General features: G+C 44.1%; 2 protein-coding genes, 1 non-coding gene and 1 pseudogene across 5 annotated transcripts; 2 read left to right on the forward strand and 2 right to left on the reverse strand.

Moving 5' to 3' along the window:
• Nucleotides 1–54,013: 54,013 nt before the first annotated feature.
• Nucleotides 54,014–54,086, forward strand: TRNAT-UGU. The gene has a single exon. It is a non-coding gene; the product is annotated as a tRNA-Thr (tRNA).
• A 9,722-nt stretch (nucleotides 54,087–63,808) lies between these two features.
• On the reverse strand, nucleotides 63,809–82,925 carry HHIPL2 (HHIP like 2). 3 transcript variants are annotated; one of them, XM_032872966.1, is made up of 7 exons: nucleotides 82,583–82,925; nucleotides 78,497–79,149; nucleotides 77,580–77,723; nucleotides 74,661–74,992; nucleotides 73,498–73,624; nucleotides 68,157–68,302; nucleotides 63,809–63,938 (listed from the first exon to the last, which is right to left on the reverse strand). In XM_032872966.1, exons 1-7 carry the CDS (start codon nucleotides 82,901–82,903, stop codon nucleotides 63,853–63,855), a joined length of 1,809 nt encoding a protein of 602 aa, XP_032728857.1. In that variant the 5' UTR covers nucleotides 82,904–82,925; the 3' UTR covers nucleotides 63,809–63,852. The 3 variants fall into 3 exon arrangements, with proteins under 3 accessions (XP_032728857.1, XP_032728858.1, XP_032728859.1); XM_032872967.1 differs by having other exon boundaries at nucleotides 63,862–63,938; nucleotides 68,157–68,283; XM_032872968.1 differs by lacking the exons at nucleotides 63,809–63,938; nucleotides 73,498–73,624 and having other exon boundaries at nucleotides 68,204–68,283.
• An 8,279-nt stretch (nucleotides 82,926–91,204) lies between these two features.
• On the reverse strand, nucleotides 91,205–121,454 carry TAF1A (TATA-box binding protein associated factor, RNA polymerase I subunit A). The gene is made up of 11 exons (XM_032872969.1): nucleotides 121,397–121,454; nucleotides 119,541–119,663; nucleotides 114,676–114,845; nucleotides 110,423–110,536; nucleotides 104,851–105,049; nucleotides 99,514–99,644; nucleotides 98,250–98,408; nucleotides 96,974–97,040; nucleotides 96,162–96,285; nucleotides 93,967–94,121; nucleotides 91,205–91,607 (listed from the first exon to the last, which is right to left on the reverse strand). Exons 2-11 carry the CDS (start codon nucleotides 119,659–119,661, stop codon nucleotides 91,495–91,497), a joined length of 1,353 nt encoding a protein of 450 aa, XP_032728860.1. The 5' UTR covers nucleotides 119,662–119,663; nucleotides 121,397–121,454; the 3' UTR covers nucleotides 91,205–91,494.
• LOC116876667 lies at nucleotides 94,221–94,677 on the forward strand (annotated as a pseudogene).
• Nucleotides 121,455–123,906: the final 2,452 nt, after the last annotated feature.

Below are 123,906 nucleotides of genomic sequence, written 5' to 3' on the forward strand. Positions count from 1 at the left end.
ATGCCATTAATGAAAAGGCACTTTTAATCATCAGTCCACTCACAAATGCCTGCGATATGTCTCTTACAGCTCTTTGGGTCCCTGTGTCTACCACTCAAATCCAAATGGGCAAGACTCCAGCATGCCTACTTAAAAATACTTAGTGCTTGTTTAGCAGAAAAAAGTTATAGGAGGAGAGGTTTACAAAGCATCTGGTTTGAATCAGAGAACTCATGTATATAATCTTGTTTGTCTTATGACATTTCCTTAACATAAGAGAAAGTAGTCAGTCCCATTTTATTGAAGGGGTCTCTAAAACATTGGAGGTCCAATGTCACTATTTTCATAAGTAGAGGAAGGCCAGAGAGGCACCAGGTCCAAGACTTTAAGGAATACGGTCTGCTTCTGACTCTCATCACCAGCCAGCCTCACTTCAAAGGGAAACAATCACACAGATTAATGGAACACTGTCCCTTCACGGCTCTCTTCTGAGAACTTCTTCCAAAGAGTGGTGTCTACACTCATGTCTACACTCCAGACTTCTGAGAACTGCTTCCAACTCAGCTCTTACAGCTGAGTCATAAAGGACAGAGAAAGTGTCCAGTGCTGGGGAGGGTGGTAAGAAGTCAACTTTCAGATTTGGACCATTTGACTTCATAGGTCAGATGAGGGCAGCACCAGGAAGCTGGGGAGCGAGCAGCAGGTTCCAGCCATACATCTGAGAGGCAGGACCTTGACTTCCAAAGGCTGCTCCATGGAGCATCAGAGAGCCACCGCCTCTGTTTCACCAGGGACCTATGGGAATAGGAAGAACAGGGAATGCTCCAGAGGCCCAACCACACTCAACCAAAGTGATTCCACCATTATCAGAGCTTCCAGAAAACAGTTTTGTTTAAGATCCTTTCAGCTCAATCCTGTCCCCCAATCCATCACCAGTGACTGCCTGAGGACTGTGTGGATAGAGAGAGACCACTCTCAGGCTCTGCAAGAAAGAATTCTGTGATTGGTTAGCAATGTCAGCCACTGGCGTAGAAGGAAAACCGCTTGAGAACGAACCGTGTATTGAAAGTAACTAGCGAAATAAAAATGTTATATTCCTATGAGATGCTGGACAGTTTCCTTAGGATATTCCCCTTCAGACTTCCATTTGCGTGCTCTCTGAAAGTGTTTTGAAAATTTATATATCCCCTCATACTTTTTAGTTGACACTTCAAACGTTTCACCATAAGTTAAGAGAATCACAAAGAATGTGATTTATGGGTATTGTAAATATCAATATTTTAAAATACATTCTCACATTCCTCTCTTAAGTATATACAACGGAATTAAGTAACATAATTGACAGCCACAACTGCACATTTTTTAAGCATGTGAGCTATTTTTTATGTAAGAAAATTTATATCACTTCTTTTCCTCCTTGATTTTAGTTTCTTTCCGCTTCTCCACAAGACTTCATCTCAATGTGCTATTTTATTTGTTTAAACATCTTTTATTGATCAACCCATCATAATTTTATGTACTAAATACGTGTATTATTTAAATTATTTTTAAATTTTTGGTAACTATAAGGCTATATGTGTATACAAAATTTCTCTGGATTTAGTTATTGTTATAGTTATTAATAAACAACTGATCAAAATAACATGAATATATTAACATCTTTGCTAAATAATTATTAAACACTATTGTAATTTTTTTAATTTTTTTCTTAATTAGAATGGTAAGACTGGATTTTTTTTTCAATTAGTTCTTCTATCTTTTTTTAAGATTTTTATTTATTTATTTGACAGAGAGAGAACACAGCAGTGGGAGTGGCAGCGAAGGGTGAGGGAGAAGCAGGCTTTCTGCTAAGCAGTGAGCCTGATGTTGGGCTGGATCCCACCACCCCGGGATCATAACCTAAGCGTCACTCATGACTCTTAACTGACTAAGCCACCCAAGTGCCTCAGTTCTTTTATCTTTGGATAAAAATTACTTATTGCTATCTAGATTGAAACAGAGTTTAGGATTTGTTAAGGAACTCATGAAAGACTCATAAGAGGCAAATGAGATTCTTGGATGTTCTTTCAGTGAAAAGCTGGGTGTTGACTAGAAGGACCACACATCCCTCACCCCAGGAAGTTTACCCAGTTCTGTAGGAGTATAGGACTTTGGTTGTGTTTGACAGTTTATTTTAAAATTCTGCAAATTGTAGCAAATTGAAAGTAATAAAAATTATTCTTGTCTAAGGAATGTAAACAAATTTTGTCCAAGAAGGGTAAATATTTCTGCTCTTTAGGAAACATAACTCCAGGGGCTCCTGGCTGGCTCAGTTGGTGGAGCATACAACTCTTGATCTCAGAGTTTTGGGATCAAGCCTCATGTTGGGTGTAGAGATTGCTTAAAAATAAAATCTTTTGAAGAAAAAAAGAATATAATAAAAAAAGAAAACATAATCCCAAACATTAGCTTTCATTGCCCTATAGATAATAATCAGTCCTGTACCTATTAACAAATTCATTTCAGCATTTATGATAGTCTATATATACGTGTGCCCATAGTTTTTTTTTTTTTCCTTTTTGAAAATTATCCTGTAAAACTCAGTTATATCCCTGAGACAAAAGCACTGGAAACTTTGTTCATGTGTACATGATGATGGGAAGCAAAGGAGTTTTGCTACAGCACTGTCCCTCTATTCTTTGACATTCGAAGTTATATGTCAAAACTCATACAATGATCTATAATCAAAACTTACTTCAATCATCCTAGAGCTGAAACCTCAATGTAGTCTTCCTTCAATTTGGGGAACAAAGATTGGAAACCACCCGACCTGTACAAGTTTCCACTACCCAACCATTACAGTCATTCACCTTTTCAGAAGCATTATTCTGATATCTCTGGAGCCCTGAATATTTTTATACCCTGGGACGATGCACCATGGTTAAGACTCAGAATGGCTGAGAGGTATTCATTGCTTTTGTAAAGTGTGAGCAGTGTTATTGTAAATAGGGAAGTAAGTGAAAAAAATTTTGGAGAGAATATGTTTATGAGTAGAGGTTATAGATATTGATACCCTTAAAAGTTCTCTGAAAAGTCTGTGTGAACCTCCATGAACATAGGTTCAGTGTGAAGACCACTCCTTTAAGTCACACGAGAGAAAAGCCACCCATGCAGAAGCAGTTGAAATGAATAGAACCAGCTGAAGGTTTCTCAAGACTTTAGCTGTGCTTCCCAATTCCCAGCCTTGGACTCCTTTCCTGCAACTGCTATTTTGCTTCTGGGATATGCAGTGACTCCATCTTTGATGCACCAATTCCCTGACTCACTCTGACCTTTCTTGTTTGCTTTTCTGCACAATCTCCCATTATGCTAGGGAGCATTTACAAAATGCTTGTTAAGCTTTGCCCGCCCCCCCGCAAAGCTTTTAGAGGTAAAAGCCTTTGGGAATAGAGTTCAAAGCCCAGAACATGACATAGAAATGCACAAATTTGTTAAGTCTCATGCTTCAGTTTAAAATTTCATTGGAACTTTGCATTCTATTTTACAATTTAACAGCATTCATCTTAGTTTCCCAAGATACTTTAAATCATTTGTCACTGAACAGAATTGATATTGGAAGAAGATGTGTCAGGATCATCTTGTGACTGCCTGGTATTTCACAGAAAGTCCTGTTTAAGAAGTATATCATTAAGCTGTTTCAAAGCGTGACATAACACCTAATCTGGCCAGCCTCAGCAGATGGGTCCTGAGAGAACGAAGCACACATTAGGTAAGTTTTGAAGGCGGGAAGAAGGTGGATATGATGCCTGGGAGCATACAGTCGTCCCATTCCAAGGCAACATCACTTTGGAGTTCTGGACAGTTGTGGGAGAAAACAGCCTGACGCAGTGGGTGGTCAATGAAAGAAGGTGCTAGGAAGGCATGGAAAGAGGGAAAGAAGGATATAATTGAGGTGTACAGAGGCTTAGACTATTCATGACTTTTTCCAGTCATCCTTCAAATCAATAAAACTGCAGGTTGTAGTAAACAGCATGTAATCAGGGAAGAGACACAACTAATGCTTTTACTCAGACTTCTAAGCAGCAAGACCCAAAAGCTCGCCGCCTCTGAGATGCCAGCTTCGCTTAGGGAGCCCTCTGAGTCAGCAGTGTTCAAGCAAGAATATCCCGTTAGGAGGTGGTAAGAGAAACCCTGACTCTTCTTCACCAAAAAAGACAATGTCAACCTCTCCTTTTTATCCCATGCAGAGCTAGAACCATATGTTCACTGTTTTCATGGTTTCAGAGGGAGAAATAAAAAACAGCCTGTTACTTTCATATCTTGTTTGCATATTGGGCAGGAAAGAACACATAGCCCAGAGGACAATGGGAATCCTCTTCAGGCCTTTGGGACAACATAATCTGCAACATCTCTGAAGTCCCAGCAGAGGGGCAGACGCGCTCCCACAGGTCATGTTCAGCAAAAAACTAGAGCTTAGCTTGCTTTGTTGAAAAGAATTTTGTTGTTTCCCATCAGCCTTTCAATCATGAAGAATCTAAATGATAATTTACTATGGTGAGATGGGCTGATCACCTTTCAAAAGTCCCCTAATTGTTGGCTCAAGGCGCTGTATCAGGACAACTGGTGGAGCCACATAGACACAGAAGGCGATACTGCTGCCCTCAAGGAGTCTGCTTCCTAATGCACACAAGATAGTTTAACACCCGAGTTAAATATGTACTTAGTGCATGCAAGATCAATCCATCAATACTTATTTACTATTCATCTACTTTGTATCAAGCACCAGGCTAGATAGTATGAAAGACCCAAAGAAGCAAAGGATTTGTGCTCTGCCTTGAAAATATTCACAAACTGGTTGTGTAAATGGAATTGTTATGACTTCATTAAATTAACATTTGTTAAGTAGAGCGGGGGGTGCCAGATGGTAAGCTGCGTTCAACCACAGACTACAAGAGAAACTGAAATAGAGAAATTTATTACTCACAAGTCCTGGAGAAAGTACACAGCTGCCTTGAGGGACCACCCAGAGAGAGAGGGGCAGACCTCGGGTACATGCTCTATCAGGCTCCATGGTTAGAGTGTTTTGGGTTTTCTAGGCTAAGGCTAGATTGGTCTATTCAAAATCAAAAGAGTGGAGTTTTGGTAAGCCCCATGGGGGTCTTGTCTAACAGACACACAAGGGGAAGGTCGTGGGAGGTGGAGACACTGTTGACTGCAAGGGCTGTTGGAGAGTCATGTTGGGAACTTACATTCGCTTATGATGCTGTGGCTGCTATCTAGGGCATGGATGAGGGGGCTGGTGTCCGTTTCAGGTCCCTGCAGGCCACTTGGCCAAACAGAATGGAGGCCAAGAGAGCAATACCTTGGAGCAGCTTAGCTAACCTCTTATCAGGGACACAACCTTATAAGACCATCATCGGGCAGACAATAAAGAGTTAAAATGTTCCACAGGGAGAACAGGTGCTCAGAAAAAGGAGGAGTTGGTGAGGTCTGGAACAGTCTCAGAGGTTTTATGGAAAAAGAGACATTTAGCCAAGCGAGGAGGGTAAATCGTATGTCGATATATCTGAGAGCAGACAAGACACCCCCTTTAAAGAGCGCAGTCTGGGCAGGACTCAGGAAACAACAGCCATGATAGGAATAGGGGCGAGAGGGAGCATCAAAGATGAGGCCCAATTGGCTTGGACCATTCATATCAGGGAGTAGTGGGAAGCATTGCCAGATTACGGAAGGTCAGGTGGAGAAGTTTGGCTCAACATTGTAATCCAAAAGAAGTTAAATTAGTTCTTGAGTAAGGAAAAGACATAGAAAAGCAATGTTTTGGAAAGATTACCTTGAAGTGTGTGCTTTAATCTAACTGGATATCCATTTTATGTATCATGAAGCCTGATCTGGGGAAAATGCTGGAAGAGGTAGTCCCTTTACTCAGTTTGCAATGTTTGCCGCAATGCTGCATGTGTGGTGGTTAGCGTTCATTCACTATCACATTCAATGATCATGGAGCACCTGCTACGTTCAAGGCACCGGCGGGAGCACTGTAAGTGCAGATGCAATCAATGAAACACCGTTCTTGACCTCGAGTCCGCAAATTTCTCACCTTGGCTCTGCTAGGTTGGATTATTAGCCACAATTCATTTCTCTGGAGAAGTATGCATCCACATCTTTGCCTCGATCTCAGAGGAGTGGGGTTTATTTTCTGACCCCGATGACTTTGACCCTGGCCATGTGAATTCCTGGGCAGTGGTATGTTAGTAAGCATGACACAAGCAATAGTGCAAGGGTGCTTGATTGGTTGGACAAGCCCTTGTGAGCTTCTGCCATCACTAGGAGAAGAACTTCCCCCCGAGAGCTCCTTCCCCTTCAGCCGGGGTCCCAGAATGGTATAAAGCCTGTATAAAGCAGAGCTGCCCAGCCAGTCCACAAACCTGAAGACTGGAGGCTTCACCCGACCAGTAAATATGCAATAAATGCCTATTGTTACATGCCAGTAAGATTTTTGTGTTTATTGTACAGGAATAGGTGACTGATAGACTCGCCCTCAAGACCCTCCCTAATCAAGCCCCAGGCTCCACTTCTCTACACATACCTTAGAGTAGAGTTGACTACTCACTGTGCCCTCCACTGACCCTGATTTCCCAACTTATGCCTTTAATTCAAATCTCGCTACCAGTAACATTCTCTCTTCCTATCTCTGCCCATCCTTTTAAGTGCCATCTCATGTGCCATCTTCCTCTTTAAAGCTTTTCCTAATCCTAACAATATGGATATGTACCACCCGAGATTTGCTTCTCACTGTCTCCCCACTCACAGCCATACTTGCTTGCCTTAATTCTAGACCAGAGTGACCCTACTGACAGCTTATGTTGTTCCTACCACTACAAAGCCCAAGCCACCCCTGCTCCCACCACAGACCAAGAGGCATCCATGGGTATGAACAAACCATGGAAGGCTAGATAACAACCTAAAATTGTGAGGGGGTTGGTGTCCATGGAGCAGATTTTGACTAATGACAGTATGGTGAGAGGCAAAAGCAAGCCAATAAATTTTCCCTCTTCCTTCTCAATGACAGGCAGATAACTGTTCTTTGCATTCTCTCTGAAGATGGTCCACATGACTGAACAACCACCTGGTTTCCTGCAAAGCTGTAATCAGCTTGGCCAGGCACCATCTTGCATTCGCCCTCCCTTTTTGACTCACTTCTTTTGCCTCGCTGTTGCTTTCTTGGGATTGCACCCCCCATGAAGTGTTACTATGTAAGATTTTGGGGGGGCACTTTTTTCATGGGAATTCAGCTGAAATAATAAATGACCTTCTTCCTTTGACCCCAAATGGTATTTTTAACACCTCTCACTTATGGTATTTATTTCATTCTGCTTTGTGTTAAAGGTATTTTTGATAGACCCGTCCACACCAACTGCTATGTACTTTATATATAGTAGGCACTCAATAAATACTTTAACTAAGTGAAACTGAATCTCTCTCGTTGGATTCATGCCAATAAGTAAAACATTCCAATGATCAAAATATATCTGTCCCATTGGCACTATGAAATAAATTACCTCCAAAACTCTACTCCAAGTTCTACTCTCCCCACAAACATCGATACAAAAACAGCTTTTTGTTCCATTGTACTCACTACAAATAGAAATATAAATATTTTCATCAAATCCATGGGGATGCAGAAAGGCAGAGAAAAAAAGGTGGCTAATTGTGGATCCAGGAGGGCAGATAATATTTCTAAAACCTTAAAGGAATAGCAGTTACCACTCTCTTGCCACCATCATGACAACTTACTTCCCTGTCTGGGAAGAAGACTTCTAGGCCTTTCCAAACACATCATGTTCCCATAAATCAATGACATCAACTGAATCTGCTTAGACGTATAACCTATTCCTAATATGATAACACAAAAAAAGTATTGCAAAACTCAATGCATTATTTTTTTAAGATGTATTTATTTATTTGAGAGAGAGAGACAGAAATAATGAAAGCAAGCACAAGCAGGGAGAAGAGGGAGAAGCAGGCTCCCCACAGAGCAGAGAGCACAATGTGGGACTCAATTTCAGGACCCTAGAATCATGACCTGAGCTGAAGGCAGATGCTTAACAGACTGAGCCAACCCAATGCATTATTGATGCACCTTGTCACAAATGCCAATTCAGTAATTACATTCTTTCTTGTTAAAAATATGGGAAAGTGGGGCATCTGGGTGGCTCAGTACATACAAATGGCTAACAGACACATGAAAAAATGGCCATCATTAGCCATCAGGGAGATTCAAATCAAAACCACATTGAGATACCACCTTGCACTAGTTAGAATGGCCAAAATCAACAAGACAGGAAACAACGTGTGTTAGAGAGGATGTGGAGAAAGGGGAACCCTCTTACACTGTTGGTGGGAATACAAGTTGGTGAAGCCACTTTGAAAAACAGTGTGGAGATTCCTTAAGAAATTAAAAATAGAGGGCACCTGGGTGGCGCAGTGGGTTAAGCCTCTGCCTTCAGCTCAGGTCATGATCTCAGGGTCCTGGGATCGAGCCCCACATCGGGCTCTCTGCTCAGCGGGGAGCCTGCTTCCCTCTCTCTTTCTCTCTCTCTCTGCCTACCTCTCCATCTGCTTGTGATCTCTCTCTGTCAAATAAATAAATAAAATCTTTTTAAAAAAAAAAGAAATTAAAAATAGAGCTTCCCTACGACCCTGCAATTGCACTACTGGGTATTTACCCCAAAGATACAGATGTAGTGAAAAGAAGGGCCATCTGTACCCCAGTGTTCATAGCAGCAATGGCCACAGTCACCAAACTGTGGAAAGAGCATAGATGACCTTCAAAAGATGAATGGATAAAGAAGATATGGTCCATATATACAATGAAGTATTATGCCTCCATCAGAAAGGATGAACACCCAACTTTTGTATCAACATGGACGGGACTGGAAGAGATTATGCTGAGTGAAATAAGTCAAGCAGAGAAAGTCAATTATCATATAGTTTCACTTACTTGTGGAGCATAAGGAATAACACAGAGGACACTGGGAGATGGGGAAGAGAAGTGAGTCGGGGGAATTGGAGGGGGACACAAACCATGAGAGACTGTGGACTCTGAGAAACAAACTGAGGGTTTTGGAGGGCAGGAGGGTGGGGGTTGGGTGAGCCAGGTGGTGGGTATTAAGGAAGAGGGCACGTATTGCATGGAGCACTGGGTGAGGTGTATAAACAATGAATTTTGTAACACAAAAAAATATATAGGGGCTCCTGGGTGGTTCAGTGGGTTAACCCTCTGCCTTTGGCTCAGGTCATGATCTCAGGACTCTCTGCTCAGCAGGGAGCCTATTCCTCCCCTCCCCCTGCCGCATCTCTACCTGCTTGTGATCTCTGTCTGTCAATAAATAAATAAAATCTCAAAAATATATATATATATATAAATAAAATTAAATTTTAAAAATAAATAAATAATTTAAAAATTAAAAAGATTTTAAAAATATGGAAAGTATATGTTGTAAGAATGAAATGAAGTTTCTTAAAAACTATAAAAATAAATTTGAGGATTTTCTGATTCAAATGCATTGTGGGAATGCCTGTTATGTAATGGTGGGAATATTTGCCCAAAGATACTTGTAAGCACCGTGACCCTAACATAAGTAGTGATTCACTAGCTGTTTTTAAACACTTTCCATAACGCCCTTCCCATGTCTCTGCCAAGACCTGCTGTGGCCCGCCCTCAGCAGAAGATTCCTTTCTTAAAGCAAGAGGCTAAGAACATGACAAAGTGAGTAATGATGAGGTCAGGGTCTCAAAATGGGATAAACACAGGGAAGGCTTTCAAAGTGATGCCCTTAGCTGTGCAGGAAGGAGTGTGGATAGAACCACAGCAATAGGACAGCTAATGGACAATAGCCCAACAACTTTGAACTCCCTCTTTGGTGCTTCACAACCCAATGGGGCTGGACATGATTTCACTGTAGGATTCAACTCTCATTGTGGCCACAAATCAATCCTAAACAGCTCAGACCACCAAAATAAATGCCCCAAGGATTCAGATCTCCCATCCAGACATCATCCCCAACCAGGCTGTTCTCGTATGGCTTCTTTTGCCCTCTGAGTATGGTTCACTTTCATGTCTTTTCTGTAATAACTATTCTGTGAACAGGAGAGCATGTGATATAATGCCCTGGGATCTGAGAAAGCCAGTGATGTGTTCAGAGGATGAGGCAAGCTTTGAGAAGGGGAGGTTTCAGTTACATGAGAAAACTAAGTACTTTCTTATTAATGGATAAGTGGGATTTTTAAGTTTCATTTGCCAGTTTTTGAAACCGACTCCTTCTACCATCTACTAGAATTTTAAAGACATCTAGTATTTTATTACTAGACTCAAAAACGCAAAGAGTAAAAGTCAATTCCTTGTCCTCTATTGTCTCTCAAATCACAACTGTGAAGGGGACAGTGACAACTGGACCCTGTGGACAAAGATGGACAAGACAAGAAGGAGCTTGGAAGCTTTGTTCTATCAAGAACAGTTCAAAGGATTCAATTACTGGTGTAGACTGAATTGTGTCCCCCAGAAAAGACATGTTGAAGTCCCAACATCCAGTACCTCACAGTAGAAGCTTATTTGGAAATAGGGTCATTGAGCTATAATTACTTAGGTGAAGATGAATTGTACTGGAGTGGGGTAGGTCCTTAATCCAGTGTGACTGGTGTCCTTATAGGACGAAGAAGAGACATGAGGAAAGATTCACATGTGAAGACAATAGAGACACAGCGAGAATGCCACGTACAAATGGAAACAGAGACTAGTAATACAGCTACAAGCCATGGAACTCCAAGGCTGGTGTGTCATCACCAGAAGCAAGGACAGAATTGTGGAACAGACTCTCCCTCAGAGGACCCAGAGGGCCCCAATGATGCCAATGAATGGACTTCAGACTTCTAGAATCCAGAACTACATAGGAAGAGATTTCTGTTGTCTTAAGCTACCCAGTTTACAGGGCTTTGTTGCAACCATATTAGGAAACCAACACCAGTGCCTGCCATGGGAATGTTGTCTCCCCACCTGAAAAGGGCTGCTACTGCCTCTGTGTGGGGCCATCAAGGCAAAAGAGGACCAAGAAACATAAAAGGAAAAAAACATAATATGTTTCTTATGCAAGAAACATAAAAGGAAACAGGTAATGGTTAGAGTTTTCCTTCTAACTGAGGGAGTACCACCCAGAATACCATGGGAAGCTTCGCTGTATTTTTTGACTGTTCCTACAGAATTTGGATGACTTTTTACAAGGAGATGATGGAGGGGGTTCATAAGTAAGATCTTTTTACCTGTAAAGTTTTTTTGTTTTTTTGTTTTGGGGCATTTTTTTTGTTTTGTTTTGTTTTTTACCTATAAGATTTTTTTTAATTCTCTGTGATCTTCACAAGTATGGTTCGCCATTGTCCCCACCCTGATCTCCTGAGAAGAGTCATACGGGCAGACGAGTCATTTGAAACCCTGTACCTGTGTGGCCTTGAGGTGCTTGTGTATTATGTATATTTACCAACATGTTTGCATTTGGGGGCACCTGGGTGGCTCAGTCAGTTGGGTGACTGACTCTTGGTTTTGGCTCAGGTCATGATATCAGGGTCAGGGAATGGAGTCCTGAACAGGGTTCCATGTTCAGCAGAAAGTCTGCTTGAGATTCTCTCTCATCCCTCTCCCATTTATGCTCTGTGTGTGTGTGTGTGTGTGTGTGTGTGTGTGTGTCTATGTCTGTGTCTGTGTCTATGTCTGTGAAATAAATAAATAAATCTTTAAAAAAAAAACATGTTTTCATTTCTTATTTTATTCCATTATGCTAGTGTACACCCATTTATTTTGATGGAAAAATGCTGGAATATGCTGATAGTGATAGGAAATGGTGGCTGGTTTGCAGATAAATACTCGAGTTTTAGGAAGAAAAAAGGAATAAAATCTCTGCCTCAGGACACAGGAGAGCAAGAGCTCCAATTCCTATAGGACACTGGTGAGTCTGTGGTTAGAGCACTTAATTATGTCTTCCTCTAACAATTACCTCAAACCAGTCAAGACAATTCTTGGCACTTTCTTGGTTGCTTTTCCCAGCTTTGAAATAAAATGTAATTTGCATTCCTTAAAAATCTAAGCAGTGAGGAAGAGTAAGGTGTCTCACAATTAATGAGTTGCATTTAAACACAGAAAAGCAACTCTAGTGTGAGCTCCAACTCTAATAGATTGGGGAGGTCTTATAAATGAAATTGCTATTCAGCAAACATATGCCCTTGGCAGTCCCTATTTGTGGAAAGTCAGTGGGAAAAAAAGAAAATGAGGAAAACCAGTTACTGCAATTTGTAACACCAAGAAGGCTTGCATTTGGTCCATGAGGAGAAAATTCCCAGGCATAAATGAAAAATTGACATTTACCAGGTTTCACCACCATTTTTGCAGATGACTTTTCACAAGAATCAAAAGGCAAGGACAAGAACAAGTGAGGGGAAAAGGGTATATGACAACCAGATAATTCCAGATAATTCTCTGGTTTGGGTTATGTTGCCCCATAAAAACTATAGGGACCTGGGCTTTCTAGTTAATGGGAGAGAGAACTTGCTGATGATTAGTTAAACCAGGTGACTGCACTGTTTTCATCATGAGTGGGTAGATGGCAACAACTCAGCTCTAACACTGGCTACCTAGAGTTATCACCAGACTCCACAGGTTTAAGGGTCCAGCCCTCACAAAATGCCCCTCGTGCAGCTTCCAGCTTCAAGTTCCAGGGGTCCTCAGGCCACCCACATGTCTGACAAACTGGTTACAATTGGGGGACAGGGGTTTCCCATGATCCCCTTAAGTGCGATAATTCACCAAAACAAATCAGAACTCAGGAAAGTGCTAACTCAGAAATACAGCCTATTGTGAAGGACCCACATAGGTCTGGGTCTGGGACAGAGTGCAAAGCTTCCAGTGGAAGCAGGCACATCACCCTCCCTGCACATCCATGTTCACCAACCAGGAAGCTCCGCTGACCTTCAGCATGCAGAGTTTCTAGGGGCATTTCTTTATACAGGCATGACTGATTGAGTCATTGACCATATGATTGAACTCAATCCCTAGCCACCTCCCTTTCTCAGAGGGTGAGTTGATCCAAAGTTCCAACCTCCTAATCACGTGTTTGGTCTTTCTGGTGGCGCCATCTTGAAGCTATTCACTTTGTTGGCATAACGAAGACACTCCTGTCAACTCAGGAAATTACAGGGGGGATTTGAAGCTTTGTGCCAGGAACCAGGGACAAATAACAGATATATTCTTTATTACACCACACTCAGTTATTCCTCCATCTGATGGAAACATTTTGAAAATGTAGTCCACTTGACCTTCACAACATCTTCTCCCTTACTAAAACACAAAGTGGTTGCCATCTGTAGTAGTAAAGGGGAAAGGGACAGGCAGAATCATTGAGCCTGGGCTCCATATCACCTCTCACTTAGGCTTCTCTGAGGACAGACCTAGAAGTGAATCCCTGAGGTTTTTCTATTTATGGTTGTATGGTTCTGGCAGAACCCAAAGGGAAGTGGTTATTCCTCTTTACTAATAACCACAAAACTAATAAGAGGCTAACATTTATTAAACATTGATTCTTTGCTAGGCATCATCCTTAGCACCTTGTATGTATTTAATCATTCAAGCCTCTCAACAATCTTATGAGATGTTAACCCACCCCCTCTCAATGGCCATTTAGATTGTTTCCAGTGTTTTTCTTCCCAAAAACAACATTACAATGAAAAACCAAGGGTGAATGCCAAGGTTTGGGTGTCATGATCCAAAACCCCACTCATTTATTATTATGCTTATTTTGTAAGTGAAGAAACCAAGGCATAGAGAAAATAAGTATTATGATTAAAACTTCAGAAAATATGGAAAGACATAAAATAAGTGAATATCTACCTCCCCCTCCAAACTTTAGGCCATCCATTAGAATTAACAACTATTAAAATTTTCTTGTGACTCCTTCCTTACTTTAAGAATATCATTCTAGAGTGTTTTATTCATCAGGAAGAATATTAAGATAGATGATGATAGATAGATAGCTGATGAATAGATAGATAGATAGATGATAGATAGATAGATATTCTCTTTATAAAAATGGGATCATAGTTATATATATATATATATATTATATATATAATATATATATCCCTTTTTTACTTAACTCTATTAATTGGTAATTTCTCCATATCAGCAATACAATTTACTTTATTCTCTGTAATGACATATAGTAATTTATTTAACCCATCATCTCTTATTTTTTAAGATTTTGTTTATTTATTTGACAGAGAGATCACAAGTAGGCAGAGAGGCAGGCAAAGAGAGAGAGAGGAGGAACAGGCTCCCTGCTGAGCAGAGAGCCTGATGTGGGACTCGATCCCAGGACCCTGAGATCATGACCTGAGCTGAAGGCAAAGGCTTTAACCCACTGAGCCACCCAGGCACCCTAACCCATCATCTCTTGATGGACATTTAGAATGTTTCCAATTTTGTCTTAATAAAACTACATTACAGTGAAATACAAGAGTAAGCCCCAAGGTTTGGATCTCAGAAACCAGCATCCCATTTCTCCTCATCTCTCACCCAAGGATATGGTGGAACCACAGATGCCTTCATACTATTGGCCATGAGATAGCATTGGAGGCTGTGCTCTAGCATGTTTTAAGGATGCTCTGCAAGAAACATGCTGGATCTGTGCTTCTGGCCAGTGTAGGGATGCAGGCTCCAACCAGGGAGCTGTCCCTATTGCCAAAAAAAAAAAAAAAAAAAAAAAAAGCAGAAGACAAACCTTCCCAATACTGCAGAACAGAGAACACAGAAGTAAAACATCCAAGCAGTTGGCCAAAACACAGAATACTTAAACTGAAGCAAAGGCCAAAACCTAATGTAGACGTCATATGAGTGGAGAAGTATCCTGTAGAGGACAAGGTAGGTGTTCCAGGGTCAGAAACCAGTGCAACTTTGCCTTTCAGCAGTGATCTGATCTGGACATTAGCTCCATTTTCTGATGTCTAAAAGGCAAGAAGGAATAATGACTTGCAGCAGACACAGGAATAATCCATATGAAAATATTTCATAAAATATGATGAAATACCAGCAGGTGGTATCTTTCAAATATCCCCTCCCCTGTACCCAAGTAGCCAGAGATGCTGGTTATGATCTTGTCTATGCAACACTTCATTCACGCACTTCACACCTGCAATCTGGTTCACCCTGTAACGGAGAAGGAGGCTAGGCAAAATCATGCCCACTTTACAGATGGGGAAAGCGGGTCAAAGTAGAGAAGTATTTAAGGGACATGTTGATATAATTATAGTTGAAGGCACTTGACTAAGAAAACCAGCTGCCAGCTCAGGGCTACTCCCAGCTACTTACAAACTTGTTTTCAAGATGCTGTGGGCATCAGCATACTAACAAAAAGCCATGTTCTATCATCTCTAGTCTGAACTAAAAGATGTAGTAAATGTACAATCATTATCTTTATCAAGCACCTACTCTTTGCAAATCTACTTTTCCTTTTTCCTGTGCTGGCTTAATTCCCCTGGAAGCACCATTTTCATCCCATATCATTTGCCACAGACACAAGGTCTCTGAATGGTAGAGTAACAGTAGGGCAAGCAACCTGATAGATGATGGTCCTATGTTCTTGCCTCTCCCGGCCAGGGTAGCCCATGGCTTGCCAGGAACCACACCCTGAAGCAGGAGACTCCATGTCAGAACAAATGAAGCCCCATCTCCATAACAAGCAGGGTAAGACCAAAGGATATTGTATGTTAATAGGCTAGATCCCTCTCTGGAGTAGATGAAGAAGTGAAAGGATTAATAATGCTGGGTGGTTCCCAGGCCCTTAGGATGATGATGAATCAGCCCTATAAAGCACTTAGTGGGACACTTGCAGTGTAACTATACACACTTTCAATGCAGCAGCAAGAGCACAGACTCACATTTCCAAGACCAGCTTTCGAGTCCAAGTCCTGCAACCTTATAGCTGCGAGACCTCGGGCCAGTCTCTTCACTTCTCTGGACCGCAGTTACTTAACTGCAAAATAGGGGGAAGGATGTCTGACTTGCCTCGAAGGCTGTTGAGAGAATGAAACAAGTCACTCATGTGACAGTGTTTTGTAGAGTCTGAGATGGGTCATCGAGGTGGTTTCGGTGAGACAATGATAGTGACGATTGGTTGGTGGACAGTGTCTTTCCCAGACAGAGCACAAGTCTCATGACCATATTCAATTTTAGTGAACAGGTTAGCCATGATGAGAATTTTGTGAAACAGATTGACTCTTCACAGGACTTTCTTTTCTGAAGATGAGACTGTGGTCATAAGCCCATGGTACACTTTTGTAGTGGGAAGAGATTGAAGTCCAGAATTCCCCATTTTTTCAAGGCCCCGTCAAGAAGCAATGAGGAGTCTGACGCCATGTCCACTTGGCTAAATGTTAGTGTCCATGAACAACTAGTAAGTTTAGGCACGTATTTGCATACCTTTTTCCCAAATCAAATTTTCAGATGAGAGCAGGCGCATTAAGGGTGGAATGGCCATAAACTCAAGCCAAATTTTCAATTAAAAGGACTTGTCATTAGAACTGTTAGCTTTGAGGGATACCTGGGTGGCTCAGTCAGTTAAGCATCTGCCTTCGGCTCAGGTCAAAATCCCAGGGTCCTGGAGTCGAGCACCGCATTGGGCTCCCTACTCAGTGGTGACTCTGTTTCTCCTTTTCCCTCTCCCTTTCCCTCTGTGGCTCCCCCTGCTTGTGCTCCCACTCTCTCTCTGTCAAATAAATAAATAAAATATTTTTTTACAAAACTGTTAGCTTTGAAAGGAGATTTGTCGACCCAACTCCCTGGCTTGATATGCAAAATTTTGCAAATTTTAATGAAACTTGAAGAACTACAAGTACACTTTTATTTCCCGAAGTCTAGAAAGAAGATGAATATCCTTGCTTTAGGAAACAGCTACACACCCATGAATTTTCTGATTGTTCTTCCCTTTCCAGAGATAGTAACCCCAAGGCATTAATGCAATTTCTCCTATCAGAGTAGAGCTTTGGGGGACAAGGCGCCAACTGGTCCCAGGTGTTCAGTTCCTTGGGCCCAGGGTGGAGCCCGTGGAGAGCAGGAGACAGCCACCATGGTGAGGTCAGTGAGTAAATTCATATGCTGCATCCCGCGGGGGAGCCAGGGCCAGGTTGGAAATAGATGTCAAACCAGGCTGTCAGTCCTGACACTTTGGCCAGAAAAGGCACAAGGGCAGAGGGCCAGAAAGGGAGGTCAGTCATTGAGGATAAATCCCAGCGTCGTACCTGTGGGAGCGTCTTGACAATTGCCAGCACACATTTGCCAATATGATCCGGGTTCACTTAAGTGAATTCAGACAATGTAACACTTGGCTAGTGGCACAGCTCCAGAAATATGCTCATCTAAATATTTATAGAGGACACCTGGGTGGTTCAGTCTGTTTAGCATCTGCCTTCAGCTCAGGTCATGATCCTGGAGTCCTGGGATCGAGTCCGTATCAGCCTGCCTGCTCAGCAGGGAGTCTGCTTCTCCCTCTGCCTGCTGCTCCCCTGCTTGTGCTCTCCCTCTCTCTCTCAAATAAATAAATATTTTTAAATGCTTTCTTTAAAATGTGTAGCTCTACTCTTGAATATGGAATCAAAATAAACGATGTGGGTCTAGCAATTATCTAATCAATCTTTCTACCTATAGCCCGACTTCCCTCACTCATTCTAAGCAAATGAAGGTCTGGCCTCAAGTATTCCAAGAAAGGCAAACCCACAGCTTTCCCAGGTAACTTTCCTAGAAGTTTAACTGTGCTTACTGAAAGAAACTCCCCCTCCTGGCGTCATGATTCTCTATTCTAAAATTACCACGCCGATGTTCTCTTCACCTCCTACATTTCGCCTTGATCCCTGCTATATTTTCCTAATGACCCTTTTTCATGTAGCTTTTCTAATACACCAAGTTTGCTCTCTTGTTTCCAGGGACATCAAAAAAGAGATTATACACTTAGAAAATATATTTGCCAGGAGCTATGTAAACGGTCAAATCTAAACTTGACTTAATTTATTTATCAGGCAGGAAGACAGCAGCTCCCTGGCACCTTGCTCAGGACAGGTGAACAATTAAAACAGAAAGGTGCACTGCCCTTGGTCCAGCTGGATGTGAGCCATGGCATAAGCCAGGAAGGTGAACAATGGAGCGTGAACAATGGAGCCCTTCAAGAGCTGTAACACATGCATCTTACGAAAAGGCTCAGCACTGAATCTCACCTTTCACCAGGTCATACTTCTTATGTCAGCCACTCAGAGGATGCCCCCTCTAGGTGCCCTGCTCAAAGAAGGAGCTGGAGATGCTACCAAAAGAGACACTATCTTCCCTCCAAAAAATGGATCACAGCAGCATTTGTACACTGCTACAAGGATTGGGTCATTTCTCTGAGTCAGCTTAAGAAAATTCCTCTGGGGATGCCTGGGTGGCTCAGTGGATTAACCATCAGCCTCGAGCTCAGGTCCAAATCCCAGGGTTCTGGAATCAAGCCCTGTGTCAGACTCTTTGCTCCGCAGGAAGACTGCTTCTCCCTCTCTCTCTACCAGCTGCTCTACACACTTGTGCCCTCTTGCTCGCTCGCTCTCTCTCTCTGTCAAATAAATAAATAATATCTTCAAAAAAAGAAAAGAAAATTCCTCTGGTGCTAGAATGATTCTAGACTATGTCTAGAAGGAAACTGCTTCCAGCCTCCCAATTGTTTTCCCATCTCCCCAACATCCCTTCCCCACAAACACACATGCAAAGAGAAGGTCTCTGACAAATGTGTATTGGCCTCTGGAAGAAGTATGACCCTCTCTGCAGCAGTGGTACCATTTGCATTTTGAATTATTTTATCAGGGCAAGAATTTGTGGAGTGTGACATACACATGTCAAATATCCCTTGTAAGCGTTCCCTCTACTGTACAGACTGTGCAGAAGCCTTTATCGAGGAGAGCACTAACAGAAGTAGTAATATTAGCAGTACTTCTAGCTAATAGCTACCACTTACTGGCTGCCTCCTACATCTTAGATACTGTTCTGAGCACTTCACCTACATAATTCCCAAACTTCAATCCACCCTTCGACTTAAAGTTTCTGCGGCCGCCTCTTCCACTGATGCAGAAATGGAAGCTCAGAGAAGCTTCAGCACATGTACCAGCAGTGTGACAGAGCCGGGACGAGAGCCCAGCTCCATTTTGGTCCAAAGCCTGGGCTCCTCACACTGTACCACATCCAACCCCTTCTCACAGTCAGAACAAGGTGGAAAAAGGAACGTGTTCCAAGTCCAACGTGTCAGTTAGCTAAATCTCTTTGGATATAATCTATGACCCAACGTACTTGGTTGAAATAGAGTTGGCTTCTTTTCTGACTTTCTTTTTTTCCTTGCAGACATTTTGGCTGTCTTCTCCGAGTGCTTTTACCTTTTCTTAATCCACATTTAGCATGTGAACATTTGCACACAGTAATAGTGCCCCTCATTTGCATGTTACCAAAGCACAAGTCAAAATGCCCTCGGGTATATTATCTATCTTCCATTGCTTGTTCTCTGCTTTGCCAGCTCCATGTCTTTCTTTTCCTTTTTTTCCCCCCAATTCAGTCGTGTAGAATAAATCATGCTCTTGTTCTAAACTGAAAGTTAATCTGCAGACAGAGGGTTAAGTCATACCAAATGTCAGGAAGATGGGTCCTCAGGAACCCTTCATCTCCTTCCTTTCACAGTATGTTACGAATGTGAAGGTGTGAAAGGTAGCCCCCAGAAGTCTGAGTTAAATTTTTTTAATTAAAAAAATAACAACATAAGAGGTACTTTAAGTGGAGAAGATTACCAAGCTATAGACTATGTTATTTAATAATAGGCTCTGCATCTCCAGATTATTTTTCATTTTATGAAGTGACACACTTTATAAAATATTGATCTATTTAACATCCTACTTCCCTCTACCTGGAGAAAGCTTATCCTTTTCCTTGCCTAAACTTTCCCTCCCTGGGCTAACCTCACTCATTTTGGGGTGGGGGGGGGGCGGTGCTCATGTGAGCTATCACTTCTCCCAGAAGTCTGTCAGCTTCCCAGGTCTGGGTTAGGAGATCCCCCTGTAAGTCCCCAAAGCATTGTATGCTCCTCCCATCATGGCTCTTTGAGGGCTCACTCATGAACCTTGTCATCTCTACTCCTACCCAAAACCTAGCAGATATGAATGTCCTAGAAGATGAACCACCCATCTGATAATCCCAATAATGTGATCTGGAAGTTCATGGAACTCCCTAACTCCCTAACTCCCTTACTCCTGCACTGGATTTGGACCACCCGTCCTCATAACACTCTCAGTTCTGTCATCATCCAAAAAGCTTAATCTCCAATATTCTACTCTCTGGCCCTATTTGCCTACCCTCTGAGCTTTCCCACTTCCCTATTCCTCCCACTTCACTTGCCTTCTGGCCTCACAGAGTGTTCAAGGTCCTTGGCTTTCCCATTTTTCACCCAGCAATGCTTTTCCTTCCCCACCAATCCTACATTCCCAGAGGGGTTTTCTGAACTCTCCTCTGACTGCTCACTTGCTTCTCATTGTCTCTACCACGTTGCTCAGGAAAATCTCCACCCTGAATCAACGCTCCAATCCCCTTCTCCATCCCCATAGCCACCCATCAGCTGCACACTGCTGAAAAAATCCAGGATGTTCTCAGAGTTGGCTCCACTACATATTCATGGCTTCAGAATTTATCTGAGCCTCCAGTACCACCCATCAAACCTTTGACTTGTTCTCGGTCAGCAACCTCTTCCATTCCCCACAACAGTTACTCCAAATGTTTACCATTCTATTTGTAACCCTTAAATTTCTTTCTTTCAGTGAATGATCTTTCCTCATCCTTTGTCAGTGAAACCGAGATTATGAAATGGAATCTCCCTCATCTTTTTGCATGCCTATCTATTAATTTATTTACATCCATATCAGTTTTGATACCTTTCCTCCAACCTTAGAAGATGTGGTATCGTTCCTCTCATCAATGGTCAGTCTTCCACCCTGGACCTTGCTCCTATCTCCCTGGACACTGTCTCCTCCAGAACCCTTCCCCATAAGTTATCCCCATACTCTCTCTCTCTCTCTTCCATTGGGGAAAATGAAAGAAACACAAGGCATCATCCAAGCCTCCAGATAATTTAAAATCTGCTTGGAGAGACAAGATTAAGAGACACTGGGCTGAATAATAAAGCAGATAGATAAAATCCTGAACCCAATATAGTCTCATGAATCTATCCAATCATAAAAAGCCAATACTGGAAGGGATCATAGGTCATATGATACACCTGTCCAAGGCAGGCAACCAACTAAATGAACCAAGAAAGATAGTTGTCTCACCTCCCATTAAAAATCTCCAGGGACAGAAACTCCAACAAGTTTCCATCCCACATTGGCAGTTGCAGTGCCCTTAAGAGCATTCAGAAGGGATATATTTTGATGGTGAGCCAACCCTTTCAATTTTCTCCTATTTCATAAAATGCCTCATTCAAAAAGACCATAAGGCAATCAACTAAAATTACTTTCTGGAAATGAATAATGTGAAACTCTGGGAAAGTACAGTCAGCCTCAGAACTATTGGAGTTACAATAGATCAATTTCTTTGGACGATTTCATGGCCTTTGGGAGATAACCTAAAAGAGTAGGGTGACCTTTGCCTGGTAGCTGAGGGTAACTTGAGCATTTGTAGACACACACACACACACACATACACACACACCAAGCTTATAGCCCCGACCAGAATCTCTGATGCTCCTCCCTCCCCCTGCTTTATCATTTCTCCTGAGGAAGCTCAGCCTGAAGCCTTGAAATTTGCCTGGCCTGCTTGGTGGAAGTCATCCAAACCTACCCAGTGACTGACAGAGGCTTTGCATCAAGGTCATTAACCCTGGACACTCAGCCAAAACCAATGCAGGAATCACTAAGCTGATGCTTTCCATTGGCTATGGAGCAACTCCCTTTTCCTCTAGCCTCCAGCATCACAAATAACCACAGATATGCCCTGGAGCTGCAGAGTGAGGACCACTGCACAGAGGCAGCCAGAATCCTCCAAAGAAGATTCCTTCCAGTGAATGTGAGGCCTTCTGTAATAGTCATTAGCAGAATAGAGCCATGTTCTAGAATTCCCACTTATAAATGTTTTCCTATAATACAGCCAAACTTTATGTCCAAGATATATATTGCCCAAATTTTCTACTCCAAGATATACAACCCCCAGATTTTTCTTCTTGGAAGGATTTAGTCACTGAATGTATGAAGGTTTTAAGCTATTGGAAAACAGTGCAGTATTTTGTATTTTAAAGAACAGAGAACCAGATTAAGAACAGGACTAAGGGGGCGCCTTGGTGGCTCAGTGGGTTAAAGCCTCTGCCTTCGGCTCAGGTCATGATTCCAGGGTCCTGGGATCGAGCCCCACATCAGGCTTTCTGCGCAGCGGGGGGCCTGCTTCCTCCTCTCTCTCTGCCTGCCTCTCTGCCTACTTGTGATCTCTGTCTGTCAAATAAATAAATAAATAAATAAATAATCTTTAAAAGGATGTATCTTTAAAAAAAAAAAAAAGAACAGGACTAAGAATCTAGACCTATCTCTACCACTAATGGTATGACCATAACAAGTCCAAGTCATCTGTAATGATGACTAAAAATAGAGAAAAATTAAAGAAAAACAAGGAGCATGGTGTGGGAAATTAGAAATAAAGATGATAGATAGATAAGTAGATAGAAAGACAGACATCTCCTATATACATATATATGACATTATTACTATTGCATATTTATAAAATGGACTTTATTTTTAATTAAAAATTTTAATGACAATTTATTCATTTCAAATCATTAGCTCCCCCCCATCAGCTTGAGAAACATCATGGCATGGAAGAAAAGGTACCATATGGGGAGTCCTTTCCCCTCATTCCAGCAAGAAATCCAAGGCCCAGAAAAGCTAAGTGACTTATCCAAAATCTCATAGCTTTTTTTTTAAGATGTCATTTATTTATTAGAGAGCTGGAGAGAGAACACAAGTAGGCAAAGCAGCAAGCAGAGGGAGAGGGAGAAGCAGACTCTCTGCTGAGCAGGGAGCCCGATGTGGTGCTTGATCCCAGGACCCTGGGATCATGACCTGAGCCAAAGGCAGAGGCTTAACCAACTGAACTGACCACCCAGGCTCCCAATCTCGTAGCTTTTAAGTGGCTGGGTCCAAATTCCAATCCAGGTCTTCTGATTCAAACAAGGTTCATTCTCTATAAAAGGAAAATGTTACAGGTTCTGCATAGTTTATCAGTCATTCTCTCCAAACTATGGTCCTCCTAGAATATTCTTCCAAATTATAATACCACATGCATTTCATGAGCAAACTCTACCTCAAGTTTGAAGCCTCCCTAAAACCTTCCAAGCTCTACCTGCTCTACCAGGTCCAGTGCTTCCAGCCTCTGTGCTGAACATATGTAATTCTGTAAAATTATCTGCATATATGACAACTATTCAAGGAGAATGGAACAGGGAGACTTGAGGATATAACAAGCGTAGTTTGGTAATTTTGCTGGTAGTCCAGTATCTTATTAGAAATCTGTACTTTGCATTAGGTATGACAGCTTTGGTGTGGTCTTCAAGAAAAATGGCCACTTTTCTAGACTATAATGGTTAGTTCTCCATGGAAAGAGTTTCAAACAAAACACTTCCATACAGAGGGGCACCTGGGTGGCTCAGTCAGTTAAGTGTCCAGCTCTTGATTTTAGCACGGGTCTTGATCTTGGGGTCATGGGATCAAGCGCTGGATCACTGCAATCCCACTCAGTGAGAAGTCTGCTTCTCTCTCAACCTCTCCTTCTGCCCCTCCCCACCCACACACACTGTCTCTCTAAAATAAATGAATAAATAAATATTTTTTAAATACTTTTTTATAGATATAGCTCATCAACTTACTAAAGCTTACATGAAGTTCTTTGGAATATAATTACCTATTGAAAGAATGGGTTAGAGCAGTATTGTCTAGTACAAACATCATGCAAGTAATTTTAAATTTTCTAGTAGCCACAGTTTTTTAAAGTATGAGGAAATGGGAGCGCCTGGATGGCTCAGTTGTCAAGGGTCTGCCTTAGGCTCAGGTCTTGATCTCAGGGTCTTGGGATCAAGCCCCGCATTAGGATCCCTGTTGGGCAGGAAGCCTGCTTCTCCCTCTCCCACTCCCCCTACTTGTGTTCCCTCTCTTGCTGTGTCTCTCTCTATCAAATAAATACATAAAATCTTTAAAAATAAACAAAATATGAGGAAACAGAAGTGTCTGGATGGCTCAGTTAGTAGAGCATAAGACTTGTGATCTCAGAGTCTTGAGTTCAAGCCCCACATTGGGGGTAGAGTTTACTTTAAAAAAAAAAAAAAAAGTAGGGCACCTGGGTGGCTTAGTTGGTTAGGCCACTGCCTTCGGCTCAGGTCATGATCCCAGAGTCCTGGGATAGAGTCCCACATTGGGCTCCCAGCTCTGCAGGGAGTCTGCTTCTCCTCTGAACCTTCTCCCCTTTTGTGCGCTCTCTCTCTCTCTTTCTCAAATAAATAAATAAAATCTTTTTTTAAAAAAAGGTAAAAGGAAATAGGTGAAGTTAATTTTAGTAATATATGTTTTTTAACTCAATATATCCAAAACATTGTCATTTCAAAATGTAATCAACGTAAAAACTATTAAAAGATAGTTTATTCTTTTTATTTTCATACTAAACCCTAGAAATCTGAACTAGCCACATTTAAAATGCTCAGTAGCCACACATTGCCCGGGGCTACTATACTAAACAGAGCAAGGTTAAAGATATCTACTCATCTAGAAGGATATTCATGGTGTGTTTTTAGGGGAAAAAATGTAAGGAAGAGGATATTAGATAGTAAGAGCTCATGTTTAGGGGAAAAAAAGAACCTTGGCATTTCAAGTATGTTTCTAGAGGCTTGTAGGAGCATGAGTTTATAAAACAGGCTTTGTTGTATATAACACTGGTTATTTCAAAAGGCTAGGATTTAAGGTGGCTGTGTTATAGACCAGCTGTTAGTAGCTATTTTACATACATCTTTGTATTGTTTCACTAATACAAAGATTTTATATTAATTTTGTAGTTTAGTTTTTCCTTAACCTAACTAGCAAAAGTTAGAGGGAGTATTTAAGGGAGTATTTAAGAAAAGGAGAATTTTAGTTGATACAGCAATCAGGGCACAAGCTTTCAGGGAAAAAGAAAATTTTTATTTTACTCATCCCACATAATGGCAAAAACAAATCTCTTTGGAGATTGTGTAGAAAAATAGTAAATTGTCATTCAAATCTTAGAATCAATGAACATTAGGGAAGCAGAAGTCACCACTTCCTCTTGCCCCATCAAAGGAACTCTACTACCACACCTTGACAGGTAGACACATGGTGTCTTACCAGATACAGTCAGTGATAAAAAGTTACTCCTCTGCCAGAAATTCCTTTCCATCCCAACTGCCTATCCTCCTGACCAAGGTTCCATTCCGCATTCAAATGAAAGCTCCAAAACTTAAAGAGCGAATTAACAACAGGGCAGAAGTAATAAAATAAAGTGCCAGTCAGACCAAGGCTACGGGATACTCTGAGGGATGGAAGGCAGACAGTAGGGTATCACTATAGTTCTGAAGGTAGGTAAGGATCACCAAGCCCAAGCCCATCCCAGGAGAGAGGAGCCAGAAACAAGCTAGAGAAAGGAGTTCAAGGAAGTCTCAGGCTAGATCCCCAAGATCACCCTCACCACCTACTCCTTGATAATTCTGCTGCCTTTCCTTGTAATTCACCAAATTACGGCATCATCTTTGCACAGTGCGAAGTGACATGGAAAACTGCGTCAAGAATCCTGAAAATGCTGACAAAAATGTACCCTAAATGCACAAATGATGACTCAGATGACTCATGGAAACTAAGCGGAAACAACAGTTGTCTAAATAACTGGTTCTTGATTCCATTTGTTTAGGAAAGCAGGCCCCTTAAAAACAATATAGGATGTGAACCTTAAAATGCTTAATTAAAATCTTAATTTAAAAAAAGATAGCATGATAGCCCTTTTCTCACTCTGCTGAAATTCTTTTCCATAGTCCTTTCTAGAGGATTATTCTCCATGTCTTGCTGTAATCAACCAGAGAGGCTTCTACTTACAAATCCATTCATCCAGGGGCCATATCAAATGATGAGCTGATGTCTTTCACTTTGGCTGACTCTCCTACTAACAAATGTGAAAGAAACTCCCACCATGGTGAACTTGTGAGACTCCGTTTCAGAGTTCTGAAGGAAATAAATCAGCAGACCCTGGTGATTTAAAAAAAAAAAAAAAATGTCAGCTGTACGGAATCAAGGTCTAAAGAAAAGAAGCATGGAGAAAGAAGCCCTACAGAAGATATGGATGAAGTATGACAGGTGAAAATGGGTAATGAGACATGTAACAGACATATAGTTTGTTGCTCACAATTATAGCTCTCTGTCGCTATGTCTGTCTTCCAGAAAAAAAGAAAGAAATTGTACAAATAAAAACATTATTTGATATATATTATTTAAGACACCCACTTAGGGAAAGAGCATTATCATTGTCATTGGGGGTCTCATGATCCCTGTCTTTCAGTATTCCCTTCTGGTAGGGTCATTGAGGCAATTTAAATCTTCCATGATGTCAAAACTTGATGATGGTGTGACTTATTCCAGATAGCTCTAGATTCCCTCAGCAGTGCGTTATGGATCCATCACACAAGATCCATCCAAGATCTTGAACATTTCTATAATCTCAGTCTGTGCTACATTTTATAGGATAAATGTGCTATAAAGCAAACCCTATAAAGTCTTTGCTTGTATTTATCCTTAAACTATCTCAAGCTTTAAGGGTTGCCTCTAAATTCTGTTATTGTGAGATTTATTATCAATGCCATGTTTGTTCCCCTTCTAATCACTTTAATTTTTAGTGTACCAACCTCAATCTGTATGTACAGGAGAGCCAGAAAACCCACCATACTGGACTGTTCTTCTGCCTAGAAGGTTTGCACAGTGGATGATTTTCTGTTAGAAAGACTCCAAGAGCCTTAGCCTCAATTAAGTTTCCATTTCATGTCAAGGTATCATGTCCATATGGAACTTCGAAGCAAGAATCAAAATAGAAGAGTGGTTATAAGAAAATAACACCTATTCAATAAATTGCTTGCCAGGCTAAGAGCATTAATCATCTGTCTACAGCTCTTTATCTTCTTAACTCCATTTGGGGGCGGAGGAGGTTTCTCTATCCTTCTAGGTTCTTTTGGCTGGTCTATTAATTAAAGTGGCATAAGACAGATTAACGGGGAAAAACAAATTTGATTACATACATACATGAGTCCCATAAAAAATATGAGACCCAAGGACAAATCAGTCAGTTGAGAGTTATATGCCATCCTGAGCTAAGAAACGGACTAAGCACCTGAGTCTACAAAGGGAAGGAGAGTGATTCACAGAACAATAAGAAGATCAGATGTTAGGCCATTAGTTGTTTGCCCTGCAATACAGAGGTCTTTCAGATAAAAAAGTTTTCTTAGGTAATAATTCTCTTTCTGGGCCAAGCCCTCTATATAAATTTTTTTAAGTAGTTAAGAGAAAGTTTAAAGCTTTTCTTGAGTCTACCAGGTCTTGAATTCCTTCAGCTCAAAGTAATTCATATGCCAAAGTGGCATATTTGGGGGTCATATTTTGCTCCCCCCACCTCCTACCCATCCTCTGGTTTAAGATGAGGTGTCACTTACCCCAGAAAGCCCCATGAGCTCCCAGGTTTAGGTTGTATGCTCTCATGGATTCCCCTAACAACTTCTCACTTGATTTTTCATCACACCCCATTATATTATAATTTCCTCTTGTTACCTGGAGCAGGTCCCCTAACCCAGATCAAAGTCCATGGGAGTCTTGTTCTCAGACTTATGCCTGGTACCTAGCACAGTACCCCAGATTGACAGTGCGAGAAATATATGAAGAATGCATGGATCATGGGGCACCTGGGTGGCTCACTGGGTTAAGCCTCTGCCTTCAGCTCAGGTCATGGTCTCAGGGTCCTGGGATCGAGCCCAGCATCAGGCTCTCTGCTCAGCGGAGAGCCTGCTTCCCCCCTCTCTCTGCCTACTTGTGATCTCTCTCTCTTTCAAATAAATAAAATCTTTAAAAGAATGCATGGATGAGCCACTTTATCATAAATAACAAACTTTTTACCTGCTGTAATGAAACTAGAAAATGTATATCCTTGGTGGTTCCATAGCTAGACTGTGCCCATCCTTGGTGGTTCTATAACTAGATCGTGTGCAACGTTAGTGGTTCTCTAAGCCATATGTGGCCACAACTCACACGAACCTCCATTACAACTTCCACTCTTGCAGCACTTTAACATGTCCCTAAAAATGATCAAATTTCATAATTCATTTATGTAAATGAACACTTAATTGATGATTTCATGGGAAGGCAGGGAAGAAGGTCTACATTCTCATGACATATGCAAACCTTTCTATAAAATCCCCTTGATGAGGGCACCTGACTGGCTCAGTTGAAAAAGTATGTGACTCTTAATCTTGGGGTCATGAGTTCAAGCCCCGCATTGGATATAGAGTTTTCTTAAATAAATAAAAAACTTTAAAAAGAAATAAAATAATATCCCCTGGATACTTTTATATTCTTTCTTGTGAAATTCTCCTGGCACAGCCACTCTGCCCCCGGCTCTCCTCTCGGGCCACCTCTGCAGCTCGGCAGCTCCCTGGACAAGCCTATCTCCTCGCCCAGCCCTTTCTCAGTGTCCTCCCAGCTCCATTTTTAGGTGAAAAGAGTCACTGTAACTTACTTCCCCTCCATCATCACCCAGCCCAACACAAAAACACTTGACCTTGGGATCCACCCTCATTAGAAAACTGAACTAACTATACATAAAAATAAGTTCTTTTTCCCTAAATCCTATTTTTTTTTAAGATTTATTTATTGGGGTGCCTGGGTGGCTCAGTGGGTAAAGCCTCTGCCTTCAGCTTGGGTCATGATCTCAGGGTCCTGGAATCAAGGCCCACATCAGGTTCTCTGCTCAGCAGGGAGCCTGCTTCTCCCTCTCTCTCTGCCTGCCTCTCTGCCTACTTGTGATCTCTCCCTCTCTGTCAAATAAATAAATAAAATCTTTTTAAAGATTTATTTATTTATGGATTTATTTATTTAAGAGAGACAGAGAGAGAGTGAGCAGGGGAGGGGTGGAGGGAGAGGGAGAGAAGCAGACTCCCCACTGAGCACAGAACCCAACAGAGAACTTGATCTCATGACCCTGAGATCATGACCTGAGCTGAAATCAAGAGTGGGACGCTAAACCAACTGAGCCACCAGGTGCCCCCCAAATCCTATTTTTAGATTACAAGCTTATAATGGGTTAGAGATCATGTCACCTTAACTAGCCAGACCAATTCTGTATCCAATCTACCTGACACTGTCATCCAAGGGAAGGGTTCCCGCTTTCCCCTGGGGAAGCCTCAGCCCTCTTTTTAATGCCTTTCACCTGATTCAGTCAGACCCAACCAAGTGATCCAGCATAATCTCCCTTACTTAAAGTCACCTGATTAGGGTCATTAACTATATCTGCTAAACACCTAGATCAGTGTTTGTTTGTTTTTTAAGTGATACCTATACCCAACTTGGGACTTGAACTCACAATCCTAAGATCAAGTGTCATTCATTCTACTGACTGAGCCAGCCAGGCACCCCCTAGAAGGATTTAGATCAGTGTTTGTTTGATTGAATAACTGGGGACTAGAGCCTAGCCAAGTTGACACATCAAAGAAGCCATCACACCATAATAAAAGAGAAGCAGCAGCACTGTCGCCATATTCCATGCTAAACACATATGTTATTTCCTCTAACTTGTCCCAACCACTCAAACGGATACTATTGTCTTCATTTCACACACTCTTTTCATGTGTTTATTGGTTAAAATGCCATCATAAGGCAGTGGCTTGTACTTTGATTCATTTTACAGTTATTAGCTAACTGCTTTATATCAGTATAGACAGGATCACAAATGACAGGGAGGAATCCCTCCTCCAGCATCTAGCAGGGGTAGACCTGGGAAAAGGCTCTCAGCTGGCGCCTCAGTATCCCTCCACCACCAGCCAGGGGGCGCACCTCTTGCCTCCTTTGAAAGTGCTCCTGCAGGGAGTTCAGAGACAGAGAATGAGTGCAGACCTAGACTGCCATTTCTCAGGAGCAGCTGTATTGATACTTGGGGCCTAAGACTCTTTGACGGGGGGCTGTCCTGTGCATGAATAGGACGTTTAGCACTATCCCTGGCCTGTACACACTAAATATCAGTAGCACCGCACCCCTCCAGTTGTGACAACCCTTAAATGTCTGTCAAATGTCTCTGGAATTGGCAGGGGTGGGGGAGGGCACAGCAAATCCAGTTGAGAACCACTGGTGTAGACCAAAAGTTCACACAGATGACTCCTATAAAGAAAGAGACCAATTCAAAAACAGAAGGCAGTAGTCTCTCTCCAGGACAGCAGTCACTCTTCTGGAATACACCTTCAGGCACCCTTCCTCTTTGCTGAGATAATATCCATTTATCCCTCAAACTCCCTAAGCCCCTCAAGTGTGGGAAGCTCTTCCACAGGTCCCCTTTCTGAGGCATCCACTGCTTGGTTTCCCAGCCCGTGCCCCCACTACATACATGTTCCACTCCAGCATGAGCTGTGTCTTACCCAGGACTCTAGGTCTTCTCTGCCCATGATGGGGCCTAAGACTCATGCTCAATTAGTGCCATTTTTACATAATGCTAACTTTTAAATTTTATTAATTGTTCTTGCCCCATGCCAGGCACAGGGTAATTCTTTCTTAAGAAAAAATGAAAGGGGGATGCCTGGGTGGCTCATTTGGTTAAGCTTCTGCCTTAGGCTCAGGTCATGATTCCAGGGTCCTGGGATCAAGTTCTGCATCAGGCTCCTTGCTCAGCAGAGAGCCTGCTTCTCCCTCTACCTGAGACTCCCCCTTCTTGTGATCTCTCTCGCTCTCTCTCTCTGACAAATAAATAAATACTTTTTTAAAAAAAGAATGAATGAAAGTGTTCATTACAAGTGAGGAATGAATGAGTGAATGTTGAATGGGAAATGTAGAATAAGCTACACATTGTCAATCATGGTCAGAATTGTACTAATTATCTTAATACTGAGAGTATTCCTAAATACAATGTAAAGCCTAACAATTTCCGAAGTATGTAGCCTAGGGTGATATTGTGGGATTTATAATAAATACATATTTTGGTTTTTGTCTCTATAATAAGTATATATTTGGTTCCTTGCTCATAGTTCCCAAAACACTTGGAATTTTCTGAAAAGAAAAATGGGAGCATCTGTTTTTTTTGGTTTTTTTTTTTTTTTTTGAGAGAGAGAGAGAGCATGAGAGTATGGGGGTTAGGGGATAGGAGCAACAGCTAGAGAGAGAAAGAGGGAGAGAGAATCCCAAGCAGGCTCCATACACAGCAGGAGCCTGCCATAGGGCTCCATCTCACAGCCCTGAGATTGCAACCTGAGCCAAAACAAAGAACTGGATGCTTAACTGACTGAGACACTCAAGCACCACAGGAGCATCTTTTCTTATAGCTGGTCTTTTCTCCTCAGTTCTTGAAATCCCTTCAGAGCCATAAAGGTAAAATCAGTGTCTTGTTACTCACAATGAACCCCTTTCCATCATGACTGAGTTTATGTTAATGAGGCGAATTTTGTTTTCTTCTTGGGGGGTTTTTTCTTTCAAATATGTATTTAAATTCTGGTAAGTTAACATACAGTGTAATAGGAATGTTGAAAAGAAAGCCAGAGCTAGTGACATCACAGTTCCAAACTCCAAGCACAAAAACAGACACAAAGATCAATGGAACAGAATGGAGAACCCAGAAATGGACCCTCAACTCTATGGTCAACTAATCTTTGACAAAGCAGTAAAGAATGTCCAGTGGAAAAAAGGCAGTCTCTTCAACAAACGGTGTTGGGAAAATTGGACAGCCACATGCAGAAGAATGAAACTGGATGATTCCCTTACACCATAAACAAAAGTAGACTCAAAATGGATGAAAGACCTCAATGTGAGACAGGAATCCATCAAAATCCTTGAGGAGAACACAGGCAGCAACCACTTCAACCTCAGCCACAGCAACTCTTCCTAGAAACATCTCCAAAGGCAAGGGAAGCAAGGGCAAAAATGAACTAATGGGACTCATCAAGATAAAAAGCTTTTGCACAGCAAAGGAAACAGTCAACAAAACCAAAAGAAAATGGACAGAATGAGAAAAGATATTTGCAAATGTCTTATCAGATAAAGGGCTAGTATCCAAAATCCATAAAGAACTTATCAAACTCAACACCCAAAGAACAAAGAATCCAATCAAGAAATGGGCAGAAGACATGAACAGACATTTCTGCAAAGAAGACATCCAGATGGCCAACAGACACATGAAAAAGTGCTCCACATCACTCGGCATCAGGGAAATACAAATCAAAACCACAAGGATATACCACCTCACACCAGTCAGAATGGCTAAAATGAACAAGTCAGGAAATCACAGATGTTGGCGAGGATGTGGAGAGAAGGGAACCCTCCTACACTGTTGGTGAGAATGCGAGCTGGTGCAGCCACTCTGGAAAACAATATGGAGGCTCCTCAAAAAGTTGAAAACAGAGTTACCCTAAAACCAGCAATCGTACTACTGGGTATTTACCCTAAAGATACAAATGTAGTGATCTGAAGGGGCATGTGCACCCAAATGTTTATAGAAGAAATGTCCACAATAGCCAAACTATGGAAAGAACCTAGATGTCCACAAACAGATGAATGGATAAAGAAGATGTGGTACACACACACACACACACACACACACACACACACACACAAAATGGAATACTATGTAACCATCAAAAAGATGAAATCTTACCATTTGCAACAATGTGGATGGAACTAGAGGGTATTATGCTGAAGGAAAGAAGTCAATTAGAGAAAGACAATGATCATATGATCTCTCTGATATGAGGAATTTGAGAAATAGGGCAGGGGGTTGTGGGGGGAAGGGAGGGAAAAAATGAAACAAGATGGGACAAAGGAGGGAGGAAAAACCATAAGAGACTCTTAATCTCTGGAAACAAACTGAGGGTTGCTGGGCAGGTGGCTCGTTGTTGACATTGGGGGGGGGGGGTATGTGCTATGGTGAGTGCTGTGAATTGGGTAAGACTGATGATTCACAGATCTGTACCCCGAAGCAAATAATGCATTATACATTAATAAAATTTAAAAAACAAAAATAGAGCTACCCTACAATCCAGCAATTACACCATTAGGTATTTACCCCAAAGATACAAATGAAGTGATCCAAAGGGACACCTGTACTCCAATATTTATAGCAGCGATGTCCACAATAGCCAACTATGGAAAGAGTCCAGATGTCCACTGACAGGTGAATGGATAAAGAAGATGTGAATATATATGAATATATATATATTATATATATAATGTATTATTATACATATATAATTATATATTATATTTATTATACATTATATAATGTTATATTATGTATAATATATATTATATATCATATTATATATACATATATAATTATATACATTATTATACATTATAATAATTATAATGTATAATTATGTATATAATTATGTATAATGTATTATTTGTTTCAGATTGAATATATATATATCTGAAACAAATAATACATTATATATTAAGTGAACTTAAATTAAAATAAATTTTAGAAAACATACAGTGTAATATTGGTCTGAGAGGTAGAATTCAGTGATTCACCACTTATATATAACACCCAGTGCTCATGATAACAAGTGCCCTCCTTAATACCCATCATTTGGGATGCCTGGGAGGTTCAGTGGGTTAAGCGTCCGCCTTCGGCTCAGGTCATGATCTCAGGGTCCTCTCAGAGTCCCACATCGGGCTCTCTGCTCAGCGGGGAGCCTGCTTCCTTCTCTCTCTCTGCCTGCCTCTCTGCCTACTTGTGATCTCTCTCTGTCAAATAAATAACACAGAGGACATGGGGAGATGGAGAGGAGAAGGGAGTTGAGGAAATTGGAAGGGGAGATGAACCATGAGAGACTATGGACTCTGAAAAACAATCTGAGGGTTTTGAAGGGGCAGGGGGTGGGAGGTTGGATAAGCCTGGTGGTGGGTACTATGGAGGGCACATATTGCATGGAGCACTGGGTGTGGTGCATAAACAATGAATTCTGTTACACTGAAAAGAAATTAAATAAATATAAATAAATAAATAAATAAAATCTTAAAAAAAAATACCCATCACTCATCTAACCCATCCCCCCACCCACCTGCCACCATCAACCCTCCGTTTGTTCTCTATCCTTAAGAGTCTCTTAAGGTCTCTCTCTGTCTCTCCCTTTTAAAGAAGTGACTTTTGGAACTAAGGATGGATGCTGGTTACCTGGGGAGCCAACCTGAATCAAAGATCAGAACATCCATTCTCACCTGCTGATTCTGGGGAGGGGAGAGGGCCTGGAGGTTGAATCAATCACCAAAGGCCAACGATTTGCCTGTGTAATGAAGCTTCCATAAGCCTCCCCCCAGAAAAGGACAGGGTTTGAAGAGCTTCCAGGTAGGCAAACCAGAATGTTTCCATGTGCCATCATACTGGGCCCAAATTCCAAAGGACAGAGGGTCATCCTATCCTATATATCTCTTCACCTGGCTGTTCATTCATATTTGTGTCCTTTGTAATAAACCAATAATCTAGCAAGTACACTAGTGTCCTAAGTCTCATGAACCAGTGGCAAAATAATCAGACCATGGAGGGGGTCAGAAGTATAGGTGACACCCCAGACCTGAGACTGGCACCTGGAGTGGAGACTGAGATTTTAAGCTGTGGGATCTGACACTGTCTCTAGGCAGATAGTTCCAGAATTGAGTTGTAGGACACCCAGTTGGTGTCCCAGAATTGCTTGGTGGTGTTGGGGGGGAACCCCACACATTGTAATTTTCCCCAGAACTGGAACTATGAAATGCATTTTACATTAAAACTTCAGTGAACAAGATTTGTCCATCTGTAATGATGCAAGGGGCCACTTCACATATTTCCATCTTGAGAGGTCATTATTAGGAACATCAATTACCACATTTCATAGATGGGGGAAGAATTACATAATATTCAGTCCTTGTTGATACGATATCAGGTAAACAACCTCTTCTGAGGCGAAAGACATGGCTTCAACACAAACTTCGTCACGTTGGAACCCCTGAACCATAGCAAGAGGATCACCGAATTTTCCCTCTCCCAAAAATCAGTTCCCATGGGCCCAAAAAGACATTTTTATTTGGTACTTAGCCTGGCTTTTACACAAGGGACTAAAATGTTATATTATTTGGGCCAAATCCATCAAAAGTAATGAGGCCTCTGCACTTGATGGCTCTTCTTCTCCATCACGGACTATTATTGGCGACCTACTAGCCCTCCCCTTCTGAGAGCTGCCCAGGGGCTCAGCCACATAACTCAGGCATAACTGCCTCCCGGTCCTGAAACCAGCCCTGCATTTCTGTGCAGATGGCCATGCTGAGAATCAATTCATCAGATGTCTCCAAAGAGCTCAATACAATTAAGACTATGCAATCTGGAAAAGTCCCAAACCCAGACAATCCACCCAGCCCTCCGTGTTCTGGCCTTCCAAAAGTAATTGACTCAGCCCTGTTCCTCCAGCGGTACAAGGAGTGACCTAGAAGGAGAGGGACAGGCATGCTCCTGTTCAGTACTCAGTGGCCATTTTCAAATTGCAGAAGGAGAGCAGATGGAGAAGTAACCTCAAATGAATATTCATAAAAGGAAAATCAATTATCCACCTTATGTGCCACCTGCCTTATCAACCCAACTTAGCACACAGCTGTGAGAGGCAGGGGGGCGTATACGCAGATCCCAGGTTCCACCTCGAAGGCATTCACAGAGTCCAAGGGTCCAGTGCCAAACCTGGAATTTTGGCACACCTGACCTGAAAAGATGGAATATGTTGGTTGGTGACCTTTAAAACAGGAACCAAAGCCATAGAAAGATGGCAGGGTATAATGGAAAGAGCAAAGCTTTCCAAATCCCAGCGTTGACCCTTCTTAACTCCTTCCCTTTCGTTCTGACTCTACTGGACAGATTACCCAGACTCAGCCTCCCTGTCCTCACCTGCACAACAGGGAGAGACACCAATTTGTGTCAAGGAGGGGGAAAGAGGGCAGAGGGATCTCGTGAGATGGCAGAGGCAAAGCACCCAGGCATGGCAGGAATGAATAAATAACTCATAGTTCCTCCTGCCCCAAGGACACTGTGACACAGGGGAGAGACTAGCTCTACGAGCATCAAGACCATGATAACTGATTGTCTAGTGAGGTGTGAAGGTGTGTGATTCCTAGAAGTGCAGGGCTCCAACATAGGACTTTTTAGGGACCCAAGACCTATTTAAAGGATTTGATAAGAATATAAAATGTTTCTTGGCTATTTTCAGTTGTTCTTTCAAATAATATAGCTTCTACGCATAGATCCTTTATTCCTTCATCCAGAGCTATTACAAGGACAAGGCCACCAGCGTTTGCCCAGCATTAAAAAATGTAAAGGATCTCAAAATCATAAACTGTGCTTTCAAAAGCGTTTTACAAAGTAGGAGAAATGAATGGAACCACAGAGCCAAGGGCAGAGGCCCCCATTTGTCCCAGGGCCCCTTTCTGAGCTCAGGATCTATAGCCCCACAATCACACCCCTGCCTCCGTCCCCTCTCCCCAGGGGAGGCAAAGAATGGTCACCATCACCCCCAAGCAAGTGTTCCCTGGCAATAACCTATCCCTAACCCTTTCATGAAGCCATCACAAAGGGGATTCGGGCTTCCTACAATGAAAATTCCAGCTTCCAATATAATTTGTTTAATGTGGAAAGTGGGAGGTGGGGGTAGGGAGTAGCAATTAAAAGGGGATCCTAGGACTCCTGGGTAGCTCAGTGGGTTAAAGCTTCTGCCTTCGGCTCAGGTCATGATCCCAAGGTCCTGGAATCAAGCCCTGCATTGGGCTCTCTGCTCCGCAGGGAGCCTGCTTCCTCCTCTCTCTCTGTCTGCTTCTCTGCCTACTTGTGATATTTGTCTGTCAAATAAATAAATAAAATCTTTTTTTAAAAGGGGGGGTCCTATGAAGACAATTTCTATTCTTGAGTGCTTACGATTTGCCTCCAGGCTGTTTTTGGGGGTTTTTTTTGGGGGGGGGGTTGCCTGTCGTTTGTTTTCCCAGTTTGCTGATCTGAGTGTGTGTTTGAAAAAAGCAGGCAATAGAAGGAAGAAGAGAAAGGATTTGTGGACTGATCACCCCACCAGATAAACACCCTGACCTTGTGACTCAGTGATGCCAAGAGAGAACTGAATCACTCTAATTCAGGGCTTCGAGCCGCTTCCCTTAACCAAACCATAACAGGGAGCAAGTCACCAGAGACAGCTGGGCCCCTCCCTGCCTCTCAGACAACCACATGGCCACTGCTCTGCTGTCCCTCCCCAGAGTCCTCCAACACATAGAATCCTGCTAGGACCCCAGAATGTCTCACCCTCCCCACAGGAAGTGGGACAAAAGCCTGACTCAATGTCCCACACAGGCGTCACCCTCTCCCAGCCTGTCCATGACAGTCACACCACCACCAATGACTGTGGCCACCCCTCAGCTCCCCCCAGACAGAGGTGGACAGCTACAAGGTAAAAAGGCAGCAAACAGGAGACCCCTCATTCCTTCTCACTGCCTTGTCCACCTAACCAGAGGCGGGAAAGCGCACACACAGTCCAGCCCAACATCAGAACCTTTGCCCCGTCTCCATGAGCACCTCACCCCGCACCTCCGCCATGAACTCACGCAACTCCATGCCTGAGGCTGGGACAAAACGCAGAGTTCCCTTCCCACCGGAGTAGTGCGGGACTGCCAGAAAAGGTGGGGGCCGCCTAGGAGGAGGAAGGGAAAAGGGTTGGTTCATAAACCCCTGGTGTTTCGAGTCAAGCCCCCAGGCAGGTCTTTTTTCTACAAGTTCATGACTATCCTCCTCCTCCACAGCCTGACTGCTAAGGGCTTTGAGAAGGGCCCTACAAGGAAAAGTGTAACTGTTTCCCTGCATTTGGCTCTCTAGAAGCCCTGTCTTCCTCTCGCGGCCCTAAGACCACACAGCCTGGTCTCTGGGCCTTGCCATGATGTACTGTACTGGTCCCCCTTCTCGGTGCTCCCCTCCCTAGGCTTCTTGGCACCCAGGACCCTGCCTCTCCCCTGGCTTTTGCTCCTAGGTCCGTATTTTTCTTGGGTCTGCTCACCCGGTCTGTCTCTTAACCTGTCTCACTCCCCAGTCCCATGCACCAGAAACACCTGCAGAATTTTGGTGACAGGCCTCTCTCCAGAGCACGAGAAGGAACCCAATAGGCCACTGAGCCTGCAGTGGTCACCGTCATTGCCCTGGTTCTCATCTATGACATTTCCCTGCTGCTCTTACTCCCTAGAAAAGAAGGTCACGGGGGCTGATAAAGACAAAGAGGAAAAAAGCAAAACAAGCCCTCGCGCATCCTGTTTCAAGGAGGGCCTCGTGCAGCAGGCCGAGCTTCCCGGAGGCGTACAGGCTCAGGCCCGTTTTCAGCAGCAGAGCCCGGCCCAGCAGCAGCGTCAGCCAGAGCCTGGAGAATTCCATCAAGGAAGACAGATGTGCCCCCAGTGAGCAGGTTGGAGGTCAGCAAGTCGCTTCGTCCAGCTTTAAATCTCGGAGGTGTGACATCTTGGCGGACATGGAGATCTCCTGTATTTTCTTTCTGATAGCGACTCTGGACGTGACTGCAGCCCGGGTCGCTATATATATTCAGGCCCTGACAGCCCTGCAGAAGCCCTTTCCCTGCACAATGGGGGCATTCTCCGTCACTGCCTGCACCTGAGCCGGGGACAGAGCTGCCATTCAGGCCCCAGCAGGAAGGCGCTTCCACCACAGCCAGGAAGAGGGCCCGCTTGTCTGCCCCAAAGTCGAGAGGAGGTGAGGATCCCACCATCACCTCGGTGCGCCCGGGTGGGAGGTTGCCGAGGTGAAGGGTCAGCTTCCAGTGCTGGCGCCGGCGTCGTGGAAGGCTGCACGGAGACCTCGTCCTCTCTTCTCCGACGGTCACTCCTGGAGAAGAGGTGGAGGACAAGGTGTTAGGTCCAGTGCCCCACACTCGAAACCAAGCCCGCGATTCTCTCCCAAACGTGATGTGATTGTCTGTATGATGACTCAGCCGGACACGGCACTGAAGCTGCTGGAAGCCGCTCTCCCTATCCCCACACCCTGACCTGTGGTCTTTCTTTCTCCTCTTTCCCTCCTCTCCCTGCCTGGATCCAGAGCTAGTACCTTCTACCTGGGGGAAGTCCTTTCCCCATCCTCACTGCTTGGGGAAACCTCTTTTTTTCTTTTCTTTTTTAAAGATTTTATTTATTTACAGGGGGAGTGGGAGAGGGAGGAGCAGGCTTCCCGCTGAGCAGGGAACCCAACACGGGGCTCAATCTCAGAACCCTGGGATCATGACCAGAGCTGAAGACAGAGACTTCTCCGAATGAGCCTTCCAGGAGCCCCTTGTGGAAACCTCTTCTCTTGTCGGCACTATAACCTCTGCCAGGAATGCCCTCCCTTCTCTCCCTGCCCTTTAGTCCAAGGAGAAATTCCCACTTCCAAGCTGAGTTTCTCAGACCCCCAGTTCCGGGCTTGCTGACCCCTCCCTGCCCTCACTGTGTAAGTCCCTCTCCTAAGGCACGATTTTTTGCCATTATTTGTTAACCTGCGCCCTCCTTGGGGTGGTTAATTTTCGTCCTTCTGGACTGTCTTCATCTCTGTGCCCCTCCAGCACAATAAGCATTTTATTTTATTTTTTTTAAAGATTTTATTTATTTATTTATTTGAGAGACAGAGAGACAGTGAGAGAGAGCACGAGCGAGGAGAAGGTCAGAGAGAGAAGCAGACTCCCCGTGGAGCTGGGAGCCCGATGCAGGACTCGATCCCAGGACTCCGAGATCATGACCTGAGCCAAAGGCAGTCGTCCAACCAACTAAGCCACCCAGGCGTCCCACAATAAGCATTTTAAATGACTCGAACACACTGACCAAGACCATGGTCTCAAATTCTTCGACTCTCCCCTTTGACCAGCATTGCTCAGCCAGAGCTGCCTTCTTGTCCTGCTTCTCAGTCCAAGGGGAGAAGTCAGGAAGGATGCTCATCGCCCCGACTGTTTGCTGCCACCCCTCTCACTTTATTTTTTTTTTTAATATTTTATTTATTTATTTGACAGAAAGAAAGCACAAGCAGGGGAAGCAGCAAGCAGAGGGAGACAGAGAGGGAGAAGCAGCCTCCCCGCTGAGCAGGAAGCCCATCCCAGGGCTCCATCCCAGGACCCCAAGGTCACAAACTGAGCCGAAGGCAGACGCTTCATCAACTGAGCCAACCAGGTCCCCCCACTCCTCTCACTTTAGATAACACCCTGGGATGGGCCACAGAAAAGAACCCTTTTTAAACTCTGCTGTGAAGCCTGGTTTGCTCGCAAAACCCCCCTGTAACACCAGGAAGAGCAGAGATCCCCCCGCACAGCAGAAGGGCCTCAGAGCCTGACTTAGCAGGAATGCCGTCCTCCGTTCTGTGGCCACCAGCCTGACCAAGCCAGCCCACTGCCGGCTCCACAAGCCAGAGACCAGTCCCTTCCCCCATGTGTTGTTGGGAGCCAGGAGCCTCTCCCGGAGGGGCATCCCAGGACTGGGACCACAGACCAGTGACAGCCATGGGAGTATGTTGCTTCATCTGATGTTTTCCCTCGTGGCTTCTGTTAGCCAACTTAAATAAGGTTATGAAGTGCTTGGTGAAACAAACTAACACCCTTTACTTCTCTGTGGGACTTCTCAGTGCCTTTAACCTGCCAACAAGAGCTGTGAATTTCCATGAGGCACTGTAGTCTTTAGGCTTCCCAGGCCCCTGTGACCACAAAGCCTCTTCCTGGAACATCACTCCAGGACAGTGTTCCTTGGCTTGTTATTTAGGAAACAATACTTTAAATTAAAGAAAATATAGTAGTTAAATGTCACAGGGTACAGATGACCCCTTCTTCTGGAACCTGTAAATGGTCACCATTTCCCTTCAGGAAAGCCATTACCAAAGAAGAGAGTCCAAACTAGGCTTTCTTCCCCCAGACTGCTTCCTAAAATGACTTCATTCCAACCCTAACTTTTTCCTAGATGTGTTCCCACTGCTTCAGCCTTCCCTACACATGTCTCTGCTGATGTTCCCCGGCACTTACGTCTCAGGAAGAATTGGAGCCAAAAGTTAAAGAAGAGAGGTAAGGGGAGCCTGGGTGACTCAGTGGATTAAGCCTCTGCCTCTGGCTTAGGTCATGATCTCAGGGTCCTGGGATCAAGCCCCACATTGGGCTCTCTGCTCAGCAGAGAGCCTGCTTCCCCCTCTCTCTCTGCCTGCCTCTCTGCCTACTTGTGATCTCTGTCTGTCAAATAAATAAAATCTTAAAAAAAGAGAGGGGGGGGTGAATGGTTAAACATTTTTTTTAGGTTTTTGTCTGATTTCATGCCTTACATACTAATTTACTCTAAATAGAGATTTCTGAGCCCATTTGTAGGTGCAGAGAAATTTTCAGCCATCATCTCAACTTCACACACCGCTATAGAGGGAGCCCACTAAGGACTCCCATGGCCAGTTGGCAGAGTTAAAAACAGCCAGCCAGTCCAGTTCAGACAGAGAGCAAGACACCCTGGGAAGAGGGCACGGCCTCCCCAAGGCCATAGGGGAGCCCAAAAAACATATTCTGTGATCACAATCACTTGTACGCACCAGCGACAGATGCTGGCATGTTGTGAAACCAGCCATTACTGCTCAAAAGTGGATTTCATTTTGCAGAGACAGGGAATTAATATGCACGCTCGGTCTTTCCAAACTATCTATCAGGTATGGAAAGCCACTCTGGACACTTCGGTCCAGTAAAGCTCTGCCTGGGGACCTGACTAATAGCTTTACACTTTAGTTTGTGGATTAGATTCAAGGACAGTTTATCCCATCATGCAGATGAGAATGTCAGATGGCTCACCTTCACCACTGTCCCCTGAATCCAGTGGCACACTTAATCCCGCCAAGTCAAATGCAAAGTACAATCGTACCAGCTGGGGAGAGGTAGATGAATTGGAGAAAAGAGCTTTGAAAATAAGGATTAATGTTACCAGGTTTCAATCTTAAAATCCTCATCTCCCCACACCCCACCCCCACCCCGGCGGCCTCCAGCTGCGTTCCTCCACACTTAGTAATCTCCCCACGTGTAGGGCAGTGCGGGGTTCCAGGGAAAAACACACACATCTCTGCAGAATGAAGACCCATCTGCTGAGCACTTAGGCTGAGAAGCCCCGTGTGGGCTTATCCTCATGCTAAGACAAGTCTTCCCATTTAACAGATGGTAACATCAAGACTCACAAAGGTTCACAACATACCCAAGGCGGCTCTCGCAGCATCTAAATCACAGGCAAGGCTAGCGATGGGGAAGGAAATGGACCTCCAACCTCCCTACATCTGAAATGCAGGGTGTCCAGCTCCCTCACTGGTGGGCTGCCATCGCAGAGTCTGAATATCGCTGAAAATGGAAAACGTCATACTGGTTCCTGTTGTAAGCTCCCAACGATGATTACTCTCCTGCATTGAGGGTTCCCTCTTTACCAAGCATAAGTCTTCATAATTTACATCTGTTACCCACCTCATCCTCATGACCACCTAGCTGACAAGGTCTGAGTCCTGTCCCCCAATTTATAGAGGAGGAAACGAAGGTCCATCAAGGTCAAATGCCTTTTCAAAAGTTTAAGAGCCAGAATTCAAATCCAGACAAGAGAGGCTGGCAACAGGGTCCCCACCAAGTCTAAGCCGTTAGTTTTTACCACCTGCCCTGCTGTGACTTCCCAGCACGTGGACTTCTTCCCCATTAGACTGATAGTTCCTCCGGTGTAGTAACCAAATTCCATTCATCTTCTATTTAAACATCCACACACACACACAGACAACCTAAGCACCATCCGTGGCATATAATACATTTTTAATTTCTTCCAACAATTAACCCTACTCTTTTTTTTTTCTTGTTAGACTCTCATCTGATAGGTAAGAAGTCATATATTATTTTGGTCCCATTTTATAGGCAAGAGGTTAACTTATCTCTGCAAAGAGCTTTCAGAGTTCATCAAAAAATAAAAAGCAAGTTCACTTGGAACAAAATTCCAGAAGTTGTATCTGAAAAGCAGGTCTCCTGAACCCAACACTTCAAACCCTCGGGAGGAAGTTTAGGGGGAAAATTGGGGAAACAAATCTGAGATCATCTCCCCAGTGATCACCCACAAACTGCCTGCTGAAAGCCAAAGTCTAGGGAGATTCTCTGCTGCAAGGTTTTGACGGGGACCTGTTTCAATCCTGATGCCACTAGAACCACCTGGGAAACATTAAAAATACATGATGCCCAGGCGCCACCCCTGACAGTGGCCCTGTCGGTCCAGGGAGGGCTCCAGCTCATCAGGATCTTTTCAAAACTCCCAGGTGCTTCTAACATGTAGTCAGAGATGAGCCCTGATATAGTGCACTCAAAGCAGAAAGGATTTGTCAGTAGAGAGACTGAAAGAACATTCCCAAACCACAGCCCAAAGGACTGAGCCTCACCTGGGAATGGGGTATCGTGTTCTTATGAAGGCTCTCAGGGCACCTTCACAGCCCTGGAAAGGGCCTCTGCTCGCAGCCCCTCTCTAGAGCACCTGGGAACAGCCCGCAGCAGGAACCCCAGGGCACATTCACAAGACAGCAACAATGTCTCCATCATCCATCACTGGACCCCTACAGTGGGAGGGCATGTTGTAGGCTCTCAACAAACATTGGAAAGTCTAGGGCAAAAGTGGTCGACCAGTTCTCAGAAATCCAATAGGAGGAGAATAACTCAGATGCTGAGGCCCTGGATACTCTGAAAGCACTTGTGAGTACTTGTTGCTGAGGCCATGGATACTCTGAAAGCACTCGTGAGTACTTGTTTCAAAGAGCCAGCATTTCGTCAGAGCAGCCAAGAGCTAACTGAGCTCTGCATTTTACTCACGTGGACCAAGATTGTCTGAAATGGTTTTATGTGCAATCCAACTTAAGCTTCAGAGCAACCCTAAAAAGCATAAACTGGTATTAATTTGAATTTTACAGATGAGGAGACCACAGTTTATAAAGCAACTCGGCCAAGGTCAAACAGCAAGTAAGTGATAAGCCTGCTTGGTACAGAGTCTGCGTGCCTCCCACTCCGCTGCCCCCTGGATTCGCTGGATAAGAGACACAGCCACAGAGAGAATTGGAGAAAGAGAGCACAGATATCCACAGACGAGATCCTCTGCCCCCCAACCCCAACAAGAGTTGCAGGCAACAGCATGACCTTGTCGTGGTTTGAGGAGGAGACTTGTAAATTCTACCAGTCCTCCTAGATTGGGGAGACCAAGATGGGGTCATTGAGGTCACCCAGTTGATTCCCCCCTCTCTAGGGAACCCCCAGCCATTCTGGGGATGTGGGAACCAAGCTCTAAACAAGGCTCTGGGGAGAAGGGTCCCCACCTTGCTGAGGTCAGCGCCCTCTACCAGAGGAATCCACACCGCTGAGACCACTTGACACTGGGTCCGTGGAGCACACCCTGTGAACTCCACTTGGAATCTGCCGGGTCTGGCTCCACCCAAATCTTATGCAAATTTCAAGAAGGAGCTCATGTCCCACTTTCTTCATGAACTTCCACTGACCACCCAGGTGTCTCTTCCCTGAGTGAGCATTTCATCTCTTCTTACTGGGTATTTGTGATAACTTGGTATCACTCATTAACTTCCCTCCATGTAAGTCTTCCTCCCACACTGTGCTGTAATTCCCCGAAGGCAGCAACCATGGCCTGCATGTCCTTGAATTGCTCAAGGTTACCTAGCACAATACTTCTTGCAGAAAAGATACTTAAATAAATATGTGTTGATTAAGGTATAAACTTCAATAGTACAAGGCACTGGGAAGAACTCAGATCCGAGCTTTAAACTCAAGTGCATTTGCAAGCTGCCTACTTAGAAACAAGGTCATCCTTAAAGACATCTCTTAGACAGGGCTAATTGCAATTATACTATTTATATACATAAATCAATGTACAGAAAGCACCCAATAGATGCCTGAAACATAGTGTGCCCTCACTGAATGTTAGTTCCCTTTCCCAAAGCACCCTATCTGGAACTGATGACACTGAACGTGCCGGCAGATGGGACCCAGGCCAAGTTGGCAAATGTACTGTACATCACAAAGCCTAGAGATCCTGGTCCAGGAGGCTGGACTCTAAGACAAAGTATGAAAGACAAGGTGATTTGACTCTAAAGGGGCCTAAAATGAGGTGAGATGCTAACCAACTGGAAATCAGAATTATATCAAGAACCACTTCCAACCCAAAGGTTGACCTCAGAAGGGTGCTGGAGACGACTGTCTGTCACTTTGTCACCACTGGAAGGTGAGTGTTCAACCCTGAGGCATCACTGGCCCAGACAGTCCTCATTTAATATCCCAGGGCTAGGGGTCTGGCCTGTTCTAAACCCTATGGCTGTTTATAACCCAATGAAAACGTGTGACTTAGGATAAAAACGAAGCTGTGCATCTATGGGAAGGAAGGTATGCGTGGTATCTGTCCTTTGAAGTATAGTTAATGATCGAACAAGAACTCACAGCATATTCTTTCCAGAGCAGCTTCGAGACACTACAGTCTGGAGAAAAAGGATGCTTCTCCTATGGGCAGTTGATTTTGTGCCCACCTGCCTCCTTCAAAGGACGGGAGTTAGCCTCCAGAATCTCCGGCTCACGGGCCAGAGGACGGTCCCCAGTGACTCGCCGGCTTCTCCTCGAATGTATCCTGCCTCACAGGTGCTTTCGAACACTGAACTGAGGGGATAAGTATTCCTAAAGTGCTCATACCCTATGCCCAGTGCTGCAACCGTGACAGCTATGGTTCCATCATTAGAGGTCAAGAAACCCGAGAACAGGAGATTAAACTAACAATTTACCAAGCATGGGTTAGCACCAAAGCTAGGCAGCTACAAGCAAAAATGAAAACGGCTAAAAGTGTTGAAAAAGGCATTTGCCCATGTCCATTCCAGGTCCCTCCGCTGGGTCTAACACTTCCTCCAGTGAAGTCTGGCCCCTTTATTTGAAGTCTTCCCGGTTTCCGCTGCTGGGAACTCATTGGAGAAGTTCTTGCAAGCTCCCTGCCCATTTTATCCACCTTTCACAGATCACCTCTTCTCCAAGGCTTGAGTGACATGACATTTCCAAGGTAAAAGAGCTAGCTGGTGGCGGAGCTGGGATGCAAGACTATTAGTCCCCCAAACCACCCTCTCAGTCCATCACTCCCACCCTTCTTTTTTTTTTTTTAATTTTTTATTTCTTTTCAGTGTAACAGTATTCATTGTTTTTGCACCACACCCAGTGCTCCATGCAATCCTTGCCCTCTCTAATACCTACCACCTGGTTCCCCCAACCCCCCCCCCCCCCCCCCCCGCCCCTTCAAAACCCTCAGATTGTTTTTCAGAGTCCATGGTTTCTCACGGTTCACCTCCCCTTCCAAAGCACCGCCAACCTGAGACTGCACGGTAAGGGTTGCAAGAGTGGGGACAGGTCGACATGATTGTGAACTTGTGTCCGATCCTGTGAGTCCGAACTCCCCACCCCCACAGTGGTGTTAGACTGCCCCAGGAGACCACTCTGGCCCCCCTGAGCAGGTGGATGGCCCGTCACCATGACAACGTTGATAGCTCCTCCCCCTTCTCACTCGCATCCCCCTTCTGGGATGGTCACTTGGCTTGCCTTCCAACATAGGTAACGAACGTGATGCCGATCCCAACTGGAACACGGAGACTGGGAAAGGCGGCATCTAAGCACGGGGCCAGCCCTCTCCTCATTGGGGAAGAGCCAACCAGACAATGAAAAGGGTCTCCACGGGACAACTGCGCATTTACGCAACAGTCATTCGGGAGGAACATCGGTGCCAGATCCCAGACCTATGGCTGAGTCCAGCGCGTTCTCATTCCTTTCTGAGGCCGGGCCTGCTGCATGGTTTCATTTAATTGTGTATTTTTATCTTTTGGTATCTGTGGCCAGATGCCTGTAGGCAGTCAATGCCCTTTTCCATCAGTTCAAGCTAGAAAATGTTCCTGCCATAGCAGTACTTGCTTCGCTGGGCTGCTGACTTATTTTAAGAACTAAATCTTTCCTGTTACTCTATTTTTCACTCTGGGGTGTCCGCGCGGCAACACCCACCTTTGCAACGTGCGTCCGGGGCAGAGCCCTCCTCTGCCGTGAGAACGTAGCGCCACCTCGTGCCCGCGCGCTCCTCTGCAGCCGAGATCAAGCCCGCCGTAACCTTGACAGTTTCGTGCTCTTCCGGAGAAATTTCACACGCGCTCTTCCCTCCTCACATAACAGAGCTTGCGTGGCAGTGCTCTACTTATCTTCTCTTAAAGATAAATAAGTTAAGACACAAGACTCCGGCGAGAAAGCTGAGTAAGTTTTCCACTTGCCAACTCGGTGTCGTACTTTCCAAGTTCGGCGGCTGTCATTTATAAATGATGAGCTAGCTCAGGGAGAGAAGACTCATGCACGTCCCAGGTGCCCAGAGCACTACCGTGGAGAAGGACATTCCTCCCGCGGGACCCGGTCCAATCGTCTTGGCGTTATTTAAGCCTTTCATACCAGCCTCCCAAGCTCTAGGTGCAGGATTTTCCTCACAGCTTAGGACAGGGACTCATACGTCAAGAGGTAGAAAGTCCATCCTCTGTGGAGACTGAAAGTAGAGATGGAGCTGCTCACTGTCCCCTAAACTCACTGTCCCCCTGCTTCCTCATCAGTGCAAGAACCGAGGACCGTCATCCTAATACTACCCAATAGCCCTGCCCTTCAAAATCCCAGCTCTTTTCCGATATATAGAGCAGGTTTTTATCCTTGGTACCAGGATAGATAATTCTGGGGGTTGGGGGGGAGGGAACCTGTCCTGCACACTGGAAATGTTTAGTAGCATCTCTGACCAATACCCACTAAATGCCAGTAGCATTCCTCTCCCCACCTATTATGGCAATCAACATATCTCCAGACATTGCTAAGTGCTCCCTACAGATGCAAAATTCACCCTGCTTGAGAGTCACTGCTCTAGAAGGCAAGTACATCAGAATATAACAATAAAACTAATAACAACTCCTATGACTGCTACCAGTTAAAAGGCACAAATTGTATGCTAAGATCCTTATGACAATATTCTATGTAATCTTCTGCAATCAAGAAACCAATCTGTGTTAACTCTCCAAGGAAATATTTACATTGCAGACTGAAGCTCAGAGAGGTTAAGTAACATGGCCAACGTCACACAGCTGGTAGAAGAAGAGCTACCATTTAAAACCAGGCTTTTGTGACTCCAAAACCTGAGCTTGTCACCATCTCCAGATCCTGGGATCAAAGATTACAAATGTTTCTGGAACATCTCAGTTTTCTAGAGTATGCTAACACTGTTCAATACTATGTCCAGATTTATGTTTAAAGACATAAACATTGTAGCTATTCTCTCTAGGAACACCAATCTTAAGTGTTAGTTAGAGGAGTTGTTGTTATAGGGTCATGGAGAGAGCCCTGGGTCCAAGTTTAGACCCTGGGGCCAGTAATTGACTGTAAGGTCTTTATTTAGGGTCAATTATTTAAGCTCTCAAAGTCCCTGTTTATTCATCTACAAGACGAAAAGGATTAGTTCAATCAGGTTCTCAGCTGTGGCTGCACACTGAAAATATGTGCAGAGCACTGAAAAAGGAATGCCTAGGCCTCAGCCCAAGCCAATTAGACCAGAATTTCTGGAGCTTGGGCAGTGACATTTTTTAAGCCCCAAGATAACTAATGTGCAGCCAGAATTGAGACCCGTGGTGCTGGATGAACTCTAAGATACTCAGGTTCTGTGTTTATGTCTTTAGGCCCAACTCCCCTCAGGCTGGATGCCTTCTTTTCTCCCTTCCCACCAGGATCATAAGACATACGAAGGCTCTTTGGGGGAGTTTCTTGGTCTCATGAGACCCTTTGAACAATTTCCTGAGAGGCCCTCACTGTCGCAACTGCCATCTGGTCCTTGAATTAACCATCTCCAATATCATTCTGCCCACCAAAACTAGGGACCCCCACCCCACTGTCTTGTGGTTGCTGGGGGTTGGAAACTCTTCCAAAGGACTGCAGGGGTTGTGGGGGGAGGGCAGGGAAAATGACAGAAGACAGCTGTGTCATCTGAAAGACTATCCTCTTCCCAGCCTCGTTGAGCACTTGCCCTGTCTGACTTGAATAAGGTTAATTCTAATCCCTGTCTTTCAAGAGTGAGAAAATCTCCCCTTTCTGGATATGACTCACCCACTCCTGTATCAGCTCCCAAAGGAGAGTGACAACGTCTCACTCCGCAGGTGCCTGAGAGGAGCTCTGGCCACAGAACCTCGGCTTTGGGTCCTCTGAGCTTTACCCCCTCCTCTGCCTCCTGTCACCCAGCCTTCTGTGAGGGACCCTCTCACCACAGGGGGCTTCGCACACTACTTCCAGGTACAACTGGTAATGAAAGAAAGGTGTATCCGTGAAGTACTCCCCAGATGCCAAGTTCGTCTATTTTCATCAGGTTTCACCTATTTTTCCCCGGTACCCACATGAGACGTTATTAGTGTTCACATTATTTTTATCATCATCATCATCACCACCACCATCATCATCAACCCATTTTGCATGTGAGGGACCCGAGCTGTCTATATTCACTGTTCCTGCTCCCCAGCCGTGGTCGCTGCGATTGCACCAATTATCCGAACGATGGTGGCGTCCCCCGCTGGCCCATGAGCTCTCCAAGGGCGAAGACCACTCTGGGGTGGCTCACCACGCCCCCGGCCCCTTGCCTGAGGGAAAGTCGGGCTGCAAAGCAGCGGAGAGGCAGCTTCCTGGGAAGTGGGCAGACTCTCAGGAGTGCGGGCCGTAAGGGACACAGAAGAGAGTCTTCAGGGAGGAGAAAGTGGTCAGTGGGGACAAAAGCTGCCAAGACACCAAGGTTTATCCACGCAGAGCGGGGGCGGGGGGGTGGAAGAGAGAGGGCAAGTTGAGTGGGTGGGAGGTGAGAAAGGAGGAGACCAGGGCAGTCAACTCACTGGGGCTTTTATTTCCTATTCTTTCATCGGATTCCTTCTGTGGGAGAGACTGGAGCGTGTTAAAAGCTGATGGGAAGGGCCCCGCGGAGAGTGAGAGGCTGGATGTTCCCGGAGTCGAGGGCAGAGCGGGGATGGCGGAGAGGAGAGAAGGGAGAGGAGGACGGCTTTCTCCGGGGCCAGGGACAGCAACTCGGTCGCAACCCGAGAGAAGGCAAAAAAGCGGGCGGGCCGCTCACCTCCCGGTGGGCAGCACCTGCGGGGGGGGCGCGGCCGCCGGGTGGACCACACGCACCCTGGGGCGCACGACCCTTCCGCCCCTCGGCCCAGGTGAGGAACCGGAGCCTTGAGGGTACAGTGACTCCCGTGCCGCCGGCAGGGGGCAGAGCCGGGCCGCGAACCAGGTCCCTCCGCCGCTCCAGCCCGAGCTCGCCCCGGGGGCAGCCGGCGGCCCCCTCCAATTCCACGGCAGGAGGCCGGGACCCGGGGTCTCCGCGTGTCTTCGAACTGAGGTCTGCCAGACCCCAAAGGCCAAGATCTTTCCTGCGCCCGCCAAGCCCCTGCTTTTGATCTGGAGGGGAAGAGATGCGAGGCTCGCGGGAGCCCGCTAAATGGGACTTTGAGCTTGTAGACTCGTTCTGCAAGCCAGGTATCGAGGTGGCGGGGCTAGGGGTACCTTTTCTCCGTCCTTCTCTTCAGTCCTCACCCTCCAGCCTCCTCCCTCCCAGAGCAACCTAAACAGCACAGGTAGTCCCGGTCCTATCGCGAAGTGGCCCAGCACCTGACCCAGTGCCGTCCGAGCGCATCATCCCGGACTCAGAATTGCAGTCTTTCCATGGAGTCCACCCAAAAGCCCAGCAATCTAACTAGAAACCTACCCAAGGGAAGGCTTTCTGGTGCGGAATAGGATCAATATTCAGGAGATGAATTTTGTTACAGTCATTTCAATAAGTGAGTGCGTATCATCGGGCCACAGAAGTCCCGCCGGCATTCACTACTGAGCTGCCTACCCACTTTCTGAGCTGTCCACCCTAAGACTTTTCCATCTGGGATGGTGAGAAGGGTTGTGTGCCCTGAGTTACTGGGAAGGATACTACCGCCCCTCCCACCAAGGATCCATCCAAAGGGGAGGAGAGGGTCAGCTGGGACCAGAGCTCCTGAGCCCAGCATCCCAGGTTCTAAAGCTCTCCTGTCTGGGCCCTAGGTTCTTGCTGTCCTCCCCATCCAACAGAAAGGGAGGTGGGGGTGGGGAGGGGGGTGGGGGAGTGGGGTGGAAAAGCTCAGACACGTGGGCCAGGTGGCCAGCTTCATGCAAATCTGTGCTGGGTTTACAAAGCAACATGAACAGCATCCCGCTTCCTGCCCCTCTCTTCTTAACTTTGTCTTCCCTCCGTCTGGGTTTCTGCTAGCCATGGGGGTCCCATCCCCGACCTTCCACCTCTAGCTGGATTGTGGGTGGGTGTAAGAAGGTACCAGATCAGAGGAAGGACCCTCCACCTACTTCCCTCCTTCCCTGTCCTGACCCACCACCACCACCCCTGGCACCCACACTAAAGAGACTACCTTTATCTTGGACAAATTCAGAGAGCCCCTTTGCCCTCTCTTTTGGGTGGTGGGTTGGTTGGTTTGCACTTTGTTTGTTTTGTCTTTTGTTCTGTTTTGTTTTTTAACTTTCTTTGACCAACCTTCACAGTAGGAAACAAAAACCATGGGAAGTCCCAAACCCTACAATGGCAATGAGCCTTCTGTGACCATTGTACTACATGATGTGGCAAGCCCCTTCCCTTCCTGGACCAATGCTTCCCTGCCTTCAAAATGAACTGGAGGGATGCCTGGGTGGCTCAGTTGGTTAAGCGGCTGCCTTCGGTTCAGGTCATGATCCCAGAGTCCTGGGATCGAGTCCCACATCGGGCTCCTTGCTCAGCAGGGAGCCTGCTTCTCGCTCTGCCTCTGCCTGCCACTCTATCTACCTGTGCTCACTCTCATGCTCTCGCTCTCTCTCTCTCTCTCTCTCTCTCTGACAAATAAATAAATAAAATCTTAAAAAAAAAAAATGAACTGGAGCTAGATGAGCTTGTAATTTCCTCCTGGCCCTTGCACTCTCACACCCTCTGACCTTGAGTTTGACTTTGAGACAGAACATGGCTTCCTCCCAGAAGGGGCCGGCTCTGGACAGTGATTCCAAGGAAAGGGTGAGAGAGGGCAGGAGCCCCTGTCCCAAGCCAATGGGAACGCAGTCCCTCCTGCTTGTTCCAGCCCTAGGGCTGCCATAGACTCACCAGGAGAGAATGAGGGCAGGGGTGAGCAAAGGAAACTGTCGTCTTAAACCAAAAAGAACATAAAACAGCCAAGGAACCCTGCTGAGACTTCTGTTTTCCATCCTGTCCTCTCCTTCCACCCAAACTGGACCCTACGACGCCTTCGCTCCCTATCATGTTTGTTTCTGGCACTTCACAATTTCCTAGCACTTTCAAATTCACTGTTGGGCTGAACCCCCCAAACCGCTCAGAGATAGAGCCAAAATGATCACCTCCATTTCTCAGGTGGTGAATGTGTAAGTGGGCCATAAAGCCCCATCAGGAGGGGATGGGGAGAAGGAGGAGAGGACGTAAGATTCAATGGAAAGCCCTCCCAGACTTTTTCTCCTGAAGTCAAAAGCAGACTGAAGCCTTTATAGGATTTCACCGTGCTTAGCCCTCCCTCACCTTGTCCTTTCATCTTACAGCCTTTATCCTACAGCTCACAAGTTAGAGTTGAGAGAAGGAGAGGCTCTATTTTTCTATCACATCTCTCCTCTTGCTGGGAGGTGCTGGGGATTCATCATTTGATCTGGAAAACAGTGGGGATGAAGCAAGTGAAAATCGCTGGTGCGGTCTGCTAACCAGAGGCAGGCCGCGTCAAGGGAATAAAGGAAGCCTTGCTTCTGGCTTAATTGAATGCTTGACTTTGCATCTGTTACTGAGAAATTGTGTCCCCCTCAAAATTCTTAGGTGCAAGCCCTAGCCCCCAGGACTTCAGAGTGTGACCGATGTGAAGACAGAATCTTCACAGAGATGATCAAGTTAAAGGGAGGTGGGCCCTAATCCAAGAGGACTCATGTACTTATTAAAGAGAGGGAATATGAAATGCCATGCACAGGGGGAATGTCCATACATATTCCCGTTACCGTTCCCTCGGTAAACGGTTCTTTCAACAAAAAAGAATGAGACACGGTTTGAGAATCCCTGGTCATTAAAGAGCCAGAACAGAGCTTTACTTATCCATCCTATCTCCAAAGTCTAGAGCAATGGGAGTACTCATAAATACTGTTAAATCAATTAATTCATCCACAATCAATAGCTTATTTAACTTAGGAGAAGCAAAGACACTCCCCATAACTTTCCAGTAGATACTAAATTTGATACAATGTGTCATGTAAACAATGGCTTGGAGGCTTTTTTCACATGTAAAAGACTGACTCAGGATAGAATCAGAACATTTCATTTTTGCGTTTTCCCTTCCAGCCCTTGTCTTTATGTATAACTTAACGCAGGTATGATTTAATGTTTTGTAATCATAAACATAGAACTTTGACATTGGGCTGGGTTTTTGTTTTTTTTTTAATGCTTGTCGTATTGAAGGCATTTTTCTCCAGCATTTCATAGTCTTTACCATTATCACTGATAATGGATGCATGAGGTCACTTGTTTTCAAACTGCCAGCTAAAGCAATTTTATTTCCAATGTCCCTGAACGAGAGAAGAACAGGTAACAGGCAGGCTCCATAGCTCAGTGGTTAGAGCACTGGTCTTGTAAACCAGGGGTCGCGAGTTCGATCCTCGCTGGGGCCTCTTGTTGCTTTCTAATTTTTTTTTTTTTTTTAACATACATCCTCCCCTTTACAGAATAGAAATTCCAAAATGGAAAAACGATTTCTGAAAAAGCTACTTCTAGCAGGATTAAAAAATCACTCCTTCTGAAATGCAAATGATTGGCATCTTCCAGTACGTGACCCGGAAGAGAAAATCCTGGACCGACAGAAAAAGCAGGAAAAAGATAAGTCGTCCTCGGCGACCCGGCTCTACCGGGACCTGCGACTCGGTTCTCGACAAAGGAGACGCGAGGCCCCACGGGCTCGTTTTCAACGCCCTGCAAGTCGAGCCCCAGCCCTGCATTAGAAGCTGGAGGGGCGTGCGCGGCGGCTTCCCGGGGTGGCGGGCGGGGCGCGCCTGGGGCGCTGCTGGAGGAGGCGGAGGGCGGGGCCAGCGCTGCGCCTGCAGTGACGCCGCGCGGCCGGCGGGCGGCGCTGCCGCGCCGGCTCCCACTCGCCTCCGGGTAGGCGGGCGAGCGCGCGTCCCGGCCGCCCGCCCGGCTCCGCCCGAGCGCGGCCAACGTGGCCCGGGCGGAAGCGGGCGTGGTGGCCGCCACGTGGCAGCCGCACCCCCGCGTCCAGCCCGGCTCGCAGGGCCTGCCCCTGCAGAGGGAGGAGGGGCGCTTCCCGAAAGTAAACAACCCGCGGCTGCTGGAAAGCGGGCGTGTGCGGCCGCTCTCGCTTCTCCGCGGTTTCCCTGAATTAATTCCGGAGCGCCGCGGGACTGCGGCCACCAGAGTCTTTTCAGAACAGGCGGATTTTCCCTACCCCGGATTCCTTTTCCCGCATTTTGGGACCAGGGGCTGATAACGGACGATCTGCCACGTAGCCGCAAGCGTCCGCGGCCACCAAGGGTCTGAAGCGGGGCTGATGTGGACCGGGCTGTCCGCACGAGTGCAGTGCGCATCGGAGCTGGACGATACAGCACCAGGAGAACGTCAGCTCTCCCCGACTAGGAATTTTCGGTTACGTGCTGAAATGATATTGTGGATATACTGGATTAAAAAAATATGTAATTACATTAATCTTACCTATTTTTTTAATGTGGCTACTGGAAACCTTTACATGACACCCATGGCTCCCCTTTGCAGCGTCCGATTTCCGTTGGATGGCGCTGCTTCAGAGAGCCCACGACCTGTGACCTTGAGTTCAAGTTAATTCTTAACCTGTGCTCCACCAGGTAAACCTGGGCTAAGTCTTCACGTGTGGGTTTCCCAGAGCCAGCACTGTGTTTGGCAAGCAGTAAGGATAGCAATGGTTGAAGTGGAATTAAATATCTTCCCAACATAATAAATTCTACAGGGACAAGGAAATGTCTTTTTTTTTTCTCTTCTTTCTTTTCCTTTCTTTTCATTTCATTTTTCTTTCTTCTTTTCTTTCTTTTTTTTTTTTTTTTTTTGAGATTTCATTTATTTATTTGACAGAGATCACAAGTAGGCAGAGAGGCAGGCGGAGAGAGAGGGGGAAGCAGGCTCCCCACTGAGCAGAGAGCCCCTGAAGCTGGGCTTGATCCCAGGACCCTGAGATCATGACCTGAGCTGAAGGCAGAGGCTTAACCCACTGAGCCACCCAGGTGCCCCTCTTTTCTTTCCTTTCTTTATTTCATTTCTGATTTGAGTATAGGTGACAGTGTTGCATTCAGGTTGTAGGACATAGTGATTCAACTTCTCTATGCTGTACTCAGCACAAGTGTAGCTACCGTCTGTCACCATATAGCACTTTTACAATATCATTGACTCTATTCCCTAAGCCATTTCTTATTCCCATGATTTCTCCAGTAACTGGAAACCTGTATCTCCTACTCACCTTCACCCATTTTGCCCATGCCCCCTCCTCCACCTCCCCTCCAGCAACCATCACTGTGTTCTCTGTATTTATAGGCCTGATTCTGCTTTTTGTTTATTCATTTGTTTTTTAGATTCCACACCTGAGTGAAATCATATGGTGTTTTTCTTGAGAATGTTTTTTTTTTTAAGATTTTATTTATTTATTTGACAGACAGAGATCACAAGTAGGCAGAGAGACAGGCAGAGGGAGAGGGGGAAGCAGGCTCCCTACCGAGCAGAGAGCCCGATGTAGGGCTCGATCCCAGGACCCTGGGATCACGACCTGAGCCAAAGGCAGAGGCTCCAACCCGCTGAGCTACCCAGGTGCCCCAAGAGAATGTATTTCTGAAGTTGAGTTCGCTTTGAGAACCATGCAACTAGACGTTCTATCTTGGCTTGCAAGATTCTAGCTCTGGAACAGCACCCTCCTACTTTGGTTGGTTACTGGCCCTTCTGCAGTCCAGACAGCTGCTGCTAGGGATGCTGTGGAGGTGAAATGCTCAGAGTGCTCCGAGGAGATGGGCCCCACTGGTGCAAAAACAAGACCCATAGTGATCCCACAAGGGTCAGCACTTCAATGCCTGAATGCATTTTTGTAAGATCATTTCAGATCCTCAAGTACCATAATACCCAGCCTGCTTGCTTTGAGTTACTCAATCCTCAAGTAACATAGCAGGAAAAAGATGCCTTTGAAGCACCCCAGTCCTCTTCCTCCAGCAGGACCATTACTTACGGCCCCCCCAACCCTCTCCCCAGCAGGCCTCTAAAAAGAGCAAGCACTAGCATGTATGCCTTTATCTGAATTTCTCAAAACCTTAGCCTCCAAGGAAGCCAAAACCATCTAGGCTATGACCTAAATGATTGTTCTCTCAGCACTGGCCCCTTTGTGACAGCTCACGGGCCTTGCCAGCCAATTTCTAGAAAAGAAAGCCACTTTGCCAGAGGGGGATACGCTGCTCCTTCCCTGCCCCCCCGCCCCCGCCAAGCTTCCTGGCATTTCAGGGAGACCTATTCAGTTCCCTCCCCTAGACCTGCCACCCTCCTGTTCAAAACCTGTGTACAGAAGGCAGCCTAGAACCTGAAGGACATGGTCCTTTGATGCATGAATTCTGAGCACCTTCCCCCAAGGGCTCAAAACACTTTCAGGCCAGACCCTAGTTTTGCCACATGTCCTCAAAGAAAGATTTTACAGAAAAAAATGAGACAAATGAATTCAAATACTTGTTCAAGAGGTCAGTCCAATCTCCCCAAACTGGCAAGGATTCAGCCATCTTTTGACAAAAGGATCCAGGGTAGAATTCCTCCCGCCTTCATGTTGGTGTCTCATCTGAAAAGATGCTAAAAGTATAAAATATCAGGGCTGGTTAGATCCTGAAGTTCATGCCTATCCTAGAGAATGTTCATAAGAGTTACAAAGATAGGCAAAAGTAAAGAAAAACAAAAGCCATAAGCTAGGACAAAGGAAACAGCTGAAAAAATTACCTAAAAATGATCTTCAGAAAATGATGACCAGTGTTTGACAGCTGTCTTAAAGGCAGAACAGGAGAAAAAGAATCAAAAAGAGGCCTGAGGTATTTAGATTAGGTTAGGTTAGCCTACCATTAAAGACTGCTAAAGAAAAAAATGGAATCTGCTTCTTTGGAAATCTAAAAAAAGCTGTGCAGGGTATGTCCAACCATATAGAAAGCAGTGATTACGTGACCTCTGAAAATCCTCAACAACCCTGGCATTTCACGTTTTTGTTCTTAAACCAAAGTGCCTACACCGTTCTGGATGATTTGCAGGATTTGGAGAACTTCCTAAAGACTGGGATGGTTTCCTCTCTTGGTTCTTTTGTTCCTCAAATACCTGTTTAAAAGCCACTGACCCTCACAGAGGGCCCCGCAGGGGGGCAGGCGCTCAAGACATTGAGAAGGGCTTTGGTTCAAATCCAGCTGAACGACTCCCTGTTCCCTCCTACTGTGGTCTAGGGCGAGTAGCTTAACCTCATGAGATTCACTTTCCTCCTCTTCAACAGACATTACATGGCAACACATAACCAGCAAGGTTCTGAGGTTTCAGATAATGTATATAATCTTGGCACATAAGAAGTACTCAAAATGTAGTTATGTTCATGATGCTATTGGCCAAGGCAAATTAGGGGAAGCTGGAGTTTCGGACCAGGACCTGCCCCTAGCCAGTCTGTGAGCTGCAGCCTGGGGCAAAGGAGAAGACCATTTTAAAGGGGCTTTCCTTGAAACATGTCTCTACAGGCCTCCTCCTGGACCTGGGAAGAGGCAAGAGAGTGAAACAAGGCTCTTAGGCAAACTGTTGAAGCACACCAGATTTCTTAATGCCAGGCAAACATCCGAAAAATCAAAGGATACAGAACCGACGGAGCAAATGTTGATTTATTACCTTAAGTTGTTGGCATTTATGAAATAAGAGAACGCGCAGTGGGAGTCCAAGGCTAACCACTGCCCGAGGTTAGCCCAGCACCCTGGCCATGTGGGATCTGATGCCTCCGCAGAAGCAGAGAAGGAGCACCCATCCATTCAGATAGCAAGATTCCTGCAGAGAGGACAACTGCTCTGGCCCTAAGTCAAGTTCCTTCTACCTGTCCCACCTCCAGCTCTGCCTCCCATTCAGCTAATGTCCACGTTCAGCAGCCCCATGAGCAGCTTCCATGTGGCGAGGTGGTTCTCCCCTGGCACGTGCCCTGGTCAGCCACCTTGACAGAAGAGGCCGAGGGAGACTTCTGCCAGCGTGTCTCGGCTGTGCTGACGGCCGGCCCCGGCCCTTGGGGGATTTTGAGCTTGGCTTCCTCTTGCCCTGGAGGCCTGGGGACAACACTCTGGCTCTCTTCTTGGTACCAGGCCTTTGAGACGCCTTCCTGCTGCTTGTGGGAGAAGCTGGCTCCTTGGAGGGGCCTTTCTGAGACGAGGCCCGCTCTGGGCTGGAGGCTAAAGTTGCATTGGAGAATTTTCTAGCAGCTTTCTCCGACTGCTCCTTTAGTAAGTCCAAGACTGTCTCTGGGAAACAAACATTTATTTAGTAAGAAACAGAAATCTTGGCAAGTAACCCTAAGGGAAACACCACCCAGGATACCCACGACTACAGGAGGGTTCTTTCATATAAATTCTTTTCAGGAGCACCTGGCTGGCTTAGTGGTAGAGTATGTGACTCTTGATCTCGGGGTTATAAGCTCAAGCCCCATGACTGGCCTTGATCTAAATATATTGCTTTTAATAAGTTCACTCCAGTGATCCATGGCTCTGGAATAGTTAGTCTCCCTCCTCTATTAGCCCTTCCTGAATCCCCACCCCGCCTCTGCCCCCTCTAAGGGTCCCTCTGTCCCCTGGGCATCCTTCTCTACCGGAACCTCGGTGCTAGATTTATTTCTCCATTTGCCTGCACTACATTTAACTCTGGGCCCCTCCAGGTCAGGTTCACTGCTGTAGCCCCAGGGATTAGCACAGCGACTGCTACAAACTCAGGGCTGAATGAACAGTGCCCGGCGAACTGATGGACAGACGGAGGACCACGGCAGAAGCACATGTGTACACTCCGCAATGCAGAGATGTAGAGACCGAGCCACAGTCACAGTCCCCATCCAGAGATAAGCCCTCGGCGGGAAACAGAACTCCCACCCCGGGAGGACTGGAGCGTGTTTGCAGAGGGCACTGTGCCAGCGCCTCGAGGCCAGGGCCTAAGCCCGGGACAGAGACAGACTCACGGGAGAGCGGCCTGAACGGGACACGCTTGCTCTTGGTTTTCACCGGCACTGGCTTGTACTTGCACTTGCCGGGAGGTGCTCGCCTGGAAACAGACAGAGAAAAGTGAGGACACAAGATTCTAAGGTCGGGACCAGGAAGCCCAGGTCATACATTTGCAAGATTTGGATTCAGCTCTCCTTTATCCAGGGGGATGGGAGAAATGGAGTAGGAAACAGGAGGAGAAAGAACAGGGACACGGCAGGCTCTTGGGACAGAGTGTAGTGAGGGGTCAGGGGCACAGGCATGGTGACTAAATTAGGTTCAAACTCTGGGGACCACGGGCAAGTAAACCTTGCTAAGCATCAATAGATAGATAAAATAGAAAAAATAGATAAAATAGAAAATAGAAAAAGTAACAGATAAAATAGAAAAAGTAACTGTACCCATCCTTGCAGAAATAAATAAGAGCTGTGTGGGGCGCATGGCTGGCTCAGGCAAGGGACCAACTCTTGATTTCAGCTCAGGTCACGATCTCAGGGTCCTGGGATCGAGCCCCGCATCAGGCTCCCTGCTCATCCAGGAGTCTGCCCCAGGATTCTCTTGCTCCCTCTCCCTCTGCCCCTCCCCCAAAACACATGCCTGCCTGCATGCTCTCTCCCCTCAAATAGATGAATGAATCTTAAATAAAAATAAGAGCTGTGTACTTGGTATATCGTAAGTGACTGATAAGTCATTTGTAAAATTACTTTTCAGAGATTTAAAAAATGACACTTGGCACCTGGCCCAACACGTAACGAGTGCCCCCACAGATGATGATCATGGTGATGACGATGATGTCAGTGATGGGTGATTCCCTTTAAAGAGAATCCCATCAAGAACTCACGGCAGGGGTGCCTGGGTGGCTCAGTGGGTTAAGCCTCTGCCTTCAGCTCAGGTCATGATCCCAGGGTTCTAGGATCCAGCCCCGCATCGGGCTCTCTGCTCAGCAGGGAGCCTGCTTTCCCCTCTCTCTCTGCCTGCTTCTCTGCCTTCTTGTGATCTTTCTGTCAAATAAATAAATAAAATCTTAAAAAAAAAAAAAAAAGAACTCACAGCACAACCCCCAGGGACTGCCAGCCTCTCTGCCAATTAGAATAAGGACTCCGTAACTGCTGTCTCCTGGGTGCATCTTCTGAAATAAAACAGCCCCTGGAGACAAGGAGCACTCGCTATTCAGAGCAGACATGGAACTTTCGGGCCAGTCCCCACTGCCTCTTCCTCTGCCTCCCTTGCACCAGCTCCGTCTCTCCCTGCTGTCACCCTCATCCCCCTCATCCCAGGTGGGGAAAAAAAGTAATTTTCTTTATTTAACAGACACTCACCTAGTGCTTCGGCGCCACTTGAATGCTTCATACATATAACTCACCGAAACCTCATGATAACCCTAGGATCCCCATTTTACAGGGCGAAACTGAGTCACACAAAGATTAAGAAACAGGTGCAAGGTCACACAGCTAGTTGGTAGCAAAGTCAAGTTTTAAGCCCAGGTTCCAGGGTCTGTAACTCTCAAGGAGGGCAAGAAGAAAGGATGGAAGGAAGCGGGGGGGAAATCACAAGGAAATGAATCATTTGCTCCTCAAAATCTGTCGTAGGTGCATTCAGAGCCAGCCAGGCCGTGTGCGTAAGCAGAACAGCGTCTGGATCCAGATCCAGACTCTGGAGAAGCTTTGCAGATCTGTCTGGCTCCACATGATGACCATCAAAGAGAAGGAGAGATGCTGAAATGACCCTGCTCCTCGGTGTCCCTGTCCTGGGCCCCCTCTTGCTAGCTGTCCCTCAGGTGATTGAGTTCCCTTGGCCAAGCTCAGCTAGCTTCCCCGTGGAGTGACGGCGCAAGCCTGTCCCCCAGGGGATCCGTGAGCCCTAAAGGAGAGCCCACCTGCTCGGCACCCAGCACAGTGCCTGGCACACGCCGACAACTCCATGAGTGTCAGCCTGAGAGAAAGGTGAGCCCGTAGGCATGTCTTCCACGTGGACAGGCTGTGGTTGTTTTAAGGCTGCTCTTAGGAGAGAACAGAGCTCGATGATCCCCCAGCCAAACCAGGAAACTGCCAAAGGGCAGACAAAGTGATTCACACAGAAAACCTCTGAGGGGAAAGAGCAGAACTCCCCACTGGGCCACTGTGCCCGAACTGGGTGCTGGGTTGGCTGTCCCCCAAGCATGGGAGACATGCAGACCCGGGGTGGGGGAAGCCAGCCCAGTCCCTAAGTCGCCCCCTAGCAATTCCGCAGGTGCCATTCGGAGAGCGCCTCAGGCCCAGCCTCAGGTACGGAGCTTCTTCCAGGAACCCCCGAGAACACGGAAACCAGGAGCCTACTGCCCCAGGGAGCAGCACCGGGCCAGGCCCCTGAGCCCTGACCCACACGCAGCAGTGCCCAATGGCTGAATGTTGTCTGAACACCCGCCTCCCCGCATAGGACGAGTGTAGCCGCACAGGGAACTCTGTCTTCAAGCTAATTTTGGGGGGAGACTTGCTTGGGGCAGAATCCAGAGATAAATCCACGCACTGCCCCAGGCCCTCAGGCTGGATCCGCTGCATCTCCCTCCCAGGAGAGTGAGGACCACATGTTTGACACCCTCACAGATGGGAAGCTGTCCTGTGGCCGTTGTCTGGGCAGCTGGTTAGCCTCTGAGAGAGGCCGGCAGAAGAGCAGAAGTCAAGGGTATGGAACCCACCAACTGAGTAAATATTGCCACAGAATTCCAGCAAGGGTCGGGACGAGACACTAAGAAACCAGTCTGAGGTATTTGCCTAGACCCTCCTACACTGTTGGTGGGAATGCAGGCTGGTGCAGCCACTCTGGAAAACAGCATGGAGGGTTCTCAAGAAGTCGAAAATAGAGCTACCCTGCGATCCAGCAATCGCACTACTGGGTATTTAGCCCAAAGATACAAATGTAGTGATCTGAAGGGGCACCTGTACCCCAGTGTTCATAGCAGCAATGTCCACAATAGCCAAACTATGGAAAGAGCCCGGATGTCCATTGACAGATGAATGGATAAAGAAGATGTGGTATAGGGGCGCCTGGGTGGCTCAGTGGGTTAAGGCCTCTGCCTTCGGCTCGGGTCATGATCCCAGTGTCCTGGGATCGAGCCCCACATCGGGCTCTCTGCTCAGCGGGGAGCCTGCTTCCCTTCCTCTCTCTCTGCCTGCCTCTCTGCCTACTTGTGATCTCTGTCTGTCAAATAAATAAATAAAATTTAAAAAAAAAAGATGTGGTGTATATATACAATGGAATATTACCCAACCATCAAAAAAATGAAATCTTGCCATCTTGCAATGACATGGATAGAACTAGAAGGTATTATACTGAGGGAAATAAGTCAATCATAGAAAGACAATTATCATATGGTCTCACTCACATGTGGAATCTAAGAAACAAAACAGGAGCACAGGGGAAGGGACGGAAAAATAAAACAAGAAGAAATCAGACAAGAAGACAAACTTTAAGAGACTCTTAACGCTAGGAAACAAACTGAGGGTTACTGGAGGGGAGGTGGGCGGGGGGATGGGGTAACTGAGTGGTGGGCATTAAGGAGAGCACATGGTGTGATGAGCACTGGGTATATGTAAAACTGATGAATCACTGAACTCTACCTCTGAAACTAATAATATACTTATATGTTAATTAATTGAATTTAAATTTAAAATGTTCAAAAAATTAAAAATATATTAAAAAATAAATAAATTGTCCCAGATTTGGTCAGTAGGATCCCTTCAAAATTTGTACCTACAGAAGAAAATAATCACAATAATATTAAAAATAAATACATAAATAAGATATTTGCCCAGGACCTTGAGATCTCAACCAAACCCAGGGGAGAGGGCAACAGCACTTACTCAGGTGGTCAGAACTATACACCCATTGTCAGATGATCCCAGACAGAAGTTTCCAGAAGCATATTAAAAAACAAAAATAAACAGGATCCAAAGGTCTAGACTAGTCATCCAAGAATGGCTCAAGTTCCTCATTTCACACCACAAGAGATCATTTCCCAAATTTTTTGTAATTCCTAGACACATTGCCCTCTACATTTATTTGCCCAATCTGCTTTTTATCTAAAGCAAAGATTTGCTTCGTTGATAATTTCTGGTAACTCCTGGGGAGTCAGGACTATTTTCACAGTCTGCCATGAAGATAAGGGCTGATACGGATGCACCTAAGAACAAAATGAGACCAAAGCTCACCTCGATGGGTCAACAAATTTGTAAATCGATCCGTGCGGTGCATAGGCGCTGGGGTAGGCAGTGGCCAGGAAGTAGAGCTCCCCTGAGGAAACAGGACAGGCCATCAGTAGGATGGCGGAGATACAGAGCTGGATGCACAGAAAACCCTCGACATGGGGTTAGAGCCCTGAAATGCAGTGAGCCGCAGGAAGGGAGCCCCAGGAAGAGAACCCCAGAACCCCAACTGACAGCTCGGCCCTCACTGTGAGGACTGTGAACCCCTTAAGGAGAAAACCCTTCTCTGATCCCCAAAGACTAGCTCAGAGTGCACCCAAAAGACGTGCATTTCTGTTTACATTCAGTGAACCAAACCGGCTTCCCTTTATCATCTCTGCTCTAAGAAACTTCACCTTAACGAATCTCCATTTCCTCCTCCACCTCTTGACTACTACTAAGGATTCTCTGAGAAACCCTGAAATAGCCATTGACAGGTTAAGGACCATTTATCTGTCACTTTCTGTTGCCCCCTCTTGAGTCCACTGCACCAACCCCCACTGCCCCCCTCCCGCTCGCTTCTCCCTCCAGCTGCACCTTCCTTCCTCGGTCCTTGGGTCCTCCGTTTCCCCTGACCCCCCATTCTTCAGAGAGTCCTCCTGGCCTTCTCCACACCTCCCAGAAATCACCTCTACCCACAGTCGAGCCCCCGCGCCTTCCAGTTCCCCCCGTTGAACACTCTCTGCTCACGGTCACTACCTCATTCCACCTCTTCTCCCGGTTACCTGCAAGGGACAGGAAAGGATGGGTTGACGAGCCCAACTTCCAGGCTGGAGCCTTCTGACTTTGAATCCTGACAACACCAGCTGCTAGCTGTGTTGTCTCAGGCAACCTCTCAACTTGTAGAACCCTCACATTATTAATTCATCTGTCAAATGGGGCTAATAATACTCACGTGATTATTAGGGATTAAGTTAGAAAGTGATGGGGCGCCTGGGTGGCTCAGGTGGTTAAGCATCCGACTCTTGGTCTCGGCTCAGGTCATGATCTCAGGGTACTGAGATGGAGCCTCACATGGGCCTCCACACTCAGCGGGGAGTCTACTTGAGGATTCTCTCCCTCCCTCTCCCCCTGCTTCTCCCCTCTCAAATAAATAAATACATTTTTTTAAATTAAAATATTATGATCAGCATTACTCTTACCTTCTTACCTCTTCACGCCATAATACTTATGCCACCACACTGAACTGAGCTCACTTGTTGTATGCTCTCCCTCAACCTCATGGAAGTAAATGTCTACTAAACTGGTAACTGGAAAAGCCTAGAACTTCAGACAGCTTGGAGTGATTCTACAACCTTCTTCCTTGAATTAGTGGAGGACAGTGACCCATGTTTGTCCTGTGCCGAATGTGAGGCCTCCGGTCTTCATGAAGCCCCCACGTACAGCCTCCTAATAAACTCTGGATTTTGGGTCCTCACCAACTATATCGTCACCTTGCTCTGTAAGGGGTCTGAGGCATTAGGATGCACCCCACCCTAGAGCCGGTTTGCCTCGTCTGATTGGAAAGCCCAGGCACTGTCCATTTGATAAAAAGAGGGGTCTACCAAGCGTCTGCATGTCAATGGGGTGACATCATGCAGGAGCCCCTCTAGACCATGCAAAGAATTCCTGCTCTAATTGAAAACCCCACACTATGGCATAGTCCCTCCACAACACCAGTTTATGTGAATTACATGGCCTAAACATGCCATAGACTTCCCATTGTATTTTTAGGGGAAAGCAATGCTAGAAGTGAATTTCATGTGTCATGTCCAACTGACAATTTTAAAAATATATTTGAGGACCAAAAACGACTACCCCCAAAATCTGTAATATGCCATGCCAAACAAAACGCAGGCGACGTAAACTTAGTGCAAGCATTAGTACTTGGACCAGCCCTCTTGAGAATGTGACTGACATTCAGGAATCCAACCCATGAGGACCCACTCAGCAAGGGGCGGCCCCACCTCCTGCCCCGCCCTCCGCAGTCACTTCTTTATGCCGGCTGTCAGCTAGAAAACCTGGAATTACATCGCAGTACTGGAGGTTCAACCAAAAAGGACGTGTCTACAGCGTGGTGAGTGATAACAAAATAATGAAATACTCAGATCTAAAAATATGTCCTTAAGTGGGAAAGGCTAGGACACAAGCAGAAAATCTGAATTACTCCACGCAAGCAACCAACATGGGAAGACCAAGCAACGTGGGAAGAAAATAACTTGCCTCAGGACACCTGGGTGGCTCAGTTGGTTAAGCATCTGCCTTCGACTCAGGTCATGATCCCAGGGTCCTAGGATCGAGCCCTACCTCGGGGGCGGGGGGGTGGGGGGGAGGCCCTGCTCAGCGGGGAGCCTGCTTCTCCCTCTCCCTCTCCCTCTGCCCTTCTCCTGCTTATGCGCGCTCGCTCTCTCTCTCTCCCTCTCTCAAATAAATAAATAAAATCTTTAAAAGAAAAGAACTAGTCTTGAAAACAGCCTTCCTCACTTTAGGGCCATTTTGGGAAGTCTGGCTTGGGAACAACACCCTGGCAGGTCCACTTGATAAAATTCAGCCAAGGACACTCAGTCTTGTTGGCCAGACATACTGACTGGTACTTAAAAGCTGCCTGTTTTCTCCGGTGAGAAGCCGACAGGCACAGCAAACCAAACCACCCAAGCCAAGGTTTCCGAAGCCTTCTGAGAAGGAGCAAGCGGCAGAAGACAACAGCCCAGGATCCCCGGGGAAGACCCACCTCCAGGGCTCCAGCCTCCAGGCAGAGCAAGCTCCAGCCACCTGGGGGCCCCAGCCTGGAGGGGCTCTGGCAGGGAAGACACCCAACCAGGCCTCGGGCTTTCCCGTCATCCTCCTTTCACAGAGCACCATCCTGCCAGCCTGTGATTTCTCTCCGTTTTTATATGTTTAGACTTCCAATTTGGAACTCACTTAGACTTTCTCTATTGAGAATGCTTGAATTCTCTCAAATATCCTCCATTCCTCTAAAACATTCATCTCAAACGATAAGCTAGGAAAAGGTCCAAGAGCTGACTGGATTTCCGTATGTCTTGCTCAAGTGAAGGTTTGGCACAGTCACCCCATGACTCAGAACGGAAAGAAGCCCCTAAGGAAACTAAGGAAACCTTCAAGGCTCTGGTTCACCCTCACAGAGAAGCCCAGGTCTGGAAGGGGCCCTGAGAGACCCTGTCGTTCTCTTCCGAGACCCCAAGCGTGGCTAGATGCGGTGCCAAATACCCAAATACCAAAGAGATCACAGGCCCTGTCCTCCTCACCAAAAAAAAAAAAAAAAGAATATTATCTTTCAAAATGTAACCAACTTAAGTAAAGCTGAAATTAAAAATCCATTTTCTGGTTACAGAATTTGAGGCAAGTTAGCAGAGGAGAGTCTCTGTCTGTCTCTCATACACACACACGCTTTGCTTTGCTGACACCCTTAATAAACACCTCATCTGTCTAGCAAATAGCCTCCCACTGAGCTGTCTACCCTTCTAACAGAGATCTCTCAGGGAAGAAATTCTCCCTGGCTCACTCACTCCCAGCACTAGCCTCACAGACTCCGGCAGGGTGAGGAAAGGCCCAGTGAGGAGCTGATCACCAGAGGCCTCCCTCCCAGGCAGCACCAGGAGGGTAAACACCAGCGTCCAGCATATCTGCCCCACTACTGGCCCCACCCACGTTCCCGTGATCGCAGATCAGAATCCAGTCAGGGAGGAGGACATGAATCTCCTTCACGGTCAAAAGACCGAAAGACCAAAGTATAGACCCTGATTTGTCCCACACAGTGAGGTGTGGGCCTCGGTCAAGAAAGGGGTAGGTTGGCATATTCCGTCTGTTGCCTCAATGGCGAAATAAGCATAATCATTACATCACAGGGACGCTGTAACTATTAAATAACATAAAAAATGTAAAGTGCTTAGAACAGTATCCAGGACATTCTAAAAGCTGACTACGGGGCCCCTGGGAGACTCAGTCAATTAGGCATCCAACTCTTGATTTTGGCTCAGGTCATGATCTCAGGGTCGTGAGATCGGTCCCGAATTGGGACTCTGTGCTGAGTGTGGAGTCTGCTTAAGATTCTCTCTCTCTTTCTCTCTCTCCTCTCCCTCTGCCCCTCTCTGCTGTACATTTTCCCTCTGTCTTAAAAAAAAAAAATTAAAAGGTAGTAAAAATAGAAGTGTAGTTGTTATTTAAATAATAGTTAAAGAGTAATTTTTATAACAAATGTTGGTCCACAATGCCTGTGATGATTTAAGTTCCAAAAAGCAGAAACAGCATAACCCTGGGCATTTGTTACCTGCTTCGTCTTCAGCAAAAGAGATGATAAACTTGCTGTGGGTGCTGATCAGCCCTGGGAAGGCACAGGACGCAGTGTTGCCAAGGCAAATGTCCCGTTTCTTCCATTTCTTGGTTTTCCTATCTTCCTGCAAAGCCATAAGTCGACTAGATGAAAAATAAAACCTTTATTATAGGAATCCATATTTTCACCTTGCAAGATATTCTTCCTCCTTCCCTAGGAGATCAACACCTAGCCTCTCCTAGGAATCAAAAAGCTGCTTCAGAGATACCTGGGTCACCCGCTATCCCTAGCTGGAGCAGCTCATCTTCTATCATAAGAGGAGTCTGGGGCCCCGAGAAGGTTGCACCGCTACAAAAAACTAATCCAATTTCTATTAGTTTGTGACCTTTGGCTACGTCTTCAACGGCTATGCCTCAGTTCCCTCATCTGTAAAGTGAATTTACTGTGTACCAAAGTTGCAAAGGTTAAGTAAGATACTATACGTGAATAACTCCCCGGGGTGCCTGGGACACAGTAAGGACCCCAAAACTGGGAGCTGCTTTTGTTACTATGTCTCTGTAGTCATCTGTCTGACCTAAAAGCAGGTTTTTAGAATAAAAAGAAAAGGAAGATGGGTCAACTAGGGTGTCATATGAAACTCTTTTTTTCATATGAAACATTTGATAGATTCAAAGATGCTCAATCCCAGTGATTCTGGTGCATGGGCTTTGACTAAGAATCACTGAATAGCAACTAAGTGATACGTAAGGAGATGGTGGGAACTGTGGGAAAAACAAAGAACCATTAAATCCCAAAGACCTGACAAGTGATGATAAAGGAACTGACCAATTACTGGCTGTTCCCCATCTCTGGAACCAAGTATTGCAGTATGAAAATACTACTATCCTTTCTGACAAAGATGGGGTAATTTTACCCTCACACCTTAAACAGTCGAAAACCTAGATAATATAGAGTGACAATTTTTAAAAGACACTGGGAATCAGCCAATGAAGGACTACATTTCGTAACACATGGGAAACAAACAAGGTAAATCCTAAAATTTTCCCAGCTTACTACCTTGAGTAAGTTTCCAGCACAAGGAAGGAAAACACAGGCAGAACCAGCAGACTCCTTAAGCTGAAAAGATAGGGATGAGAGTCCAGGAAGACCTATGGAGGAAGAGTCTGGCAGGACAGAATTTGGAGAGAAGAGGGGGGTACAGAGAATAGGCCCCAGAGAGCTGCAAAGTATCTCCCTTGAGTATCCATCACTGCACTTAACAGCACATATATGTGAGGGAACCACCCAAATCAGGGGAAAGAATTAGAAAGGAAAGTACTTGGCACTTACTCAGGGTCAGGCATAGTGTAAAGATAATTCACAGAGCATTGGGAAGAGTTTCTAGCAAAGTTCTGCTTCAGAATTATCTACACGAAAAGGAAAAAAGAGGATGGGGAAACAAAAACTAATTGAAAAAAATTATAGCCAAGATTTTTCCAGATTTGATGTAAGCTATAAACTCACAAATCTAATTAGTGCAACCAAAATCCAAGCACAAAAAAAAAATGACAAAAACTACACCAACACATATCATAATGAAATTCCACAAAACCAATGATAAAATCTCAAAAATGGCCAGAGGAAACCTAACATGATAGATATGGAGGAACAAATATAAGGATGACGGCAGATTTCTCATTGGAATTAAGGCCAAGCAGAAGATAAGGGACAATATTTTTAAAGAATTAAAGAAAGAGTATGTCAACATAGACTTCTATACTTAGTGAAAATATTTTTCAAAAAGGAAGGGGGAAAAAGGACAACAAAAGCAGAAAGAATTCATCACCAATGAATCCATTTTTCAAAAAATAGTAAAGGAAGTTGTTCAAGCATTAAAAAAAATGGCATCCCCAGAAGGAAATATGCACAAAGTAATGAGGAGTATTAAAAATGGAAACTATATTTGTTTCTTACCACCACTGTAATATATCACCACAACCTGGCGGCTTAAAACAACCCACACTTACTCTCTTACAGTTTTGGAGGCCAACATCCTGAAATGGTTTCCACTGGGTCAAAATCAAGGTGTTGTCAGGGCTGTGCTCCCTTCAGAGGCTCTAGAAGAGAATCAATTTCCTTGCCTCTTCCAGCTTCCAATGGTTATCCTCATGTCTTGACTCATGGGCTCACCATACCGCTTCTGTTATTACCCTGACTTCTATCTCTTCCGTCTTCAAATTTCCCTCTACCTCCTTCTTCCAACCATATTTTGTGAGTATATTTAGGACCCACCTAGATAATCCAGGGTCATCTTCCAAATCAAACACAGTCTTTTTGTGACCACAATCAAACTAAATTATAAATCAATAGCACAAAGACCTCAGGAAAACTTCAGATATTTGGAAACTAACACACTTCAAACCAACTTGTGAGAAGGTACGTCAAAAGGGAAATTAGAAAATATTTTTAACTGAATGAAAATGAAAACACAATATATCAAACTTTACGGGATCCCGTTAAAGCAGGACTTGAGGAGAAATTCAGAACACTAAACTTATGTATTAGAAAAAAATGACAGTCTCAAGGCACTTGGGTGGCTCAGCTGCTTAGGCATCCAACTCTTGCTTTCAGCTCAGGTCATGATCTTACAAGTTGTGGGATCAAAGCCCTGTGTAGGGCTTCTCGCTCAGCCGGGAGTCTGCTTAAAAGATTCTCTTCCTCTGCCCCTTGCTCACTCTGTCTCTCTAAAATAAATAAATCTTTTAAAAAAAACAAAAAAAAAGTAAGGAAAAGATGACAGTCTCATCTCAGTGACCATAGTTTCCATCCTGAAGTGGCATAATGTTATTTGAATATGGACTTGGATTAGCTGTAAATGTATATTGCAAACTCTAGGCAACCAATGAAAAATTTAAAAAAAAGTATAACTGATATGCTAAAAAAGGGAAGAAAATGGAATCACATAGATTGTTCAGTTAAATCCACAAAAGGCAGAAAAAGAGTGGAAGACAAAAATAGAATAAAGAATAAAGGCAACAAATAGAAAGCAGTAAAAAATATGGTAGATATTAATCCAACTATGTCCATAACTACGCGGAATGTTAATGATCTGAATGCACCAATTAGAAGACAGAAGAAATAATGGGGCACCTGGGTGGCTCAGTTGGTTAAACCTCGACTCTTGATTTTGTCTCAGATCATGATCTCACAGTCCTGAGATAGAGCCCCAAGTCAGCCTAAACACAGCATGGAGGCTGCTTGTCCCTCTCCCTCTTCTCCTTCCCCTGCTCTCTCTCTCAATATCTCTCAAATAAATGAAAAAATAAAATATTTTTTAATCTTTTTTTAAAAGATTTTATTTATTTATTTGACAGAGAGAGAGATCACAAGTAGGCAGAGAGGCAGGCACAGAGAAAGGAGGAAGCAGGCTCCCTGCTGAGCAGAGAGCCCGATGCGGGCCTTGATCCCTAGACCCTGGGATCATGACCTGAGCCCAAAGAAGAGGCTTAACCCACTGAGCAACCCAGGCGCCCTGAATAAATAAAATCTTTAACAAAAAAAGAAGACCAAAGAAATCACCAGATGAGACACAACTATATGTTTTCTATAAGAAAACTTTAGGCCTTGATGACTTCACCTGGAAGAAACATATAAAGAAGAAATAAAACCTATTTTAACAAACTCTTCTGGACAACTGAAGAGGAGGAGACACTCTCCAGCTCATTCTAATAAACCCTGCATTATCCTGACGCCAAAATCTGGCAAAGATATTCCAAGAAAGAAATCTCTTTCGTGAACACAGATGCAAAATTTTCCAACAACCTGTTAGCAAATCCAATCCAACAATATATTAAAAGGAAAATACATCATGACCAAATGGTATTTATTCCAGAAATCCAAGACTGCTTCAATGATTTAAAAAAAAAAAAGCAATCAATGTAATTCACTATATTAAAAACTAAAAATGAGAAAACCACATGATTCTCTCACAAGATGCAAAGATGCATTTGTATCATGCATTTTGCATTTGTATTTGCAAAACATAACATCCAGCCTTAATACAAATTCTCGGTGAACTAGGAATGGAAGGAAAACTTCTTCACCTAATAGATGGCATTTACAAGTACCTACAACTGACATCATACTCACTGGTTAAAAACGGAAACCTTCTAACCAACATTGTACTGAAATTTAAGAAAAAGCATTAAGTCAAGAGAATAACAATAAAAGCCTTGCAATTCAGGAAAAGAAAAAGTAAAAGTATCTATATTCATAGACAAAATGATCTTCTTCATAGAAAATCCAATAGAATCTACACACACACACACACACACACACACACACACATACAAACCAATTGAGCTAATAAGAGTTTGACAAGGGGGCACGTAGGTGGCTCAATCGTGAAGTGTCTGCCTTCGGCTCAGGTCATGATCCCAGGGTCCTGGGATCGAGCCCCACATCAGACTCCCTGCTCAGCACGAAGTCTGCTTCTCCCTCTCCCTCTGCTTGAGTTCCCTCTCATTGTCTCTCTCTGTCAAATAAATAAATAAAATCTTAAAAAAAAAAGTTTGACAAGGTTGCTGGACATAAGCTATACACACATACACACACACACACTTAAATATACATAATAAATATATAATAAATGTGTAGTAAAAAACTGGAAATAGCCAAAACAGGAGACTACCTGAATAACTGGTGTTATATTCATGCACTTGAATATTACAAAGCAATAAAAGAGAGAAGGTGATACATATGACAACAGAGATGAATCTCACTGACGTTACTGAATGAAAGAAACCATACACGTACAAAAAAAGAATGCATATACACAATTCCATTTATATTAAATTCCAGAAGCAAAATTAACGTGATGGGAGTGTTTACCTCTGGCAGACGTGTGTGTGTGTGTGTTTGTGTGAGTGTGAGTGAGAGAGAAAGGGGTGGTACTGACAAGAACAGGCAAGAAGGAACCTTCCAGAGTGATGGAAATGTTCTGCATCTTAACATAGTTACAAGTGTATATATTGTAAAACTTTATCCAACTGTGCTCTTATAGAGACTTTGTCTCGCCACATGTAGTTTTGTTTTTTGTTTTTTTTAGTATTTTATTCATTTGAGAGAGAGAGGTCACAAGTAGGCAGAGAGGCAGGCAGAGAGAGAGGGAGAAGCAGGCTCCTTGCCAAGCAGAGAGCCTGATGCGGGGCTCCATCCCAGGACCCTGAGATCATGACCTGAGACGAAGGCAGAGGTTTAACCCACTGAGCCACCCAGGTGCCCCTCGCCACATGTAGTTTGCATCTCAATAAAAATGCTGAAATAAAAGAAATGAAAGAAGATACCAATCCTTTCTTACCCACTCATGAAGTCCCCAAAGATGTAGAGGCCACTGAGATTTGGGGATTCACACCCACGGTAGACGTATCCTCCAGTGACTGACTTGCCCAATGCATGACCATAAGCATAGATTGGCAGAATGTCACCTGTCCATGAACAAAGAGAGCGTCACAGTTAAAGATTGAGACCTTCAGGTGCCTGGGTGGCTTAGTTGGTTAAGCATCCGACTCTTGATTTCGGCTCAGGTTATGATCTCGGGGGGTCCTGAGATCAAGCCCCTGTCAGACTCCACTGAACACGGAGCCTATCTGGGATTCCTTCTCCCTCTCCTGCTGCTCTCCCCCCAACCCTGCTCATGCACACACACACACTTTCTCTCTTAAAAAAAAAAAAAAAATTAGAGCTTCAATGAGGAAGATGGGGATTTTAAATGTAGCTGCCTGACTGAGTGGAGAATGCTTTCTCTCTTGGTCTTTGGAAGGACAGGCAGCCAAGAGAATCATGCTTATTTTTCTCAACACACCAACCACAATATTTGTGAGCTTCCCCTTTGACTGGCCTCTGGAAGCCGAGAGGAAGCCAAAGACTGCCCACCTGTGAGGCAGTGACCTGAGAACCCACACACCTAAGTGTATTCCCTGGGCTGACATGGCAGATTCTCAGGTTTAAGGATCTGAAAATCTTGTGAGGGTCTCTAAGACTCCTTTGCAACTTATGAGGGTCAAAAAAGATTCGGCACCACTCATAAAAAAAAAAAAAAAAAAAAAAAAAGCCTGAAAAGCACATCTTGATGGACTGTACCACTGGTTTGCATATGGAATACCATCTCAGTGGGCTGGGCAAAATGGGAATAATTGAAAAACAGAGCCACCAACTTTCCTCTGCTGGTTTTTCTCAAATTAGCCTAAAAACCCTGTGGGTAACGAATCTAAAATAGAGATTCCTCGGTCAATCCCAGTCCCCGAACCCAGCCGAGACCCAAATGCATCAGATCAACAAGCACTAACTCAACATGTTTCCGGTGCCTGTGAATGGAGGGCCAACCTGGAAGCCCGATCCCACAGGCCATAAACAAAGACCCCTGAGTGACCCGCAGGGCAGAACTCCCAGGTCATACCCCCCACCTCCACCTCCAACCCCCTCAGTCCACTCCAGAAATCACCCAGAGAACTTCTGACTTACCCAAAGAGGCATTGTGACAAAGCTTCCTGTCGTAACACTCAAACCCTTCCTTGGCCCTCCAGCCGTAGTTCCCGCCTTTCACAATGATGTCAACTTCTTCAAACCTATTTTGTCCCACGTCCCCACAGAACATCCGGCCTCGGCCCCGGCGCGTGACGGGGTCCCCTCGGTCCACGGAACAGCGCCACATGTTTCTGACTCCATAGGCATACACGGCGGGGTGGGCCCCTGGCTCGGCCACGAACGGATTGTCCGGGGGCACTCGGTAAGGCCTGCTGTCTGAGCCTGCCCTGTTCACGTCGATCCGTAACACCTTCCCCAGTAGGGAACTTCTGAAAGGAAGAACGCCGGGGAACAGGCGCAGGATAAACACGCAGAAATGGATGGCCGGATCATTGGCGAGTTTTATGTGTTCTGTTTTTGAAGCCTCCCCTTACTGTTTTCCAGAGCAGCTGCACTATTTTGCATTTCCACCAACAGTATACGAAGTTTTCTGCATCTTCAGCAACACTTGCTGTCTTTTTGTGTTTGGGTTGTTTTGGGGGAAGGGGGCGGTGGAGGGAGATAAAGAGCCATCCTAATGGATGGGAGGTGATATCTCATTGTAGTTTTGATTCACACTTCCCTGATGAGGACTGACACTTTCCATGCATCTGTTAGACATTTGTTAACCAGATGAGTAGGTTCTGGAGATCTGCTGTACGTCTGTCCCTATAATTAACAATACTGTATTTACACCTACAATTTTTGTTTACGCTTAAGATTTTTTAAGAGGGTAGAATTCATGTTAAGTGTTCAAAATTTAAATCTAAATAAAATAATGAAATATAAGATAAAATAAAATAGCACCAGACCAGACACTGCCCAGGAGGACCTACTGATAGTCAACGCCAAACAACTACTAAGAATCACATGGGAACACAGGGTTTTTTAAAGATATACACACATGTATACAAGATCTATACATAAAGTCATCTCTGTACAAGACACATAGATAGATTGACTTATGCAAAATGTTAAGACTTGGGTTGCCTGGGTGGCTCAGTCGTTAAGCGTCTGCCTTGGGCTCAGGTCATGACCCCAGGATCCTGGGATGGAGTCCCACATAGGGCTCCCTGCTCAGCGGGAGGCCTGCCTCTCCCTTTCTCACTCCCCCTGCTTGTTTTCCCTCTCTCACTGTCTCTCCCTCTCTCTCTCTGTCAAATAAATAAATAAAATCTTAACAACAACAACAAAAAAATGTTAAGACTTGCCAAGTTTTGGCTCAGGGAAAACCAGAAGGCATAAGTCTGATGGGATCCTGGCCCATACGACCCGGAGCAAACAAGTTGAAGCTCCAATTTTTTAAATGTTTTCAATGATGAGATGGTTTCTCTCAGGTTGGGTTTAATGCTAAGAATTTTTTTTTTTTTTTCATATGAAACACTCGTGAATGTACCCATCATCCTTGTAGTGAGGCCATGTTAATCTTTTCTGGAGCGTTCTGATTTTAGTATATGTGCTGCCACAGTGGGAACTAACACTATGAATTTTTAAAAGGAGTTGGTTTATTCTTCCTCACAGAGCACTGTGGTCACAGAAAGGACAGAGCTTTCAGGAAGCTCTGCCACTGACTGCGGCCTCTGGGCCTCAGTTTCCTCATTTGTAAAACAGGCTAGAGAAAGACAACCTCGCAGTGTAGTTGTGGTTTTAAGGGCTAAATGAGTTACCTTGCCTGTAGTAGGTGACTCAATTCCCAACAGTAGGCATCTGACAAATGTTAGCTCTTGATTATTTTTTTTTTTTAAGATTTCTTCATTTATTTGATTGCGGGCAGAGACGGAGGGAGAGAGACAAGCAGACTCCCCACCTGAGCCGAAATCAAGAGTCAGCCACTTAACCGACTGAGCCACCCAGGAGCCACCATTAGCTCTTGACTACTTTAACTTCAATATTTTATTATCGGGGCTAATGGCATTCAAGTGCTTGCTGTTACAAAGGACATCAGGATCATGGGCTTTGATCTAGGTCAGCCCAGACTCCCCTGGACTCTCGCACCAGCTTGTCTGAGTTTGAATTTTGGTTCTGCCACTCACTTGCTGTGTGACCTTAGGCAAGCTACTTTACTCCTCTGTGCCTCTATTTTCCCATCAGTGAAATGACTATCATAATGCCTATACTTCACAGGAGTCCTCCCTTCCATTGTATTTCTGAAGTGACTCCCATACCAGGCACTATTTGAGGTGGTGGGGACACATCAATTAACAAATGGATAAAAATCCCTGCCCTCATGGGATGTTAGAATTATGTTCTTGGGGCACCTGGGGGGCCCAGTCAGTTAAGCATCCAACTCTTGGTTTTGGCTCAGATAGTGAGATGGAGCTCCACACCAGACTCTATGGTCAGCATGGAGTCTGCCGGAGTTTCTCTCTCCCTCTGTCCCTCCCGCTCTGTCTCCCTTGCTCTCAAATAAATAAATAAACAGAATTACATTCTTCAATATACACAAAGTATTCAAAACAGTACCTGACACACAGTAAGCATTCAACATATATCATGTATTAACTATCTTCTCACACGTGTCCAGGGCCTAGCACAGAGCCCAGAGCATGGCACTCAATAACATCACTGAGTTGAACTGAAATGCGTAAGATCTTGGTGAGGTAAATACTGTCACGCTAATACATGCTGAACACTCTGAATTCGTGTCCCCATAGCACTCTGAGAGTTACACTGAGCATCTACAGTATTACTTTCCAGAATACACTGTGCCTGAAATTCACAGGACAGAAAACCAAATGTTTCTCCCACGTGCCTCAACAGAGGGGACTACGTCTTGCAGTACATGATTTGGGTTTGACGCTCCGGAGATTCCATCTCAGCAAAAACATCCCAAGGGCTCACCCTAAAGGGACAGGAGCCCAGATCCACCCAGCTTACTTGTTCTGAGCATTTCCAAACTTGCCAAAGGGATCCCCAGCCTGTCCTCCATCCCCAGTGAAAATGTACATGTAGCCATCCACACCAAAAAGAAGTTGTCCGCCATTATGATTTGAGGCTGGTTCTTCTATCTCCAAGATGACTCTGGAAGGAGAAGAAACCGTGCACTAGGTTTTGATATGAGCTAAAACTGCATCCTTTTCAGACACCCAGAAATGACTGGCCCAAGTCAGCCAAGACCTGCTTCAGAGTTTCCAAGAATCACAAAGCTTGGAGCGCTAAGACTCCCCTTGTTCCCCAGTATGACACCTTCATGGATCGTTTTTCTTTCCTGTCACGATTTCATGAGCTGTAGACACAGCCAGGTAACAATCACCCTTTTCTGGGCCTTACTCTCTTGCTCTACCAGAACTCTTAATCCCTTCCTTTGGGCAACCCAGCAGGAGTTAACCTGTCAGTTAGGTGTCCATTTCAATCCCCCAACCTCGCTGTTTGGGACAAGAGACACAAGGCAGAAAGAACAAGAAGGAAAAAAGACAGACTGGTAGGGTGGCAAGACCACAAGCTTGGAGTGACAGAATTAAGTCCTTCATCAGACCATGCATCTAGGGCTCTATGGCTTTGTGCCACAGCTTTCTGTAAGGATAATACCCATGTTCAAGGCAAAGGGCCTGGAATTCAATGACCACACAGTAATCAGAGGCCACTATTATATTTAATACGTTGATATTATCTATAATCATTTCTCAAACCCTTGTGGCTGCAAGTCTGCCATCTCCCTACTGATGACTCCTTGGTCAGTGTTATAAGCTAGTGTCTCTAAAACCAGAAACATGTCCCTTTATCATCTCAGAGGACACACTGGCATTATTTTGGAGTGCAGTACAGAGTTGCCCATTCTCATGGGCATGTCTCACCTTTCTGATCTGGGGTCAGCTTTGTTGGGATCAGACCGAGAAACCTTCATCTCACTAATCCGGATCTTTTCTACCTTCTTCTTGCCCAGACAAGAATAATAAATATAGAACTTCCGGTTGCGGCGGAATCTGGGATGAAAAGCCAACCCCAAGAAGCCTCTCTCATCCCCTACCCAGGGAGTAGTCAACACGATCTTTTTGAGGTCCAAGAAGGGCTGCTCCAGGCGGCTCCCGTCAGGCAGGTAGACCCATACCACGCCCACCTGCTCGGCCACAAAGAAGCGATGGGTGCTGTCCCCAGCGTGGACCATGGAGACCGGGTTCTTCAGCCCATTGGCCACCTCGGTTAGGCAGAGCTGCAGGCAGCCCTGCTGGTCCTCGGCCACCACACCCAGGTTGCGGTTGAGATGGTCATTCCTCAGGACATTAGGGAAGCAATAGTCCTCGTCAGGAAGGTTGAGGAGGTGGCAGAAATGGGCACCATCCTTTTCATGTGAGCCCTGCAGGTGACGGTCATTGGTCAGTAGGGAGATGGCAGAGTGACAGCTGGAATGGAATGCGGAGCAGTAGTCAGAGCAGAGGCCAGGAAGGTTCCGGAGGGGCGTCCGAGGGTTCTCAGCATCGTAGAGATGAGCGGCATAGGGCGAGCACTCCTAGGAAGAAAAAGGAAGCTTGACTGGTAGTCAGACTGGCCACGGTGAGGCTGGTCCCAATTTTTGAGCACACAGGAGGAAAATGGTCTAGGAAAGAATCAGGATTCTGAAGTTTCTATGAGCAACGACTGGTAAAGCTCTTTTCGGGGACCCCAATTTTCTGGCCAGTTAGCGCTCCTGGAAGGCAAAAAGAGGGAGCAATATTTCATGTTCACCGTACCTTCTTCAGCATTTTAACTTCGTTCTTGACACTTTAAAGTTTTAGTAAGCGATGACTTTTTTTTTTAAAGAGTATAATTTCGGGCCGTCTGGGTGAAGCACCCGGGTTAAGTGTCTGCCTTGGGCTCAGGTCAGGATCCCAGTGTCCTGGGATCCAGCCCCACATCAGCTCCCTGCTGAGAAGGAGTCTGCTTCTCCCTTTCCCTCTGCCCCACACCCAGCCGCTCATGTTCAGGAAGGCTCATATAAATAAATAAAATCTTTAAAAAAAAGAGAGAGAGAACTAATTTCCCTACCGTTCCCTTTATTATAAATGCTGTATCTCTAAGACTTTATTTCTTTTATTTTTTTTTTAAGATTTTATTTATTCACTTGAGAGAGAGCGCGGGAGAAAGACATAGCAGAAGCAGGGGGAAAGTGAGAAGCAGACTCCCTGCTGAGCTGGGAACCCGGACGCAGGGCTTGATCCCAGGACCTGGAGATCCATGACCCAAGCCGAAGGCAGATGCCCAATCATCTGAGACACCCAGGTGCCCCAAGACTTCTTTACCCAAATCCGAAGCAATGTGGCAAAAGTTTTTGTTAAATCTGGGTATTGGATACACGGTGTTAAGTATTTAATTTTCTGTGCTTCTCTGTATGTTTGAAATAGTTTATGATTCAAAATAAAATCACCAAACTAGACATGCGATGTATCACTCCCAGAGATTAGGCATCTAGTCATTTCTTCACTTACTTATAAAACTATGTAAGTGCTTCCTGTATACAAAGCAAGACGCTGGGAGTTAGACAAATTTGAGGCATGGCTATGGGGCCACAGTACTCTTTACACAGACACACACAGGACCCACGTGCCAAGTACCTGTTCCTCGGGGCTCCCTACACTACGACATTTTTTTGGGAGGAAAATAGATTATTGTAGGCAGACAACTACCTCCTGAGAGTAATGAAAGGCAGGCAACTGGGAATAAGTAATAAAGGGCGTTTTTAAAGGGTGCACTTTGGGGCCTCAGACAGATCCCACTGGCCCAAGAACCCCCTTTCTGATCACAGACCCTTCTGCCAGCAGTCGCCAGGGGGACCATCCCAGCCTACCTGTGTTCCCTGCCACCTAACAAGGGAAGAGCTGCATTTCTCAGATGTGCCTGAGTTCCCTGTTCACTCTTAATTCAATCCTGATGGGAGGTTGCAGAGCAAGCTCCTAGCTATTAGAAAAAAGGGAAGAAAGAATCCTTCTAGAAGATTCAGTGTCTCTCCTTGGATGGCCTGTTTCAGTTCAGGAAACCTGTCAGAGCTGCTGACAGGAAGCAAAATGAACTGGTCTGAGTCTCATCCCACTGGCCTGTCCACTCTGGAGGAGTGGAATGAAGAGGGGGGACAGAGGGGGCCGTGGAAATATAACCAGCATGGCACACGCTTAGGCAGAAATTTAGCCCGCAGAATTGCTTACACTCAATTATCTCAGGACAGCATTTCTCTATTTAAGGAAAGTAAAGCCCAGAAGAGTTTCCCGTGTGGTGTCAGACTCTGTTCTCTGCGCAGAGGACAGGGAAGGGGGCAAGATGCACTGAGGCTGTTCTAATGGGACATACACTTGGCCCAGGCCCAAAAACCATGAAGTAAATGGGTTGGTGCTGTTGGGACTCCGTCTTGGCGAGATATGATCCAAAGGGCAGAAGACTCAGAGCCTGAGCCTCTAGATTTGTGCCTCAGCACAGTCTGACCTTCGACAAGTTCTTTAAAACTCCAGACTTCTTGGAGCCCCTGGGTGGCTCAGTGGGTTAAGCCCCTGCCTTCAGCTCAGGTCATGATCTCAGGGTCTTGGGATCAAGCCCTGCATTGGGCTCCCTGCTCAGCAGGAAGCCTACTTCCCACCCCCACCTCCACCCTGCCTACTTGTGATCTCTGTCTGTCAAATAAATAAATAAAATCTTTAAAAAAACAAAAACAAAAAAACTCCGGACTCTTTAACAGTAAAATCAGGATCCTAATAACTTCCCGCAGAATCACTGCTGGGAATACACTCCGTGTTCGCGGAAAGAAAGAGGAGGGGGCTTGAGACTAAATAAATGGACTCATGTAGGTTATTCTGATTCCTCAGATCCCTCCAAGAGGAGAGCTGCTGAATTTGACTTTCGGAAACTTCTCCCAGTAGGGAAAGCAGGGGGGAGGGGAGCCCTAGGGAGGGTGGAGACAATTTCACCAGGGGGCATCTCGGAAACGAACGATCTTGGTGTTGCTCAGAAGAGCCCAGCTTCGGCCCCCCATGGTTATTCCGGAGTTAATTCTCCTGTTCCCCGCTGAGGGGTGGTGCCTGAGGTAGGAGAGTACAGCCCCGTGGAGATGCCACCCAGGTGGCTGGATTCTGTGTCGCGATCTACGGTGTGCCCTGCCCATGGAGAGAGGGGGTGGCCAGTGCGCTCGGAGCGGTGGAGGCGGGAGGGCCCAGTGGCTGCGCCGACAGGCTCAGTGGGGTCCCAGATCACAGGTCTGCCTGGACTCCCTCCTCTTCGCCTCCACACCTCATGAGAGCACCCCTTCCCGTGGCAGCCTTTCTCAGCGGCCCTCCTCCAGGGTGACTCTCCCCTGCACCCTGAACCCCTCTTCCCAGAGTTCGGTGATGGGGGATGCCTGCCAGGGATGTGGATTTTGGCCCTTGGAGAGCCTGCAGGAGCAGAACTTCTGTGAGTCACTTTCTCCCAGTGGCTTGAAGCCCTGTCAGCCCAGCTCCAGAATGCCGGGGAGAGCCCCCCCGCCGACTCTGCCACCACCATCATCACACCAGAGACCCCCTGGCACAAATGGGCCCCAGCAGGTGCCACCACTCCCTCCAAGGCCTCGGTAACCACCGCGGCTGGGCACTGCGCCCCACTCCCAGGGCAGTGCAGGAGAACTCCAGGCAATGCTGCCCAGAGAGCTCCATGGGGAACACCTATCTCTGCCTTCGGGGTAAGAAAGCCCAAGGACCAGCGGACCCCAGGGGGAGACCTCTGGTCTTCAGGTGGAAACCAAACCCAGCACCCCCTCGCTTCCATGTGCGCATCCAGAGACCAGAGTTCTATGGTGAGGCAGCTACCAGGAGAGCTTTCTAAAGGACGGGTGGCCAAGGAGCCCCACCAACCCCCTTGCCCCAGGACCCACGCCACCAAGCCCAGCACCCGCACTTTGCCAAGCTGGCTCCCTCACTACCGTGCAGGGTTTCACTCAGGCCTACCTGGCATAGGATGTCCTTAATGTAGCCCCCACACAGCTCATGGCCCCTGAGGTCAAAGTAATCCATGATGTCCCTATACCGAGTAGCGAGGCGGCGGTCCTTATGCTGGTCACAGCAGCCGAAAGACTCGTAGTCTGAGCAAAACTCGAGGTGCACCGGGGGTTGGAAGGGGGGCCCATAATCCAGGCACTGGGGGTGTCCCTGCAGCAAGCCCACCTGGTCCAACCAGAATGTGAGGCAGAGGTGGAAAATGCCAGAAGAAGTAGGGAGTCTGAGGGCCCAGCTGCTCAGAGCACCCCCAGGAGTGGATGTCTTCAGCATTTTGGGCTCTGGAAGACTCTGGCTGCCGCGTAGGCTCAGGTTGGCTCCCCTGCTGTGCTCTAGTTCCCTCCCTCCCCCCACCCTGCACTCTCTACCCCCAGGGTGTTTTCTTCCTTCCTTTTATCCCCGCCCCCAAGGAGTTCCCTGAGGTGGTTTGTGAGCGGTGCCCCTTCTGCGGTGTGAGTAGCCAAGTGCCTCCTATGAAAACAGTGAGAGGTGTCCCAGTCCCCTCCAATCCCACCTAAACATGAAGCTGGTGCAAGTTCTGACCCTTACTGCTGAGTGATTGGGGTGCATGGCTTCTTAGGAAAAAGGTTCGGTGGTGTCAATGGCAGGTCTGCTGGGATTCAAGAAAACTGCTAAGAATTCCTCGGGGTGGGGGCGGGGGAGGGGCAGGAAATTCATATTTTGTTTATAGTTTCTTCACAAGCCTGAGCTGCTGGGAGTCTCCCGGAGAGAACACATCGGATTACGGATTACATAGTCCCAGGGGTCGGAGTGTGCAAGGCGAAGACGTGAACTTTCCAGTAGTGCTGAATGGCACCGGGACTCCGGCAGGGATCTGAGAACAGGGAGGGGCAGTAGGGGGAGGCAGAGGGAGCCAGTAGGAGGAGGCACGGGGAGCCATGCGGTCCCTGTGATCTGGAGAGGGCCATCCTTGCAGTGGTAGGAAGAGAGGACATGCCATAAATCCTACATCCACAGCAGGAGTAAGAAGAAAGGAGGGAGGGTGGCCCGGGGGAAACAAGGAGTCAGCAATGGGGGCTACTGGACAGCGTCCCCAGCAATCACAGAACATCTGCGTCTTTATTTGTGCCAGCTCTATGCTCTATGCTCGCTCTCGGGGCACACCTCTGCACTTAGGATATGTTTCAACATTAGCATTTAAGAATGTGTTTCACTTTATACCTGTTCCTTGCACATAACAAGGCTTGGATCAATATTTCTTAAATGAGGGGCACCTGGGTGGCTCAGTCACTTAAGCAGCTGCTCCTGATTTTGGTTCAGGTCGTGATCTCAGGGTTGTGAGATCAAGACCCACATCAGGCTTAGCGCTGGGCATGGAGTCTGTGTGAGATTCTCTCTCCCTCTCCCTCTGCCCCTTACCCTTCTCTCAAAAAATAAAATTTAAATATATATATGTATATAATGTATTATATATATATTTATATTATACATTATATTATTTATATTATTTTATATATATTATATATGCATATATATATATTTGGAATGAGTGGATGAAGGACATGGAGTCCCGAACGCAAACAACCCCAAACCCAGACAGAGGCCTGAACTGGGCATAAGCCTGCAGAGGCATCACCTGAGTTCACTTTCCTTCTGGTACCTTCCATGGCTCTACGCCACCCTGAAATTTCCTTATGGGCAAAAATTGCCCTTTGAAATGCCCATGAAATCAAGATTCTTCTCAGCCTAGATGGGCTTCTATGGAGGGTTCCTGCTCACCACCCAGAAGAGCCTTTCCAGGCTGTCCTCAAGAGGGCACAAGGAGCCCCAGTCTAGTCAAGTGTGTGCTCACATTGCTGTGGCTTACAAAGGCCAGGTGGCACCTAAAATACAAACAAACATCATTCTTATAACTAAGGGAAAAGTCAGGAGGAGGGAGTCGTTAAGAATATTCGACAACACATCTCTGCTTTCCTATTTGTATTGTAACATCCCTAGTTGAATACTGGTTTTTAAAACATAATAACGCACCCATGAGTCACTGGTGACTGTGCTGTTTCCAGGGTACTGTTTGCTGGAAGGTTAGATAATGTCATCACTCTGGAAGCCTTGGGCAGGAGGAGTGACAAACACGATGGCCAACTGCAGCCAGCGGACTCATGCACCACGACCTTCTCGGAAATGGGAGGTAACAGCCTGACCCCATGAGGCATAAGAATCAGTGCATTCTCTCATTCCATGTGGGACCTGAAAGTACTTTTAGGTCTTTTATTGACATTTATGTCTCAGTTTTGCCTTTGCCACAAAATATACTGAGTTCAAAAGGAATGCCTGCTTCTCGGAAAATAATTCTTAATGACTGTGTTTAAAGAATTATAGCGGGGACACCTGGGTGGCCCAGGGGGTTCAGTGTCTGCCTTCGGCTCAGGTCGTGATCCCGGGGCGGGGGCAGTAAAAATCTTTTAAAAATAATAAGAAAAAATAAAGAAGTTTAGCTCAGTTTATTGAGTGCCCAACTCTTGGCTTCAGCTCAGGTCATGATCTCATGGGTCATGGGATCAAGCCCTGAGACCTGGTCCATGCTCAGAAGGGGACTTTGCTTGTCTTTCTCCCACTGCTTCTCCCCCTACTCGTGCACGCACACACACTCTCTCTCTCAATAAATAAGTAAAATTTAAAAAACAAAACAAAAAACCTTGGACATAATAATTCCTATCCACCCAGGACATATAAATTCAAATCAGATCTTAATATTTTAGGCAAAGAGGGATTTTTGAAATTACCAAGAAAAGATCAGCTAGTAGGTCCCACCAGACATACTGACACATACATTTCTGATTATTAAAAGATGCAGTATTTCAGATGGGACAACATAATATTTTCAATATAATTATATATGTGATTACATAATCATTATGCAGTTATTAATTTACCATCAATATGCTATTACCATGCACAAAGAATTATGCTGAAGGAGGAATGTTGGACAGAAAATGGATGCACAAAACACACTTTTTCAAGGAGTTTATGCTCTGAGAAGAAAGGACCAATAACACTAGGCAGATGATATGAAGGTAACAATTAGGAAGAAACTCCCCCAGGAGGGAGAGAGGGCATCAGGCTGGAGTGGCTAGGAAAATCCTCAGGAGGGTTAAGCAGGGTGCTCAGACGAGGTACAGATGGAGAAGACCAGGAAACAAGTTTTCATTGTTACGTGAGCTTTGGAGCTAAGACTGAACTACAAGTTGTTGAGACCAGACTGAGATCTGAAATCACCTGTGCTCAGTCTTGGAAGCAAACAGAACTTTAAAAAAAATACTGTATTCGTTTGCTGGGGCTGTTGTAACAAAGTATCACAAACCGGGGCTGAAACAGCAGGTGCCTCACACTTCTGAAGCCTAGAAGACAGAGGTCAAGGTGACAGCAGGGTTGGTTCCTCTCAGGGCCATGAAGAATCTGCTTACTGGTAATCTCAAACATTCCTCAGCCTGAGGATACGATACCGCAATTTCTTTGTGTTCACAGGGAATTCTGTTTGTGTGTGTGTGTGTCCAGATTTTCCCTTTTATGAGGACACAGTCATTTCGGATTAGGCCCACCTTCATGACCTTACTTTAGCTCATCTCCATAAAGACCCTACCTCCAAACAAGGTCACTACTGTGAAGGACGGGAGCTTAGGTCTTCACCGTATCTTTTTGGGAATACACAGTTCAACCCATTTCAACCCAACACGCTATTTCATATAACAAGGGCACTTTTTTTTTCTTATAAGTTTATTTTTTTAGTAATCTTTACACCCAACTTCAGGCTCAAAGTCATGACCCCGAGATCAAAGTTGCCTATGCTCTTCCAGTTGAGCCCACCAGGTACCCCTGGCAAGTGCCTTTCAAGAATATTGTTGGAAGGTTCAGGTTTGGTGTTTATTCTAGCATCATGTCATGGAATAAGACAGAAAAAGTAGAAAAAGAAGTGTTCTAGCTCACTCCCTTCCATATAGTTCAGTTTTCTCTCTTGGTTTATCTGCCTTCTCACCGTATGGAAATGAACAGGTGTGTTTGAGATTAGGGAATGTATATAACTCTCTTCATTTGTATTACAGTTGATAAAGTATTTCCTAATCTCCTTTGAACTTCACAAAAATTCTCTGAGGTAAAGGGGAAATGCTGTATTCCCAATGTACAGACAAGTGAATTACCTCAGAGATGCTCCATGAAACGTTTAGGGTCCTGCTTTGGATGAATGGGAAAAATGGCAATAAAATTTGGGTATTCTGGAACAACTGGGTGGCTTAGTCGTCTAAGTGGTTAAGCGTCTGACTCCTGATTTCGGCTCATGTCGTGGGATCGAGCCCCGCATTGGGCTCCACACTGAGCACAGAGTCTGCTTGTCCCTCTCCCTCTGCTCCTCCCCCCGCTTGCATGCTCTCTCACTCTCTCTCTAAAATAAATGAAATCTTTAAAAAAATAAAAATCAAAAAATTAAATTTAGGTGTTCTGGAATGTAGCCCAGATCTTGTACATCCCATCACGATGTATCAAAACATGAGAGCACAGCAATCACTTCTACTTGTTTATCTTCATTTGGAAAACATGTGCGCCAGACACAGCCAGCCAACTGAAGAGTATGTTGGTAAGATTATGTGAATTCTTGGTACAGGCATAAGGGGAGCTTTAAGCAGACAGCAGGCAACTGTTATCGTGGGGCTGACAGGACAGAAACTCAGATCTGCCTCTACTTGCTGAGTTAAAGCATACATCTGTATCTGTGTGGACCCACAGAGAAGGTTCTTTGGAGGACTGAAGAGAAGTGGACTTTTATTTGGTGTGTGATTATTTCTTTGGGAAGCGTGAATCTTGGATGGAGGAAGAGTTTCAAACAACAGTTTTTAAACTTTCTTTTTTCTTTTTAACTTGACTCCACGCCCACCATGGGGCTCAAACTCACAACTCCGAGATAGGGAGTCACATGCTCTAAGCACCGAGCCAGCCAGGCACCCCAAATACATTAAATTTTTTTTAAAGATTTTATTTATTCACTTGACAGAGATCACAATTAGGCAGAGAGGCAGGCGGCGGGCGGGGGCGGGGGGGGAGACAGCCTCCCCGCTGAGAAGAGAGCCCGATGTGGGGCTCGATTCCAGGACCCCAGGATCATGACCTGAGCCAAAAGCAGAGGCTTTAACCCACTGAGCCACCCAGGCACCCCTCAAATAGATTAATTTTAAAAATCAACTTAATCAGATGTTAGTCATGGGATTTGTAGACCACATCCATCAAGGGTCTGCTTATTTCCTTTTGAAATATTTAAAATACATTCTAATCCAATCCAGCCAAAAAAACCCCTTGTGCTAGAAATATGGATAAATAGCTAGATCCAAAAAGGCCACATTTACTCCTTCATTAAAGAATAGTTTGGTCTTGGGGCACCTGGGTGGCTCAGTGGGTTAGGCCTCTGCCTTCGGCTCAGGTCATGATCCCAGGGTCCTGGGATCGAGCCCTGCGTCGGGCTCTCCGCTAAGCGGGGAGCCCGCTTCCTCCTCTCTCTGCCTGCCTCTCCGCCTACCTGTGATCTCTGTCTGTCAAATAAATAAATAAAATCTTTAAAAAAAAAAAAAAAAAGAATAGTTTGGTCTTGTGTTCATTGTTCACTTTTCCTTTTTTTCTTTTGTTCATAATAACCAATGTTACCATTTATTGAGCAAAACACAACATCAAGACTCAAGCTAAACATTTTTCAGATCACCCCATTTTATAGAATAAACCTGAGGCTCAGTTAGGTGAGGTGCTTTGTTGATTCCAGACCTTTCTGACTCCATAAAGCTTATTGGTTTTTTGGTTTTATTTCTTTTTGGTGTCATTGATAAAATTCGCACACCATATAGTAAACTCATTTAAGGTGTACAATTAAATGCTTTTTAATATATTCAACAGAGGGAATTGTGAAACCATCACCCCAAATTGGGGATATTTTTCATCACCCCCAAAAGAAACCCTGTACCCTTTGGTTATCACTCCCACCTTATCTTCCCATCCACCTCCCTTCCCCTGCCCTAGGCAATCTCTAATGTACTTTCTTCCATTTCTGTAGACTTGCCTACTCTGGACATTTCATATAAATGGAATCTATACTGTATGGTCCTTTTCATTGTTCAAAGTAGCCTGAAGTGCACCAAATGCGGTAAATCACAATCCTTGGCCCATGATACACCGTCAACATTAGTCCAGGAAAAGCCAGCCGCCTAATTAAAACACTAGACCATTAGCAGTAATTCACATCCCTTACACCCTGCTTTTCCTCCACCCTATTGCTCTGCCTCTCCCATCCAGAGGTAACCACCTGTTTACCACCTGTTTTCTTTTCATGGGGTTTCATCACAATCTGTATGCATTTATAAACATTTTAGTCATCAGTTTGAACTTTATAGTTTGAACTCTAGGGAGGCATAAAGCAGTAAGTTGGGACTCATTTCTCCCACCCGGTATGTTACTGAGATCCGCCTATGCTGATGTATAAAGCTACGGTTTATTCATTTTTCTTTACACGACTCTACCACATTTTGTCCAATCTCATGCCAATGGGCATTTGTGGGGTTTTTTTTTTCCTAGTTTTTCCGCTATGATGAACAGTGCTATTGTCTCTTGGCTTACAGGTACAAGCATTTCCCAAGTAAACACTCAAGGATAGTCTTAGTAAATGGTAAAGCAAGTGTTTCCCAAAATGACTACAGTATTTTACATCCCATCAGCTACTATGAGAGACTCTGTGGATCCACATTTCTTCAACCTCAGTATCTCCATTTTTGCTCACTGAGCGGGTCAGAACTGGTATCCCACTCCACTCCGGATTTGCATCTCTTTGGCTTATGTGTTTATGGTCCATGTTTACCCTCTGCTGTGAAATACTTGTTCATGAGCTTGGCCCACTGTTTCTCTTGGGTTCTTTTCCTGTTTACTGATTTGAATTTATTTTAATCTTTTGTCAGTTCATGCATTGCAAATATATACACATATAAACATCTTAGTCATGATTAAAGTATATGTTGAATGTGTATGTTTATATCTTTTTCTCAACAAGACTTTTTTTTTCTTTTTTTAAAAAATTTTAAGTAATCTCTATACCCAACATGGAGCTCAAACTTACAACCCAGAGGTCAAAAGTCACATGCTCTACTGCCTGAGCCAGCCAGGTGCCCCACAAATATTTCTTTCTTTTAATAGGCTGTACTTAATTTTCTTAAAGGTATCTTTGATAGGAAAAAGGTCCTAATTTTAATTTGGTTAGTTTACATATCATTTAATCTAGATAAAATACATGAGACAACTGTTTTCAAAGTAGTGGGCAACAGACAACACAAGACTGGCATTACTAAACTGAAACTCATAAAATAAGTTCTACAATAATAGTCTAACTTCTCTGTCTTGGGACTTCTCATAGGCAGTGCATTGCGTCAGAGTCCAAGCAAAGCATGACAGTCCCACTAAGCTCGTGAGCCAGAGATCAGAGTTTGGGGCAGGTGAGCAAGGAGGACCTGTGCGGACTGAATGATCGCAAATGTGTGTGAAGCTCTCAAGTCCAAGGTTGATGGCTGGATGGTAAGCAGCTTGAAAGACAGGGGTGTTTTAGTAGGAAGCATTAACCCAACGATTACACGATTTCTGTATTTCAGAGGTTTCTAGGAGAAAACAAGACTTTAAATTATCTTTATTTAGTTCCTGTTACTTAGTGTCTAAAACCAGGATGAAGGATGGTCACTTATGTAAGATTTGTTAAGTATTAATTATTACCCTAGGTGTTCACTGTATTATATTTCATTATTCAGAGCAATCTGATGAGATAAATCCTACTGTCTCTCATCTATGGGTAAAGGAACTATGAAAGCTCAGTAACCTGCCCAGGAAGTCACAGAATTACCTAATGATAAACCCAGAATTCAAGCCGACCAGTCTCTTGAGAACTCACACTTGCGCCCTTTGCCCCTTGTCGTAATACCAAAAAAGGAAGTGGATTCCTTTGCTAAATCCTTCTCTGTTTCCAAAATCCTCAACAGAACTCATGACATATATATAATTTTTTAAAATTTATTTATTTGAGAGAGAGAGATTGAGAGAGCATGCACACGCATGAGCTTCTAAGCACCTGGGAGCAGGGGAAGGGGTAGAGGGAGAGAAGCAGACCCCCCCACTAAGTGCGGCACCCCATGAGGGTCTCGATCTCATGACTCTGAGATCATGACTCAAGCCAAAATCAAGAGCTAAACACTCAACCTACAGAGTCACCCAGGCGTCCTCCACTATATTCTTTATGATGGCAAACCTAACATGGATCATTCAGAATCTTAAAGAAGAGGGGCGCCTGGGTGGCTCCATGTGTTAAGCCTCTGCCTTCAGCTCAGGTCATAATCTCAGGGTCCTGGGATCGAGCCCTGCATCAGGCTCTCTGCTCCACGGGGAGCCTGCTTCCTCCTCTCTGCCTACTTGTGATCTCTGTCAAATAAATCAATTAAAAAAAAAATCTTAAAAAAGAATATAAATTCACTTAACAATACTAAAGTTATGTTTTATTATACAACAGTCAGAAGCACATTTTTTGCAAATGGCAGTCACTACTATACAGCTGTATTCTCTATACATTAAACAAATTTATTTCTTATGTGGAGGTTATTCCATTATAAATATATTTCACAGTACAAAAAAGGAAAAATATGTACTTACAAAGAACAAAGGCACTGAGACTGTTTCTTTACATAGAATTATAATAAAATAAAATACAGAAAAATATAAAAATAACTTTTTGGCAGCCATATAAACTCCCTCCTAGAAACACCAAATAAATAATACATTCAACAATTACCCACCGAGCTACTATTCTGTAACTACTCATCTGAAATAACTAGTATTCAATATCAGAGTCCTGGATTTACAATACTGTGATTTGCCACTGACTTCTTTATCCGCTTAATTTTTTTCCTTAAGACTTCATCATCTTGTTTGGAAATAAACCGAAAATATCTGCAATCTAAAAAACAAAATAAACAAAGCGTTTTAATACTTACCAATGCTTCAAGTATATTTCTACATTTTAAAAAATTGTGCTTCAGCTCTGACACAGTAATGATTATGAAAATGGGGGGATCTGTATAAGGTATACCAGTATGAGCACATTCTGAGAGCCGTCGCCGGTGAAATGTACGCATGCTTCCTACATACAAAAATGCTTCCGACCCGTCATAATTCGAGCGCACACTTCATCTGGCTTTCCACCCTGCCTCCCAAACCCTAGTTAAGGTGATATGTGTATTATCACATACTCATGTATTGAATATGCCTTCTCCAAAAGCAAATTACAATCACTTCCCTTTTAAGGTTAGCTTGAACAACAGCCCAAGAGGCATCTGTAACAGTAAGAAAGTTCTCTGTAAGAAAACCCTGAGGTGAAGGATTAGAATGAACTCACAGGTGAGAAGAGATCAGAACTTGGCTAGTCATTCCAGCACCCAGTGAGCAGTGGGGTGGTGACCTTGCAGCTCTGAGAAGGGGACCTCATGCTCATGACAAGTTCTTCTACCTGCCTGTCACAGTCTTACAGTGCTAAGAAGATCACTGGTTAAATATTTCAGACATGAATCAAATCTCTGTTAAAAAACTATAAACTAGATATTACAAGTTGTTTTTTTTTTAATTTGATAAATGAGTGAGACCATAAATCACCTAAGACAAACTAATTTCATCATAGTCTCAGAATGTATCTAATCCAACCATCATCTCTGGGAAATTGCTAGGAAACATATTGCACCTCCAGTAACCATTTTATCGTCCCTGAAAACAGTGTGCCAGAATGACTACTATTTTGTTAGCTGGGAAGCAGTGGCGTCTGTGGTGTTAATAACCTGTATTTCTAAACACACCTACCACTTCAGCAAAAACAAAATGCTTTGTACACAGACCTCTGCTTCTATCTAGAATACTGAAAGATGGAAAGAATTTTGCTCCCACCCTAACACAGAGAAAAAGTCAAATCAACTACAGTAAACTCCTAACTCCTCACGAGCCACCAGACATGGAGTCGAGGGACAGGGCCTGGCTTGCCTTAGCAGAGACGGGAAGACAGGCAGCTACCACACCCGACTCTTAAGCATGGAACAAAGGCACACCATGACCAGAATTTGAATCCTGTGATATAATGAGCATAACCAGCTCAACTCCGGACCAGACTGACTGAAGCCCAACACTAAGGCCCGAAACAAGAGATGGACCCCTTTTCAGGCATGGTTATGCCTAATGTTCAGAGAGTACTTCTGAATTTATCAAGCACTTCGATGTGACGCTTGCTTGATGCTCGCAACCATCCTGTAAGCATCAAGGCCAAGTGTTAACAAAGCCCACTCGGAGAAGGCTCCCAAAGGTTAGCTGTTTGACCTAAGGGACAGGGCAAGATGACAGAACTGGAAAATCAGCCCATGTTTTCAGACTCTGCTCAAACACAGACGCCTTTAGGTATCGGTACTAGATGCCTCTATGCTCATAAGGAAGTAGGAAATCACAGTCTGAATCACATTTCTGTTCCTTGGTGTGTGTTCAGAAATCTTATGATTGCTTTCACTTTTATTTGTCCCTTTCCTCCGAGAAACTGGCACTTTATTAACCTTAGTAACCATCTGAAACACTCAGTGAGAATACTAACTCCAAAATAGTATCGACCATATCTAAAGCCAAGCTGAAGATGCTCTTTAGGATACTCTGAATTCTCTAGCAACAGACTGCTTACTCATGAACACGGAGACATTCGCTTCATCTCTGGACAGACCCAGCCGTGGTCCCATCTCTGTCCTCACAGGGCAGTGGCACAAAGCAGTAAGAGTTTTCACAGTCAAGACAGACCACAGAGATAAGATCAATTTCCCTTTCTTTTAAGAGGATTTTTAAATAAGTTACAGGGGGTATAATTTTTTATAGGGAAAAATGTTTCATCCTTGTAGGAACAGACAACTAAATATAATAGCAATTATACAACAATGAAATCACCAGAGAATATTCTTCTCTTTCTAATACTGTAAGGTAGACAATGTCGGTTGCTGTGAAAACAGTCCACATCCTCTATCTTAATTGGCCCCTAAAGATACTCAAGTTACAGCATAAAAACCAACCACCACAATTAACAAGATGAAATCGCTGCTTCTATTTCACGGATGGTCACGACTAGCACATCAGCTGGCCCCAACTCAACATCCATTTTCCCATTCCCCAGTTATTTCTCCAGCCTCTAATGTCCTTGGGCACTATACCCAGTAACCTGTGGCACGAATGAATGGTCACACCTTGTAATTTCAAAATCATCCAAAGCTATGCCTAGATAAGAAGAAAACAAACCTTCATACCTTTCCCTAACAATATTCCAGCTACCAAAGCTTTCTCACAAGCCAATGTTTTATCCTCTTTCCAGTCGCTTTTTGCCCAAAAGGAGCTGAAGTGAAAGTCTGGCCACCAGTTTTTCCTGGAGTTCCACTCTTCTTGAACCCAGGCAAGGTGATTCCTAGAAAAGAAATGTTAAACGGGAAGGTCAGTGATGGGAGGTGAACCATACTGCCAGAATTTGAACATAAAAAAGCCCTTTTGTCACGCAGCTGGGAAGATGGTAGACATTCAGACTGAGGCTGCCTACCAAAGCAGCCAACCATCTCTCAAAATGAGAATGGGGTCCTGATTGGAACTACGGGCAAGGAGAAGCGCCTGTGATACTATAAAAACATCAGTCTGGGCTTCAAGACGCCCAAGGAGGCCACTGAGGGCACCTACACTGACAAGAAATGTCCCTATCCGTGGGCAGATCCTGGCTGGTGTGGTGACTGACCAAGATGAAGCTGAGAAGACCACTGTCATCTGCTGAGACTACCTCCACTACATCCAAAAGTACTTCTTCAAGAAATACCACAAGAACATGTCCATGCACCTGTCCCCCTACTTCAGGGATGTCCAGATTGGACATGGTCACAGTGGGTGAGTGCCAGCCCTTGAGAAAGACTGTGTGGTTCAACGTGCTCCAAGTCATAAAGGCCACTGGCACCAAGAAGCAATTCCAGAAATTCTGAGATTGGAATCTGTCCACACCCCCAAAGAAAATAGTTATTTTCCCACTCACAAAAAAAAAAAAAAAAAAAAAATCTGTGGAAAGATGACAAGGAAGATGTTCTGAAAGTACTTTCTAGTGTGGCCATCCATGGTATAGCACATGTATGAAAGCAAATCCTTTTTAGTTCTCTTTGATTTCTGCTTTCCATTTAATTAAATAGCCAGTTTGGTATACACAGTGGTTAACAGCACACGCCCGGAACTCAAAATCCTAGATTTGGATCTCCAATCTCCCATTTACTATGTGATCCTGGGCAAGTTGCTTAATCTCTCTGAGCCTGAATTTCCATGAAGCTATTAATGGTCCCCATCTCAAAGCATTGTCATTAAACTGACCCAGGAGTATAGTGGTCTCATATAAAGACCTTTGCATATTGTCTGGTACTTCCTAAGTGTTCAATGAATGTTAAATATGGTGATTATTACTTAAAAATTACTATAAAACCTTACTTTATATGTTACAAATTACTACTCAAATTAAGATGCCATTATTATACAAATATGTGAACATACAGGTTTGACAGTTGAACCCAGACAATGCTAAGTGTTTGTCAATAACTTAATTGAGCAAATATTTATCAGCACCCATGTGTGCCCTGTGGCAGAACTTCTAGAGGTTTAAAAAAATGAAGAGTACACTTCTTTGCCTTCACAAATCTTGTGGTTAGTTGGGGGTTTTATGCCGCTGTAGATGTGAAAAGTGGTTTACAGTTATCACACCAAAACACTTTATCATCAGCCCTCTTCTGTCTCCAAGGTCAAGTCATATCTGAAGCCTGACACAAGTTCCCATCGATGCTAAAGATTCTAACCAGCTGAAATGGATATGATAAACAAATGAACCTTAACGTTATCACAAAGTTAACCCCTTCCTCTCACGAAGTAAAAATGACTAGGACCACTCCTGTTTTCACTTGAAATGTGGCACTAATGACATCATGATCACAGGTGTAGTTTCAGATATCCAGCTCACAGTGGACTTAACAGATATTTGCCGAATGAACACAACCTATGATGATCTTATGAGGCCTGCAAAGCCCCACTGAAAATTACTGAAAAAGAGCTGGGAGAAAAGCTGCTTCCTATGAGATTTCACAAGATGATGACACAGATCACCAAGAGCTTCACGAAGCATCTGGCAAAGAGTGGGAGTGACCAGTGTTTGCCAACATTTCCAACTTGAAAATGTACATCTTCCCCAATACCGCAGTGGTAAGGTACGGTACTTTTTTTGACAGCATAAAAAGATCTTGACAGTATTTTTGTGTTTCACTTGGGAATGTATCTTCTTGCTTCTGATGTACTCAGAACAGCTGAAGACACAGTTCAAGAAATGAAAAAAACATCAGCAAAGAACTTTACTTAAACAGTAAAAGGTATCAGCTAAAATACTGGGAAATTTTACTGATCTGATCCAGTAATAAACACTGTGTCTTTTACTTACCCCATTAAAGTCTGTCTCAGGTATTTTGCCAAGTATTTCCAAGCAGTTATATTTTTAGTGCATCCAGCAAAATCTAAGACTCCAAATAAGACCTCTAATCCCAGTTTACGGTGGTCTTCTTTTTCTGTAATGGGCACAATTAGAATTTACACAAGGTATTGAGGTGCACAAGGCTAAAAATATGTATTTGGTTGATAAAATACTACTAAGTTGTAAGCCTCCTAGTTTGGTTAGCAGTTTAAAATAATCGTTATGCTCATACTCTTCAGTAAATTACTGAAAAATTCAGTAATTTAGTTCCTGCTAATGAAGTCAGAGTGGAGGATCTGATTTCTAAATGGGTTACATTTGACTGAGGGAGGACACTATTTAAAGAACCTGCCCTCTCTTCTAACAGATGAGGGACTGATGCAGCCCCAGTACCGAATGGACTTAAGCTGACTTCCTTCTATGAAGAAGTATGTGCTTTTCCATACCGAGCTGAAATGCAGTAAAGATTAAAACGAGGTGAATTATACAAATTAAAGCCATTTCTCTTGTGCTATTACCTAATATCCTACAGCAGAAGTCAGCACACTTTTCTTATGAAGGGACAAACAGTAAATATTTAAGCTTTGTGAGCTGTATGGTCTTTGTCACAACTACGCAACTACACAACTCTGCTGTTGTAGCACAAAAGTCATAGACAACACAAAAGTGCTCCAAGAGAACTTGATTTACAAAAGCAGGTGGGGGTGGGTTTGGCCCACTGGCCATAGTTTGCTAGTCTATAGCTTGTCTGCACAAAGAGATACAAAACAAAAACTATTTACCTGATTTTCTCAGTAATCTATGGAATTCTAACATCAATTTATGAGATGGTACAATCTGATACAAAATCTGGAAGAAAAAAATAATCTTGTAATTTGTATATATTACAAAGGCATTTCTTTACTTTTAAGCAACCTCTACACTCAATGTGGGCTCGAACTCACAACCCCAAGATCAAGAGTCGCACACTCCATTGACTGAACCAGCCAGGTGTCCCAGCTAATGTATTTTTTCAAAGAAGACTGGCAGCGCCTGGGTGGCTCAGTTGGTTAAACGTCTGCCTTCAGCTCAGGTCATGATCCCAGGGTCCTGGGATCGAACCCCACATTGGGCTCTCGGCTCAGTGGGAGCCTGCTTCTTCCTCTCCCTGCCACTCCCCCTGCTTGTACTGTTAAATAAATAAAATCTTAAAAACAAACAAACAAACAAAAAACCCAAACAAATAAATAAAAGAAGACTGAAAGGTAAGAATTTTTCTTGGGGCCCCATTGGCTAAGCATCTGACTACTGATTTCAGCTCAGGTCATGATCTCAGGGTTATGAGATTGAACCCACATTATACTCCATGCAATGAAAGATTCTCTCTCCCCCACCCCCTCTCTTCTTCTATAAATAAATAAATAAATAAATAAATTGTTTTGTTTTGTTTTAAAGATTTTATTTATTTATTTGACAGAGAGAGAAAGATCACAAGTAGGCAAAGAGGCAGGCAGAGAGAGAGGAGGAAGCAGGCTCCCTGCTGAGCAGACAGCCCGATGCATGCGTGGCTCAATCCCAGGACCCTGAGATCATGACCTGAGCTGAAGGCAAATGCTTTAACCCACTGAGCCACCCAGGTACCCCAATAATTCAAGTGTATACTTAAAATAAGTGTTTCACTGTATATAAATTAAATTTTAATAAAGCTGATTTTCAAAAAGTATCAAAGCAGAATGTTCCCAAAACGTTGACAAAGGGTTTCCAAAATACTGATCCTTTGCCCTCAGCCTAACTTGGGGAGAGTAGAGGGGGAATGGCAGTGGAGGGTCACCCAAGCCTCACATGTCCACCTCAGGGCACACACAATCATTTGCTATGAGTGCTAGAATTTCAGAGCTGGAAAGCATGACCTAAGGATGTTTCAAAATTTACTTTTTTTTTTTCCTTCTCAATTTCTACACCAAACATGGGGCTGAGATCAAGAGTTGCATGCTCCACTGACTGAGTGAGCCGGGCGCCCCAGGATATTTTAAAGTAGATCCCCAACCATGTTCGAACATTGAAATAAACATTTTATACCTTAAGCACACTTATCAGTTTCTCTCTTGGTGCCTTTTCTCTCTTCAGAAAGTTATATAAGTAGATATGAGCATTTGGATTTGATGGGAACTTTTCATCATAGGCATAATTGGTGAGCACCTCTCGGGCTCCATCTCGATCCCCATAGAATTCCAGCATCTATATAAAATAAGTCAAAATGTCTTAGCTAAATCCTGTAAGACAGCTGTATGGAAGATAATGCACAACTTAACTCTATTGATGGGAACAAAAATTAATTAAAATGATGAATAGTACTTACTGTAAAGGAAAAATAGTAATGTCACTGGTTGCTCTCGCCAACGTACGTCATGACCTCTACAGAACACAGATCACTTACACCAAAGGCCTATGTGGGTTCCCATACCCTCCTTATCACATTTTTGTTACTGAAAAATGCAGATTCCTATCAGAAACAAAGTCTTCCAAGGAGGACATAGGAACGACTGAAAAAGACCATGTGACGTGACTAACCTCTGTGCCCGACATAACTTCAGCCACAAGGGGAACATGTGAGAACTACAATTCCTTTCCCTTCGTTCCCACCCATATGCGGCATGTGGTTTCAGAGATCATCTTTTGACAACATAATTATCATGTTAGCATCCAGGAAACTCTCAAAAAGCCAGTTACTTTGAAGATATATTCCTAGTGCCCGTGCCAAGGCTCCCTGTCCTTTCACACTGACTTGAGAGGACATGGCATGGCTCCCTAATGAACTTCCTAAAAGCCATCAGTCTTCATCCAACCCACATATTGTGACCCACTTTCAGATTTTTGTCCCCTGGTCTTCTCTATCACACCAAATCGTAAAGTATCTCTCTGCTTTTCTTCTAACTTCAGTAAGAGTAATATAAATTTAACATTTACAAACTATATTGCTATTTATTTTATAAATATTTGACCATGACACATTATCCAGTGATGAAGGGGGAAAAAAAAGTAAATTTACAGTGTATTAGTAAAATAAAAATTCTTCAGACCAAAAAGAGACATATTCTCTCTTTTTAATTTTTACAAATTTTTCTTTATTTATTTAAGATTTTGTTTTAAGGACTCTCTATACCCAACGCAGGGCTCAAATTCACAACCTGGAGATCAAGAGTTGCACGCTCCACTGACTGAGCAAGCCAGGCACCCCTCTTTTTTTTTTAATCAATTTTCTCCATTTAGTTACCATCTGATCAATAAAAATAAGGCTCATGACAAAATGACAGTAATAAAAGTTTATGAGAAGGCTACTTGCCTCTACATAACTCTTGACAAAAGGGTCCCAAACTCCAGGAGTTTGAATCAATGCACCAAGGTTTACAGATGTCTTGCAGCTTTGGTTGAGCATCCTCTGGGACGCTGTGTTGTAAGCGTAATCATCTTCATCTGTCCAGAGACAACAGACTCTTAAAAGTCATTCAGTATTGAGGGCTTTGTTCATAGTAATAGCAATCAATAAACTATCCACAAGAAAAGCTCAGGCCCTGATGGCTTTGCTAGTAGATTCTAAGAAAGAATTTTAAAGAATAACTTATATTTAAATTATTTATTATTATTAAATATTAAACATTTAAAGAATAATACTAATTCTTCACAAACTCTCCCTGCCCCCAACAGAATGGGAGGAAGTGCACACCTGGGGAACTTTAAGAATGAATCTAGGTGGTAGCTACACAGATACTTGTTTTATTATTATTTTTTTAAAAGATTTTATTTATTTATTTGACGGAGAGAGAGATCCCAAGTAAGCAGAGAGGCAGGCAGAGAGAGACGGGGAAGCAGGCTTCCTGCTGAGCAGAAATCCCAATGCGGGGCTCGATCCCAGGACCCTAAGATCATGACCTGAGCCGAAGGCAGAGGCTTAACCCACTAAGCCACCCAGGCACCCAACCCCAGATACTTGTTTTAAATTATTCATTTTATCATGTGCTTGGTTTTTGGGTTTTTTTTTTTTTTTTGAAGATTTTATTTATTTATTTGACAGAGAAAGAAAGAGAGAGCACAAGCAGGGGAAGTGGCAGGCAGAGGGAGACGGAGAAGCAGACTCCCCACTGAGCAGGGAGTCCAACATGGGGCTCGGTCCCAGGACTCTGGGATCATGACTTGAGCCGAAGGCAGACGCCCAACCGAGACACCCAGGCACCCAATCATGTATTTGTTTTAAACACTTTTTCTGCATGTTTTATTTCAATCTTAAAGGTTTAAATAAAGGAAAGTTAGTCCTTCAAAAGAGACAGTTACAGAAACAAAATACTTTTGATTTTTGGCCACTTGTTGGGCAAAAAAAAAACAGCTCTCCCCTCCCTCCAAAAGGCACTGGTATTCTCCTCCCAGAGGACGAACTAAGTAAATATCAATATGGACTTGGAAATAAGGTGAGAAAGGGAAAGTAGGTAAGAAATTACCTACCTACTTTATAAAAAGAAAATTTAAAAGAAAAAAAAGCAAACCTAAGTCAGAATAGTTGAGTGTTAATTTACCATGGAAGGGGTCAAACCCAACCAGGACAGCAAATGCATCACACCCAACCAGGACAGGCCAAAGCAATTGAGACAAATCCCAAACCAACACTAAACATACATATTCATGTGCTACGTTCTCATGAGTTTGGCTATACAGAACTAGTCCTAGCCTTTTTTTCTTATTAAAGACATTCAGGGTTAAAGATCATGTAAAGAGCTCCAGACATTACCCTATCTGTATCTCTTCTTGCTACAGAACAAAGTGTCAGCTGCCGAAAGGTACTGAATCATCCACCAGTGTAAATGTCGTGTTCCAACTGCTTTAATCAACGTTTACTTGAGTTCTACCCCATTGGGTGTAAGAAAAAGGTAAATATTGACTTTAAAATTCATCTCATCAATTAAGATCAACAAGTCTTTTTAATTTATTTTTATTTTTATTTATTTATTTTGTTGAAGATTTTATTTATTTATTTATTTGACAGAGAGAGAGAGAGAGAGAGATCACAAGTAGGCAGAGAGGCAGGCAGGGGCGGGGGGGAAGCAGGCTCCCCGCTGAGCAGAGAGCCCGATGTGGGGTTTGATTCCATGATCCCTGAGATCATGACCTGAGCCGAAGGCAGAGGCTTAACCCACTGAGCCACCCAGGCGCCCCTCAACAAGCCTTTTTTTAAAGAAATATTATACCAGGAGTTATGGCAAGGTTAACAAAAGACATAAGATAGGTACGTGACCTCAGAAGACTGATTAGTCTAGAAGAAGAGAGACAACATAAAACAGGTATGAAAAAACTTAGGACAATTAATTAAAGAGCAAGTGGTAAAGATCTGATCAACATACGTTGAACGTGCAGCTAACACATGAGGGTGTGGCACTGGAATGACAGGTCTAATGAGCCCTGCAGGGCAGATGGCATTCCAGATGGGGAGGCAAGCTTATCATGATGAAGACAGTATTTCAGAATTGTCCTGGAAGAGATCCTACTCAGAAAGAGGGGAAGGAATTTTTAAGATTCAGGAACCTACACATCCACAACACAAAGGAAATACTGCTTATGGCAGCAGAATAGTATACTTATGAGCCAATATACGCAGGAAGTGAGACTGGGATGGAGGATGAGAAAATTAAAAGGGTTAATCCCAGAAAAGCTTTGGAGAAAAACTATACAAGGGAAGGAAGATGCAGAGAATCGAACATGAATCTGTGGAGAGGAGCGGACACCACTACCATTGGAAGTAAGATAAAGGGAACTCCATTTGAGAAGAAAGGACACACATCCAGTTCTTGGTGTGGTCAATCAAGAAAACTATCTGTTATGAACTTTGTACAGAAATAAAACAACTTTACCTTGCCCTATTCTCTAAACATGTTATTCTGATGAATAATATTATACAACCAGGGCGCCTGGCTGGCTCAGTTAGAAAAGCCTACAACTCTTGATCTCAGGGTCGTGGGTTCAAGCCCCACATTGAGTGTAGAGATTACTTAAAAATAAATAAATAAACATCTTTAAAACAAACTAAACTCCATTCTAAACACACAGGAAGAAATAGTTATTATAAGCAATAATGTCTACAGGAAAAATTAGTAATCTTTCTTAAATATTTTAAAAAGCAATAAATCTAAGATGGTCACGGACTTAATTTATGAAACATCTATTTTTGTCTGAAAAGTTTGATAAAAACAGAAATATTATAAAGGATGATCAAGGAAGTTTACATCAATAGAAATGTCTGCTCTTTGCGGCATTTGGGAAGAACCAGGCTTCAGAGTGGGGGTATGAGATTACTCCTTAGGATCCTGAGTTTCCGTTGTCCACTATTCAACATAGTACTAGAGGTCCTAGCCTCAGCAATCCGACAACAAAAGGAAATAAAAGGCATCTGAATCAGCAAAGAAGTCAAACTCTCATTCTTGGCAGATGATGTGGTATCATACTCTATGTGGAAAACCCAAGACTCCACCCCAAAATTGCTAGAACTTGTACAGGAATTCAGCAAAGTGGCAGGATATAAAATCAATGCACAGAAATCAGTTGCATTTCTATACACTAACAATAGGAGAGAAGAAAGTTGAATTAAGGAGTCGATCTCATTTACAACTGTACCAAAAACTGTAAGATACCTAGGAACAAACCTAACCAAAGAGGCAAAGGACCTGTACTCAGAAAACTATAGACAACTCATGAAAGAAACTGAGGAAGACACAAAGAAATGGAAAAACATTCCATGTTCATGGACTGGAAGAACAAATATTATTAAAATGTCTATGCTAACTAGAGCAATCTATACATTCAATGTAAATCCTTCAATCCCTATCAAAATACCATCAACTTTTTTCAGAGAGCTGGAACAAATTATTCTAAAATTTGTATGGAACTAGAAGGGACCCCAAATAGCCAAAGGAATATTGAAAAAAAGAAAACCAAAGCTGGTCGCATCACAATTCTGGACTTTAAGCTCTATTACAAAGCTGTAATCATCAAGACAGTATGGTATTGTCACAAAAACAGACACAGAGATCAATGGAACAGAATGGAGAACCCAGAAATGGACCCTCAACTCTATGGTCAACTAATCTTCAACAAAGCAGGAATGAGCATCCAATGGAAAAAAGACAGTCTGTTCAACATATGGTGTTTATATTTAAACATGCATAAGAATAAAACTAGACCACTTCCTTATACCATACACAAAAATAGACTCGAAATGGATGAAAGACAAAAATATGAGAGGAATCCATCAAAATCGTAGAGGAAGGGCACCTGGGTGGCTCAGTACGTTAAGCCTCTGCCTTCAGCTCAGGTCATGGTCTCAGGGTCTTGGGATTGAGCCCTCCATCAGCCTCTCTGCTTGGCGGGGAGCTTGCTTCCCCCACCCCTTCTGCCTGCCTCTCTGCCTACGTGTGATCTCTGTCTGTCAAATAAATAAGTAAAATCTTTAAAAAAAAAAATCATAGAGGAAAACACAAGCAGTAAACTCTGTGGCCTCAGCAGCAGCAACTTCTACCTAGAAACACTGTCAAAGGCAAGGAAACAGGCAAAAATAACTCCTGGGACTTCATTAAGATAAAAAACTTTTGTGCAGCAAACCGACGACAAAACCAAAAGACAACCGACAAAATGGGAGAAGGTATTTGTGAATGACTTACCAGATAAAGGGATAATATCCAAAATCTATAAAGAACTTATCAAACTCAATACCCAAAGAACACATAATCCAATCAAGAAATGGGCAGAGGACATGAACAGACATTTCGGCAAAGAAGACATCCAGATGGCCAACAGACACATGAAAAAGTGCTCCACGTCACTTGGAATCAGGGAAATACAAATCAAAACCACAATGAGATACCACCTCACACCAGTAAGAATGGCTCAAATTAACAAGTCAGGGAACAACAGATGTTGGTGAGGATGCAGAGAAAGGGGAACTCTCCTACCCTGTAGGTGGGAATGTAAGCTGGTGCAGCCACTCTGGAAAACAGCATGGAAGTTCCTCAAGAAGTTGAAAATAGAGCTTCCTTATGACCCAGCAATCACACTACTAAGTATCTACCCCAAGGATATAGATGTAGTGATCTGTAGGGGCACCTGCACCCCAGTGTTTATAGCAGCAATGTCCACTATAGCCAAACAATGGAAAGAGCCCAGATGTCCATCAAGAGATGAATGGATAAAGAAGACACACACACACACACACACACACACACACACACACACACACACACACAGTGGAATACTATGCAGCCATCAAAAAATGAAATCTTGCCATTTGCAATGACATGGATGGAACTAGCGGGTACTACGCTAAGAGAAATAAGTCAATCACAGAAAGACAATTATCATATGTGTGGAATCTAAGAAACCAAACAGAAGATAATAGGGGAAGGGAAGGAAAAACAAAACAAGATGAAATCAGAGAGGGAGACAAATTATAAGAGACTTTTAATCATAGGAAACAAACTGGTTTCAGTTTGTTCAAACAGGGTTGCTGGAGGGGAGGCGGGTAAGGGAAGAGGGTAACTGGGTGATACACTATATGTTAATTAATTGAATTTAAGTTAAGAAAATATCTTGACTGTCCCTGTGATTCAGTGTCATTGACACACGTACATTCCTCTTCACTTACCAAGTGTAGACAATTCCAACTTCTTTTTAGACCAAGTATAATACTGCAAAAGCCCTTTATAGGCCTGAATAAGGTTGATTAACACTTCCTGGGAAGACGACTTTTCACCGTATCTCCATGTCTCTGCATGACTGAGATTTCTGTTTGCATCTTCAAGCATTCCATGATGCACAAGGTATAAAGCATGTTGTAAGGAGATCTGCAATTTTAAGAAAAAGCCCAGACAGACAAGTCATTAGATAGACATTAATCCAAAAACTCAGTGAATACAGATGCTGGGCTAAGACCCTGGTAGCACACAGATGATGTAACAACATTGTCTCTGTCATCAAAAATGTCAATTTAGCAAAGAGGAAAGATACATGAAATAATTAACACTATGGAAATGAGCTAAATTATATATACTCACAGAAGACAGTGTGACCTAGTGAAACAAACAGGGGCTTTCAAGACAGATGCTCCTGGTTCAGATGCTACCTAAAGCTACATACAGCTGAGTATGTTATTTGCCCTTTGTGAGTCTGACGGGTTACATGGAACAATTATTAACCCTTCAGAGGGCTGTTATGAGAATTAAATAAGATATTTGCATACCACCTAGTACCTACTTTGGCCCATAGCAGGATTATTCTATACATGTCATACAAGCTCAGAGAAAACATCTTAAGAAGGAGCATTAAAGAATGGCATTGGTTCAGATGAAAAAGTCAGTGCCTGATACAGAAATCATAAGAATAAATACACAAAGAATGAGCATCCCAGGTAGGGAGGACACTAAAGAGGGGAATAATGGGAAGTACAGTTAATCATGTGAGAAGGGTCAGAGTTCAAGGCCTTCATCACAAACTATCACAACCATTTCTCAGCTGGTCTCTCCACTCCTGCCCACAATCCACTTCCATGTGGCTGCCAAAGAAATCTCATTTGTGTAAAACCCCTCAATGGCTCCCACTGCCTACAGAATAAAATCTAAGCTCCTTGGGAATGACACAGAGGGCCCAGCCGACTTCCCCTGGCTTCTACCCAGTGACTTTTAGAGTAACCAAAGCACTGGATGCAGGGCTATCAAACTCTTGTCAACCCTGCCATTCCCACCCATCCTCTCCCCTAATACTCCCAGTGAACACCCACTCACTTTTTCAGCCTCTTCTGAAGCATCACTTCCTTCCCTGACTCCCCTACTCATTTACTCCCAGCACTCCCCAATTCCAGAGAGCTGACCATTCCCCTCCTTTGCCTTCTCACTGTATCTGGCGTTTCTATTCTGATATGGGTAATTTATTCCACGTACAGGGCTGTCTCCCTCTGCGGCAAGGTCTAAGTCTAGCACATTATCTGGAAGATAGCAGTAAGTGGTTTTCTTAAATTATTAATTAACAAGAAATGTTTAACTGCCTATCCTAATTATCACCCTCAGACTCTGGAGTGTGAAATAGGTTTCTTTCAGGTTTCTTCACTTCAACTGAATAGATTCTATGGGTTTAAAAGAATCCAACCAATAATTTAGTTAAAATTTGACCCTCCTATTATGTAAGATGGAATGGGGAGTAATTGCTTAATGGGTACAGGGTTTACATTTGGGACGATGACAAAGTTTTGGAAATGCTGGTAATGGTTGCACAACACTGTGAATGTCATTAATGCCATTGACCTGTACACTTACACTGGTTAAAATAACATATTTTATGTTATAAAATATGTTATTATATTATTTATGTATGGTATGTAAAATATGTATATACATATTTTACTGCAATAAAAAAATTAGAAAGAAGGAAAAATCAAAACAAAACAAAGAACCACAGAGTAAGTATTTTAGGTTTTGCAGGCCATATGGTCTCGGTCACAATTACTCCACTCTGTCATCTGTCATGCTAAAAGCAGCTGTGACAACAAAGTGAATGGGTATGGCTGTGTTTCAGTAACTTTATTTAGAGATATTGAAAAAAAATAAAAAGCAAAGCATTTTAAAGCTTTATTGAAAAAGTACTCTTTCAGTCAAATATATACTACAAAGAGGGAGGTATCTAACATTCTGGAAACACCTCAATGTTTTTGGATGAGATTTTAATAAAAAAAAAAAATCTGGAGAGGAAGTTCCACCTACACATTAGGAATATTAACACAGTTTTATGAATGGAATGAGAGTTAATATTGCTAAAATGTTCATACCACACAAAGCCATCTATGAAGCCAATGTAATCCTGTCAACATTCCAGTGGCACTTTCACAAAAACAGGGGAAAAAAAATCCTAAAATTTATATGGAACCACAAAAGACCCCAAATAGCCAAAGCAATCCTGCGAAAGAACAAAGCTGGAGGCATCACACTTTCTAGTTCAAACTATATTATAAAGCTATAGTAATTCAAGTGGTATTGTCCTCGCATAAAAACAAACATATGGGGGTGCCTGGGTGGCTCAGTGGGTTAAAGCCTCTGCCTTCAGCTCAGGTCATGATCCCAGGATCCTGGGATTGAGCGCCCCCCCCCTCATCGGGCTCTCTGCTCAGCAGGGAGCCTGCTTCTTCCTCTCTCTCTGCCTGCCTCTCTGCCTACTTGTGATCTCTGTCTGTCAAATAAATAAATAAAATCTTAAAAAAAAATATGGACTAACTGAACAGAATAAAAAACCCAGAAATAAAACCACATATGTATGGTCAACAATATTTGACAAGGAAGCCAAGAATACTTGAGAGAAAAGATGGTCTCTTCAATAAAAGGTGATGGGAAAATCGGGACATTCTCAGAATAATGAAATTGGTCCTCTCTCTTATACCACTCACAAAAACTAACTCAAAATGAATTAAAGACTTAAATGTTAAGACATGAAACCATAAAACTCCAAGAAGAAAACAGAGGAAAAAAGGTCCCTGACATCAGTCCGGGCAATGATTTTTTTTTGGATATGACACCAAAACCCCAAGCAACAAAAGCAAAAATCAACATATGGGACTGTATTAACCTAAAAGGCTTCTGTACAGCAAGAGACTCAATCAACAAAATGCTGGGAGAAAATACCTGCAAGTCACATAACTGATATGGGGTTAGTATCCAAAACAAATAAGAACTCATACAATTCCATAGCAAAAAAAAAAAAAAAACAGGAGTGCCTGGCTGGCTCAGTCAGTGGGGTATACGACTCTTGATCTCAGGTTGTGAGTTCGAGCTCTATGATGGGTGTAGAGATAAATAAAACCTAAATATATCTATAAATATAAATAAATAAATACACACACACACACACACACACACATACATACACACACATATTTATTTTAAACATCCAATTACAAAAGTGGGCAGAGGACTTGAATAGACATTTCTCCAAAGACACACAATTGGTCAACAAGTACATAAAAAGGTGTTCAACATCACCAGCCATTAGGGAAATGCAAATCAAAACCAGAATGAGCTATCATCCTACGTTTATCAGAATGGCTATTACCAAAACAAGAGATAACAAACGCTGCCTAAAATGTGGAGAAAATGGAACCCATGTACCCTATTGATAAGAATATAAATACAGCCACTATGGAAAACAGGATAGAGGTTTCTCAAAAAAACTAAAAGTAGAACTACATATGATCCAGCAATTCCACTTCTGGGTCTATATCCAAAAGAAATGAAATCACTATCTTAGAGATTTCCGTACTCCCACGTTCACTGTAGTGTTATTCACAATAGCCAAGACATGGAAACAGCTATGTGTCCATCTCACAGATGAATACATAAAATAACATATATGTCTGCATAAATACATATGCACAATCGATTATTATTCAGTTAAAAAAAAAAAGGAAGAAAATCCTGCCATTTTTGGTTAACATGTGGTGGATGGACTCTGAGGGCATTATGTCAAGTGAAATAAGTCAGAGAAAACACAAATACTGTATGGTTTTGTTAGGGTATGGAGTCGACCACCCCTCCCTTAGAGAACACTCTCGATAATGCAAGTCACACAGCGAGGTTTATTTCCAACTAGCTGGGGTCCAAGTATCGGCCCCGCACAGCGGGTTTCAACAAGGACCCCGAGCACTCAAAGCCAAGGGTTTATATAGCATTTTCAAGGTACTTCTTCATGGCTACATACATCTCTTGCGCCCCACTTTGACAGTTTAACTTCGTTTAACCTTTTTGCCACCCCAGTGTCACCCTGACGGTTAAGTGAGATTTAGAAGAACTTTCACCTTAACTACATTTCCTTCTGCTTCAGCCTCCCACAGTTTTGTGGTGGGGAGGGCGACCTTTGGCCTCGAGGAACTGAGCCATTTGTCTCTGGAAATTGGGCCATTGAAGAGATGGCCTTTTTGTTGTAAATCACCAGGACATTTGCAAACCAAAGGAGATTCCAGTCTAGCAGGATTGTGTTCTCTGCAAGTTAACTATTTGTTTTTCTTCAACATTTGGTCCCTGTAGCGCCATCACTTAACTGCCCTGGTGGTATATGATTAAGTTGTTTTTTCAGGTTTTAGCTACTTTCTCTTGTCTCAAGTCACGTATGCCCTGTGGGCTGGTTAGGGATGCTCAGTAAAATGGCTTCCGGCCTTCAAGATGGCTATTCTTATACTAACCCACTCTTACAGTTTCACCACTTACATGTGGAATCTAAAACCATCAAACTCAGAGAGAGTAGAATGGTGGCTGGGGGGGTAGAGGACATGGTGAGATATAAGTCAAAGGGTACAAACTTTCAGTGAGAAGATGAGTACGTTCCAGGGATCTAATGAATGGGATGGTAACCATCATCATAACACTGGATTGGATACTTTAAAGTTGCTATGAGAGTAGAGCTTTAATGTTCTCACCACAGCAATGACAAAAAATGGTACTATGTGAGGTGAAGGATGTGTTAACTAACCTTATGCGGTAAACGTTTAACAATAAAAACATGGGTTGGGCCCCCTGGGTGGCTCAGTGGGTTAGGTCTCTGCCTTCCGCTCGGGTCATGATCTCGGGGTCCTGGGATCGAGCCCTGCATCGGGCTCTCTGCTCGGCAGGGAGCCTGCTTCCCCCTCTCTCTCTGCCTGCCTCTCTGCCTACTTGTGATCTGTCAAATAAATAAATAAATAAATCTAAACAAAACAAAACAAAACACACATGGGTCAAATCATCACACTGTAAGTCTTAAACTCACACAATGGTATATGTTGATTATTATCTTCATAAGGCTGGGGAACCCGTTCCCACACATTCAAATTCCCAATTTGTATTAGCTCTTTCCTTTTTCCAAAAGCACCAATTCCTAGAGAATGACTTAATAAGCAAATGACTAAAGCTAAAGGGTTAGGATTTGGCCCATCACCATAATAAAGCATGAGGGCCATTGTTCTAGGACTGGTTTTGGACCCCACAGATATACAAAGAGAAGGTATTTTCTCTCAGAGAACAAGGTACTGAAGCAGGAAATGGAGAAGCAAGTGGTTTTCACAACACTTCCTTTCATCCTCTTTTATCTGTCCAGGTGTCCTACCCTTTTCCATACCTTTTACGTTATTACCTACCTTATTACTGAGACAATTTCTTTAAAAAATGAACACTGCAAATGTAAATTCACAAAACCTGCATTCTCACCTTTAAGTAATTCATGACACCAATGTTTTTCATCCTGTCAGCAAAGGTATTGAAAGTCTCCATGTTGCTTTTGGGATGATAAAATAGAATTTCACTTCCAAGCTTCCAAATAATCTGTCAAAACAGAAATTACGAATGAAATTGTAAAATCCTTGCCTTAAAAAACTTCTGTCTAAGAATGCTATATTTTTCTCTGCTTACAACCAGTAATTCATTTCCCTGGATACCACTACTGTCGATATTTTGCTGTTTCTCCTTACACCCAGTAAAACTATTATATCTTATGTGGTAAAGGCTTCTTCCATCCATTAAATTAAAATAGCAGATGGCTATAATAGTGCAGTTTTAAAGTTTGTAGTCTAAAGAAGGTAAGAAGTTAAGACCCATATTGAAGATAGAATTTTTAATTAGTATGAGGGCAAGAATATTTAAGGCAGAAAACTTGGTTTCTATTAACACTGGCTTCTCCACTGCTCTTGGTCTCATCTTTATTATCCACAAAAATGAGAGCAATGGACTAGATGTTTCCTGAGATCCATCAAGCTCGATAACTCTTGACTATATTTAATCTATATTTGGAACTCCAACTTAAAATTTGTTATCAGCTACAGTCAAATTTTAATAAAATATATTTTCTCCCCAAAGCACCAAAATGGCAGTGACAGAACTTGGAGCCTTTCTTTTCCATGGAACTGAGTCTCTGTTTCTCTTACCCCAATTTAAAGTATTTCATTTTTTGGGGCGCCTGGGTGGCTCAGTGGGTTAAGGCCTCTGCCTTCGGCTCAGGTCATGATCCCAGGGTCCTAGGATTGAGCCCTGCATTGGGAGCCTGCTTCCTCCTCTCTCTCTGCCTACTTGTAATCTCTGACTGTCAAATAAATAAATAAAATCCTTAAAAAAAAAAAAAGTATTTCATTTTTTAAAAAAGGATTTTATTTATTTATTAAGGGGGGCATGCATGAAAGCAGGGGAGCGGGGAAGAGGAAGCGGAAGAAGCAGACTCCCCGCTCAGCAGGGAGCCTGATGTGGGGCTCGATCCCAGGACTTTGGGATCATGACCTGAGCCCAAGGCAAGTACTCAACCAACTGAGCCACCCAGGTGCCCCAAGAATCTGTATTTTCAACAAAAGCCTCGGCTAACTCAGGAAGAGGCAGACAGGGCGAGCTAGGTGGCTCAGCTGGGTAAGTGGCTGACTTTGGCTCAGGCTGTGATCTTGGGGCCATGGGATGGAGCCCCCTGTGGGGCAGAGCACTCAGCAGAGAGTCTACTTCTCCCTCTCCCTCTGGCCCGCCCCCCCATTCGTCTCTATCCCTTTTTCTCTCTCTCAAATAAAGTGTCTAAAAAAAGGAGGCAGACAAGTGTCTGAACACCAATGATTAAAATCCTTCATTTTATAAAACAAATTTTCAACAGAAAGAACATATAACTTGTCCAGTGTTTCATGGATGCACACAGCTTTGTCCATAAACTAAATTTTCAACCAATAGTTAAATTTTCTTTGATCAGATTTTTTTTTTTTTGGCTCTACTAAATATCTAAATGGTGTAATGTTTACTGTATTAGTAAAAGCTACTTGAGATATTCATGTGAAGTTATTTATGGATAAACCGTATTTTACTGAACAAATTTGAAAGTGTATATGCCAAGTCCTGTTCTAGACCCCTCCCCTCATGAAATTTACATTCTACTGTAGAGAGACAGACAATAACCAAGAAACAGAATAATTAAATTGCAAGTATTGTGGGAAAAGAACGGAGCAGGCAAAGGGGATCAGGAGTGACAGCTGGAAAGTGGGGGGGGCGTGGTATGGAGTTGCCATTTTATTATTTTTTTTTAATTTTTATTTTTTTTAAAGATTTTATTTATTTATTTGACAGGCAGAGACCACAAGTAGGCAGAAAGGCAGGCAGAGAGAGGAAGGGAAGCAGGCTCCCTGCTGAGCAGAGAGCCCGATGCGGGGCTCGATCCCAGGACTCTGGGATCATGACCCGAGCCAAAGGCAGAGGTCTTAACCCACTGAGCCACCCAGGGGCCCCTGGAGTTGCCATTTTAAACAGTCACGGCAGGCCTCACTGAAAATGAGACTTGATGGATATCAAAGTGACATCTGAAGAAAGACCTTTCCAAGTAAGGCAAAGGCAATCAAGCAAAAGTACATACGGCCCCGTTCAAGCAAGAACAAGGAGCTAGTGAGGTTGGAGGAAAAAAACAAGCAAGTATCTGAGTAATAGGACATGAGGTTAGAGAGGTTAGAGAGGTCAAAGGGGGAAAGGGAGTGAGCAGACCATACAGAACTTGCAGGCAGTCGTGAGGACGTCGGCTGTTACTCTGCGTGAAATGGGAAGTCACTGTAGTTTTCAGCACAAAAGTGACATGACCTGACCTACGTTTTAAAAGGATCATGCTGCATCCTGAGTCACTGGGGAAATACAGATCAAAACCACAATGAGATACCACTCCATAATCACTAGGACAGCTATCATCAGAAAGACAGACAACAACAAAAGTTGGCAAGGATGTGGAGAAAAAGGGACGCTCACAGATTGCTGGAGGAAATGTAAAATGGTGCAGCCACTTTGGAAAACAGTCTGGTAGTTCCTTAAGAGGTTAAACACAGTTACTATATGACCCAGCCCTCCACTCCTAGGAACATACCCAAGAGAAATTTCAATAAACATCCCTAACAAAAACACATACACGAATGTTCATAGCAGCATTATTCATAATAACCCAAAGTGCAAACAACCCAAGTGCCTAACAACTGATAAAGCAATACATAAAGTGTGATGGAATATTACTTCGTAATAAAAAAAGGAATGAAGTACGGGGGCGCCTGGGTGGCTCAGTCAGTGGAGCATCCAACCCGATTTCCACTTGGGTTATGATCTCAGACCCGTGCACTGTGCTGAGCCCTGAATCTGCATGCCCCTCTTCTTCCCCCCCTCTGCCATTTCCCCTTGAATGCACGCACTCTCTTGCTCTCTCAGAAATAAATTAAAAAAAAAAAAAAAAAAAGGAATGAAGTACTAATACATACTGCAATAAGGCTAAACTTGAAAACATTGTTTGGAGGAAAGAAGTCATGCGCAAAGGCCATATATGATAAAATACACTTACATGGAATATAAAGTAGATTCATGCTTGCCAATGGCTGGGGAGTGGGGTAAGGAGGGGCAGAACAGCAAGTGACTGCAACTGGGCACAGGTTTGGGGGCGGGGGAGCAAAAATGTCTGAAATTTAGACGGTGGTAAAGGCTGCACATCTCCATGGATACGTGAAAAAATACTGAATTGTACAATTTAAATATGTGAACTGTATGGTGTGTTAATTATAAAACTTTTTTTGTAAAGGATCACCCTGGTCACTATGTAGAAAAGAGACTCGGGGGTGCAGGAGGGCAAGCAGTCACCTAAGGGAGGGCAAACAATGGCTTGGATCAACGTGCGGCAATGTAGGTGTCGGATAGTATTCAGACTGCGTTTTTTTTTTAAAGATTTTATTTATTTGAGAGAGAGGGCATGCACGAGAGCCCATGAGTTGGGGAGGGGCAGAGAGAAAGGGACAAGCAGAGTCAGGGAGCCTGACATGGGGGCTGAATCCCAGGTCCCCGGGATCATGACCTGAACTGAAGTCAGACACTTAACCGACTGAGCCACCTAGGTGCCCCTCAGACTGAATTCTGAATGTAGAGCCAACAGGATTTTTCACCGTTTGAATATGGGGTATGAAAGAAAGAGAACTTCAGAGTCTGGCCTCAGTGATTAGATACGTAAAATAACCATCACCTGCGATGAGGAAATTAGGTTTGATGGTGAAGAACAGAAGATCACTTTAGAGATGTTAGTGTGATAGGGCTGTTAGATATCCCGGGGCACACCTGTGAAGGAAGTGGGGTGTCAAGAGACTTTAAGATGGCAGAAATACCATGTCTGTAGGATAGGGACCATCAGTCCACTGAGAGGGGAAAATAATGACACAGGGAAAAAAGGAAGAATACTGGAAGGAAGGAAGGAAGGGTGGGGAATCCAAGAGTTCAAACTATTCTGAGTAGGCTTTAAAATCCTAGTAAGTAAAAAGAAGTGCGAGAAATTACATCCCAATACAAACTCCCCACCCCAAACTACTTTAAGTAACTTCTAGAAAAATCAATTTGAGATCCCGCAAAGACTCTTCAGGACAGAGCTGCACAGGCAGAAAGGCCCCGGGTCTGTGATGGCCCCTGGTAGACTCGCATGTCCCTTAGTCACTTACCTCGGGAGCGGCCTGCCTCTTGTGGCTGTCCGAGTCCTCCAGGATCTGGAGGTAACTGTGCATGTACGCGGCAGCTCGCTGCCACTGGTGCTTCAGCAGCGCTTCCTGGATAAAACTCAAACAAGCACTTGTTGTCTGGGCAAAATCCTTCTCCTTTTTTCCTCCGCTTGCTATAGATTAAAAAGAGAAGAGTCTTTACCCACAGCGATCCCAATTCAAGTTTAAAACACTAATTTCGGATAAGCAGGTTTCATTTTTTTTTTTTAAAGTTTTCTTCTTTTTAAAGATTTTATTTATTTATCTGACAGAGAGCGATCACAAGTAGGCAGAGAGGCAGGCAGAGAGAGTGAGAGGGAAGCAGGCTCCCCACTGAGCAGAGAGCCCGATGTGGGACTCGATCCCAGGACCCTGAGATCATGACCTGAGCCGAAGGCAGCGGCCTAACCCACTGAGCCACCCAGGCGCCCTCATTTTTTTTTTTAACAGAGTTCTTTCCCTTGTTATTTCTAGTAGTCATTTCCCCCCCCCAAAGATTTATTTAGTTATTTGGCAGAGAGTGAGAGCACACGCACACAAGCAAGGGGAAAGGGCAGAGGGAGAGGGAGAAGCACACTCCCCGCTGAGCAGAGAACCTGATGTGGGGCTCGATCCCTGGACCCCAAAATCATGACCTGAGCTGAAGGCATTTGCTTAATCCACTAAGCCACCCAGGCACCCTGATAAGCATAAGTTTTAACAAGTGGAACAGTAGTTATTACTAAACCCAGCCCATCCCTCATATCAAAGCTAGCTTCACTTGAAACAAATGCTCCCACATCCAGCTCTGAGCTCCGCGGGGAGTGGGCTTGGGATTCTTTCTTTTACCTCTCCCTTCCCCAGTTGGCACACGCTCTCTCTCTTTCTCTCAAGTAAATAAATAGTTCTTTAAAAAAAGAAAGTGTGAAAGGATCTAATAATTCTTTATAATAGAGCACTATGCAATTTCTTCACGAGTGTTTCAAGAATTCAAAAACCTGACACATTGCTATAATTACACTCTATCTAGTGCCATCTACTTACTTATGTAACTAAGATTTCTTAGAATTATATCAATGAAAACAAAGCAGAACTGAAGCTAAATCTTTTCCTTTTTTTTTTTTTTTTTGAAGATTTTTATTTATTTATTTGACAGAGAGATCACAAGTAGGCAGAGAGGCAGGCGGGGGGGGGGCGGGAAGCAGGCTCCCTGCTGAGCAGAGAGAGGGATGTGGGGCTGATCCCAGGACACTGAGATCATGACCTGAGCCGAAGGCAGAGGCTCAACCCACTAAGCCATCCAGGTGCCCCTAAATCTTTTCTCATTCTGGAAGTACATAATATTCCTTCACAAATTTATGAAATAATTGGAAAAAAGGGATCACCATATTTATCAAAACAAAGAAGAAATTTAAATTTACTTTTAAATTTTAGCAAAACTTTTATTTATTTTTAGACTTTATTTATTTGAGAGGGAGAGAGAGAGAGAATGTGCCCATAAGCAGGGGGAGCAGCAGAGGAAGAGGGAGAAGCAAGCTCCTCACTTGAGCAGAAGCCCAACGCAGGGCTAATCTGAGAGCCCTGGGATCACGACCCAAGCCAAAGCAGACACCTAACTGACTAAGCAATCCAGGCACCCCCCCCACCCCACGTTTTTAGATTTTATTTTTTTATTTGAGAGATAATTTTTTAAAAGATTTTATTTATATATTCAAGACAGAGGAAGAAAGAGCAGGAGTGGGAGGTTGGCAGAGGGGAAACCAGACTGCCCGCTGAGCAAGAAGCCAGACTTGGGGCTCAATCCCAGGAATGCCAAGATCACAACCTGAGCCAAAGTCAGATGGACAGACTGAGTCACCCAGGTGCCCCTGAGAGAGAGTATTTTAATACAACTTTTAATACTTATGTTATTTTCATCAGCTGTGTATAACTACTAATTATGATGTGCCACTCCAGGTGAAGTTTTAATACTTAAAGCCTTTTAGAATATTAACAAAAAATAATTAAATCCAAATATACAGTTTTATCACAAAGATAGAAGTATCAAAGGAAAATAAACAGTATAAAATCTCCATCAATTAAAATCTTCTTCATAAATATTTTTAAGTGGATGATGAAAGGCATATCACATTCCTATGCTGTTTAGATTCCACTGGATATATATGTAAAAGTAAACTAATATCATTTAAAAATGCCAACCTAAGTTAGAAATCATATCTTTGGCAACTATTAAACTTCCAATATGATTTTTTGATGGCATCTTAAAACCATGCAAGGCAATACATAATTTAAAAAAAAAAAAAAAGGAAAAGTGAGCAAAGAAGTTTGAAGACTACTGCTCTACACTAGTGCTTCCCAAACTCAAACTCAAAATACAAACACATCACCTGGGGATCCTGATGCTTGCTATTCAGTGTGGTCCTGGAAAGAAGAGCCTTTAGGATCCCTGGGATCTTACCAGGAATGCAGAATACTATGCCGCCCTAGCTCTCTAAGAAGCTGCATTTAGCAAGACCTACACACAAGCTGCCCAGGACCAGCAGCAGCACCAGGGAAGTAGTCTGGAAAACTGACAGAGCACTTCTTCTCTAAAACCTCATTTATTCACACAAAAGAGAACTGACCTCAGGCCATGCTCCCACCTACCCCCTCAAGTTTTCACCACTCAGACTGGAAATTGGACTTCCCCTTCTGCCTTCCAACTTCGCCTAGTTACCTCAGGAATATCTCTCACTTCATTCTTTGATGAGCAAAAGATCATCCTATTTGCTGCTGATACACTTTCAAAAATAATTGCCTAGGAAAAGAAATTTTGACATCGACTAGGGTACAATAAAGAGCCAGTGCCATCAACCCATCTCTAATGCCCTTGAAAGAACGTGGAAACTTGTCAGTCAACGAATACATTTAAGACTTATTTATTTGACATAGAGAGAGACAGCACAAGCGGTGGGGGCGGGGGGCAGAGGAGGGAGAAACAGGCTCTCCCCTGAGCGGGGAGCCCAATGTGGAACTCGATTCTAGGACCCTGGAATCAAGACCTGAGCCAAAGGCAGACATTTAACTGACTGAGCCACACGGGTGCCCTCAACAAGTATATTTTGAGCACTATTTTGAATCAGGTTCTATTCCAGGTACTCAATTCTTCTACGTACTCAACATATAGTTTTAATCCAGATTGGCCCCTGCTTTCAAAGTTTGTAGTGTAGAGGGCATACTCTTCAGAACCCTGAAAGATATCTACTAGGAAGAAAAAAAATTGCTAGGCAATTTTGTTTTCCTATTATGGTTATTACTACAATGTCAATATTACCTGAAATTATTTTCTCATTGCAGACATGAAGTATTTTGGGTTTAACAGGCTATCCATAACTCTATCCATAACTTATGAAACATTTCTAAGCATATAAATTCTGGTCTTAAACCTATCTGCTTTAGACTGACACAAGCTCTCTATAGAACACTGATAACAGAAACATGCCCAACTATGTCTTAACTAGCAGGAACTTCAGTGACTATGGGACTATCTCTACTATGGGAGAAAACAGCACTCCCTCTAAGGGCCATCCATTCAAACCTTGTTTGAACCACATGCATTCATTAGCAAAAATAAAATGAGAGGAAAGAAGTTATTTTTCCAACATTCACTACGCGTGAGACTCTGTGCTAGGCACTTTACGTATATTATCTCATTTAAAAAATATATTTGTTATTGGAAGTATAAGCTCTGAGATTCAACAGACCTGGGTTGAACTCCTGAGACCAACATAATAGAGTTTAACTTCTTTGAAATTCATTTCTCTCATCTCTAAAATGACCAGCACATGGATTTGAGGATGAATTTCCTGAGATAATTAAATGAGATAATATTTACACTAAAAGATAAAGAAATTGGAGCAAGTTCTAGGAGCTAAAGAACCTCAGTCAAGGGGAAAGAGGGCTAGGCTAGGAGAGATGTATTTGAAGGCAATAAGCGTCAATTCTAATATATTCCCACAACTACACCACCCAACATGCCCATATACAGATAACCACTTCTTTTATATATTCTTACAGGAAAGATACCCCACAAAACTCTTATTTATATTTACTTGTTTATACTTATATTTATATGGGGAAATATTCTTTTTTGGAAACGTATTATAGATCAATTCTATTAGGAATAATTTCAATGCAATTCTTTTTTTTTTTTTTAAGATTTTATTTATTTGACAGAGAGAGAGAGACAATGAGAGAGGGAATACAAGCAGGGGGTGTGGGAGAGGGGAAAGCAGGCTTCCCACTGGGCAGGGAGCCTGATGCAGGGCTCAATCCCAGGACCCTGGAATCATGACCTGAGGCAAAGGCAGACACTTAATAACTGAGTCACCCAGGTGCCCCAAACAGTGCCTTTTTAAAGAGTATTTTCTTGGCTCAGTTTATATTTTAAAAGCATCAAGGAAGAAGAGGCTACAACTGAGCCACCCAGACACCCCATAATTTCAATGCAATTCAACACAAACTTCTTAAAAACACTTCCTACATATGTGCTCCTCAATGGCCATATCTTCTTCATCTATGTATCTCCAGTATTAGGCCAATGCTAGGCATATCAGTGCCCAGTATTGTTAGAGGAAAAAAAAAAGTGCATCTACCATAATACTGACTGCTATTAGTTCAAAGGAAAAGTAGCAAAAAAAAAAAAAAAAAAAAAGTATTTTTATGATTTTTTTGCTTACAGCCTCAAAAACCCTCATATAGTCCTATCTTGAAAACTGAATAAAGCAACTTGATTATTCACTTTGTATCTATATTGAATCTTATCATCTCCTTATATTAAAGTTAAGATGGCTGTACATTATTTTACTTACCAATAGTCCCTATATGATTTTGGAGCCAAGGAAAAGACATTCCTGTACCAGAGAATACACACGATTCCTCCTGGTCATCCTCTGTCTTGGACCCTATCAATTCTTCACTGAAATCACTCATACCTGTTTCAAATTGAGAATATCAGTTACTTTCTGTACATCTTATTCCACAGCCTTCTTAGTTATATAGAAATACTGCCACCTTTTTACCTAATAAATAACATTTGTTCAGTGAAATTAATTCTACCAGGCAGCTTCTTTAAAGTAAGAAATAAAATTATGTCAGCAACAGCCAAAATAAATGATTTTTTAAAAGATTTTATTTATTTATTTGACAGAAATCATAAGTAGGCAGAGAGAGGGAGAAGCAGGCTCCCTGCTGAGCAGAGAGCCCAATGCAATGCCGGGCTCGATCCCAGGACCCTGAGATCATGACCTGAGCTGAAGGCAGAGGCTTAACCCTCTGAGCCAACCAGGCGCCCCAAAATAAATGATCTTTTAAAAAAATTTTAAACTTTACTCCTGTTACAAGAACATACAAAGATAACTAAGATACTGCTTAATAAAAAAAAAAAAAACACAAGTCTAGAGGAAGTAACAGCAAAATGACACATAATAAAACAATACAAGCATACTAATAGGAGTAGTAGTTAATATATCAATCCCTCTCTACACACCAAGGATATAAGTTATTTTTTTTTTTAATTTTACTTATTTGACAGACAGAGATCACAAGTAGGCAGAGGCAGGCGGGCGGGGGTGGGGGGGAGCAGGCTCCCTGCTGAGCAGAGAGCCAGATGTGGGGCTCAATCCCAGGACCCTGGAACCATGACCAGAGCCGGGATCATGACCTGAGCCGAAGGCAGAGGCTCAACCCACTGAGCCACCAGGCGCCCCTAAATTATCTCTTTTAATCCTTATAAATATCCTAAGAAAAGTACTATTATTTTCTTCCATTTTCATGTTGAAAAAACTGAGGGGCTTAATTAAATTACGTAACCTGACCCAATGTCCTAAGAAAGGTGAGGACAATATTGTAGGAACTAGAACATCAAACTACGTGGCATGAATAGAGTCTCGCATCTGCGGAGAGGAGGGGGTCAGAAGACAGAACGGATGAAGGGAAACGAATCCAGAAAGACAGCCACACACCCAGTTGAGTGTGGACTTCATCCTCAAGATGCTCAGGGTCCTTGTCCCTCTTTCCCCACTTCCAACTGATTATTAGGTCCTGCTGATACTACTAGTTGGAATTACTCCAGTTTCCCCTCTTCTCCGCAGTCCTAACCACTACCCTAGTTCAGGACATCTTCAAACTGTGTCTCCATCACTTAATTAGCTTTCCAACTAGTTATCCCGCCTCCAATTGTGCTACTCCACATCACAGACAGAGTACACCTTTTAAAGGCAGATTCTGTGGTACATGGGCATGGGTTTGAAGTTAAATTTGGATCCGACGCCCACGTGTTTTTTTTTTTTAAATATTTTATTTATTTATTTGAGAGAGACACAGTGAGAGAGAGCATGAGCGAGGAGAAGGTCAGAGAGAGAAGCAGACTCCCCGTGGAGCTGGGAGCCCAATGCGGGACTCGATCCCGGGACTCCGGGGTCATGACCTGAGCCGAAGGCAGTCGTCCAACCAACTGAGCCACCCAGGCGTCCCCGACGCCCACGTGTTTTAACGAGCCCTTACATAAGCTCTCCCTTCCCAAATTCTCAAAAACTGAGTTGGTGCCGCGCAGTTGCCGCGGTAACCATCGGTGCTTCTTCGCCCCTTCCGCCACGTTCTCAGAAATAAAGGTTTCAGGACATCAGGAGAAAGTATCAGCAGAACATGGGTGAATCCTACCACAGACCTTCAGGTTCTACTTTGAATGCTGGCAATGACTGATGGACAGAAGACGCGGCACAATCCTTCCCGCAGCTCTGAACGCAATTTCGTAACTCAAGCACCGTGTGAGCCACCCGCCACCGGAAGCGAAGTTAGCTACGCCTTCGTGCGAGCATGCGCAAAGTCCGCAGGCGCTTTCTGGCTGCACGCAGACGCGGCTCCGCCCCTAACGCCCCCTTCCGCGGCGGAGGCGACGCCACGCGCTGTCGACCCCGGAAGTGACGGTGGTGTGCTACCCTCCCTTTGGGTTGGTCCGGGTTTTACGCGTTAGTGTGCCCGGGTGGGAAGATGCAAGGCTTTAAAGGCAAGTGGAGACCGGGACGAGGGGGTGGTGTCTGGATGAGGTGAGCAGTCAAAAAAACATGTCACTTTGGAGAATGTGAAACAATGTCACTTTACTCTAGTAATTCACGGTACAAAACCTTCAAATTTTTGCTTAGCTCAAGGGCGCACTGCGCAAGCCTCCGGGGCGTGGCTGGTGGTCCTGACCAAAATAAATCAGCTTAACCTCTTAATTGCTTCCTCGAAATCTTTTTTTTCCTCTCTGATTAAAGTTTTAGCTTTGAGTTTAAGGGATTTGACACCACCACCACCCCCAAATTTGGGCACCAGTGTCTTTTTCCCTCGCAGAAGAGGTGGCTCTGGGGACACACTGGTGTCACGTTGCATGAGGAACATTGATGAACTCACATGAAAGAGGGGTCAAAAGTAAGAGGATTAAATGTGAAATAGGGAAAATTGAGGAGTTCTGGGGAAGATGACCCTGAAGAAGCAGAGACTCATGGGAACACAATATGTAGCTCCGCGTTTTGGAGGTTGGGTCTGTTGAAGGGTCAGACCATTTTCGCATTGCATCAGAGAACAGAACTCGGACCGAGGAGTTAAAGTTATAAGGAGGTAGCTTTAAAGTCATCGCAAAGATTTTGTTCATACCTAAGGCTGCACAAATAATGGCATAGGCTTCCACAGGAATCTCTGGGTTTTCCCTCTTCCTGAAAGTGAACCACTTGGACAGAATCAGAGTATTATAGAACTGATTAAAGGATGTAGTAAGAATTTCTACAGGAATTCCTCAAAATGCCAGAAATATGTGATTCTGCGTTTTCCTCGCGAACACCATGCAGTTAGGTTCGAGCTTGCAAGAAATCTCCAGGGATGCCTGGCTGGCTCAGCTGGTAGAACATTCGACTCTTGATAGTGTGGTGAGTTTGAGCCCTATATTAGCATACAGATTACTTAAAAAAAAAAAAAAAAAAAAGGAAAGAAAAGTTCCTACTGCTGTTCCTTGTGTTGTAACCCATTTGCCTCACTCAAGACTGTGCTCTACAGCAAGGCTGATTGAGGTGATATGGTCCAGCAAGGCACACAAACGAAAAAACATGGCCATAATCTTCTAGTCTAGAGGCTTGATCTGTCTACATTTCTTCCTTTGCCATGAGGTTGTTGACCTTGAAGGTAAATGAGCTTATTATTTTACCAGGAAAATGTGTTTTTTCAGGAATAGCAAAGGATCACTTCTTGGCCTTTTGGCTAAGATCAAGTGTAGGAATATCGGAGGAATTGCAGTTTGGGACAAGAGAGTTATAGCAAAAGCCATAGCTAAGTCCAGAAAACAAAGGAGAGGACCACTCTGATATATAGGAGAGGGGAAAGTTGGGAGGAGCCATTATAAACAAGAAGTCCATTGGAGTAAACTGAGACTTTGAAGTGTGGTGACTTTTCATTGGCTGAGTTGTGACAGTTTTTCATTGACTGAGCCTTTACTGGGCAAGGAGAAAATCCTCCTTTTTCCTACTGGGATAGTGAAGTGGGTTTCTTCCTGTTGGGAAGGCAAGATCATCTCTTCCTGATGGGTCTGCAAAGGGCTGCAATGAGAGGTAGGGCCTGAGAGTTCCCCTTTCTGGCCTCCCAGGTCCGCCTAAAAAAGGTTTCCTTTCTTGAATTTCACAAGGTATAATTTCACTCAAACCAACCCAGAACTGATTTGGTAAAACTACAAATCTATGCTCTCACAAAAGTGGGAAAAAAATTCTATTTAACATCCTCGGACAACTTGAGGTAACTTACTGTAGATAAGGTTAAGAATGAATCTTTTTTTAAAAAAAAGATAAATTTATTTTAGAGAGAGTGATTATGCACATGAGATGGGGGAGGGGCAGAGGGCAGAGTGGGGAGGTTGTTTAGACAACCAAACAGTTGGAAAAAAAGACATCATCATAAATAGTCTATACTATATCACAGCTCATAATACGAACAAGATTAAAAAAAAAGGAGTGTAACAAAAATGAAAACATAAAACAAAGACAGCTTACATAATAACATAGGGAAAAATATTATCTAACTACAAACTCCCCAAAATGCATAGGCTAGGATCCCATCCTAGACTTAGAATTGAGAAGAGAAAAAAGCTATATCCTCAAACGCATGCCTTCATTTTCTTGCCCAGTTCAAGCAGTCTTACTGGTGAGAAAGGCC

Source organism: Lontra canadensis, unplaced genomic scaffold, assembly GCF_010015895.1.
Source record: "Lontra canadensis isolate GAN:19392208 unplaced genomic scaffold, GSC_riverotter_1.0 scaffold46, whole genome shotgun sequence".
NCBI classification, from domain to species: Eukaryota; Metazoa; Chordata; class Mammalia; order Carnivora; family Mustelidae; genus Lontra; species Lontra canadensis.

What these genes read in the sequence shown, in the direction of transcription:
- HHIPL2 (XM_032872966.1), bottom strand. Translation starts at nt 82,903, where the DNA reads ATGCTGAAGACATCCACTCCTGGGGGTGCTCTGAGCAGCTGGGCCCTC. An exon ending in TTTGGAAATGCTCAGAACAA is followed by an intron (nt 74,993 to 77,579) that starts GTAAGCTGGGTG and finishes TCTTCCTTTCAG; the next exon opens with AAGTTCCCTACTGGGGAAGG. An exon ending in TTTGGGGACTTCATGAGTGG is followed by an intron (nt 68,303 to 73,497) that starts GTAAGAAAGGAT and finishes TTTTTCATCTAG; the next exon opens with TCGACTTATGGCTTTGCAGG.
- TAF1A (XM_032872969.1), bottom strand. Translation starts at nt 119,661, where the DNA reads ATGAGTGATTTCAGTGAAGAATTGATAGGGTCCAAGACAGAGGATGAC. An exon ending in AGAGGCAGGCCGCTCCCGAG is followed by an intron (nt 110,537 to 114,675) that starts GTAAGTGACTAA and finishes CTGTTTTGACAG; the next exon opens with ATTATTTGGAAGCTTGGAAG. An exon ending in GTGTCATGAATTACTTAAAG is followed by an intron (nt 105,050 to 110,422) that starts GTGAGAATGCAG and finishes TTAAAATTGCAG; the next exon opens with ATCTCCTTACAACATGCTTT.